Here is a 144,179-nt window from a genome sequence, read left to right on the forward strand (position 1 = left end):
TTATTATTTTATTTTATTTTTGAGAGATTGGTGCATAGTGGCTCAACTGGTAGCACTGCTACTTTGCAGCAAGAGGGCTCCAAGTTCGAATCCCCCGAGTCTTTCTGCTTTTTTATCACTGCAATACATTTCAATCTGAAATGTTCATGCTTGTAACGGCATGGATTCCCTGCAGGTGGCAGCATTTTATGTGGAACAAAAAAGCAGTCGGTAAACATGACTGTGATTATTAAATAGTGCTTGTTTTTGTATGTACTTTATGAAATTATGTTTTCTACATTTTTCAAAAATCATGCGCAATTTTCTGAGCTCTCTACATAGAAATATCTATGTGCAATGTCTATATACAAACATTTTATTGAACAAAAGGCAACTGGATTTTTTTTCACAATTGGATTCTATTGAGAAAATTCTTTGAGTTAGGTGAAATGTACTATATTGTTTCAATCATAGAATATTAGGAATGCACATGGCTAATATTCAGACATGGATTCAATGTCTTCTAGGGTCTGTCATGCAGTGAAATTTAATAAAATGGCAATGAAATTCAATTAGATTCAGAATATTAATTTAGCTCCAATTCACAAAAAAGTACTCTGAAGGTGCTTTACAAAATAAATAAAAACAAATTTGTATACTGTATAGCTCATTCAATCCAACACAGATTCAAAGTAAATTACGTGTATTCCAGTTGGATAAATCTTTTGAAACAATGCAATTAATAAAAAAAAGTTGTTTTTCTTTATTCCAATTGGTAAAAAAAAAGAATATATTCAAGGAAACCCAGCTGATTGAAATTACAACAAGGTTGTAGATTGTAGTGTTTCCAACATCTTAAATAAATAATAAAATAAATACAACGAAGGAAGATGTCTGAAGAGGCTCACTCTGCTCAGTTCTCTCCAGTTGGATCTTTCCTATTTCAGTTTGTTCCTTTCCAGTGCTCACTATTCCTTTATTTTTTTTCACATTCCATTAACCGCTGCCTTCTCTCTAGGCTGTCAGGGAAATGTGCAGCAGGTGATGTGTTCAGGATCAAGAGGATTAGACCTGGGGAGTAACTGAGGAAGATTCTGTAGTGTATACTTGGAGCGATGGATAGGTGGCAGGGGAGAGACAAAGCAAGAATAGAGAGAAAAGGGGTGGGGGATAGTGAGAGTCCATGAGAGGATGGTGTGTGGTTGCCAGGCAACGATTGATAACCAAATCCCCAAGCATCTTGCTTCTGCTGCCCTGCCCTCCCTCCAGGTCTGAATAAGACACATAAACCCCTGAGCACGCAACTGCAACACCCATGGAGTAAACTTGCTCCTTATAAAAATATTTGTATCACTTGAACTGTTAGCAACATAATAAAAGAAAACTTTCTTCTTTTCAGGAGCCTAGACAAAAGGAAGAGCGAGAATATGCAGCAAATAGTTCAAATCTAATTTCCTAAAGCAGCTATGATGGATGACTCTGAGACTAACTAAGCTGTTATTATATTTTTCTCATATTGTTTTCACAAAATCTGTCAAATCGATACATCTTGTTCCTCAATCTGATGTTGTAGACTGAAGACTTTGCAATCAATCTCTGTAAAGTCTCATCTGTCTCTGCCTGTTGCAAATGCTGAAATGTTGCATAGCATTTTAAAAAGCAAAGCCCTGATTCTGTATTCAGAATGCATTTGCCAGTGTGGGTGGTAGTCAGGTGTTTCTTCATAAGGAAGAAAAAAAAAACCATACAAACAAAAGAAAGAAAAAGCAATTTGTTAGTCACAATATGGGATGCTGTAGAACACACCAGGAGGGTAAGGTAAGGTATTACAAGTAAAACATACGTTTCTGAAGTTTCCTTGGAAACATATTATAGAGTTAATTCTATATTTTGCACAATTTTTTTAAATAAAAAATAGAAATAATAATAATGAAAAATGCTAAAATGCATTTAGATAAACATGACAAGATTTGCTTTATTTCTTCCTCCTCTCACCGAACAGAGCGGGCAGAAGGAGGGAGGGTGAGACAGAAACAGCCTGAGATCTCCGGCTCAGGTACCTGTTAGAGCGCAGGATGGTCGAGTCATCAGATTAAAGGTGTCAGGGTTTGTTAATCTGTGAGGGAGGAACAGGCTTCGCCGCTTGAGCAAGTCGCTCCATTCATCGGCGGCGGCGGGGAAGCGAGGCAGATTGGATACTGACGCACATCGGGGAATTTCCCCTTCTTTTTCTCTCCCTTTACAATGGATACCTGCAGGGTACGAACCTGGCTGTTCCTGCTCCTGCTGTGGCAGGAGGGCTGTTTGCCATCCCAGTTCCCCACACAGCTCATGTAAGTATAGCCCCCATGTAATCCTGTTTCGAGCTTTAAGGTTTGCCAGACTGCTTGTTGCAAGCGCTCATTCTTTTAGCATCACAGTAGATTTAAGGGCTGCGATTTATATATATATATATATATATATATATATATATATATATATATATATATATATATTTTTTTTTTTTTTTTTTTTTTTTAATGAGCCACTCTGACTGCGTGGGCGTGAGAGCGGGGACCGATGTCCGGCTGGCGGGTTCATTCATGCGCCGATGGTCATCTTTAGAGAGACACATTGATGGCAGAAAGTATTTCGTCTCAGCCCTGTCTGGTCGCATCCTGACGTTGATAAATGTTAGTCACCAAAATCGGCAGATTGTCGCCGGTGGCCACGCTCAGCCGTGACAGCTCCTCAATGAAGTTGTAGAGGAGTTACAATCGCTGCCCTGTAGCCTAATGCTGTATTTAAAATTGACAGAGGAAAAATCCTTACATGTCTCCAGTGAGCTATGTCTCCTGTAGGTTTGTTTATACGTGTGCACAATTTCAATAAATACTTTGAACTGAAGATATATCCCATTTACTAATTTTCACAATCAGAACTATTGGGCATATTTGCTTCTTGGAATTCATACCAAGTGTTGAAGGAAAAAATGCAAACGGGAGTGAAATTTTTCATTGGATTTTACAGATCCAGCAAGAAGTCACAGCCCATAGGCTTCAATAGTAATTCACAGATAGAAAACCAACACTTCCTCTGCACAAGCAGGGCTACAAACAAAGCTTTATCATCACAAGGAAATATTTAACTTGGATCTCAGGCAGGTCTTGCTATGAACAGCATGCTGATATCCTGAGAATTTTTGGTGAGGCTGCATATTTATTATTCAGCTAAACCAGCGTTGCCAAAAATTAAAGAAGTCCTTTAAAGGGATTTGTTACAATTGAATATTTGGTCAAATTGGAATATTTTCATCTGTTCATAGAAACTATTACTTTTGTTTACCACTCTTACGCATATGTCTATTAATGAGGATAAACCAATTACTACTACGATTTATGATGCCTATAAAGTTGCAAATTCCTGGAGAAATTGGATCATTTCAGCAGAACAAAGTCCATGGCCTCAATATCTATGTCAATGTATATAAAGGATCCAAAAAATTACAGTTTCAAAAATACTAAATCTTTAATGAGGTGCAATAGAAAGTGCTAGAGTGAGTGAAATTATTTAAAATCATATGGAACAGAGAAATTGCACACTCCAAATCTGTCACCTATTGCTGAGCACTGCTAGTAAGCTGGCTGAAAATGTCTCCTACATGCTTACCTGGTTTACAAGAAAGAAAAATTCAGCTGTGGTACTGACGATCACAGATGGTGAATGCAAAGAAAGGAATATCATGAATGACATTTAGGTAACACTGTTTACGCGTAAGAGCTCCAGTTTACAGACTCCACACTGCCTATAAATAGTCAACTACTCCAATGGAGCAGATAGCCTGACTACTTAGCGAATTAGGATCAGCTTATATGGTATTTTGCAAATTGAAGAACTAAAATGTATAATATTGTGCCCCTACATGAAAATTCATTTGAAAAAAACAAAACAAAACCTAGCACAAGATATGTGTGCAAAAATAACATAAACTATATTAGATGAACATAATAAAGTGACACTGTTGTATTTTTACTTAAGGTTTTAAAAATTTTAATGACGCCATAAAATCCATTTTATTTGCATGCCAACACATTGTTATGATTTAAAATTTAAGTAAAATAATCTCCATTTTAATATAATAGAGATTATTTCAAAAACCAAGATGTTACTGCAGCTCCAAATCCTTTAAGTCCTCTTCTGAAGAGGTGACTTCATAGATCTAGTTTGTGCAGCGCATTCCACAGATAGTCCTTGGATAGAAATTTAAGGATTGTGGAAGCCAAGTCAACATCTCAAACCCACTGTTGTGTTTCTCAAACTATTCCTGAAGTATTTTTGCTTTGTGACTGGACCCACTATTACCCACTATTCTGTTCTTAGGCTAAATAAAATCACAAGCCATAAGAGATTACATGAAATGTTGTACATCGTCTGCAATAATGCTTAGGTGTGGGGCAGCTATGATAACACCAAGACTTGTGGCATCATTTTAGATTGTAACCTTAATTACTGCTAATAATAATGATGATCTTACGGTGGCCGACAGGTGCAAATGCGCAGCAAAAGAGAAAACATGCAAACAAACAAAAAACACGCGCACAAATTAAATGCGGCAAGCAAAAAGCGAATAAAATGCAGCAAACAAAAAGAGAGACGCAAACAAAAAAGAAGACACCCCCGAATGAAATGCAGCAAACAAAAAGTGAGACGCAAACAAAAAAGAAGACACCCCCGAATGAAATGCAGCAAACAAAAAGTGTTGAAAACGGAAGTGCTCCAGACCACTAGGGGGAGTCAAAGAGTCGAGACCGAGCCCAGAACGGTATGACTGACACAAAGTCTATCACGCTACCCATAAATTATTCTGTTATTCTATAATATTATAAAAGACGGTGTATCTGAAAAGAAATATAGTAATACGTACCTTTACTTTCTTTCAAATTTCTTTCTCTGAATCTTGCATCTGGTCCCATAGAAATGAATACTATTTTCTTTGACTCCCCCTAGTGGTCTGGAGCACTTCCGTTTTCAACACTTTTTGTTTGCTGCATTTCATTCGGGGGTGTTTTCTTTTTTGTTTGCGTCTCTCTTTTTGTTTGCTGCATTTCATTCGGGGGTGTCTTCTTTTTTGTTTGCGTCTCTCTTTTTGTTTGCTGCATTTCATTCGGGGGTGTCTTCTTTTTTGTTTGCGTCTCTCTTTTTGTTTGCTGCATTTCATTCGGGGGTGTCTTCTTTTTTGTTTGCGTCTCTCTTTTTGTTTGCTGCATTTCATTCGCTTTTTGCTTGCCGCATTTAATTTGTGCGCGTGTTTTTTGTTTGTTTGCATGTTTTCTCTTTTGCTGCGCATTTGCACCTGTCGGCCACCGTATGATCTAATTTATCAAGACTCAATAAAAACAATGCGATACTGCATCAGTCCTTTATGTGTTTGTTTTATAGTTATAAAAAAACTACAAAAAAAGAACTGGGTAAAAATGTTGAAAAAGAAAAGGTAATGAAGTTTGAAATGTTCAATTTTCAAAAGTATGTTCATACACAAACAGAATAACTAAAAAGAAACTCAGCAAACTTCAAAAATGCACCCTACTGAATTATTCTGTTTAAACAGTAAAAGACTGGGAAGAAACTTGGCAGCTGCTTGTCTATCAAGTGTAAGAAACTGATATTTTGCAAATTTCAAATACCATTATGTTCAGTTGCTCAGCTCTAAATATGAAACATATTACAATACCTTACATACCTGGAGCAACATTTTAGAGGATATTTTCAAATGAGAAAGTACGCTTAGGGTTAACAGAAATGACTAGTGGTGGCTATATTTATGAATCACCATAAATCCAAACTGATAACTATTGTGAAAAGAGACATACAGGGAGGTCAGTGTCCAAACATATCTTTTCTAGGCACCGTTTTGTATGTGGGTCACTATTGAAAAAATGAATGTGAAATCTGGGTAGTTAGTTCAGAGCTGGACCAGAGCAGCTCAAATTGTTTTCGGGCATTTGTTGGTGTTTTCATGCCAGATTTTGTTTTGCTGTCTGGACTGGACAGTCTCTGTCTTTGCTTCTTTAATGACGTGTAATTAGACTGTAGTTTGGTACAGCCTCCCACTGAGATCCACACTACAGGCCAGCTCATTGCTCCCCCTGGCTCTAGTGTGACTGTATCACAAACATCTGTCTCTCTGTGTCTTGCATTGTGTTTCTGCCCCTCATTCTGTTTTCACACTCATTTGCTCTTCCTGTGTCTGTAAAAACAATGTAGGGCAATGTCTGACCCAGTTGCCATATGGATGTGTTTATGTGTTGGTGTGCGTGTGCGTGTGAGCGTGTTTAATTATCCAGCATTGTACCACAGGCTGCAGTAATCAAAGCTCAGCAACCGGAGCAGAAAAAATCTCGCTACCTCAGCTCAGCCACACCAACTTCATTACTTTTTATTAGCTTTCAGCATCACTGTGTTATGATAGCCATTGTATGTGCAATCAGTCATAAGTTACTAAACACGAGTCATCCTAAGCAAATAAAGATGTGATTGTACGTATTGCCTCATAATATTTATAATAATAGCAACATTTATGGAATTTTTCTATTAGTGTTGTTGGGAACACTAAATAAGCATAATCCAATACATTTTTAGACATTTGACGTTGATGTGCATAATGTTTTTTATTATTCTGAAAAACATGAAGCAGTGCATCACAATATAATGTGCCCCTTCAAATACCTATATTAAATTGATGCCTTTTAAAAAAAGAAATGTCTTACTTGCTCCCACATCAAATATAAATTTAGGACAATACATTTGGATTGCAATATTTACTTTGGTCCACTATGATTTAAGAAAAAAAACAAAGAGTATAAAAGAAGAAATTTACCCAAATTTACTGATTTAATATGCCTATAAACAATAAATACACATTAAGCAGCAAAACAGAAAAATAAACTACAGCATAATCTGAGGATAAACAGACACAAACAGTCTTTTGCAAAGCTCAGTGTTGTTACGGCGCAGAAGAAACACTGAGCTCTTTACTACAGAGCTCTAATGGAATATACTTGAATATCACTAGCTGCATTCAAGGCACACTTTGGGAGTACCAGGTTGAATCCCATTTTGCCTTCAGAGCTGCCTTCTTTATGGCACCGATTTAAAAAAACAATGTCAGAATCATTCCTAATATTTTAGTTAAATGGACCTCACTCAATTGCTGCAGTTTTAACATCCAAGGTATTGAATGTCCTGTTCCACCGCATCCTAAAGGTACCCCACTGGACCTTTAGAGCTGGTGACTGTGGAGGCCAATGAAAAACAGGGAACCCATTGCCATGTTAAAGAAATTAATTTGAGATGGTCTGGGATATGTTGTTTCCAGACTGATCCACAGTCAGACACATGACAGGGCCCAGGTGACCCGTTAGCTTTCCGGTGGAAACGAATTTGAGCAAAAATTATACGTATTGCCAACAGGAAACCTGATTACATTATTCTTCATCATATAACAAAGGAGAAAATGTCACCAACGCAGCAGGAGGTTCATACACCACACATTGTAAAATGCAGCTTGTTCCAAAAGTTCAAAGTCACTCTGAAACTTTAAAAAAATTAAATTTAAAATTTAAATATTCTGATACTCCACTTGAACTGCAGCAAGTTGTCTTCACTGTGTCTGGATGCATGAATGCATTTAGTTGCCGTTACGTATTTGGCTGATTCACTTTTTGTGCTACAAAGCATTAAACAAATGTGTCTAAAATGTGTCCGGTCAGTTTATAGCACAGCTATGGCTACAAATTGTTTCCTGTACACACTTTAGGTTTAATCAAGTTCATTATGGTCAATCATGGTCAAGGCAATTGCTAACACTTTGCTGACTCGGGTTCTTGAAAATATAACCTACAGATACAAAGCAAAAATATCTACAAAAATCAGCTGCCATATTTATGTCCTTAATGCTTTAAAAGTACATAATATAATTTATTATTTGATAATATCTTTAAGCTTCAGTCAGATGGTGCTTATTTTTCAGTTATATTAATGTTTTTTTTGCCACACAGTCTCCTCACCACTGTCTATTGACTGGGGGGATGGGCTATCCTGCCTGTTCTGTCTTCCCCCTCTTGTTTTTCACATAATGGTATGATCCGATACTCTCAAACGTGATTGGCTACAAAGCTTCCACGCTAATCAAACCAAGTTCTGGTCATACAGGTTTAAACAGTACACTATTTAAAATGGGGAAACATCCATCAGGTAATTGTGATCTTTGTCTTCAAGAAGAGACAGTAGAACATGTTTTATTGTTATGTCCAAAGTACTCCGAGGAGAGAAGGAAATTAGAATATAGGCTTCTAAAGAATAAGTTACAGTTAAAAATATCAGATATTTTGGGATATTCTTCTTCCTCTGAATATTTATGTTATTTCATAAAATTTCTTAAGAAAACTAAACTGATAGAAAGGATTTAGTGTTTTTTTTTTTTTTTAAGTTGCGTCCTGATCCACACTCCATACCAGTAGGTGGCGGTAATGCACACCATTAAGTTGCTTGCCAACCGCCATTAAAAACAAAAAGAAGAAGAAAAAAAAGAAGAACCAAGTTCTGTTGTGCACTGAGAGTGAGAACTGAGCAGCAAAAGGGAAAAAGTAATGAAACGCCTCCCTTCCTCGTTTTTCTCTCGTGTGCCGCTTATTCCGCTACTGTTTTTGTAGCCCTGCCCCTTAAAATGAAGAACGGCTCTCAATGAGGAGTCGGTTCGAAAGGCCGAAACGTTCGCGACTGACCCTTGACTAAGGTTTAGTCTAGCTAGCTCCGTCCAGCCGAAACAGCAACGAGTAACGTCGTTAAGCCTTTTCAGTTTGCACCGGAGACGTTGAAATTGATGAGAATGTAGAAATAAAGAAGAGAGAAAGATGAGAAGGACCAAACGGAGGAAGAAGCTGGTGTTTCTGCTGCTGTTGTCACCTGCAGCTTTAGAAATGAAACAATGAATGACACATACCTCTGGTCTGGACTGTGTGTAAGTAGCTCTACTTAGGGTCTGGTCTTTGGTTCGGTGTTGGGTCCTTGTTTTCACATTTAGTATGTTAGAACAGGTGTAGCTCCGTTATCGTTTAAAAGAGTTTCCAACGTTTGCTCTCTGACGTTTCTTCCAGCGTCCTTCGCTCACTAGACGGCAGCAGGGATTTTGACGCTTTGTGGATAAAAACAGTTGGCTCTGCACTGCATTTGTCTTTAGCTTGGAAAGGTACGACCACTTGTTAGTTTTGGTCCTTCGGAAGTTATGTTCGGCTCTCTCCAACGCTGATTTATCTCGTAGGAAGAGTTCCAGACTATCTTCACCTGTTTTTAAAATCGTTTTTTAAAATTACAGCCAACAGCGACATAGTTTGGCGTTGTCTAAATGTACACCAGTCAAATGCCGCGCCATCAACCCAGCATGCATTGCGCAGGTGAAAAATTGGTGACCTCCATGGGCGAAAAATATAACAAAAGACAAACAAATTTTAAAGTAGTTATGAGTTTTTATGTAAAAATATCACAAAAGACAAACAAATTTTAAAGTAGTTATGAGTTTTTATGTAAAAATATAACAAAAGACAAACAAATTTTAAAGTAGTTATGAGTTTTTATGTATCAAAAACAGCATGTCTTAGGTAATAGGAAAATTACAACATATTTAGGGCAACATGGTCAGCTAATCGTGGATCCTTATTTTAAGGAAATAAATTTATAAAAATTGTTTATATCTATCTATCTTATATATATTCAATCTATATATTCAATATAGATTGAATATATGGATATTCAATCTATATATAGATTGAATATCCATATATTCATCCTAAAAATCTCGTATTGTTCTGAGCATTCTCTTTGCCTCAGAAAAATTCAGTGACTTGCATAAGTGTTCACATGTCTTGAAACTTTTCATATTAAAATGACGCTAACAGCATACAACTGAGGAAGACAGGAAACAGGTCGGATATAGTTGTGGAAATGTTGGGAGCAGTTGGGGTTTAAAACAATATCACAAAGCTTTGAAAATCACATAGATCCATCACTTGAGAACTGGAAAGTATATAGCACAAATGGCACAACTGCAAAACCATACAATAGTAGGCCATCCACCTAAAGCGACACACTTGGAAAGAAGTGCATTCATCAGACAGCCAAATTTTCCACAATACTCTGGATGATCTGCAGAGATCTACAACTCAGGTGGGGAAATGGCATCTATATGACTTTTAGTCTGACATCAACAGTGACATCAGGCCCGTGCAGAGACCACTGAAAGGGCAGGTGCTCAAAAAAAAAAAAAGGGCACATCTAACCGCATTCTAGGAAAGACTATTAACAAAACCACACAGCTTTCAGAGCTTAATAAAAATGATAAATTACAAAATTGTGAGACATACAATATAAGCTAAGGAAAAACTATATGGAGCATAACACTATGCATATGTTAGATATTTTATTAGTAATTTCTTTCTGCAGGTCTATTTTGTTATAGGAAAGTATTGCAATATTCAAACCCGCAATTTAGCAAAATATGTAAATCAGAGCTGATGGTTTAGCTCCGATTTACATATTTTGTCTTTACAGAATTACACTATTAAAAATATAAACAAGGGCACAATACAACCTTTTAGTGTACTGTAATTTATAAAAAAAAAAGAGCTGCCTGTTTGCTGCACTTACATTGGAAATGAAGATTCAGGAAAGCAGAGCTGCATCAAACTTTAACGTGGAACTGCAGAAAAAAAAAAGCACAAATTGAATTGTTAATGCATGTCACCATGAGAAAAGCCTACTGAGAGTTACTGCCTACCAAAATGTATGCCTATATCTCTATTTGTGTCTTAGTGTATTTTGTAAGTACCTTTTTTTTTTTTGTTCGTACCTGCAGTACTCGTTCTGACCCAGTCGGTCAACAATCCACTACCTTTTGCTGCATCTATCAATTCTTTTCTTTTTTGTTTCTGCCGTCTTTCTTTACGTGGCATCTTTGAACTGAAAAAAGCAAAACATAATGAATTATGATAAGAACACTGTATTAACCACACTACCAATTATTTACCTTTGTGTTTAAACCAATATGTTTTTCAGTCCTTAGCACAACATAATATTAATTTCAGAGAAAAGGAGGCCTCTGCTGTGGAGCTCAATATGTTTCACAATTATTCTATTAAAAATATAATAATAACCTCATTTAAATAAAATACAATTGTGATCAATACATTTTGAATTGAAACAATTTTTAAACAAAAGTTTTGCTTAAAAAATTTTTTTTTAAATTAAAATCAGAGATTTATGTCTCAACGTGAGAAAAATTATTTGTGAACAAACTTATTTGCTCATGTCATAAATCTTTTCTTGCTATTGTAAGTTTTTGTTTGTGATTCAAAGTTTTGCTTGCTTCTCATATGACGTCGTGGGCAGGGCCGAAAATTGCAACAAAAGAGTTCTGATGTGTGCAAATAAAAGTTTGTTTTGCAAAGAACTTTTTAAGTTAACAAGACAAAATTTAGTTATTTAATTAAAAAAATTAAAATAAAACTTTTTGTTTAAAAAAAATAAATCATTATAATTCAAGCAGTTTTGTAAATTCTATTCCCCTTCAAGATACATTAACCTAATGCCAGAATAAATGCAATTAATATACATTATGCAGCAAAGGAAATTAGATAATCGGACATATATTCATTATAGAGAGATGATCGGTTTTGGATCGTTGATGTGGCCCCATCAGCAATAATGAAGAATGACCGCTATCATTAGCGATACAGGGAAGAAGCTTTTTAGTTATCTTGCTTTGCTACCAAACTCGTTAGCTAACAGCTAGCTAATAGGACAACAACAACGGCCTAATGTCTGTATGATAAAATACTGAATCGATAAGAACAGTTTTTCCTTACTTTTCCTTCCTTCCTCCTCCACGTTGAGCTCCGCAGTAAGCTACTGCGCAGTCTCACTGACTGAGCGGGAGGCAGCTGCGTCATGCGTCACGGACAAAAGGTCAAAGGTAACAAGGTGACCCGAACGGCTTATTATGTTGTTTTTCTTTAAATAAAAACAACAACAACAAAAAATAATAATTTTAGTACATATCAGAGGAGGGCTTGGAAAATTAACTTAAAAAAAAAAGAAAAAAAAAAAAAAATTGGACCAAAAGGGCACTTTAGGGCAAGGAGCAAAAAGGGCAGGTGCTCAAGCACCCCCAGCCCCCCCCTCTGCACGTGCCTGAGTGACATGTTGCTATTTGAGTAACCTGGGATGTCCTAACATCCTGACAGAGTCACAGCATTGATGCAGTAATTCATGTAAACACAGCTTCAAGGAAGAACAGGAGTACATTCTTTGCGCCTGTACTCTTCAGGCGCAAAGAATTCTAGGTCGCTGAAAACCATGCATGCACACAAACACACACAAAAAATATGGCTTAGAATTGGTGTGTCAGTGCCTCAGGCTAGTCCAAGGCCCAGTAAAACACCTGCAGTTAGTGGATTGAGAGACAAAGATGGAAGAGTTAGAGGATCAAGTGGAGAACTCAGCAGTGAAAGAAGGGATGTGAAGAAAATAAGACACAACAAGAAGTAAAAGAAAGGAAGGCAACTAAGGAATATTATGTTTGTAATATTAATATTATGTTTAATTTAAGACATGCTTTATCTAGGTTAAAATTATGGTATTTATTTAGTTATGTTATAAATTGTAGCTTTTGGAAAGAAATTGCATATGCCCTAAAATTGAACTTTTATTTATGTGAAAAAAACCCCATCTAGGTTCTGAATGTAAATTCATAGTTTCAAGTGACATGTTAGTTTTAGGACTTCTGTATAGATATATATCAGTGGACATAGGAAAAAATGTTAAGGGTAAGAAATAATGAATGGTTGGAAGTTTGGAAATAAGATGAGTTTGTAGTTTTGTGTAAACTTTTATAGACATCCTACAGCAAATAAGAAGGCAGAATATAAAAAAAACATTGAAGCAATACAGTAAAAGATACATTCAGGAGAAAAATGCCAAGGTGGGGGCCTGCTGAATGGGGATTTCACAAAAAAATTTAGTGGACAACCAGGAAAATGCATCTGCAATGGAAACTATTTAATTTAGTGTTTTATTTTTGCCTTTTTTGCAGACTTTACTCCACATTAAATTATTGTATAATATGTCCAGGAAAAAAAGAAGAATAATTTCTTTCTCCAAGGTTATTAAATTGAGCATCACGTATGATTTAGATAGTGCCCATTTCCAGCAGTCACTACTGGGGAGGCATTTTTGTTTTTTGTGAAATGGTGAAAAGGATCTCATTTTTCTACTCGATCTTCTCCTTCCACTATTTCCAACAGAATCCTTCTTTGGCCTTGAACTCAAGGATCTAATAGATTTTATTGATCTTCCACATGGTCTCAGCAGCTTATCAAGGTAGTACTAATATAAATAAAAACTCTAATATTAAAATGTTTCAGGAAGGAAAAAAAAACCTCTGCAATTTTTGAACTTCAACAATGTAGAAAACGAACATTTTAATTAAAATAAGATTGCAGAGCAATAGACGCCCCAACAGAATTAAATCCACATTTGACTGCTTCATATGTATAAATTAATATTAACACATTTTCCACATTTTACTACTTTTAAAGCTTAGGTTTAATATTCCTTCACGATGTTAAATCCCCCATAGGATTTACTAGTATGGAAGTCAAATATCAAAATATCTTGACTTTTATTATTTCTCTACTCAGCTTTTTCACATCGTTATTCCCTCTGGTATCACTGCAAACTGTTTCATCTTTCTCCTTAAGTGTACTTTGTCTGAACTTTCCACATCCACTGCATATTTTTTGTCGTTTCTTCTTGGTTTTAAAACTTTATTCCCTTCTTTTTCTACCACCTTCTTGAACTGAGCAGTGTCACAGTTGGTATATTTGGTCATTTCTGGCATATTTCTTATTGCACCTCAACAGCAGCAGTTTGAGAACATTTCAGAATGAATCTACACCATAATCATGCATTCATGTTGTCAGGATACATTGCAGTTGGAATATCTCTGTCCAACTGCTATAGTATAGATACAAAGAAAGTTGGAACACACTTTCTTTAAATGTATTGGATTTTCTTTCTTACAGAATGAGTTTATTTCAAAAATAAACTTATTCTGTAAATGCACTGTCAAACAATAAATAATTAGACAGATATGGATAGACCAATTTGCCATTGCAGCTGTAGTAGAATGTGCAGAGATGTGTGATATTTTTACTTTTGAAACATCACTGAAAAGCTAATCACATGCTACTAATTCAGTTCAAAAAGTGAAACTAGAGTATTACATGGATTCATGTAATCTGTCACTTTATGTCAAAAGTGATTAAATTAAATTAGTTCATTATTTCCTGTGTTTAGTTCTGGTAATTTTCTAAACCAGGTGTTGATACTTTTAGCATGGACATATAGCAAGTCCAGTTGCAACATGAATCTGTAAACTTGTCAGCACAGGAAAGAACCAAGAACTCAAACTTCCTCCCATATGGCTGAACTGACTAGAGATTTAATAAAAAACAGTGGACCAACACCAGATGACTTAGCTTCTTAAATCATCTAATGCTGTGAAAGCTTCACACTACACGTTGTGCAACCTGGATTCTCTGTAATCTCTTTCTTCAGCTCCTCGGACCTTGATTTCCAAATGAAATGCAAAATTTGCTCTTATCTGAAAAGAGAACTTTACACCACCTACGATGTCCAGTCATTTTATCTCCTTTTGAATTGATGAAAAGTAATTTGTATTTTGATTTAGCTGAGCTGCACCTGTATTGTGATAATTTTGTATTTTGATAACATTATTATAACAGAGCATGGCCTCACACAACTTTCCCCTGATGGCTGACCATTACCTGATTATTTGACTTTATGTTTGAACTCTTTGATAGAAAATACAACAGCTGACAGCAGGTGGCACGTGTTTTATCAAACGACTTTGTATTTGTTCCTAGTCAGTCATGCTAGATTAAATGACACTCTGCTTGACCTGCAGGAGGGGATGTTGTTGCTCCTGTTTATTTTCTTGCAATGTGACTGAACGTTTCTGCCACTTGATGGGAATAAAATGGCATGAATGACAGTTTAATTGTGCCTTGAAAGCTTTTGATGTCTCTTCTACCCTGGTAACATTTCAGTTACAAGATTGATTCTTTGCTTCGCTTTGTCCCATAGGATTAAGGAATGGGTTGATCAAATGCAGAAAGAGCTCGTCACCTTGGCAGACACAGCCACAGCAGGGCAGAGCCTCATTCAGGTAAAATGTGTTAAAACCACATTCTTATAAAGACAATATTCTGCCAATGACTAACATTAAGACAGTGATACTAGTCTAGTCTACATAAAGACAATTAATATTACTGATTATTCTGTTTGCTGTCTTCTCATCTAGATTTTTCTGAAAAATCAGCATCTCTATACTGTAGAGCAAAATGACGCAGAAGAGCTGGTGGCCAGAGCAGCCAGGAACATAGAACAGCTGCTGCGGAAGAGGTCTGCTGCCTTGGAGGTAGGACTCACTGCAAGCAGGGGAACCAATTGTCAGTTTGCAAATTTATGTAGATGTTGATGCTGTGCAGGACAAACTTTTTCTCCACAACGGCTGGAACAGAAAACATTTTTCAATTTGTTCCTTTTGTCTACCAAAACTGTGAATAGATTTGAACATGTAATATGGTCACTCAGAAAGGCCAAATACAGATGCCAAATACAAAGAAAAAAATAAATCACAACTGACACATTATTATAACTTGGATAGAAGCTGAGCACCGACACATTTAACACAAAACGGTGCGAGCAGAACAGCAGTCTAGATGTTAAAGAATCTGACAGGCAACTTAGAGCAACATAAATTTTACAACATATGTTTCAAATTATAGTTTCAAACATCGGGTGAAAAACAGCAGTGCAAAGAGCAGAATAAAAGTAGTTTTACACAGCTGAACAAATTAGTCGCCCTTTAACAAATGCAGTAATAAACGTTCATCATCCTTCTGTCAGTTTATCAGCCCACAACTCATTCTTACCACCTTTTGATCCAGAGTTGTTTTGTTTTTCAAAGATGCTATATTGAGACAGTTAACACAAAATCTGTGACATTGAAAACTGCTTTACTGTTGCTGTGCTGTTTACATTTCTGGTCAAATACATGCATCTGTAATATTTCACCTAATCCTACTTGATTTTAAATGGGTGACTTGTGAACATGTTGAGTTAATTATTTGGAAGGAGCAGGTCAATAAAAAAAGATTAAAACTATGCAACACCTTTTGTATTTAACTTTTAGTTACATTTTAGAAAACATACAACTTTTCTGATTGTTTGCTTTATTTTATGTGAATAATTTTATATAGTAATTGTCAGCTATTTTTGTACAGATCTGATCAATAGCTTATATATAGACGTACAGACTGAAGGGCAGGTGAGACATATTAAATAGCAGAATTCAGAAACTGAGGTTCATCTTATTAGTTTTTCAGCAGTAGGGGATGCAATAATGAAAACCTTGACCCTGGGGAGCTTCTTTTTTCCTCCCCGCCCTTTTTCTTTCCTCAGAAGTAGGTCAGCAATGCAAATCTTTATCATGAATTAAAACAATTTGAATGCACCCAGAGGGAGTTCACAAGACTGCATACCTTGGCTTTATAAAGTCTCTTGGTAATTGTCTGATTAGAGATAGAACAAAAGTGTTTACGAAGGTTCATGTACACATCTCCTGCCAAGACTCTGGCTTTCTGGTAAGTACTCTGGTGTTTTTAATATTTTTTAAGGGATTTATAACTGGCGACATAACATTTTTAAGATAAAGAGAGCATATGTTTGCATAACTGACGGGAAACAACAGTTGTAAGAATTAAGTTGTTGTGGGTTTTAGGTATGAACTGAAAATAGGAATTCATGGTTAGTAGGGCATTCATTTGCCTGATTACCAACGTTAAGTCTATCCCTCATACACTGATCACAGGACGTTGTTAATGTACAAGCTTTTTGTTTCACCCTTCCTTGCAAGTAACCTTGAGTCAAGTATTGTATTCTATCCAGAATCATGTGGATGGGAAGATAAATGATGAACAAGACTAGGGTAATGTGGGCATGTAATCAAGATAGATCTACAGAGAGACTGCTATGGTTCCACAGGATGGTTAAAAAAAAAGAGCAACATAAATTAAAGGAGGTTTTCAGTTTCTTTTATGCAAAAGTTTCCTCATTGTAACAAAAATCATAAATACCAGCAAACTTTAACCTTTAAGATTAAAGTGACTTTTTTCATAGGATTTTGGTTTTATTGAGAAGTAATCTTTGCTGACTGATCTCTATGTAGCGGTTTAGACTCTGAAGTTTATCTTCTAAGCACAAGAAGAGAATTTATATTAGAGTTGAGACTTCCTTTAGTGTTCAGAAGATTTAAAACAAGGTCAGGTAGGACTAGCAATGTCAAAATAATTTCAGGTTGCCTAAGGCACTCAAACAATTTCCTCTTGGCTTTGAAGTGTTTTCAAACTTTCTTTCTCCTTTTTTTGTTATCTCTTCTAAAATCCTTCTGTCTTTTTCTGATCCCAGTATATGCAGAGTGAAGAACTTTTAGAGGCCACAGTTTATGTAGCACAGGTGTGTAACAACAAGTGTTTGGCATGGCATGTCTACTCATGCTTCCATAAATAAGCATGTGGCAGAATGTAACATGCATTATTAATGCCGACTTGGCTGCCCAATGTTGAGGGAGGTTGCTTTATCAAATGTTTCTCAATGAAAACTGTGACTTGAACTACGCAGGCAACATTCAAATTGCAAATTTTGTCTGATTTTGATATTTTCGTTGATATGCTAAAATTGTTACTTCCAAATAAGATAAAGTGTAATGCAGAACACAACAAAGATGATCATTACAATGACTTTATCCTAGCCTGGCCATTGTCGTCTTGTGCAATTCCGTTTGAATTAAATCTCGCTTGCATCACAGTTTGGACTTTCTCCCCTTCACTTGGATTCTCACTGGTAGATTTTCTACCAGGCCATAAATTACTATTAACGGACTGAACCCCGTTTGGCTCAGCACTTCTCTCTATGCAATGGAGGGTAGTTGTTTAAAGCGCAGGCAATTTTGCCTAAGCTTCATACCGTCAAACTGGCACATGACATACCTGTATGTTGCAGTTGGGTACAATTTTAAACATCACAGTCCATGACTCCAGGAAGCAATAGTTTCTCAATAGCTGAGAGCCCAGACCCTCTGGGAAGCAAATGGTGTAGGACATTGAGCTGATTTTTACCAGGCTAACTTTATCCCCACAAAATACATTGAATCTGTTTGCCCCTTTTTTATGTGATGAATTGATTTCTTCGTGACAAATGCAATAAAAAGTTAAATGTCAGTTTTTTCCCCCCAAAAAGTAAATACTTAAATAAATGGTTTTGTTGTTTTTGTTGCAGAACTGCTGCCTACATCTTAGCTGAAGTAAAGGATTTTAGCTAAAACAAATGCAGTGACAGACTTATTTTTAGCAAATGCTATGTTTTTATACTTAATCACTTTTACATGTTAGGATTTTCCCTTTTTCTTCAGCCCACCATGGTTCATGTTGCTATGGATGACTGCATGGGCAAAAGGTGTTGAAATATTCTGTCACAGATCAGCTGCATACACAGATTTTTACCTATTATTATATCCTTCTAAACAGGAATTTTGTGTAGTAAAGGTGATTTCTTATTTTTTGGCCACAAAAATAATCTTGGTGTTTGGGCGTTCCTGTACGAGTGTTCCTCTCCCCGTCACTGCTCCCGGCTCTGCTCACTCACACTCATCCCCTTGCTCAGTGGGGATGAGTGGGTGATTTCTGTAAGGCATGACTACATACAATCAAAACACTGACTGATTAGAGTGAGTCAGGAATATCTGCCCATAAAGGTTATAAGACAAGAAGGAATGCTTCTTCTTTTAATCATTAAGCTGGTGTGGAAATGCAATGAGCAACGAGTATTTAAACGGTAGGTCTTAAATGTTAAACTTTTCTTAAATAGGGCTAGGTTTGTATGGTGCTGTCTACCCAGAGAAGTGTTTGATATTGTATTCCAATGTTGCTAATGGTAGTTTAAAGAATTTAGCCACATTCGAGTAGATTTGTAACATGCTTTTTAAAGGATGTAGTACACTAAGTTTTTCTTTATTATAATTGCATGATGAAAAAAACTGATCTAATTCATATGTAATATACTGAAAGTTCAGAACATCTCCATAAGGTTTAACTGTCATCTGTACAGAGCAGTTTTTTTGTCTGAAATCAGCGTATTGTCCCCGTTATGTATGTATGAGCAGGGTTAGTAGAAGACTGACTCCTTTTTAGTGAAAAGAAAAAGCCCAATCAAAATGTTTTTTGTCGTGCAAGTAAAGTGGTGTTGCATTTCCCTCTTATAATGTCAAGTTAGATCTACTTTGCCATTTGTTTGGTTCCATCTTCTGCATACATTATAGCCAGTATTTGGCTCAATCATCTTCTTTTTAGCAGGTTGCAAAGTTCAAAGGTGAAAATCTGCTTTGAAGGTCAACTTGGGGTGAATCCAGAGGGAAACATCTGTAACAATTCATCTCTAAGGTTTCCAGCCTCTCCTCAGTATCTAGTCAGCCTTATATTTACTTATTTTTCTAGCATTAAAACTCTAAGGCTTATTTACTGCTTATTTACATTCTTCGTAACTAGAGTTATGCAGTAATGAGTTATATCTACTCATTCACATTTACTTCAGTACGTTTTTGAAAAAGAAAAATACTTCTAATGGTAGTTATTTTGTACCATACCTTCTACTTTTACTTGAATAATATTATTTTGAAGTAATGCCTACTTGAGCACAAAATATAGCTACTCTAACTTTTCACTGAGTGAAAACAAGCACATTTCAACCAGACATTTACAGACAGACACCCACACAATTTATGATAAAGTGAGACTTCTTATATATACACAAGCTGGCCTGTTCAAATGTTGTTTACTGTCCTGAGCATGGTGTGACATTTGGAGGACAAGAGAATATATGGAAAATCTAGAATAGGTTTGCACTGTTCAAACATCCATTTTTGAAAATACCAGAATTTGCACTACATTTTATGCTTCTATTTGTTTGATAACATCAGCTGTAAAGAAGCAGTCAACACATCACAAGAAATTACTCAGTACATTAGTACTGAGTAGCTGTTTGTTTTACATACGTATGTCTTGCTCTTAGTTGAGTAGATGGTTCGACATATTTTTTTTCTTGCTTATTAAAGTAGCCCTATTATGTAAAGTTGATTTTTTTTTTCATCTTTACATCATGTGACACTGTTATTCCTTCATCAAAAACATACCATACATGATTATTTCATGCATGATTGAGAAATTCTTTGATCTTCCCAGGTAGCCATTCTGGGTGCTGAAATGCATGGTGTCACTGTGCTTGTTTGTTGACTAGGCTTTATCACACATGAATATAACAAAATCTCATTAAGTGGGATTTTACAGTTAAAGTAAATATTAGCATGGCTGCTTAGACTGGAAAGCAATTTGTAAATTATCATCCAAAGGAAGCTTTATTAGCTTTTATTAGAAATTTTGTGCCAGCATTATGAGGATACCATAATTATAACACAAGTAACAAATGGAAACATATTAGCAGGCACAGGCTGATCATTCAATCACCCTGAGGCAGCTGTATTAAAAATAGCTTACTATTTTAAAGCATCTAATTAAGTCTGGTGATTAAGTATTTTAATTATAGTTTGATGAGATTGTGACAAAACTCTTGCATGAAAAAGGTGCCTACTTCTTACATTGTGCCTAATTTGTTACACATAATAAAAATGTATCAAATATAGTTTGGAATTTTATTTAACTTATAAGGTACGAATAAAAAAATAGGATCATACTAGCATAAGTGTATTTATGTTTTGAATGATGTTTGAAAATGTGGCCACATTAAGAGCATTCCATAATGCATTGATTGTATGAAATGGAGGATTATCAGCTCTATCTACCTTTTTCTTTTTTTAGCTCAGTTACAAGCAAGCTGCTGGTTATTTTACTATCATTAATTAAAGACATTAAAAACACATCATAAAAGAAAAACAAATTGCTGATGACAACTGCTGTGCTGCTTCTAGGTCTCTACTGAAAAACATGGCACAACAAACAATAAAAATATTACATTACTGTGACAAAATGAAGAGAAGTAGTTTTTAAAGTTTCAATTCATACTAGAATTGATCTATGTCCACCTATAATTATTATTCAGTGGTTTTTAGCCGTGATTTAAGGAAACTGGGCGTTTCAGGACACATTTTAACCAGTAATAGTTGGAGTCACATTTCTTTGCTTCTCTTACTTTAGAAGTTAGAAGCCAAACATTTCATTTCCTATCTCTTAGTATGAGGTAATTCCAACAGCCCAGCTGGGCATTATTGCTGACAAGCCCATCCATTTATGACTGCAGTGTACCTATCCTCTGATGGTGATCATGATATAAATGTCTTTTTGTCTATGTCTTTTAGATTCTATATAGCAACACAGATTGTTTTTTCCCAATGCAATTTTGTGTAAAGAATTATTTTATGTAATTTTGGTGTCTGCAGCGATACAGTGTTAATGATTCCCAGTGTAATGCTAAGGCATTCAGATATCTACCTCCATTTATCCAGAGGTATGCTTCAGGTATTATCTATCCATGTGTTTCAATTTGAATTTAAGACTTTAGTTCCATCATATTTTATAATGCTTCCCATTGACATCAGTGTGTGACTGTGTGTGTATAGGCGAATGACTGAATGTAGTGTGAAGGACTTTTGGTTCTTTGGACTTGATAAAACGCCATAGAAGTACAGGTCATCCATGCTTATCTTTAAATTTGTATTTGAGACTTTAATTCCATCATGTTGTATTAAAGTGTTCCCCATTGACAGTCTTACATTACTCTGTACAAGATGTGACATTGGGATAATTTTGAGTGTGTGTGCATGTGTATGTGAATCACAAATGTCTGTAGGGGTGGGGGTGCGGGTGTGTGTGTCTGCAGATGAAACACACTAATGAGCAGAGGCTATGATATGATCAGAGATATGCCAGTCTCAAGAACAGATGTTGCCCAACCTCCCATCTCTGCTCAGTGCTGATCATATTAAGCAGACAAGAGGTTTCTGCATATGTCTCTATCTTTCCGTTTCCATTCTTGCTTATGTGTGATGAGAAAAAGAGAGAGAGAGCAGCGGGAAGCAGTAGAGATGAAGAATCCTTCCTAGACTTGTGGGAGGCCAGGGAAAAGTGTGTACAATGCAAAACAAAAAATGAAATCCAATTGGGATGGGGTATCTTCAAATGAAGCCAAATCATGACTGTTTTTTTTTTCTTCCTACAATAGACTTGTGCTACTCTTAGGGTAATTTAGTCTTAACATGAGGTTTTTTGACTATCGTGCTTTTATAAACACAGTCTTTAAGTGTGCACAATTAAATAAAGTATATACAAGACAACAATTGTCGATTTGCTCAAAGAAGTACATTTTCAGTGAAAACATTAGCGAAGATGTATTAATCTTTTATCTAGATGTGTACTAACTACCTTATGCGTACATCCAAAAAGTTCTTTCATGTATAGCAAGGATATACTGTCACTTTAAAAAATAGTTTAATTTCAATGTGGAATGCAGTCACTTCAAAGAAATCCAAACCCTGTTGGTCCACAGCTATGACTGCAACCTGTAGTGTACTGATCAGAGAATTTGTAGGTAATTTCATAATAATTGCTTCAATTATAGAAGGAATCACTTCAACATCCAACTTAATATTTAAGAAATAAAAAGTTTGAATTTCCTGTTATGTCTTAAATTGTTAAATCATTCATGTAGTGCAGTTATAAAGTCTTATGATGCATTGATGTTGCAAGCAACCACTTAACATTTACATCAAGATCAGAAGTGGCATCATTCTGCATGTAAAAGAGCAGTACTTCCTACAAAGATCTGCAGCTTAACAGAAAATCTCTATAATTAAAAAAATATTATAGTTGACATTGTAACATCTGAGTATCTTAAATTAGTGTTCTGCAAAGTTAACATGATTTGCCTGATAAGTGGAGTCAGCAAATAAATTCCGTGTTTTTATCCCTGCAGAATTCTTAGACCCCTAATTAGCTGATTTTCAAAATGATTGCTTAAATTTCATAATTATGTATGTCCTACTACCGAGCGAGTTGAACTCTTCAAAAGGAACAGAGGAACTTTGTTGTAATACCGTCATCTCCCTTTTATTTGCTAAAGTCTAACTTAAGGTGTGGCCAGTTGGGTTAAATCCAACATTTCTACATGGAAAATAATTTTATATCTAGAAGCTTCTTACACCTTTTATTTTTCCCTCTAATTTCATCTTCAACACCTTTAGGTATGTAATTATTTAACTTCAAGCCTTCTTTCGGGAAAAAGAAAAAATCCCCACTAGACAGTTTTTGTCAGTTCAACCCAGTAGGCATTATTTGTAATCCATTTCCTGATTGGTAAATATCAGATTTTTATAGGTGCAGTGCAGCAAAGAGCAAGAGGGAGGAAGTGAGCAGCATATACAAGCATGATTGACAGTGCTAACTTGTTTCTCCTTACTCCGATTGGTTGTTTTTGACTGGGAAGCAGTGTACTTCTGCAGATGGCAGTAGGACCACATAATCTCTTTTCACAGATTATCTGTCACATATTGTTAAGACATAGCGATAGTTTTAACAAATATTAAAACATATATTTCTTTATAAAAGTTACCTACTGCAACTTTAGAAAAAGTTGCGATATAGCAGTGGCTCATTATGTTTTCCTGTTCCGTCTTTTGACTTTTCATTGTGCTTTTATTTTTGTTACACGTACTGCTTTTCAAATGGTTTGCTGGATTTGTTTGGATATGTTCTGCTCTAACAATTACTGTCGTAAAATGTTGCCTGCTTACCTCCCCACCCCCGAGACAATTCAAAGTGCAGACATCACAGATGTGTAGATGGCAGCAAAACACAATTGCATATTTCAGTAAAATATACAAATATGTAATATAAAGCATATTCTAGACCCGCTTTAGCCAGCTGTTTGGTGGTATAGAATGCACTAAGCAGTGATGGTAAAAGAAAAAAGTACATCATTGTGTCTTTAGGTGGCATAATCCCCAGCATATCACTGAATAAGAATTTCGACTCCCTGGATATAAAACTGTTATCTAGGATTTTCCATCTATATTATCATCTGTAAGAGCTTCCTTGTGTATTTTTTTTCCACATTTAGCGTTTGCTTGAAAGGCTTTATATAACCTCATTCACTTTGTTGTTTGTGTGCCAGTTAAATGCACTAACTAAAAGAAGAAAAAAAAAACAGTTAATGGATTTTGCCTAGGATCCATCAGCTTTTATGTTCCACATGTTTTCAAAATGACCCTTTTTTTCCATTAATCTGTTGTTTTCTGCTAATGCTAGCTCTGGTTATTCACATTTAGCTATGAACTTTATTTTATTTTTTTTTTATTTGATAAGGTGTTATACTTTCCAAAATGACATAGACATGAAAGCAACTCATGCATGCATCCATTGTATACATACACTTGAGAATAAAAAAACAGCGAGTTTGATGTAAAATAGCAGTGGACTATTCCCATCAGATAGTCTGGTGCCCTTAGAGAGAATGTGCAGCAGCAGCAGTGTATTCCCCTGGGTTCCAGCAGCTGCAGAAAGCTCAACTCTTCCTCTGTGGCTTGACCTCTTTCTCTTTAAATCATATCATCCACCTCTTTGAATCGATGCTCTCTTTACATAGTTCCTATCGCTCTGCTCCTTGAATAAAATATAAATAAAATGTGTATGACCGCTATTACGCTTTTAATACATCATTCTCAGCTAAGATTTTAAACCTTTGCTCATCTTACTGTTTGTGAAATGGGTTTTCAGTAGTTGTTTCGATAAGCCCCATAACCAATGCCTTGCATTTTTATCTTTCTTAACATACTCTTTATTGATAACTGTGATTATGACTTTGTGGGGAAGTTTTCACTTTTTTTTATTTCTTTCTTTTTTAAATTTTCCACACACTGAATCCTGAAGGATTCAGGAATAATGACATTCTGGATTGGACAATCTGGAATCAGGAGGGGAAAGATATGAGTGTGGGTGTAATGATCTTTTAGACCTTTGTGAGTATCGCTTTGTTGTCTAGGAGTAGGGTGGGCTACTTCGAATTGGCCATTGATTTTAGGCGTGTGGAGCCTTGGCACACACACAAACACGCACACACACAAACACAGGGAGCTTGAGACGCTCAGTGAGGTTTAGCAGAGCTTGTCTCATCTTCCCTGTCTATCCTTTAAGCTGTGTACTGCTTTCTCACTAAATGCATGGTGGGCTGCTGGGCTGCCCTGGCAGCATGACAGTAAGACTTGCAAGAGTCTTGCAGCAATATCTCTCTGTGGAGTTTTCACCTCTCCAATACTTCTACTCAGGCAAACTTTGGTTTCTGCACTCTATGGTTACAGTCTAATGGTCTCACAATATATGACTGTGGACAGTGCAATGATGCTATCAACTACACACCGTTCTTGGTTGATGCACGGTTTGCGTACCTTTTATGTTCAGCCTGAGTAAAAATTTGTCTCAGCAATGTTTTCTGTGGATGTTATTCAAGATTATTCTTAGATTGATCCCATTATTATTTCAAATTTATTCCTCCCTATGATACTTGTTTTCACACTTCACTTTTAAACATCTCTGTCTCTCAGCTGCCGCAAGCCAAATAACCAGTGTTCATGTACAGTTTCAGCTTTATAAAGCTGAAAAAAACATATTTTGAAAGAGTGGACTCATTATTGCATAGACCTTCACAAAAATTGAAAGAGAATTTAATGAGCAATTAGATCAAACATGCTACAGAAGCTGTTATGCACTCCCATTAAGTAAAACACTGGAGCGCTGAATTTATTTTCAGCTGATGTCTAATCAATTGGTCCAAGCAGCAACTAGCTGTTGCTCTGTAAGGAGGTAAAGGTTTACCCTAGTTTAGAGAGATTGATTTGGGTGTTTTCACCAGTCTGGACACTGAGAGGTTTTGAGATTCTGCGCTCCATTTTTACATGTTTGCATGTTTAGAGATGTTGATACAGGAATAGAGAAAAATGGAGGAAAATGTAGTTCTCCCCCCCCCCCCCCCACACCTAATCTCTCCCTCCCCCATATACCCCGGAGGGGAAAGGAGCCTCGTCAAGGCTCTGTCATGAATTTTTAACAAACCAGTCAGCCTGCCCTCTTGAGGAGTGTATATATTCTTTCTGATTTGCATGTGCATTTTCATACACTATCACTGAGGGAAAAGGGTAATTTTATAAACATTATCTCCCAGTACTATCTGTTATTGTCATACAAAGTCTGCAAAAATTATGTATGAAGTGCTAAATGGCTATAGACAACTTTTTTATTCATGCTCAACTAAACAGCAGAGTGGCAATGTTTCTGACTGCACTGGCATTTTTAATGAATTACCTACACAATATATATATATATATATATATATATATATATATATATATATATATCATCACCACACAGAACTTCCTTTGATTTCTCAACATAATATTTTGCTCAAGTCCTTAAAGCATGTAATGCTACATATCACACACAGATACAGTATATCATCAAAAACACAGTCGTTGAACCTTGAGGTTTATATGAAACTTTTCAAAACTTTTTATGTAGCTCTTCTGTCAGATGTAGCTATATAACCAGATGAAACTACTAAAATGGTCTAAGCAGTATTACATCTGAAGGTATCAACTTCAAGTATTTAAAGGAAACAGAAGATGGTTATTTGAAACTAAAGTACTGAGAACATAAAGTCATGCATAATACTTTCACCATAGCTGCCTTGTGTCGACTCCAAATTGAGTATGTTTGTTTATGACTGGATTAGTCTGTATATTTAGCAGCTGACGGGTCTGGAACAAAGCCCAGGACTACAGGCCATAGAGATGACACTGTTGATCAGAAATGAAATCACTGCCAGAAGCAGATTCATGGTCATAGACACACATTGACAGGACTGTGAAAGCCCTGTAGTTTCAGACCTTTTAAATGAGATTATACGCATTGCTTTGTCTCTGGAATTGTCTCCATCATGCTTTTAAAAGTGCTGTCTTTTGTGTAAGTGTCTAATATTAGGTTGTTGTTGTGAAACATCCTTTGGGCAGTTTCTAATTTGAAGCCCTTTCTCATTTCTGTCCCCTAGAAACTGGCCACAGCTGCAGAGGTATTCCAGAAGGAACATGCATGGAAAGACGAGTTTGAGGTAAAAGGGAGAGAAAAATGCACTGATCAGTACACATATTATGTACACACACACACAGACATGCACATTACACACACACACGCAAGGCAACAAGAAACACAGATAGCCCTGGAAAAAGTCTGGATTTATATTTACGCCTTTGGTGGATGTTATCGCTGCAGTTATCTGTCATAAAAAGAGATCACAGCCTCCATGCTAAATGGAGCCATAATCACATCTTTATTGCATTATTATGGTTTATTGCACATTATACACCTTGTTGTGACACATTGTGGCCGCTACTTCAAATGACTGATAGAGACGGCTTTAACCATGGCTGTAAAGTGTTGCTGTCATCATGGACATTTTTTTAAATGCTAGTATTACAAAAACAATCATGTTGCTCTGTCACCAGAAAAACATACGCAGGTAAACATATGTATAAAGAAAAACATTTAAGATGATGTATGCAGCTTTAATATCCAATGTCATCATTACCATAAAACAGATAAAGTAGTGCATCAGGAAAAACATATGTTTAAAAATGGTTTGAAGGAAAGTATACTCCTTACTTTTCAATTTCAGTAGAAATCAGCCTGTTGGCTAGCTTCTTGAGGCATCTGTTATAGCCAGGCATAAAGTGTGTTGTATCCTCATTTCTCAATTTGAGTTGTTATTCCATTATTCAAATTATTTTATAATCTATAATGTGGATACGGTTATTGTTTACATACACAAAACATATTCACATTTCAGACAAAAAGGGACAGATTTTCAGATATTGTTGTTACAGTCCAGGTCTTTATCCATGAATGACTCCAAAAACGTTTTAGTGTAAGAAAAAGTATGCATTTGCTTTGAAAATCAATGAAATGGCAGAACACATGTTATGTACATTTTGTTCTTTTAAGATCTTAAGGTTTTCTGGTTCAAAAATATTATATTTGGGTTTTAATAATTTCCTATTTAGTAAATTAGCTTGTTGTGCAACTCTTTGAAAAGCATTCAAAATGTCGTTTTTTTGGGGTGGGGGGTTTTACAGGATGATGAAATTGCTTACTACAATTCAAAGGACAACGTAAGTGCTTTTTTTCCCTGCCATTTTTCACACTGCCCTTTTTAAAGCTTATTTTTCCATCTGTCTCTAATATTCCCACCATTCACCACTTTTACAATTTTTTTCTCCATACTTTATGTGGGGGATATATATATATATGCAATAAATATATTTTATTGCAGTATCACCCTCCTCCTCTTTTCCTACTTCTTGGGCTCTTCTTCCATGCAAGCCTCCTTTCAGTCATCTTTCCTCCCACCCTCGCTCAGGTGAAGAGGTCTCTGCCATGCTTCTCCTCTAATTGACAGATGAGATGTATGAGCTGGCTACGCTGTTGCTTTATTAGGAAGCAAGTGTTCGCCCCCCCCCCACTCCTCCCTTCTTGCTGACTCTCTTTTCCTCTCCCTCTCTCAACACCTCACCACCTTTCTACTATGCATTCTTTCATATCTCATCAGTTTTTGCTTTTCACTGCATGTTGTACTTTTTCTAAAGCCCCCTTTTTATGTAAATTGGGAGGTTGAAAATACACACAGATGGTGCCACTACCTGGTGCTCCTCTTTCGGGGGAATGATCTATAAAAGAAGAGACAACACATCTTTTATCAGTCAACAATGCTTCATTTTTCATTCAACCACCTGGGGGATGAAATTAACTGTGGTAATGAAATTACATCTGATAGAATTTGGTAGGGATGTACTTCTGGACAGTTGTCTGCTTCTTTGCTTAGAGATAAAGCTACAAAGACAAATGCTAACAACAAAGAGTGTTAAATTTACTGAAAGCTGTGATCAAAACTACTGCATCCATCTTGATTTTAATTTTTCCCCACAGCTGGATGCAAATGAGACAGAGGGGAGAAAATACAGGATTCGACCAGACTTTAAAGAGGACCCTTCATTCAAACGGTTGACTGATCACAACCATACAGCTGTCCACATTCCCACTGACATCTATGATGGCTGTGAGTCTGCACGCACACACGCACACCCCCATGCACGCACGCACGCAGACATGCACACAAACCCAACTGGTAACCATGGATACAGCTGACACACCAAACCATTATAAAATCTTGTCAACAGATTTTGCTCCCAGCAAACTTGCCCTTGGCTAAATAATGTTTTTAAAAGAAGTGAAACCGTATAATGAGGTCTTCTCGAGGTTTCTGCTCTGTTATATGCTGTTGGTGGAAAGAGGATCCTCTAATTTAGATGTGTTGATATTGCATTAAGTACAACGTATTTATGCCCATTTTCATAAAAAGGAATTATAAAATTATGTTAAAAATGTCTTCAAACTGAAACCATTAATATTGTTCACAAAGAACACTTATTTAAATGTTAATTTTATTTTATTTTGTGATATACGCTGCTTATTAAATTTGGCTAATGCAAAATAGAAATATTTTCAGTTTGTTGTGTAGTTTAAAGAATTAAAAGTACAGTAAGTACATAGAATAATCAAAAACATAGTAAGTGACAGCTCTAATCAACCACTGTAAAAAAAGTAATGGTTTAGGCAATAATTTAAAAGGATTGATGATGATTACGTTCGTTCTTTTTGCAGACTTAGACAGTTTCACTATCAAAAGTACTTTGACCTTATAAAATGCACAAAGTTTCTATTGGAGAGTATAGTCCCTATTATTCAGAAAGGAGAGGACCACTGTGGAGTAGAATCAATGCACGACATTTATTCAGTAACTTTGGGTCAGCCTCCTAAACAGAAACGTATTTCCAAAGCCCAAATGTAATCCTAAAAAAACATTTTTGCTGTTTTCTCTATCAATGCATCTCTGACCTTATCACACAGTGACGATCATGACACCATAGTCCCTAAATACATAATCCTAATAACCAAGTAGGCCAGTGTAACTGACACAAATAAACAAAGAACAACTTCTACACACCTTTCAGCCTTTTGTAGAGGAGCTTGTTTCATGCCAAAATGCCCTCTTACCTCTTAAAAATGGTATGCATTGTTAAGTTGTGCTTGTGTAGTATTCTGTAAGAGTAGTCCTGGCTTGCTGCTGGACAAAAAATAATAATATGTCACTTGGAGGTAGTATAGTCAGATCACCTTGTAAAGGTCAATGTTGCCGGTGTGTTTGTCACAATAATGGCCCTTAACACAAGCTCATTTTTAATATTTTGATGCAAATCAAGAAAAATGCAGTTTTACCAATTTTCAATTATTTTTTTACATTTTTATACCAACTTTTCTCAAATCCTATATGAGAAATAACTCTGGGTCTTGAGAACCTTGAGGTCTGTTTGTGAAATCATGACTGAACGATGGCTTGTAGAGTGATCTACAGTTTATGTTGTGAGCCTCCTGTGTTTGATCAGTGCTGTGGAGCACATTGAAGTGATGAGAGCAGTTCTACTTAATCACACTGTTATATCCATCAATATGTATTACTGGATTGGACAGCATCTATTGACTGCTCTAACTAGTGACGTGCACCTGCAGATACCATTACTGTGCACTGAGTCATGTCCACATAACCATACTGATGCGAGATGACCATGCATCTTTCACTAAAATGGTTGTGGCACCCTTACGTCATACCTAATTTCTATAAAATATGACTTAAATTAAAGCTGAGAAAGTTATTGATGTTGTTATACAGCAAATATATATTCTCCCTTGCCATCAATCTAGAAGCAGTTTGTTTTTTGTCAGTCTTTGTCATGATGTGAGAGAGCACTAAGCAGCTTTCTCTTTTATATTGGATGATTAATTTATGGTATTTATGTCTATTTATTGATTTTTCTGTAAAACATTATGTAACTGAATGACAAAACTACTTTTGCTGTCATAATAAATCAGAATATGCATTCTAGTGAGTCTCGTTTGTCAGATTAAAAGCACCTTTTGAACATAAAACATTTTCTCAGGTAGTAAACATACTTTTTATAATCACCAGAAATAAAAGTCTGAAAACATAAAGGTAATACTATGTCTAACTGTTGTAATATTTCAATAGTTTAACTGTGAGAGACCAAACCTCAGCTCTTACTGTTATCTTTAACACTTCATCCATCTTGGAAACTTGCCCATTTTTCTGCTGTATTGTTCCTCTTAATGGCTCAACAATCAATGAATATGAGCAGCGGTCCAGTTGAAATGGTCAGCTTGGGTAACACAAATTGAAATCATTGCAGTCATCGATTTCATGTGAACTTGAATGCCCACAAAATCTAAAACTGAACATACTCCAGATAACGAGCAACATTTTATCTATCTGAAAATAATCAAAGTAAGTAAGAAAGAAAAAAGGAATTTAAATATTTGTTTTAGTATATGTTCACATTTGTTTGTACAATGTAATGAAATGAACTAAAACTATCAGATTTGGCTCTGACTATGCTGCTGCTGCTGCGCCAATTCTTGAAGCACAAAGGTCTAAGATTTGGAAACATCAAATAGTGACTTAATGATAACATTACTGACTTCAGTAGTTGTGCAGTTTTTGCAATGATATGATTTTTGTACAATGCTTCTGTCTTGCATTCTGCCTTGCCTCAATGCAGATGTTCTTGTAATCTTACGTATAAACGTACATACTTGAATAACCAAAGAATAAAAAAGACTGCAAATGGAAAACTGTACATTTTAGAGTAAACTGTTACAAAGCAGTTGTGTGATGCATGTGATAAAAGTCATTTTCTGATCATTTCATCATCATGTGTTGACATTTACCTTAAATAGTCCAGAATAATTGGATTCTCTAGAGTCTCTATGACATTAGAACTTCTCAAGCTGAATGTCAATGAGTTAAGGATTGCATGCTGAATGTCTTAGTGCAGAGACATTTGTCTCTACACTAGCATGTGTTCTGTCTTAATTTTTTTAATTTTATGCTTTGAAGTGCTTGTCTGATGTGGTGAAAAAGGTTCAGTGCTCGTCTTAGGCATATGATGACCACAGCAGAAACTCTATGTGAGCTTAGGTGACATGAGTCTGGTTACTGGAAGGTTTACCCACTGAATCGTAGTGCTGCTTGTTAACTCAAGCTTGTTCACTTTTTCTGTTTGTTCTGGACAAATACAGAAACTGAATTTCTGTGTTTGTATGTAGATCAGGAGAAAAAAAGAAAACTTGTGCAGCTGAATGAAGTGCGTCAGCACTGACTTAGAGGGACAGCAGGATGGAGTGACTTCCACAGCATGGATTTCAGCCTGCTGGTGAACCGTCTGGCTCCAAGGTTACATGTGTAACACTTCTGTTGACATGATAACCACAGGTATAAATAAGGGACATAGTTGGTGGGTAGATGCAGGTGATTTGGGGATTTTTACTTCATTAAAACTGATCATCCTTTTTTGGCATGTTATCTGGGTTCTGGAAGTAAGTATGCAGAGGTACTCTGCATACTTCAGAGATGTATCCAGCTTGGAATTCTGCCAAACTGTTGATATGTCATTGAAGTGGTGGCAAGTGTTCCCAGGTAGAGGAAAAGTGGTGATTAGAGATGTAGGTTAAAGTTACAGGTGGAATAGGAACATGTTGGGTAGGTATTGTGTGGACACAAATGCGAAATGACATATAGTAGTGAATTATGCCAAAAAAGTGAAATAGTTATGCTGAAGAGAAAGTATTGTGAGGGTGCAAGAGTGGAGAAATATACACACAGGAAGGCCATATGCAGAAGATGCAGTCTGAGACAGGAGGTTGAAAGATGGTGCCAGAAGAAAATTTACAAAGGTGGTTAGTACAGTATGTAGGATGATTTTGGAAATCAAGCAGAGGAAGCAAGTGAAGACAGAACCATGGATTAATTGGAAGAATGTTGCAGAAACTTAAGGAAGAAGCTGAGAAAGACTCTGTGATGGAAAAGTTGCTATTTGACTGGAAAGATAGAGCACCGGTGTTGAGAAAAAGTTCTTGGAAGATTTGCATCGATTGACTAGGCAGCGAGATTGAGCTGAAAATGACATGCAAGGGATATATGTTGTTATGGATGGAGAAAGAAATTTACTCACTAGTTCATTGAGAAAATTGAATAAAAACTTGAAACAGCTACTGAATGCAGAAAGTTACACAGAGAAGAAAAGAAAATAGTAAGAAATTGTAAAAGGAATGTGAGGGCAGCCATGAAGAGGATCAAGATTGGAGAGACAGCTTGTCCAAATGACATAACTGTTAAGATTTGGACATGTTCATGGCAGAGTGCAGTGGATTTTTGAACCAGAATGCTTAACACAATCATAATGCATTATCCCCTAAAGAAGTATTAAAACAGCTAATGCGAAACAATCTGATGTGAACGGTCTGATCAAGTAAGTGTAGTTGCTGAATATTCACACTCACATCTACCGAGCAGCATGAGGTTCAAATTACAGTTCTGTGTGTCCGAACTTCTCAAAGTCCAAGATCTCTTTAACATTTTAATATTAACATAAACAAAATAAACACCCTATTTGCATTTCACCCTTGTATGTGGTATATGATAACTGTATGTATGATTATACAAGTGTGACTCGCCACAACAAAATAAGGCACAAGTTTCCCTGGGGCATTTTGAGTTATTTACAGATTCAGAAAGTCAAGTCGAGTTTATTTGCATTGAACATTTCAGCAATAAAGTGCTTTATGTGATAGAGCACTTTAAAAAGCTGTTTTTATGATGCAAATCACTTTAAACTGCCTTGTTGCTGAAATGTGCTATACAAATAAACTAACTGATTGATTGACTGGTTGATTGATAAAAACATAACACAATAAATAATAATGAAACGAGCAACAAATATTGCATGTCATCAAATGCCATGAACAAAATAATCAAGAACAATCAAATATTAATCAATGTTCTCGTTTAAACATGTGGGCTTTTACCTCTTACAAACAAACCCCAAGTGGTGCATAAATCCTGAATGCTGCTTTTCCATGTTTGGAACTGGGGATACAGAGTAAACCTGAGTAGCCCTAAAGGTTGAAACAAGGGCAATAGGTCATTTACATATTTTAGTACTAAGCCATTTATTGATTTAATAAAAGTATCTTAAAGACTATTCTCTGAGCTACAGGGAGCCAGAGTAAGTTGTAGTTGTCTTTATGTGCCTGTGAAGATTCAGACTTGAGTCCACCTCACTAGTTTTTAATAGGGGTGCACTGACTTGTGAGCCTTTGTCATGGAGTACTTTAGTGGAATTAAGCAATGCCTCAATACACATTGGAAGCACTATGTTTCTCAACTGGCTTGTGTGATGATGCATTATTTATCCACTTGATTTTTTTTGTTGGCTGATCCTAAGGTGAAATAATCAAATATAACATTTAAATTCTCCGTATCTCCCCCTTTTTTTCTTTGAAATGTTATAGTTAATGAAGAAATACATGACTAATTGCACTCCCACTCACTGCCTGCTTTTTGCCTCCTTTTCCCAATGACACATGTACTCCTGGCCTCCAAGTCTTCATTAATGCTGTCCTCATGAGACATGCACGTAGATAAACATTGTTTTCTTAGCACATCAATGAGCCACTTCACACTCAGTATAGGAGCCCAATGTGTCACATATACATATCTAAACAGATAGAAAACATAATCCCTTTACATTACCTTTCAATTACAAATACACATACATATATTAGGACTGAAACAATTAATCAGATTAATCATGATTAATCGGTTATCGACATAATCAACCAATTTAGTAATTGATTAATTATTAACTGGAGTAACTCTAAAACATTCCAATCAATGAAGGATTAACACCCCCAAACCAGTAACTATGCACTGTACAAAACATATATACTTCATTTTTGTTGAAAAATCTTCTTTGTCTATAATTTTGTTCTACTCATAAGAGGCATAGTTTCATAGCTTCAAATTATGTTAAAAAACTTCTTACTAAGAACTTTTTGGTGTACATGTTGTCAATTAATCCACAAAAGAATTACACCTACATTGCATTGATGTCAAGCGGAAAGGCCTGAGGTTTACAAAAGTTAATGTTCTAGCTTGCATTTTAACAAGTGACATTGTTTAGCCGTAGATGCATCCTTTGCTACAAATGACCAAGCGTACACTAAAGGAATGTTATGTTATTGCATTTAGACAATGGATTTTTTTTATTTTCTTACGTATAAAAGGAATTTATTTATTTGTTTACTTGTATCTTTTAATGTATTTCAGATCTAGCATTAAAAAAGGTTTAAGTGGTTAAATGAAAAACCATCAGAATATGAAGATGTTTTGAAAATTGTGTCACTGAACAGCAGTAGTAGCTAGACAAAAAAAAGATTGAGTTGCGATAGCACATGTTGCATCTCCATCAATCATAGTCAGGGTTATGTGGCTCTGAGCTGCCTTGGTCCTGTGCCATTACATCCATAATGGCTGTTGCCTCTCACAACACACACAATCAATCACACGGATGCAGTGATAGAAACACAGACAGACAGCTGGGTGTTTCTGATAATAAGCACTCTTAAAATAAGACATATTAATTTTCTAACAACATAGCACTTCCTTCCTGAATACCACCACTTTTATTGGTGGCTAAACATGGGCATTTGCTGTTGAGCTGGACAAATATTTGCTCATGTGTCCTGCTGAGCAAATGAGCCGACGCCGAGTGAGTCTGTCTGTGAATCTTGATGAATGTGTTAATCTTGGATGCCCACGTGTCTTTGACTATTTTCCACAGCATTCTGACAGGCTCAGCTGTGTCCTCTAAACTGTATTGACCATGCAAACACAGTCAATTGCGGAACTACAGAATTATGAAAAAAAAAAAATCTAATCTGATCTTACAAATAAACTACACTGATAATCTAAATATTTGGGCTGTTAATTTCATTTTTGATGTAACTCATGTTTGTTGTTTCTTTTTTGTAACAATGGTTTTAAGCATAATTCATCATACTGTTCTATAAAAAATTAGCTTAAATTAATGGGGCTGTGCATTTTCAAAAAATTTGCAGCAGTGGCTAATGCCAAGCTGGTATTGTATGAAAAATGAATAAGTACATATTTTTAACCTTTATTTTACCAGAATAAAAACCCATAGAAATTAAAAACTTCTTTGTCAAGGGAGTCTTGGCCAAAGAGTCAGAAACAAATACAACAAAAAAATACAGTTAAAAGAAATGTCGAGCTATAAAAAATAGGTACATGCCATTGAATCGGCCTCAAGACCCTTTAGTTTGGATATAAATGCACTAAACAAGATAAATTCTGTCAATTTTAAAGTTTCTTATAGCAAATTTCAATAGGCCGGAGCAGAATGAACGAAAGCCTTTTTACCCAATTCAGTCTGACCAACAGGGACAGAACAAAGCAGCAATTTGTGTGAGTTAAAAGCATAAGAGTCAACATAGGCTTGTAAGGAGGCTTGTAAGAAAAAGTTAACCAATGGGGGCTTTGGGAAGCCCCTTACCAGGCCATCCCACCTGTGAGCATAAATTACAGTGGTGTGTTGATATTTTGCTGTTTGTAATGAACCTTAGAGAAGAGGGGTAGACTGGCATCTTAAGATATTACATAATTTCTGAAAATATATATCAGTAATAAACCTTATTCATCTGACACATGATTGTCTAGTTTGTACTATGTTGTCTTTTGACACAAAGTATGGATTTGTGCATCTGTATATTACAGCTACCATCGTGCTGAATGAGCTGAACTGGACAGAGGCACTGGAGGATGTCTTTAAAAAGAACAGAGAAGATGACCCAACACTTCTTTGGCAGGTGTTTGGCAGTGCTACAGGCCTGGCTCGCTACTACCCAGGTAAATAAATAAACAAATACTTGGGTTATCCGAAGATGCAGCCTGTGGCTACAGAAAACATCTAGTATTTTTCTTAGTAATCTACAGTGCGATGATTCACTGTAAAATTGATACTACACAGATCAGAAGCAACATAATGACTACTAACGGATGAGATGAATCACTGGTTAGCTTTTCATCATACTTCATGTTATTAGGTGTTATGTATAAGGCAACAGGTTTATAATAATCAACCATTAAATTAGTGTTAGAAGCAAGAAAAAATAGTGACTTTTTGGCAAGTTTGACGGGACTAAAAATTGTGATTGCTAAACAACTGGGTAGGAGCATCTCTAAAACCACAGCCAACAATTTTAACAAAGCAGTCCGTCTAACCTATAATATCTAAATATCAGATGTTACAAAATTAACATCTGATATTTATCTGATATGTTACAAAATTGACATCTAATATTTAGTTGAGTTTTACAACATATTGTGCAGTCCAAATTCACACAAACAGTTCATATCAATGCATAAATATATAACCTTTGTAAAAATGTAAGTATTGTTTTTGTGAATAAAAAAATGTCTTACTAACTCACCAGGTTGAATAAAGTTTAATAAATAAATCCAAGACTAATTTCCATGTGTCTGTCACTTTGATGTTGGTACATACATTCAGGGGTCTAGAAGAGTCTCTACAATGCTTTGTCAAACCTTTATTGGCATTAAAACAGGGATCAAAAAAGTATTTGGCAACTGGTCACAATATTTACCCACAGTAGCAGATTGCCTAATTGGGAGATTAAAATGAATGAAAATGTGTTGTCATAATTGCCTTTTTGAAGCAGTTTTTTTAGCCCCATAACATGCATGACAGGCCTGAACATACTGTATGCTCCTGCAGACTTGCATTTGTTGTGGTGCTCTCTAAAGTAGAAAGTCTGCACATCCAGTTTTTTTCTCCTGGTATTATTTTTGAACAGCATAAAACGTGCCGCATTGTACATGGTGTGATGAATTTAGGAATCCATCCAACTGGCCAGCTGTCATTATAAAATGTGTCCTATCATGTTAGACAGTGACTCACTGCTGAACCATATTTAACGCTGCATATTGCTAGAGTTTAACAGTCTCACAGTTAAATGTGTCAGAAATTGAACCAAAATAGGAATTAGTGTTAATTCCATTTTATAATAAGCAAGATTATAATAAGCCTACATTTGATCTCCTTTTATAGCCTCTCCGTGGATGGATGCTCGCAAAACTCCCAGCAAAATTGATCTGTATGATGTCCGCAGGAGGCCATGGTAATAAAACTGGGAAGAAATTTGCTCATCTGCCATTTTATTAGGTATACCTGTTCAATTGCCCATCACCATAAATACCAGTTTAGACATTTTAGCAACTTAATGCATCTACTCATCTCAAAAAGTTCATTAGAATGAGAAAGACACAGGATTCAAGTGACCTTATTCCAGTAGCTTTTGGTCACCAGGTCCAATTCACCTCCTTGTGAAGGAACAGGAGACTGACACTCTGGGATATAAAACCGACAAATCTGCAAAAAAATTAAGCTATCATATTTATGTCTACGCAAATATCTGAAGCAGCTATGAATGCAAACAGGGGGCCATTCTAGTGCTAGCAAGGTGTACCTGATAAAGTGGCCGGTGTGTGTACATACAGAAAGTTTCACCTTACATTGCTATCCTTATTGACACATGTACAGTTCTTCTTTGGGTTGTGGGTTACTGTTCAGAAAGAGTTGTTGTGTTATGTGCTATAAACAAAATGCATTTAAAATATTTTCAAAAGCAAATTTGTATCCATTTCCATTTTAAGTGATGAGATACACACGTTATTGGAATAATCCGTTTTAAAGATCTGACGGCAATTATAAGCGGAAGTTCACAGTTTCTAGTCAGGGACGTAGTTATTTGCAAACACCTTTCCAACATTAATACTGCAAAGCCTTTTTATTAACTTTGTAATAATTTCTCCTCTAGTCCATAAAAAATGGAACAATTAAAAGTGTTACCTTTGGGTAAATCATTATAATGTCAGTTGGCATATTAACTGTGAATCAAAACTTGTAAGTCTTAATCCAGAAATGTTCTTTTTTATCATTCATTAAGGTACATTCAAGGGGCTGCCTCACCCAAAGATATGCTAATCCTTGTGGATGCGTGAGTACATGAAATATCCTCACAGATCCATTATCTTTTTTTACATTTTCTTCTCTACTCTTAATGTGTTTTTTTAACCTACTTTATAATGTTCTGTATTTCTTAAGGCAAATTCAATTTTTTACTATGCAGACTACAGTCTCACGGAAGAAATGAGCTGATACTGAGTGAGAAGCTGTCAAATGTTTCATTTTTTCTTGTTTTTTTTTTTTCTTATAGGAGTGGTAGTGTCTCAGGTCTGACTCTGAAACTAATCAGAACATCCGTCAGTGAGATGCTAGAGACATTGTCTGATGATGATTACGTCAATGTTGTTTATGTAAGTATGATTTCATTTTTCACATAGTCATCTTTTGTTATGGGTCTTACAGTACATGTCCAGATTAAACAAAGAGTAAAGTGTGCATATTGAGTGTCTAAATGTAAATTATTGTCTATTATTACCACTATCCACTTTATTCAGAGTATGTTCAAATTATTATTGTTTTTTCATCTGCTCATGCCTGCACATGTTCAACTCATGGCTATGCAGACCTAAATATTCACTAGGGACAAATAGATTGAGACAAGTAATGAAGTATAGATTTATGGACATCATAAAACCTATATTTAATGAAATGCCTACTGCTCTATTTGTTGCTAAAGATTAGAACTCTGCCCTTCATGACCCTAGTCATCCCCCCAATCCACAGATGTGGATATAACTATGACTCAACAATCCCACTGCTCCTCAAGAAATTAAAGCTGTGCTGTGACAGCAGTGAACCCAGGAAGCAGCCATTTGTTCCTTTCATCTGTATGGGATACAAGACCTTTCAGGTTTTTATCATATACCTCCATCCAATGTTTTGTTTTAGCACATGATTTGTTTACACGCCACGTTCTCATCTTTACACAACACTGCATCTTCCTTCCTGTTCCCACCTATTTTCCTTCATTTTTATTTTTCTCATTCACCAGTCACCCCTAACATTTTTCCCTCTACATCTTTCCATGTACTCAAGACCCACCACGTTTTGTAATTACATTCAGAAAAAAAAACAATCTGGAAATTAGTTAATTGGTACCTGTGGAGGGCTTTATTAAGATGGGTCTTTACAGAGATTGGAGCTGTCTTGTTTCTCCCTGCACAAAGACAGACATTCAGGCTCTGTCTCTGCTCCATGGGGACTCTTTTGTCTTTGAAACAATACATTCCGTTCCATTGCAGTCCTGAGATTTTGCAAAGATTTACAATCAACAAACTCAGTTGGGGAGCTTAGTGAGTGAGACTAAAAGAGATGAGTTTTATGTGTTTTTCTCCCACTGCATGCTTGTAAAAAGCTCCTAAATGATTTAAGCTGCTAAAAAGCTCAATTAAAAGGAGACGAACGGATGGACGGGCGGGCGGGCGAACAAATGATAATGGGAAGTTTAAGAATACATTACATCAAATGTATTTGATGCAACAAAAGTTTATGCCCATGAATTACATTTCAATCAATTTAAATCCTCTTCAATCACTGTCATAGAACACTACACCTATTGATGGAAACGGAAGTTCATTTGAGTGTACTGAATCTCTAGAATAAGTATGTTAAAGTGATCCATTCACAAGATCTGTTCACTGGCTAAAACACTTCATTTGTGCAGAGTGAAACAGCGCCTCTTCCAGCACAGTCTGGGTACTGCATGACTCAGGATACTCGCTTCATTTTTCCAAGGTAACGGGTATTGTTGTGTCACGCTACATGAAAACAAGCGCATACACAACTCCTTTCCTATTATCTTAATAGACTTGGGTACAGAAAGAAATGAAAATGAGAGTAAGGGGGACCAGTGGGGGCACAACGGCACTAGGGACAAATATCATTTACTTGTATAATTGAAATGTGTCTGAAAATGCATTTGTATAGTGTTCAGTCTTCAGACACAATAAGCATATTGCATCAAATGAAGCATTATATTGTTTTGCATTTGGCCTACATACTTGACTCAGGGATTAGACAGTGTGAATATCCTGACTCGTTCAGTACAGCTCACGCACAATATGTTTCTGTGCTGCTGCGTCACGGCGTAATCACATCACGTCCACAAACTGTGTTGGAGTGTCTTTGAATTACAATATGAACGGATCACCTCCATGAATGGCGTACAGTTACTGTGCTGGAGTGGTACTGTGTGCTTGTTGGTGCAATGGTTGCTCAGGAAGTAAGGCTTTGTACTGTAAATAGTGTATTGAAGTGCAAGCCTGTGATCCGTCCACTTCAGTTTTTGTGTCCTTAGAAAGACACTTCAATAGGTGGTTAATATGTAGATTACAATCGTCAGTGTGTGAATTACTGAATGCAGTGAATGTAGACAAATGACCTTTTGTCCCTCCAGGTAATTTGTAGTATGTTGGGTGCTTATAAGGGCTAACCAGGTCACGTTAGCCCTCTGTCGGCGGCATTCTAGGCACAAAGTCAAGATTGTTCCCAGTGCTGGTTGGACTCTGCCAGATCTGACCTCTGTTACTGATCTATTTTGTGACGTTCATGGACAGGATTTTCTCTTAATGCAGGTGTCCATTATCTGTTTGGTATTATATTATAAGACAAATGTTTAACTTCTCTTCATTAGTCAATTTAAGCTTGGTTCCTTGGGTCACCACCTCTTTTTTTGCCAAAGATGATTTAGACAAAAAAATCACTATTGGCAAAATGGGAGACAGCTGAACAGTGCATGGAGCTGAGACACTAAAGGAAGCTAAGATAGATCAATGATCAAAAAAACTAGCAAGATATTATAGAAGAAGTAAACACCCTCAGAGTATACAAATCTCAAGTGCTATTTTATAGGAGCCTTTTTGTTCCTGTAGGACTTTAGGATCATCTAATCAGAGGTGGTTGGTCATACCTTGGACTCATTTTAAAACTCATGAAGATTGGGCTTTTCTGGTTGAGGCTCTGGAACTCTCTAAAGGCACTGTTATACTGGCAGTAGCAGTCCAATTACTGACCGTAATTAGACTGCTACCATTCATGTCAGTTTTTATATTGTTGTTTTTATGTTTGTGTCTTTGTGAAGCACTTTGTGATTTTGTCTGTAATAGGTGCTATTTAAATAAATGTAATTACTTTTATGAGGAGTACACAGATACACAAATACAGATTGTAAAGAGGTGACAAAAAATAGGAAATCTGTTCCAAAGATCCATAGAGATCAAATGTAACTAAAGCGTGCAATACAGAGCACAATATCAGCTATTAGATACTGAAGAACAGAACAAAGGCACAATGCATCTTAAAAATAATTAACTAAATATGAAAAACAAAAGATAAAAAATCCTAAAATGAAGCTAAACACAAACCAAAAGAGCCCACGATTACAGCACTAGCAGTGTTGCTGTTTTTTAGGAACTTGTTACATTTTAATACAGGTTTACTTACACTTTAAACCTACAGGCAAGCAATCGAAAACTGCAAATATAAACATAACTTGTCAGGAACTATTAGAATCAAACATGTAAAGAAAAGAGAGGAAAAGAGAAAAACTTTTCTTTTTTTTTATACACATGTTCACACAGTGATGTGTCTCTGTTCCTGAGGCTGTTGTTATCCGTCACTAAATCATTGGTCTATGATATTATCCATTAATCATTATCGTTATTAACAGTAGCCCAGGGACTAAACTGGCATTTGATAATGAAAGATCCTCAATACATACCTTAACACCTGGACAGGTCAAAGATAGCTGATGGATGCTTTTCTGTCTTTTCATTTATCTCCTCCACTCTTTCTTTTTCTCATTTTTCGACTTATTCTCACTAGCTCTCAACACCGCGCTTCATGTCACCATCTCCACACCTCTCACCTCATTTAACCTCTAACATCCTGCCTGTTCAGCCATGTTTACCAGTGCCAGTCTGGTGAGCAAGTCACATCGTCCCAAGTCAGAAATGCAGAGAGTCCAACGGGATTAGCGTTTGGAGATTAGCCGTCTTTTCTGAGTCATCACTAATCCATTTCTAAAGCCTGGACAATAGCACACACATACAAGAATGGTTGTAATAGGATCCCAAGAGAATTGTAAAATTTCAAGTTTCATTCACAATCGCATCATTTTTTCCCCTCTTTGGGGAGGGCTTTTCTTGGAAAAGAAAAAATAATATCTTTCTCTCTGAGAAGATGATGAATGTGTGATATGAGCTTACTATATAAAATTTTCGAGTTCCTCCCTTTGAATTCACTTTTGAGTCCTGTGTTCACACTCCTCCTGCTGTTTTTTTTGTCCTTTTTCTCTAATTCTCACCTTCTGCTCTCACCTTCGTCACTTCTTTAAATAGAATATGTGATAGAAAATCTCTGCTCACTTCTTGTTGTCAGTTGTAAGCAAAATTATCGCTCCCTGTATTTATGCCTTGCTTGTGTGTTGTCAACCTCATCCATTTGTGAGAAAATTAATTTAATCCAAAAATATGTATTTATTTTACTATTCCTCCCATAGAATATTCAGAGCTGTGAAATACAGTGCAGGAACTTTTTGCCTGCCTGTCTGTGTGGATCAGAGTTATCAGCTCTCCTACTGGCCATCTCTCAGGGAAATATTGATTAGTTTGGATCAATGAGGAGCATTATTGTTTTAGAACAGTTCTGCAACACAATAGAAGTGCTAGTTATTCTGTTGTCTCATGTGCCTCACATTAATACTCCTTAATTGCTCTTTTCTTTTTTTTCTTTTTTCCAGTTGAGGTTAAGTCTAATGGTTTAAAATGTATTCTCCAAACATGGACAATCACTTTAAGCTATAGCACAGCTCAGTCTAGATGCTATTTGTTAGATGATTGGTAAAGAGTTTCTGCATGTATGGAAGTTGTAGAGTGGAGTACTTCTGCATATATTTTCTGTAGGGTGGCTATGAGAATGTCTCACCTTTAGAAAAAGTATAGTGCTGTGGCTTATCCTCATTTTTATATAGCAGAATCTTGTTTCCATGGGTACCGAATCGTTGAGCTCCAAGGATGTGAAGCAATTAGTGGGGCTTGATGAATGTGTCTGTTTACCACTGCCTGATAGAGCCAAGGCCAGGTGGGAGTGTTCTCCATGCATTCGTGTCTACGATTGTGCGTGCATACATATTTGTTACACACGCTTTAATTGTATGAATAATTTTCAGGTCACAACTTCTTGCTTCTGTTTCCCAGTTTAACACTAGAGTGAAGAACACAGCCTGCTTCGACCATCTGGTTCAGGCCAACGTGAGGAACAAGAAGCTGCTGAAAGATGCTGTTCAGAACATCACAGCCAAAGGAATTACAAATTACACTAAAGGCTTTGAGTTTGCATTTGAACAGCTTTATTCGGTGAGTAAAACATGTTTTCTTGTCTGACTTCAGTCCATATGGAGAACACAAGACCTGATTTAAGTTTTGAATGAATGTTGCCTCTTTTGTCTTCAATGTTCAGCAGCTTTAAATTGTTGTCTTTACTGCCATCTGCTGGTTGAAAGTAGCGCTTCATTTTTAGTGTTTGTGCATGGAGAGGCAAATTGTGTTTCAGAGGAAGGACTGCAGGAGTTATCCAAATGTTAAAATGATTGTCCGGAGTACAGGCTTAAACTTTGTGATTGTCTAACGACAGTCGACCCCTGATGTTTCTGCTAATCTCAAAATAAATCATATTGGTTCAAAACAAATCATATCACACTTTGATACAGAAAGCACTGCTTTTGTTCATTTATTTTAGTGAAAACATTTTGAAGATACCTTGAAATGCCAATTTAAAGTGTCACTTGATAAGTATGCAAGCCAGATGTTAAGACAGTATGAGCAGATGTTTACTTTCAAGGAGAAGAATGAAAGTATATCAACTTAATAGTCCTTGTCTGTTTTTGTTTTGAATAGACTAATGTGAGTAGAGCAAACTGCAACAAGATCATCATGTTGTTTACTGATGGAGGAGAGGAACGAGCTCAGTCCATACTGGAAAAATATAATGCAGACAAAAAGGTACTTGTGGATTCATGTTTTGGGGGCGGGAGGTTTATTTGCATTATGACCCAAATGCTGGTTGAGAGGTAGATGGCAGGTGGAGGAAAAAACAGTTTGATTTATTAAAACAAAGTCAAATATACTGCAAAGGGGGAAGTCACAGCACAAAGGCCCAAGTACCATGAATGACAAAGTGACAGTTCAGAAGCTCAAAGAGAACAATGACAGCACTTTCACATGATAATAAATTGAATCACACTTCTATTTGATTCAATTTGCAAACATTTGGACATTCACAGAAACATTTACACATTTCCAGAGACTTTATCATGTCATGAAAATCTTTTTGGTAACATCCAGATCTTTAGTGGTAAAGCAGCCTCAGTCCATCATGGTATCCCCACCATGTTTTGACTGTGGGTATGATTTTCTTTTACTGAAATTGTTAGCTTTAAACCAGATGCACACTTTCCAGAAAGTGTGCATCTTTTCTTCCATCAGTCACTAAATCATTTCATGAGATGGATCGTTGTGTTCCTTTTAACCGCGGCTTTCGCCTTGGAATGCTCCCACAATGCTATAAATACCTTTCTTTCTTGTTGTTTTATCATGTATACAGACTTCAACTGGGAAAGGTCAACTGCTGGTGCTATTAAATGTTGTTCTAGATCCTTTTATGACCTATTTTGTGATGCTACCAAAATCGGGTAGGCTGACCTACCTGGTTTTGGTAGGTCAGCCACTCCTGGGGTGGTTTGCCACTTTTCCATGTTTTTCCCATTAGTGGATAAGGGCTTTCATTGTAGTTCATTGGGCCTTAGAAATGGCTTTGTAACCCTTTCCAGACTGATAAATGTCAGTGACTTTATCATGTTAATCTGCTTTTGAATTTCTTTAAATCAAGGCATAATGTGTTTCTTTAGAGGTCTTTTAGCCTACTCCATTTTATATGGATCCTTTTTAAATTTCTTTCTAGAGGTAATTAGTCCTGGGAGTGACTCCTAAAACTGAACCACAAATGTAGTGAGTTTTTTTTTAGACTCTGATAAGGAATTGTCTTTTTTTTTCAGAAACAACTTTTTTTTTTTTTTTTTTTTTTGGTATTTCTGTAAAGCACCGTGAAATATAATATTCTTTAAAAAGTTTTACCATCAAAAATAAAGATCATTTTAAACATGTTTATATATATTCTACAGTGGTGATTATCTTTATTTTAGTGGTCTAAAAGTTATTTACATAAATCCTGGTTACTAAAACTCTGATGGGGCATTGTATCCTTTGTTGTCAGAAACAAAATACTTAATGTCTCATTCCCTTTGAGAAGTGATGAAGGAAGCCTGAATTCTCATTACTTTAACAAACTGAACATTTGAGCAGTTCTCTTAGTGGCTCAATGTCATTTCTCTTAGATACAAATAATTATAAGAAAAAAAAGTATTCTTCCACTGAGACTTACTGGCAAAACAAGTAAATATTGAAAAGTATAAAAGAGGGCTACAGAATATGATGTTATGCTACCCATACAAAAGGGCAAAATAAAACTGGTCTTATAAAATAAAAAAAATGGTTGTGGCGATCTGCACTTTGTGACATTATCCTGCTAGAAGTAGCTATCAGAAGATTCAGTTCAATTCAGTAAAATTTTATTCATCCCAAAGGGACAATTAAAAAGGTGCGGAGAGCAGCAGCAGTGTATACGAACACAGACGTATATCCCCCATAAAAAAAACAACTTAAAGTGAAATAAGCAGGTGGGTACAATGTGGTTATAAAGGGATGGACATGGTCAACAATAATGCTCAAGCATGATGCGACATTTAAATAATGTCTGACTGCTTCAAAAAAGCCAAGAAAGTATGCTCCAAAATATCATAGCACCAGCAACAGTCTGAACAGCTGATACAAGTAAGGAGGGATTTATGTTATTTACTTTGACATCATTTACTCCAAATTCTACATCTAACATCATTATGTCCAAATTAAACTGAGAATCATTTGACCAGGTAATATCTTTCCAATTTGTTTTCATCAGTTTTTGGTGAGCCTGTATGAACCTTTGCTTCAGTTTTGTCTTCTTAACTAGCTGGAGAGGTCCCCAGATTTTTATGTGCTGTAGTTTCCCATCTTCTTTTAGGCTCAGTATGGTTTTTGTTCAGAGATGGTATTCTTTATGCCTTTGTTGCAACAAATGAATATTGAGCTTCTATTACTTTTCAGTCATCTTGAACCAGCCTCTTAAATCCCCTTTTTGTTCCCAATTCTGATGCTCAATTTGAACTTCGGTAAATGGTCTTCACTTATTCCCAAATGCATTGAGTTGTTACAGTGTGACTGGCTTACTCACTGTTTAAAAAAATGTGTTTAATAAAGTTGTCGTTGCAGTGTATTTAGTAAAAGTGTCTGTCAAATCTATTGAGGTGTCATTATTCTTTTTAATATTATTTTCTAGGTCAGAATCTTCACCTTTTCAGTTGGACAACACAACTATGATAAAGGACCCATCCAGTGGATGGCCTGCTCCAACAAAGGTATCACACATTGGTTTCAGTTGCTTCTCCTCTACAGTAACGCTGTACTGTGCTTACAGAAAGAGCATAGTAAACATTTACATTGATCAAAAGAAGAAACGTTTATGTTATAAGTTATTAATACATCATTAAAACAACATCATGAAATGCAAGAGTATCAGGATCAAATTAGAAATAACTCATTTGTATGTTCAAGTTTTAAAGTGGAATAAGAAAATAACTGTACCACACATTAGTAAAAAACACATTTAGACAATATTTTGCCGTTCTCCCTTTGTATTTTTTCATTCAATTTGAAAGTATGATCATTTACCCAGGTTACTTTTATGAGATTCCTTCCATTGGAGCCATCAGGATAAACACACAGGTGATGTTGGAACATTTAATGGTCTCTTTAAGAGTTTGAGGAATGCATACCATCTATGAAAGAAGGGTGGAAAGCATTTTTTGTTGTATGTTAAATTCAGGAATATCTAGATGTCTTGGGAAGGCCCATGGTTCTAGCAGACAAACAGGCCAAACAAGTCCAGTGGACTAATGTCTATCTTGATGCTCTGGTAGGACATGATTTTTTCTGTTCTGTGACAATTAACGAAACACATTTTACTATGAAAATATATAACAGTGCTCTCTCCTGATTCTGCATCAGGAACTAGGTCTGGTCATTACTGGAACACTGCCTGTTTTCAACAGAACAAAGACTGTTGATGACAGGAACGGAGAGGTAATGTAAATACATTTATTAATGGTGTTTGAAGTTAACCTGATAAATACAACATTCCTCAATTTTCCAATCCTGTTTTTTTCCACTTAAGCATCAAAATCAGTTGATTTTGGGCGTAATGGCGATTGATGTATCTCTTGACGACATCAAGAAACTCACACCACGCTTCACAGTAAGTGTAATTCATCCACATGAGATCACATGCATTCAGAAAAAAGCATTTACTTCATAAAGTCTTCTGGCTAGCTAGGATGTCAAAAATGGGCTTTCTTCTTTCCCTCCGGAGGAAATGTGTGATAAAACAAAATTTTGCTGGCTGTCTATACAAAACCATTCACAAAACAGGGTATAAAGTGCATAATACATTTTCTTTGTTCCAACTTACACTGGTGCTTTTGGGACCAGTAAATCCTTCCTACAAGTTTTTAGTAATCCATTAGCTGCCATTATCCCATACATCCATCATGTTTAGAATCAGTACTCTGAAGCCTGTCCCAGCAAACATGAGTTGAGAGGCAGAGTATACTCTGAATAGAATGTCAGACCATCACTGAGTCAATACAGAAAAAAATATTATATAGCACTGACTCCTGCTCATGAACATTTGTGATTCACAAAACAATCTCAATGCAGATTGTAGCCAGATTTTTTTTTTCTGAAATGACAGTGCTACACATCATGGCACCATGATGCCATCCCTCTTTTGCCATGAATAACAGTATAAATGTGGGTTTTAAGGACTGATTAAAACTTTATTTATTTATCTAGTTATCAATGAGAATGTCACTCCAATTTTGTTATGTTCTACATATACATGTTATCTTATCTTAAAAAAAAAAAAATAAATACTCAAGAAGAACCGTCTCCCCTCAGACCTGCTGCAGGCCTTCTATCACTGCTCCATAGAGAGTGTGCTCACGTACGGTCTGTGTGTCTGGTACGGCAGCAGCACATCTGCGGACAAGAAGGCACTCCAGAGGGTTGTTATTGCAGCAGAGAGAACCATAGGCTGCCCCCTCCCCACTATGTAACAGATTTACACTTCCAGGTTCCACAAGAAGGTTTTGGACATTTTAAATGACTCTTCACACCCTGGCCATGGTCTCTTCCAGCTGCTGCCATCAGGCAAGAGATACAGAGCAATAAAAACCAGGACAAATCGCCTAAAAAAACAGTTTTTACCCGATGGCAATCATGGCACTAAATTCAAAGGCATAAGAACTTCTGTTCTTGACACCACTTTGTTATAAATGTAAATTCTGTTGCGACACCTCCAGGCGCTGCAACCATCTTCTGATGTCTATTTATTTCTCATTTTGTACTATTCATTTCTTTATCTTTGTATATTACGTATATACACATAACCTGCATCTTAACTCGAGTCGAGCAAATCTCAATCTCGTTGTAATCTGTTGATGACAATGACAAATAAATCTTATCTTAAACATAAAGACAAATAAAATAAAAATCATATGTCTTATGTCTTTGAGGCCAAAAAAAAATTTGTTTCTCTCCTTTTGTTCATCTTTACAACAGATTGGTCCTAATGGATACTACTTTGCTATTGATCCCAACGGATATGTTCTGCTGCATCCCAATCTCCAGCCAAAGGTATGGTATCTGCATGTCCATATCCTACTGAATTCTAAAATATTCTGGCTCTTCCAAACAGCTTCACTGTAACATATTGTTGACGGAAGATATTGTGTAGCCCAGCAGATGGCGAAGGCTCTTTTTTTATTATTTTTAATGTTTTTTCATCTATTGGCAACAGATCAATCTTCATAGACATAGTCTATTCCCCAGCTAGAGTATAACTGGATGTGATCAGGCCTTAGATGATGGCTGGGAGGCCAATTTTGCCATTTGGGATTTCATAGATATGGAGACCTGGCAGTGAACTGGTGTACATGTTTAGAAATAAGGGATAAAACTAAACTAGGCGGTACATCTTTCAAGGTAATTGTTTCTCGATCTCTAATTAAATTTGTTTTGCTGCATTTTTCATATTCTGTTAAAATGTTCTATTTGTTCATATAGTTGTATATATATTTTTTAAATGCTTAGTTTTTAACTAGTAAGTAAACATATAATATGCTGTAAGCTAATGAAATTCTACTCAACATTAAAACGTTGACGCCTCCCTAAGGCCCTGAGTTTTCTCACAGTTTGTCAGATAAATGCAACTGGACTTTCAGCCACTGGCACACATTAAGATATGACCCCGTAAAAATTAGCCTTGACCCCACCAGAGTTTCCAGCTTTCTTTTCAACAAATCCCTTTGCAGCTCACTACCTTCAGCCTCAGGCGTGCTCGTACTGACAGGTTGTATAAGGGCCATGTGTTGCCCAGAGCTTTAAACTGGCCTGCTCTGCTCCATGGATCTGACACTGCAGACCACACACACTTCAAGCCAAGCAGCTATGGTTCTAATTATTTTATTTCTTAGCTTAATGCATCTATGGGTGTGGTAATTTTTAGGCTGTCAGTTTGCATTAGTATATACCTGCAACTTGAGGTAACAGAAAATAATATATATAAACATATAAAAGTCATTTTAGACTTTTACAATCATTGCTCAAGACTGGCCTATGACATGTACACAAGGAAAAAATAAGAACCTGAAGTTCTAAGGGAACTTTCACAATGAGTACAAGTATGCATACCTAGGTCAATGCCCCTATAGCTCTGCTCCTCATGCATTTAAACATAAAAGTTCATCACTGTACATCTTTTTATAATTTTTTTCTAGAAAAGGATTCATAACAGGAAGCTCAGACTCAATAATAAGTATGCTGTAACATTTCATGAGGTGAGAGAAAGTAGTTTCACTATAGACTGCTGAAGTAGTTTTGTGGCAATTTAGTAAGATTGTTTTGCAGTCCCATAGATTGAGCAGCAGTTGCTTTAGTGAACCACCATGTTGAATAAGGTGATATAATTTACATTCTCCCTTGCCCCCTGTGCCACTTTCTCTCTCTCCCCTCACACTTGCAACCTATTTTTAATCACCCTTCTGTTTCTTATTTAGTAATCAACCTTCTCACTATAAATACACTCATTCTTAGTTTCTCCTTTCTGGTTCCTCTCGTCTAATCAGGCTACTTCCCCGTTTGAGTCCGTGTTCTCCTCGTGTCTCCTTGCTGTTTTTTTCCCCAATGAATTTATTGTTTTTGTTCTGCTCCCTGTGTTCCCTGTAGTCATTGTAAAAAAATAATAATAATAATAATTTTTGGGTCGTTGAACATTCTTCACCCGCAAACTGCCGCTGCCTTGTGCATTTAGATCCACCTACACTGCCATTGAATTGGGACACTTGCACCTCAGAAATTGTGGACATGTCCAGCAAATCTGTCAGTGCTTGGCTTAGCTGTAGATAATAAGCTCCATATTATCTATCATAAGACAGAAACACAGGGCTGACAAACAATAGTTTTGGGTTTAGAAATGAAGCAATATCGTTAATGCCTTTGTCATACAGAGACAATTCATCATATTTTTTGTAGCTCTATAGAGGTTTCCCTCTTACTTCTCATGTATTACATTTCTTGTGGCCAACACAGATTTAGAAGTTCAACAAGTCATGGCATTGTTTCAGAAGTGTGATTATTTGTCAGTATTGGCAAATGATCATATTACTCCATCGAGCAATGTGACCTTACTTTGTAATAAGGCTCCATCAGAGTGATCTCATTCTGATGTTGCATTCAGGCAAGCTTATTTCCCATTAGCCCTAAGGCAGATACATTGTCTCACTGAATAAGTCAAACAGCAGATCGAGGCATACTGATTGTGACCTTGAGGCCTGTTTAACATCGTAATATGAAAATGTCATCCAAACCTCCTGCGTTGCTGCTGTGTTTTACACTTTCATCTCACTCTCCGGCTCACATCACCACATTTCTCGCTGACATACAGCAGTTTCTCTAATGTTCTCTCTCTTTTCCTTTTTCTTATCAATTATTATTTAAGCCATTTTTCCCAATTTTTGCTTACCTGTTTATACTATTATTTTATTTTAATTTTCTTTCCCAGTTAGATTAATTTATCATTTGATCATTTTGCAGTTGTTGAATCTCTTGATTTGTTTCATCTATCTTTTCTTACTTTCCTCTTTGAGATTCTTCATCTCCATCATCGTCTTATGGTGCATTATTTTGCTTATCATCACATGTAAGAAACTTACTTTTTTTTGTAGATAAACACTTGATAAATGTTTTTTTTTTTTACCTTTTTGTCTGTCAAAGACCCTTTATAATAATCCGTATAATGTAAGAATCAATTTCTTACCATTGAAACCATAAAAACAAACAAGAAAAACTGTTTAATGTAACAATATTAGCATATTTTGCAATTTTTGGAATGAAAATACTGTGGAATATAGGCTGGTATCAGGTTTCACATACTGCTTTTTTTATAGAGAAGAACTAGATTACTGCTACCATTTTATATCACTATAAAGTCACTCAGACGTATAGGGTTTTTAAGAGAGGACATTAATAGAGTTCAGTGTCACTTTGTATTAAGTCTAATTCATGTCTGTGGTGTTCGAAATAATGACAAAATACTGCCATATAGTGCATACCCTTTGTTTTTTGTGTTCTGGATTTGGTTAGGTGTTGGGGAAATAATTGACATTTGCTCTGCAGAAGAATCTGGTGCAGATAACTAAAATCTGTGTTATAAATACTTAAATAAAAACCAAGGATTCCTAGTTACCTGAAATGTTTGAAATCTGTGATATTCAGCGACTTTAGGTCACAGTTTTTCTTAAGAGTATACTTGTCAATGTGTTGATTTAAGGAAGAAAGCCAGTAAATGGCCAGTTACTAAGTTTTGAAAAATAGTGAAATATAGCTAGAACCTTTGAAATATTTTTTCAGAGCTTTTTAATTTTATTGTGATTCAATCTTTGCTGTGGTAAGTGGCTGACGACCAAGCCTTGCAATGTTACTTTAGAAAAACTTAAAGTTAAGGATTTCTTTGTTTTCTGTTAATCTTCTGTTATTAGATTAATTTGTATGCAGCTGCCTGAAACTTCATCATGTTTCAGTTCAAACTATTATCTCTTCTACAGAATCCTAAATTTCAGGAGCCTGTGACCTTGGACTTTCTTGATGCTGAGTTGGAAAATGACATAAAAGTGGAGGTAGTGTTTCCAGATTAATAAATCACACTTGTTAAGGAAAATCTAGAACGTTAAATACCTGCATAATATAAAAAACTGTCTTCAAATATATTTTCAAATATGCCAGCTATACTGTCTCTTTTTCACTTTTAAGCTGATCACTTCTTATTTTTATTTCACAGATAAGAAGAATGATGATTGATGGAGAAATAGGAGAAAGTACTATTGATACTTTGGTTAAAACTCAAGATGAGGTAAGAGGTAATGGTGAAAATGCTTATTTTTAAAAGTCTTAATGAAATATTTGTTGTTTTTTATATGATCTGTAAATGTACAGATCACATTGTAGTTTTATTTTCTATACAACTGCAAACAGCAGTTTAAAGGTGGCTTATTGCTCCTCATGTGGGAACCCTCATTTTATTGTAAGGCAGCCGCAATGCTATTGAACAATTTTTTTCATCACAGTGCTCCTACCACAGGTAACAAATCTGCACTAAGATGTTTCCCCACAATCTGTGGAATTTCAATAAATAGTTCTCTCCTACTCCAATGCAGTCTTCAGAACTTTGATCGGCTTATCAGAAACGGGTGATTTCTAGCAATGTGTTGCACACTGTCGAGTATTCCATTCATGCACACAAAATCCAAATACTGTGTTAATCCTTGATCACTGCGAGCTGACCACACCTTCTTTCTAATCCTAGTCGTCTCTAAATACAATGCCAGAGCTTTTATTTAATAGTATGGGAAATACATCTTGTAGCTTAATGGCAGATTGAAAAATCCTCCAGCAGAACCTGTCTCAGTTTACTACAGAATATTGTCATTAGTGCAGTGAGTCGTAATCTCTGTCAGCAAGTTTATTTTAAAGCATATACACTCACGGAAAGGTGAACACAAGAAAATAAGCCAAGTGAAAACAAGTCACTTCAGTCAAAGAAGGCCAACGAGGGCAGATTAAAATTCTGCTGAAATCTCAAAGCATGGTCAGAAAAAAAATAGTGCAGAGATATGTTCCTTTTTATTTCTGTCTTCAATTATTTGAGACATCCAGTTATTCATTTGTCTGGAAAGAAGGTTAGCACCTCTGAGTACTGTACCATACCAGCTGTAAAATATCATGATTGATTCCATGTGTAGGGTTACTTAACAGCCAAGAGAGCTGACTTAGAATTCTTCCTAAGAACACTGCGAAAAATATATTATGAAAATGTCCTTCAACTACAACCTTTTCACAATTTGCTGATTATCTATTTTTTCTTCCTCCGTGGAAAAAAACTGTAATCTGTTTTTGAAACAAGGTGAATAAGAAGAGGCTGGGAACTATAATATCAGCAGTTGATATCAATCGGTGTCAATCAATCGACAACACATAAATTTACTAGAATTGTGCTGAGTTATAATACAACACTTCTAGTAGGAATTTAGAGTATTACTATTACTGTATTAATAATACAACATTTATCCATTCAAATCAAGTTTATTTAATCAAGGGCTATACATGAAACAATGTTATGTTGGAAACAAAGCAACATTTGTTTTGTACATAGATTTTCTAGCCACTGTCAAAACATTTAGCCTTCATTGCACTTGAGGATGTTTTTGTTGTTATAACTTTCTAATGAATAAAACATTTATCAACAATTTGAAGGAATTATAGATTATGTTTTGGATGAAAAATGTGTGAAATGATAAATTACCTTTAATGAACTGGTATGTGTATTCTTTTGGCAGAGATATATAGACAGAGGGGTAAGAACCTACACATGGGCTCCAGTCAATGGAACAGATTACAGGTGAGACAAATGATGAAGTTGATGAAGAATCCCATTTAACAAAGCAGGGACTCATCTCCTGTTTGTATTATCCCACCAATGAGTTAGTTTACACTTAATTATTTTTACACATATATAAAAAACGCAACTAGTTTAATCTCCATCATCTTTGATCTGTTCTGCAGCCTGGCCCTTGTTTTACCTAAATACAGTGAAAACTTCATTCAAGCTAAACTTGGGGACGACATAAAACAAGCCATCTGTGAGTACAAGATTCACATAAACAGATCCGTAACATTCAGCATAGTTGGTTTCTCAAAGATTATCTTGTGTTTTTGTTTCACTCTTGAGTATCTGTAGTAGTGTTTGCTGTAACCACAACCAAGCCTTTGTATTTTCAGCTCAAATGCCTGCAGTCCCACTGTGCTGTTCTTTTGTAGTTTAACCCACTGGTCAGTGGATCTTCACTCCCACGCAAACTCCTCAACATGTCTTTCCCCCTCAAGTACCTGACTTTAGCATTAAACCTTTTGATCTTTTCTGCTTTGGACACTTCTATACCTCCTTACTCCCTTCATCTGGCTTAGAGTATAGTGAATGTTTCCTCGTCTTGTCTCTATCTCTATTACTAAATGGTTTTCTTTCTCCACATTTCACAGTTATAAAAGTGTTTCAATAGCCACTTACACTTTTGTTTTTGTCTTTAATTAGGAATTTTCTGTCATTTTTCACCCAGAAATAATCTACTTCAATCCACCATCTCAACTTGTTTTGCCTTAGTTTTCCTTCTCCCTTCATTTGGTATTCCTTTTCTTCATCCTTTTATTTATTTATCTTTGCTGTGCCTAAACTTCCAAGGCTTTCTCAAACTGATGCAGTCAAGCTGTCTTCTCTAAAGGATGATAATATACATAAAATGTTGGATAGCTGCCAATATGTCATGTAAATGTACATACTGTATCATATAGGTGTGTCTAACTCTTGTACATTTTATTATTTTGTATTTTTTGAACTTTTCCTCTTTATCCTTCTTATTTGCTGGAATTTGAAAGCTTCACCTTGGGGCAAGTACTCCCTATTTTTGTTCTTCTATCTCCCTTCAATGCAATGATCACTGCATGAGCCTTTTTTTCTTTTTTATCATTTATGTTTGTATGGTTCCATGTTACTGACTCAATTCTCAAGTAGTTTAAGATGAACTAGTTTCTTAAAATATGTAATGTTGCTGAGAAATTTAATTTTCACACTTACCTTTAAATTATTTTCATAGCCGTAATTCCGATTGTTGATGACAGCAGAGTCTGAATCTTGTTTAAAGTCACTTTTAGAAAAATCACTTTGATATGTATTTGTTTTTCAGTTTGCATCGCAACTAGACCTGTTTGTATCCAATACTTTTCCTTTCTCCTGCTTTTAGTAAAAGGAGATTTTAAGTGCTTAGCAACTGTTTAGAAGAGTACATGGCTACCAGTTTATTAGTTACAAAGTCAAAGTGATATTTTGTTTAAAATTTATGTTAACTCAATCAATTTAGGCAGAATTGTAAATTATGTGGCTGTATTTGATTAAGTAGAGGGGGAATTCTGAAGAAATGTTAATTGTAGTTTGAGAAAAAAATAGGAAGACTGTTACTTTGATGAAGAATATAAGAAAAAAATTTGAATTGAATATGCCATGTTCTGGTTTAAATGAAACTTTCATAACTTTGACATGACGCCACAAAGTATAAACAACTAATGGTGCAGTAATTCCATCAAATGAGATTTCTGAGAGATGGTTAGTTTCAGCCTCCATTTCACTATTCCTCTGCAGAGTCTGTCACTGTGCCATAAACGCTGTCAGCACATTTACAGGCCTGTTAAAGAAAGCAACACACTATGCCTTACAGCTGCAGACTACTCTGATGGCGATTTGGGACTCTAAAGTTCTCTGTTCAGCCGTATAGGGTTTCACTTTGGAGCCAGACCACCTCAAGCTTCGTATATCTTATCAGTTTCATGGAATAGGTGGTTTCTGCAACCACTCACCCAATAGATACAGTGGTAAGACTCTCTTGAAAGGGTGTAATGATTGAGCATATTTTTTCATGACTATGAAAGGAACATTTGTATTTGTAGAATAAATTACCTTATACATGGGGTGAGCAGACGATGAGGATAAGGAAAAAGACAGAGAAAAAAGAATGACAAAATCCTTTAAACATAGACGTTCAGACTAGTCTATAGAGACAGAGTGACAATGAATCTGCTTGTTATGTTTTATATGAATGAGGTTATTTTATCCTACACCAGATTTCCAAGACCCCAAGGAAAGTGAGTGCTCAGTAATTGCTTTCACAGACTGCACCACGAGTCAATATATCTTAAAGGGATTGTCCAAAAGTCTTCAGTTTAAGAGACAAGAGATTGATGACTATTGATGTCCGTCATGTCATTTATGAGATAAGAATAACAAGATGGTATTTTAAATGAAATACAGAGACAGGGAAAGGGAAGCTTTAGTGAAGAATTCTACCTTACATTTGTTGTGTTTTATATGAACAAGATCTTTGATAATTTTGGGGTTTTGCTTTATTATAACCTACATAACACAGTCGTGTTTTACCTTTTAGTAACAATATTCTCTCATTGCAGAGTAGATTGTTCATTACGTGTGAAACATATCCACAAGATTCATCATCTTTCTACATGTATGATATAATTTGCCAGACGATAAATGAATTTTGACCACCCTTTGTCTTTTTTCTTTTGTCGCTGCCTTATTCTTTATCCCTTGGGTCACAACAGGGGAAGAAGGTAAGTATCAGTTACTCACTCATACTTTCCTTTCACTCTTTCTCTGAGTCTCTGTACTTTAATTTATCTTCTCATCTCTGTCCAGAATGTTTCATAACTTTGAGGCTTTTGTGATATGTTAATTTCTGTCTCGATGTAATAACAATATCTTTTGTAGAAAAAAACCCCCAGTTTTTATGTCATGTATTATTTTAACAAACATGAAAATGTATGCCGAACAGTCATCACATTGTGAACACCAACATTTTTGTGGGATTTCAGCAACTGAATCTGTATCCTCAATAAAATCAGTTTTATCAAATGGATAGGATTTTGTACCCATTAATGATGTCAGATCACAACTGATTCACATCTAATGAGTTTGAAAAAGCTGATTTAGATTATTTGAAGGAATACAAAAAAGTTTGATCAATTCACAAAGCCTTCACGAAAAAAGATGTGCCACTCAAACTGCAGTCAGTTAAAGTGCCTGTCTGTATTGTCATAGTTTCACCACATTTGAGAAGATGCATTGAGGAGAAAGTTGCTGATATCTATCCACACTTATATAGGTAGAGCCAAGGCACATAGTGGAAACTAGGTGCAGTCAATTAGCTGCACTTATAGCTGGTCAAAATGTGGTAGAAATGTCATGAAAGGTTTATGTACTCCATGTTCAAAGATCTGGACTTGAAAATGGTCTCTTTATTATACAAATATATAATCGCAACAAGTCTCTAATATCTTGTTTTTGCTATTATATATTGAATATGTAAGTTTTACTTTAATATTCCAACAAGTATTTTTTTTCACATTGATAAATTACCATAACTAAAAAATAATTTCAACTTGTTTAATTTCTCCTTATATCTTTCAAATGGTTAATGCTGGTTTTATAGTTTGTATACTGCAAAATAGTCACAAGCTTATTGCTTGAACACAGAACTGGAGCCATCTGTAAGTTTTAAAGTGGTTTCTCTTATAATGATTATTTGGAATTTTATTGCTAAACAACATTCCTTTTAATTGTGGAGTGGTAGTCTTGCAAACCAAGGATAGGCAGTGTAAATAAAAATCCATGAAAATTTGCTTTGGTAAAAAAACAATCCATTATTTGTTGTTGAAACATGTTACAATTATTTTTCTCTTACAGAGAATCAATTAAAGCGACAAATCATTTCACCTTCTTTTGGAATGTAATGCTTTAGAAATGCTATCCCAAACTTGTTACTTGTAAGTTATTGGTTCAGTCTCTGATTCTTACGATTTTGAAGTGATGTGCTTCATTTGCCGTGACCTTGGTGTTTGCTGTGAGGAAACTTTTTTTATATTTTTCTGTCACCTTTGTGACTGGAAAAATTGATTTTACCTACTCAATTCAATGAGCATGTTTGCACGTACATATCATGTGATTTTTTCATTTTGTGAATAATGAGATGGAGGTAAAAATGGTGCACTTGCCGATTGCTATTGACTACAGATGGGAGATAGACACCTACTTTGAAGGAATGCTGATAAGACATGGGAGAGCTTATTAGCCATTAAACCCCTAATGTGCTAACAGTACTCTTTCAAAGTGAAGAATGCATTGTAGTAAGATGAGCGTTGGTCAATATATATATTATATGTATAAATAATGTTACTGCCTATGAGTCTAAAACAGGAACTTTTTGTTTTCAAAGCCATGGAGACTATTCAGCTGGATAGGTTTGACGAGTTTGGTTATACTTACATTGCTCCAAGGTGAGTAGGCTTTTTATTATTATTACAAATCATTTAAAAGGAGCGACAGCAAAAGACAGGGGAATGTTATTTAAACTGAACAATGTTTCTTCAGGGAATACTGCAAAGAGGTGAAGGTATCTCTCAACAACACCCAGTTTCTTCTCAACTTCAACCAGTACATTGACAGAAGTACTGCAGATGCATGTGAGTCATGCGTCTCTTTCACTGCAAAATCATTTGGCGCATTTGTAGAAGTTTTGTTAGTTTCATGCATTATTTGTTTTCAGTTTTAATTTTAAAGACAATCCCCTGAAGTTTCCGACCCCAAAGTTGCAGTTTGTTGTCATAAATGTTGCTGAACAAATTTTTGTCTAAGCATTTTATATTTATTTTATAAAATGCTTATAAAAACATATTTATGTGCTTTTATAAGCATATAAATAGCAAGTGCATGGTACGCTTTAGTGTTTATCATGGTGGAGATATCATATTTATATAGATATTATGATCTCAGAGCGGTTCTGGTATAAACAGGATGACTTCACAGTCATCAACTAGATTTCCTAGACCCACAATGCAGTCATGTTACGTGACTCACAGTTCTTGATTTGTTGCCCTCTAATGTATCTCAGCATGAATATAGTTTAGCATTATCCAGCTAATGGGTTACAGTATCGTTGATCCATTTTTACTCAAGGTCAAATCAAATACTTTGGGATTAATGTTGTTCCTATGTTTGGTATTTTAAATATTCATTAAAAGATAGTAGCAGTATTTAAAGCAACACTTGAGGAAGCGGTGGTGGAAGCATGTAGATATTTTAAAAGCACTGGCGCAGATGATCATTTCAAAAAGAATTTCCCTTGACATGTAGGCTGAAACTCAATCCCTTGTCATCATCTGCCTTCTAACAGCCTGTGCTTCTCAAAATACTGTCTGATCTCTAACATATAATGGCCAGTCAGGTCACCCAGCTGGATGATTTACTGAAAAATGCTATGAAGTAATTTTTTTTCAGTATATTTAAAAAAAAAAGAAATAAGAGTTGGCTGCTACTTTTTACTGGCTATTACCTTTACATTGTGGATCACTGGTATTCATACAGTTATAAACAGATGTGGGTTTAGTGTACCAGTGGCATATGACAAGGATTCCTTATACATGGGATATCCATTCTCCCTGCCTATATCTCTCAACGCTGCCTTTATTTCTTTTAAAATAAATCATTTCTAATGTAATGTGGTGTTGTAACATTATTAATATGTGAAATTTATCTTGTCTTTAATCCACAGGCAATGAGTCTCTCGTGAAACGACTCATCCTGGATGCAGGCCTGACAGCTGAGCTGGTTAAAGTTTGGAAAGAGCAGTCAGTGTGAGTGCCAAGCATTACAGTTTTAAATGATTTAAGTCACCTAAATATGGAATCTTTGCATTGCTCAACCACGAACAGCCTTGGTTAAATGAAAATAATATCTGCTTATATTTCATTCTATGCTACATTTATACATTCTTTCTCTGAACTTTGAGAGCTGATGCTTGTTTCATGCTCCATTTGTTGGCAAACAAAGCCAAAGTTTTTAGCTTTTTTCTCTATTATGGGTGATTTGGTCTAATCTTTCTAGTGAAACATGATGAAAGCATATAAAAAAAAGCATATTACACCAAGCATACTGAGCTGAGCCATGGCATGCTTTTTTGAGAGGAAAACAAAGTAATTACATCAGTGTGTTGCGTTTTATTGTGTTTCCATATGTTTGAAATCATCTCTCAGGTTTCCATGTGTTTATCATTAGAACATACAAAACAAAGACCAGTGACCAGGCTTAAATGTAAATGTATATCTATAGCTTCAAGAGGTAGCACACTTGTTTTGCTATTGACTGTGTCATTAACTTTCAGATGTAATTTTGTGCTATTTTCTCTTTTCAGAGATGGAACAGTAGCAAGGTTTGTCGCAACAGATGGAGGAATTACTAGAGTTTATCCGAGAAGGTATTTTTCCATCTTTCTTTTTTTATTTCTGTTCAGGGTGTAGTCCTCTATGCACTCATACTGGAATATCATTATACAGAAAAACGTAAGGGATTCAGGCAGTAAGACGTCACAAAAGTCGCAGGCAATCACCACACCAGAATAGCATGCTTTTTTTCCCTCTTGCCCTCTATATTGGTATTGAGTGATGCAACAGAAAATGAGTGGATTTAACTGCTATGTAAAAACAAAAAAAAGTTATCAGTTGACCTGCCTTATGATTTTGTAGATTGTACCTCAAGTGGCAAATAATCAGATTCAAGTAATAATGACATGTGAAAGACTGAACTCGAGAATGAATGTATTACAGAATATTCTCCCAAGACAAAAACATTAAAAAGAAATGCCAAATTAACATTAACATTATTGCCAAATTAACATTAACATTATTAACATTAACAGTAACATTATTTTTTAAATGTTTTGTTTTCTTTTCCAGTCAGGATCAGAAAGTTAGAACTATCATCTGAGTGCAGTAACTTGGAGACTTAACAAACTGGCACCATACAGAGAGACTTAAAGATTCTTTGTGCTTAGCCAAGTCTAATTGTAGCTCACCACAGTTTGACAGTTTGAACAACTGCAGTTTGAAAAATATAGATTCTGGCTGCATTTGGGCTTAACGAAGCAGTGTCTCTTCTGCTTCATTGTTACTCTGACTCATCAAGGGCATCGACCCTTAAATTACTCTGAACAGCTGTTACCAGAAGGCATTTTTATTAGTGAACCATGCAGTGATTATGCAAATTGCACTTCTCTGCACATATTCAGTTCATGTTTTAGTCAAAATTGATGTTTATCTTAAAGGGGCAGTATTATGTATTTCCAGGCATATAGTGCCTGAAAATACCGCAGTCGTGTAACTATGTTACCCTCAGTTGTTTTAAAAAACTTTATATATCAAATATGACTTCAAATAAATTTGACTTTGTAATTTAACTTCCTAAAATTGGGCCTATGTCAATTTTTTTTTTTTAAACTCTTGTTCTTTCTGAAACTCTGCCTCCAGAAAGTCATCACAACAGTTCTCCTCTATTAACCCTTTAACATTGTTTTTGCCAGTGGTTCACTGAAAAATTACTCATAATACTCTCACCTAATGTGCAGTTACAACAAGAATTTGCTAATTGCTGCTGACTAGTCTGATGGAGCTGAGCGGAGGGGTCCTCTGTGATGTGCAGCTCCAGTCCACCCAGGAGTTTTGAACACCTGAATGACTGCCATGGGAGGCTAAAGTATTTCTCAAACATGCGTGAAAGTTTGTGATGAGGTAGTAACATTATAACATGATATAAAGCTCAAAAAGTTCATATTATATAATACTGCCCCTTTTTAACCATTTCTAAAACCAACTGACTTAATTCAAACAAACGGTGATAATCATAACCTAAATGAGAATCCACATAAAATACTCTTGTCTATTTGCTATTTGTCTCTTGTTTATTTGTACTAAATTTGCCAATATTGCTTTAACATAATGATGTTTTTAGTGCTGGAGAAGAATGGACAGAGAATCCTGAGACATATGATTCCAGCTTCTACAAGAGGACTTTGGATAATGCAATATATATATTCACAGCTCCATCTTTTAACAGTAAGTGTGTATGTGTTAAGGTCTTGTGTACTGTGGATGCGCTCCACTGCCTTTGGACGTGATCCCAACATTATTGGCAACCATTAGACTTTTTGGCCTGTTTGATATTGCTCACTTTATTCTTGTTCTTCTCCTCCTGGGCTTTTCAGCACACATCCTCACCATCACCCCCCTTTCCTCTGTATGCATCCTGTCATCCCCCACTGATCTTTCTAACAGACATCAGCACTGGCAAATGTCAGTGCTACAGCTACAACTCTCTTGACTGAATTAACACATGTTCTGTTTTCATAAACTTTATTCATAAATTACGGAGGAAAAAGATGGATGAAATTATCTACCAAGAAAATCCATTATTTGTTTATTTAATCATTATGCTGAGTGAAAAAATAATCCCAAACATTTCCTGTCAAACATTTGTTCATGTAATGAAAAATAAAACTGTTCTTCTTTCCCTGTGTAACATTTGAAACTGCAGCAGAGGTCAGGGAGCCTGTGTCCGAATCGGGAATCCTGGTGAGCAAAGCAATAGACCTCATCATCGATAAAGTCATGCTCAAACCAGCAGGTCAGTTTTACCACGAAATCAAAACGGAGTGATTTTTTTTTTTTTTTTTTTTGTCCTGCTCATCACTACTGTTTCTGTGTTTTATAATTTTCTCCTTAGTGGTGGGAGTAAAACTCAATGTTTCATTCTGGATGAACAGTTTTATCAATGCAACACTGAAACTTAATGTAAGTACTATAAATAAAATTTACTGTAGGAGTACAGTATAATAAAGTCACTTAGGGGATTCTGTATAAAGTAAATGCTAATTGTTGCAAATTTTTCATCTTCTAGTGCAAAGATGAGATTTGTGGCTGTCTTAGGAATGACAAGGTACAACAATTTACACTAAATATTGTTTATAGAACAGTATACATTGACTGGAGAGTCAAGGTATCCTATTTTATTATTTAATAATTTATGTACTTATCTTTTGCAGCATGTGGATTGTGTAATATTGGATGATGGAGGATTTCTGCTCATGTCTAATCAAGAAGAGTATATTTCCTTGGTGAATAACCACTAACACTTATATTATCTTGAATTTTCTTAGCTCCTCTTTTTTTTTTTTTTTTTTTTGCTGGACATGTATAAGCCTTTAATTTGCTTTGAGTAATGCTTATTTTAATTTAACTTATTTTTTTCTTAAGTTGTTTTATATGATCTTTTAGCTTGTCATAGCTTATCTTGAGCTCTTAGCTTATTTTATTTTATCTCTTTCTCTCTCTTTTTTTTAACCATATTTTAGCTTCTAATTTAATCTGTGTTTTATTATTAGAGTGTATTATTCCAGAGTTAGAAAATGTCTAATGGAACTTTAAGATACAATTTACTGTTGCTTTTATTTAGTTCTACTTCTCAACACACTTGGTTATGTTTGCTTTTGTCATAATCAGTTTCATATACTGGATAAATTAATGTCTTATAGCATCAGTAAGTCATAAGAATGGCCTAAAATCTTTGCTCAGAGCTTATAGTCTTACAGGACAGCAGAGCATCCTTGTCTGAAGTAAAGCACAAGTCACCAGACAAGGTTCAAAGAGAAACAGCAGATGAATTTTAGTCAGTAATGGAGGCTGCAGTGAAGTTAGTCTCCTGTGAATTTAAGAGGTCTGCTCCACAACATCAACTCTGGTCCTTTTTGTCTGTCCTGTAGCCCTGCCTGTCAGTGGTAGAATTTATGTTAGAGTGGACTTGAAAACATTTCATGCCATTCAAAATAGGGCATGTACTGTCTTTGATACCTCAGTGTACATTTTTCAGGCTTTTTATCTTGGCGTTTGAGTATTTATCTTTTTAAGGAATGGTTTTATGTTTTGTGTTGCTTCTTATGTTTTGATTTTGCTTATTGTTTTAAAATCACAGACACGATTTTGAATGAAAGAAATGCATAAAACTGACTTGGACAAAATAGGACTGAGCTCCAAACTTATTTGTGAGCTGGGATTAGCAATACAGTGTTTTACTTTTCTGTTCCTAAACTCTTTTAGATAGGTCAGTTCTTTGGCGAGGTTGATCCGGTGCTGATGATAAACTTGGTCAACACATCCCTGTACTCCTTCAACAAGACATATGACTATCAGTCTGTGTGTGACCCAGAGAAGGACAACAAGGCAGCAGCAGGACCTCGCTCCATATTTGTGGTCAGTTGCGTGTTCTATGTATAAACATGCTTTCATTTATTGGTGACCAAGTACTTCAAAGTGTCTATTCCTCTCTTTTTTTTTCCACAGCCTACTATTGCAGACGTCCTCAGTATAGGCTGGTGGGCTTCCAATGCTGCTTGGTGAGGGCTCAGATTCTGTACTTGTGTTGTTTGTTTATTTATGTTGGCATTTGAGAGTGTGAAAATACTTGTTGAGTAGGCTTTAATGTGTTGGAAGACTATTCTGGCTTGGTCAGTGTGAGAATTGCAAAGTTACACAACATTACACTGCGTTGTTTTCTGCATGGTTGTCCAAGTCCAGTATAACCATCTTATAACATGGATTGGATAATATTTCCCATGGCATTTACATCACCAGTGACTCTAACCTCACACAGATGTGTTGCTTCTTCCAAGCAGCTATTGGTTATAAACAAGTGAAAGATATTCGAAACACATGCTAACAAATGATAAGTTGTGTTGTTTCCTTTTCTTTTTTTTCCATGTTTTAGGTCAATGCTTCAACAGCTTTTCTTCAGTCTTTTGTTCCCTAACCTTTTAGAAGCAGGTAAGACCAGTTATTTTTCCAACATCTTTTTTCTGAATGGCATGAGAACTAACGTGTGAAAGTGGATCTAATTAATACCACTTGTATCCATTAAATCCCTCTTCACAGTGAATTTAAGATCACGCTACAGTTTGTATCAGCTCCACAACGGTTTGCTGGTGGATAAACCTCTGTTGGACTTTGAAGTATTTATTTCAGTGTGAAGACAATCATTAAAATAGTACTTTTTCAGCAGCCAATGAAGAGTTTTTCTCTTGTTGCTTTTGTTGGTTATACTACTACAATGCTGCACCACATACTAGGTTGTCATCTTGACTTTGTCACGATCTACATGAATTACTCATAGAGATGGAAATTTCCTGCACATCTACCAGTTTAGCCTCGAGTTAGAGGACCAAACATTGCCAGAATTTTAAGCAGTTATCAGCATCATGGAAAGATGTAGTTGGATGGATTTTCTGGAAAAATGCTGGGCACTATGAAACACACAACATACACTACAATCATTTTAACCCACTGCCGTTTACTTTGACACAACAGTACCTAGACAAATGCAGTCAGAAGGAATCAGAAAACAGAGGTTCCTCAATTGTCTTCAAGTTGGGGTTTTTTTGTTTTGTTTTAATGAGTTATTCTACAACAATTGTAAGATTATATTACCCACTCTATGACCCATTGACAACATGCTATTTCCGCCTATCTTCTGATCCTTACCAACAATAGTGGGGCTTTACATTTGATAAGCTCATAGACATATTTTTTATATTTTTCTAGAAAAACACAAATAGGTGTTGCTGTCTCCCAGCAACCAGCACAACAGTCTTGTCTCTAATGAGAGGTGTGTGTTCTCGTCTCTAATTGAGAGCACTATACCCAAGTATACCCACTATACCACTGTGCCCAAGTCCAGTTCTCCAGAGCTACTACCCTGCAACTCTTCCAACACACCTGGATCAAATGAATGTCTCATTAGAAGGCCTTTGCAGAGCTGAGTTATTCTAGTGAGGAAAGTCAGCCTTTTGACTCGGGTGTGTTGGAGCCGGGATGCATGTAGAAGTTGCAGGGTACTAGATTACAAGGGCTACGACTCTGCATGCGCAAGGGACCTCAGTAAAGTACTGTATTCCTTTTAGTGTGGAGATCATACTTTGTTGACTGCAGCTGTATGGTAAGCTTTTTTTGGTTAATATCACTAAAAAATAAGAACACATTTTATTTGGAGGCACTTTTCTCAGTCCTTAAAGACACTGTACAAAATACACAAAATCCATTAAAAAATGTTGTGTGTTCTAAAAGTTTTGAAGACAAATTTGTGGCACATAGCAGCTCACTGCCAAGAGCATTATATTTATATCAGGTTTGTCAAACTTATTTTATTTCATACCACATCAAGATCACTAATGTCTTCAAAGGGCCAGTTGTGGCATAAGGTGTTGATAAAACTATCTATTAAACGGTTAAATAAAAATTGATAAGGATTAACTGATACAATATTTAAGCTACACAACTGTTTTCTCTAATTTCTATTTCAAAAAATGGCTATGGCAAGCTGGATTTGGCATGTGAGCCTTGAGTTTGACTTGGAGCATTGCAAACTTCAACTTAAGATTTGCTGATGATAAACCCGTGCAGGGGTTGCCACCACAATAATGAACCACCTCCACCTAACCAGCAAAAAAATATTCAACTGTAACTTTTACATTGAAGGTTTCTTCAATGGAAGTTTAAGTGACACTATAATCAGTGATTAAAAAGAAAAAAACTTACGTTATTGAAGGAAGTACATTTTTAAGCATCTTTGTATCTGATTTACTCACCAGGTTACTGGTTGTCTCACAACTTGCTTAGTGGTCCACCTCTGGAACCTTTTTTATCGTTAACATTTTCTTTTTTCCAGTGGAGTCAGCAGATGATGACATACCAGATGCCATGTTCAAAGAAAGCTGCATCACAGAGCAGACTCAGTACTTTTTTGACAATGATGAAAGATCATACTCGGGTGTCCTAGACTGTGGAAACTGCTCCAGGTATATCTAATGTTTATTTATAGGGGTTGGGTGCATCGGTGTAAATCTGGATTTGCTCATGTATCAGTTATTTTTTCTGCACATCCTTAAAATGGAATGCACTATGTCGAATTTTCCACATTTTATGCCTCATCCAACATAAACTAACAGTTTCAGAGTTTAGCAAACTCTGAAGCTGTTAGTTTCTTGTCCATCCTTCATTTTTCAGCCTGATTTTAACCAGCTGTTTTGTGATGAGCTTTGATGAAACACAGACCACCTGATGCTTCAGTGACTTAATGGAAAGAGCAAAGACGTTTTAGTCTGTTCTCCTTTATTCTCACTTTGGCAAGGATTCAGACTCACTAGTTTTTAGAACACTGCACATCTACTTTGCTACAAACTCTATTCTGTTTCTTACAGTGTTGGGTTGGGGAGTTCAACCCAAGACTGTATGTTGGGTTGAGTCAATATGGCTATTATTGACTGTTATATGCCTCATGAGTCTAATGCTTTACTCTGCAAAGTTAACACCTGTAGTTTCAAAGACATTTTTTTCTGATTTTCATAAAATACTACATTTCAAGGGAAAAGAATTGCATGAAAGTTTACAGCTTGTAGTGATGGATCGGTTTCAAAGTGGGGAAACTCTGAGGTTACAGCAGCAGTAGGGACAAAGGTTTTTACACAAAGGTAAAAAATAAAAATAGAAGAGTACAAAGTTTCACGGTAAACATAAATTTACAATATAAGAATAATACTGTGCAGTTAAGAAAATGCAATACTCAGATTAAAGGTATGTGCAGCTGACCAGGTTAATTTAGGGAGGAAAAGCATTCAAGAAGTGCAGAAATATGAGTGGAAATTTGTGCATATATAAATGAATATAAAAAATATGTATGTATGCAATAGAATGTGTTTACAGAGACAGTGATTGGGATATATTTGTGGTTTCTCTGCTTTTTAGGATGTATCGTGCTGAGAAGCTTCCCAACACAAACCTGGTGTTTCTGATCACTGATGCCAAGGCAACATGTTTATCCTGTGATCCCAGGCCACTTCGTCAGGCTGAGCAACCCTGTATCCTTTTCTTTTGGCTTGTAAAAACGCACCAGATTTTCACTTGTGTGCTTTCCAGTTCAACATCCATCACCCACAGGATAGTGAGGCTTTAAACTGACAATATAAGGAAGCACACCTAAGGAGTTTGTAGTAGTTCCCCAGTGGCTTTTCAGATGTGGACCGTTAACCAGATGTGCAGCATGAAATATAGCCTCACTCTTTTCTTGAACCAGAGCCCTTTGTGCGAATTGCTTTGAGGCTACCTTCAGGTTAATTTAGAGATAAAAGTTGGAGGTAATTTGTAAACAAGGTTTGTGTACATATGTTCAGAGTATGTTTTTGACACCTGCTTTATTTGTCATCTTCTGTTTACTTTATGTAAATCTGTTACTATAGATACACGTTGGGTTGACACATGAACCAAACTATAGATAAGATAAGATGGATAGCACTTCAGTTCATCAATGTGGGGGGGAAAGTGGTAAACATACAATGTTCACAGCTAATTGTTTTTTCCTGAGTGTGTGATCAGCTGAAGGACCAAATCCTTGTGAGCTGGCTCAGAGCCCCAGATACCGCAAAGGGCCTGATGTATGCTTTGACAACAATGAAAATGTAAGGGACAAACGCGTACTATACATAGCTTTGTGTGGAGAATTTTTTTTTCCAAAAACACCTATATTAGTGACATTACCCAGTCCTGTCCAGTTAGTCGTATTTACATGCTTTTATATTTTCACCTCAATGCTCATAGTTTTTTGGGGGGGGTTTGTTGCTTTTTGTTTTTGTCTGCCTTGCATCATCTCATCGCCTTTCGTTCTTGTTTTGTGATTTTGCATACCAAGGATGAGCCACTGTGTCCAGTCAGTCGGGGTTCCACTCTCACCTCTGCACCTCTTCTTTTGTTTCTGTGTCTGACTTCAGGGTCAGTTTCATCACAAAGCTTGATTGAGGACAGTTTAGCCAATCAAGTTAAAAAATTCCATAGTGATCCCTGTAGCTGATCTAATCTTGTTGGATTTATGCCTTAAATTTAAAAATGTTGTTTTTGTTTTGTAACCCTTTAATAGTTTGAAGTCCAAACTCCAGTAGCTGTTATGCTTCAAAGTAGTGGCTTTGTCTCTAGTATTTAACTAGTAAGTTAGTTAGCAACTACTTTTGTATATTCTGTTTGAAGCCACAGGGGTTTTGAGTTTTGTCAGCCATAAACTTAGATTCTTACTAATTTTACTCCATTATTGTTGTTGGATTTTTTTATCAGATGTTTTTGAATGACGTTTCTATTGGTACTAAAGTTTAGTAACTGTTATTTCTCATAATTATCTCTAAATAATTTCTAAAGTTTTTTATTAAGAAATACTTAACGTTCATGCAAATCGTGAAGTGCAGTGTTTAAATGTCTTTTTCAAGATTTCTGCTATTTGCCCTGATTTCCTGTTTATCAGGCTTTTAGATCAAATCCAGTTCTCGGAGGATGTTTTTCCTTTAAATGTTGCCCACTAGCTTATTTAGGATTTACTGCCAGTTTGCATTGAGATTACAATCTGGAAGGTGTCCTGGACATGGACCTGAAATTTCAATATTCTTGAAGCTATTTTGCTTTTACTGTCCTTTATGTAACTTTCCCTCCAGTGTGCTATAAAAAGTCCTGACAGTTTTTCCCCTACATGTCCTATGTAGTCTGAAGCAAGCTTCATTAGATAAAATAACTGTACCATACTCCTCTGTAATCCAATCTTCATACCTTCTGTATAATGTCAGTCTGTCCTTTATCTTTCTTTTGGGATAGAAGTGGTTTCTTTGCCGACCTTGACTAAAGAGCAGGGATTTATAGTAAAACTACCCATAATGCTACTAACAGCAAGACAACAGCCCAATGTTTAGATTTTGGTATTTGATGTCAAAACATAAACGAATACCACATGCAAATTATGTATAAGTAGTTTTTAAGGTCTATAGGGGGATTTTGCATTGCACCATTTAAAAAAAAGCAATTAAACAAAGGAACAAGGTGGATCAAATCACATTCAGTATAACTGTACCAAAACACAACTTTGAACAATTCATACGATGTCTAAATATTTGGTAAAAAATGTTTCCCACACCTTTGTGAATCCTGCCTTTCATTGTGTTGCAACAATCATACTCCCAACCGGCCACTATTCATGTGAGTGCATGTTTATATTATGAAGAGGCCTTCTAGGGAAGCAAAGGGGAGGGGAGGAATGGCAGAGGAAGTAGATGAACAGAGTAAAAGTGGGTTTGCCCTTTTCCATTTTCAAGCTGTCTTTTTTATTTTGGCTCAGCACCTCACAGGAAGACGGTTTGTGTCGAGGCCAGTCCATTTTGTCACTGGAGTAAACAGAGGAAGCCTCATATGGCTTTCCTGCTCTTTGAATAAAGAAGACAGCCGTCTCTTTTCCCTAGAATTCTGCCGCGTTTAGAAATACACAATACACCCAAAAAAAAAAAACAAGTGTTGAAACAATGTAGTGCTCAAATGCATTAAAGGGTTAAAAAGAATTCAGCAGAAAAATGAGTGACATTTTTAACATTTTCAGTGTTTGAATTCTCTTAATATAAATCAATTTTCTAATTTGTAGATACAAATTGACTGAAGTGACTGAACTACTATGACTGAAGTAGTTCTGAAATTCATTAGAAACTGTTGAGACACAAATTGTAACTGCTACGTTTTAGTGTTTTGATAAAACAAACATTTTCTTACAAAAAGTATTTATGTCCCTCAAGCTACATTATTTTTGCAATGTTATGACTACAAACAGCAATATATTGTACTAGGATTGTATGTGATCAAGAAGTCTCACAAAATTGTGACATTTTGTGTTTTTGAAGAAGACACAAAATTTCTTCTTCTTTTGACCAAAACTGACAAGTCAGGTAAAGAGAGTTTCAATTAGAGAAGCATCCATAATAGCTATAAAGGAACGACCTAGAGCAAAGACAAAAGACCCTAATCATACAGCCAGATCACACTTTAAAAGTTTAGTTCAAAGCATATTTTTGTGTTGGAATGGCCCACTCCTAATCTCTTATTTGTAATAAACACAAATAAAAAAAATTCCAACATGCCATAAATGTCAAATATGCTGTTTGTTGTATGCTGTGTTTTATTTCTCACACATTGATTTGTTTGACAGGAGGATGATTCTGATTGTGGAGGAGGGAACCACCTAAGTCCAAGTCTCTGGTCAATGCTTGGCCTCCAATTGCTGTTCTGGCTCACCAAATTCTTACTACAGTCATGACCCCTACACACACTCAAACGCTCAACCACGCTCACCCCTGCACAGATGATCATCACATTGCACGGGATGCCAGAAGACATTCCACTTGCGCCATACAGGATGTATGCAGAAACATGTTAAACATTTAAAAAAAAACAGTCTCAGCATTTCCATTTTCCAATGCCAAAGGGTGCTCATCCATTTCCTCGTCATTTTTAAAAGTGGAAACGTACTGAGATCAGCTGCAATCATTTCTATCATCTACAACTTAATCTTCTCTATGGTGCAAATGTAAGAGCTAACCAAACCCTTTAATTCTGCCTCATTTGTTTTTTATTATTATTATTATTTATAAAGTAAAGATGGAAGATGTATTCCACTATGCCAACTGGAAATCAAGCAAAGACTACACGTTCACTGACAGCATTGATTTGTGAAGTTGTCAGCATTGTTTGTTGCATATGGGACAATATGCTGTAAAGATGTTTTTCAACCAGTGCAAATATCATAATTATCATTTTCATTTGAAATTATATATTTTTTTCCTCTTTATTTATTGATTTTGTTTGTAAAATCAACTAGCATTCAGTGACTTGCTAGGTGTTTCATTGTCGTAGCATGTGCTCAGTAGAGAGCTTAAGATTACATCATCACTTTGACACCAAAGCTCCTAAACAGTACCAAGGACCACAACTTTCCCAGAGAATGTGCACGCTATTTTTCTTCTTTGTGAACAACATTCCTTGCTTATAGGAGTACAGTATAATTGTATTTTAGCTACAGCATTAGGTGTGTCTGCCTGCACTCTGTGCAGTCTTTTAGGTAAGTGACAACTTCAAACCTGGTTGTGCTTGGATTAGCAGTTTGGTTGTCTTCGGTTTGATGCATTGAATTCCCAGTGCCTACATAGTAGCTCTAAACATTCTGATATATGAATGAAGCAGTGCACCAGAGTTGTATTCTTACCATGTATGCCTCTAGGCTAATGCTTATTTCACTATAGCAGGGAAGTCAACCCTAGCAGTGATAATTTATGAAACTGGCCAAATCCACTGCTGTTGTTCTAATTCTTGAGATCGACACCACACCTCAATAAAACACTCATTTCGATTTTGGGGGAAGGGAAAACCAAACCTAATGCAGACCTGTCCATGTGTTCCAGCATCACTCTCCCCTTTATGACCCTGTTTCTGTTCCCTTTCTGGATCACCAGACTCAGGAGCCAAGATGACTTGTGAATGAGCACAGCATATCAAAGACTGTTTTATTTGTTTCATTCCTCTTGCCGTCACCTCCCTATGCTTGTTTCCTTTTTAGTGTTGCTCTTAAAGTGCTGTGAAAAAAGGCGCCAAGGGTTTGGCGTCAAAATGCTGCATTGTGATGGGATGAGCTTGTCCGTGTTTGAACGCTGTATTTGCCTGTGATCAGCATTGGGACCTGCTGAAGAGAAACGTTCTGAATACTCTACTACTACCAGTGGTAATTTTGCATTGCCTTACTTTGTCAATGTGGTCTTTGTCAAAGACCACATGTGGGTTCGGATCTGTTTATTTACAAGCTATTTTACTGATAGCTGCTAAATTCTCTCTACCTTGCCTTCATGGTGACATCCTGCTGTTGAGTGATCAGGTTATGCTGTCTATCAAAGTTGTGTGTTGACTTGTGTTTTATCCCAGGGGTCCCGTGTCAATGTGCAGGCATGTGCGTGTCCCTCTGATTTCTGATTGTGCTTTAATACCGTATATGAAAACACTCTTTTGTGGAACTTCACTAGCCTGAATAAGTTTTGTATACATTTGTACACTAAAACTATTTACTGTATAAAAGAAAGAAAATCATGTAAAAGAAAAATGTTTATAATATGGTGTTGATTATTGTGCAAATATATATTCACAATAAAAGTGTTGTATTGTTATGACTAAGATTCCAGCTTTCCCCCCCCCACACACGTTGTTTTGTTCAACATGCTTGTTGCTGCAAAAGGAAAGAACTTCTGGAGATGGGTTTCAATAACACTGCATCTGTAAAAGTACCATTATTTCCTGACTGTCTAATAATATTTGTTTGTCCTTCAATAATATACAGCCACTGAACGTAAAACTACTAACCAAAGAATATTAGTGTTGTTCCACTGCACAGTTAAAACAAATGTCTTTGTTTTTTTTTTGTTCTCTGCTGATGCATACAAAAAATGGACATCTTTTGTATGCATCAGCAGAGACCTCTTTCATTTTTGTAAAATGTCAGCGCCAAACTTATTCAATTTTAACAGACATTTTGTGCAGTATCATGGTTTCAATTTACTTTGACTGACTCACGTCTGGGACTATAGTTCTTGAACAACTGTTGGTAAATTACAAACTTGGCCTCATTCCAACCAATGGGCGGCCCTTTATCCCACTATAATGAAAAATAATAATTTATAATTATGATTTATCTGTGTTGTAATTAAAACATGCACAAAGTTGGTCAACAATTGTAAGAAAGGTTTAATTCTATTACCAAAAGGATCTTTCTACTGATTATTAATAAGAATAGGAATTTTTGAGCTGTCATTTTTTTAAGAAAGTGAAAATAAAGACCTTGTAAACTCCTTTTACAATACTTTACCTTTTGCAAGCCCAAATATTGTAAATAATTTGAAACCCTTAGTTTACTAAGTACTTTGAAATCATTATGACGTAGCTAAGATGTACATATCAGACGCAGGTTCTTATGTTTTGTCAATGGTAGAAATTTTGATCCAAATAAAGAAAAGCCATAAGCAAGAATTTTATAAAAGTGACGTGCACTATGAGATTGTGCTGAAATACATGTAGTGATTGTAAAACTAAATTCCAAAATTATTGATTAAGCTGTGATAGAAATCATGTGTTTTCCTGCTGATCCAAGTAAATACTCTTAGATCAGAAAGAGGGATCTCAGCACAATTTTTTACTTTTTATAACCTGTACGTATTTCCTCTTAACTTCATCAATATCCATCAGGAATTTTCTCTTTGGTACATCTGTTTTGTGTAAATTTATCCAAAAATTCCTACACTTACCTAGAGCAATTTCTTCAAAATCTTTATACTAGTGGATTGAGCAACTATTTTTATTTAATCCGTTTTTCTACCTCTACTTATACGTTTGTTCTAATGTTGTTTCTAAACTTTATTCCAGCCATCTAAAAACTTATAAGCCGTCTGACTCAGCAGTGGTTAAGTTGAAGCCTTGCAGTGGCTTTTTGGATTTCTGCCACCAACTGCAGGAAGTGACACACAAGATCAATGTTGCATTGACAGCATGACCCATAGCTGGCTCTGCAAGAATCAGCTTGCGATTAGTGAACCCCTGTGAGGTTCAGTAACATGACTGTTATTATAATCTAACACTCTTTTACGTTTATTTACCAGAATACGCTATTTTTGGAGCAGTATTGCAACCCTTGGACACATTGTGAACTTCTCAGCCTCTAGATCATGATGTTTTGAGGACACTCACCCCAAGCCTGAATAAACTCTGCTTCAAATGTGGTAAACGTAACACAGTAACACCAGCAGCAAAACCATTAATTGGAACTTTTTTTTTAACTATAAAAAGGGGTTCCTGTAAGGAGTAACAAAGAGGTCACAATTTTTCCGTCATCATAAAATGCAGACAGTGGAGTGGGACTAAAATTAAAACTAACATCCTGTAAAAAGAAAAAAAAGTACAAACACAATCTTAAATAATATCAGTGTGTGCTGCCAGAGTTAGTGCATGAGTACATGTATGGTATGTTTTCCAGTAACGGGCACAAACTTTCTATAAATATTTTGCAAAACATCATTGAGGTCAAGGTGCATTTAGTATGACTTGATAAGAAAAACAAGGAGTGTAATTTAAAGCACTTTTCCAAATGACAAAATAGACCCTAAAGTGGTGTTAGTTATTGGTACATCTTTTAGCACCTGTTCTTCCAAAGCATACTGTCACCAGCTTCAACGTGTAAATATATGTGCAATCATTGAGATAAAGACGGTGTTCTTTTGTACAGAGCAACAAGCACACTTGGCATGTAACATCAGGAAATGCCACAGTGCTTTCCAAACCCATTAACGGTACCACAGACCTCTCTGTTCTCTCTACCTGTTTTTCTTTCTCTGCTTTCAGTTTACATTGTGTTTGTGTGAGTTTGTGTTCACATGTATGCAAGCTACAGGAATGAAAATTTGTCTATATGCAGTATTCAGAAAGTATTCACCCACCTTTGAATTTTTCACTCTTTGTTTCATTGCAGCCATTTGCTAAAATCAAAAGTTTATATTATTTCTCATAAAATGAGAAATAATAATACAATAATAAATAACAATGGATAAGTTACACTGTATCCATTGTAACTTTGTAAAGTTCCAAAGTTTACAAGGTACACTTTGTAACTTTATAAGGTAAAGTTACACATTACACGTAATTTTAATACAGTGCTTTGTTCTCTGGTTAGATGAAAAGGTTAGTTCTTAAGGGGGCTATTCATTTTGACCCTGATAGATTTTGGTCTTTTGAACTAAAAAAAAATCACATTTTTAATACAAAGGTTTTAACATGGTGTAGGCCCACCTTTTGCTCTGACAACATCTGTAGCATTTCTGGATTGGCTGCCTGAAAGGTTAACAGGCTGGATTTATTCCACATATAAACAGCCTTTCACAGCAGAACACACCTCCTGATTGGAGCACGTCAGTTCAATGGCTTTGAGTGGAGCCAATATTTCTGGCAATATAGTGTGTATGATAATGTCCAAAACATAAAGATGATGAATACCCACACAAAGAATAAAGAAGCCCTTATCAGAGTGAATTCCTCTTCCGACAAAATCAGGAGAGTGATTTAACAAACCAATCATGGTAAGCATTCTACAAATGCTTGGAACAGTCCGTCTTCAAAAGCTATGCATGTACATATGTAGCTATGTAACCTTAAGAGTTATTACTTTTTTGAGTGAAGAATGCCGTCACAAGAGCTTAGCTCATTTAGTAGAAATACTAAGGCACATTGGGACAGTGGGAGTGAAAATGTTATCTTGGTGGTTATTGTAGATACTTAAGGAACCTTTCTTGTCCTGATCCTGTCTTCAGAGAGCTGAAGGTACAACTTCACTAGCTGGATCTTACACAGCATGTGCAAACACTTCACTGTGTGTGTTATTGCCTGAGCTTCCCAGCATGAATGTCTGGCAAATCACTCAGGTGGGCTCCAAAAAGCTGCTTTCAATCCCGCCTGCTGCATGCCATGTTCACCATCAACATGTTAATTACATGTATGAGTTCTGACACAGACACATATGGGATGAAGTATACCTACAGCCTCACAGCAGCTTTTCTCCTGCATTGACTCTTTGATTTTTACCCAGCAAATTTGCTACCCCAGAGCATCAGTGTTTCTGAGTGAATCACACAAGAGCAAATTAGAAGTGAGAAAAACAGACAAGACAAGCTGACTATTTGCAGATGTGTAAGAAATGAGGAAACATGAGTTTAGATTCTATTTTAAGATCTACTCACGTTTTTGTTATGTGTATAATGTTTGGTTCCCTTTTATTTATCCAATGGCTGTGCAGTGGTTTTACACTTGTGTTCTTTTAGACATTTCTGAGAATTCTTTTCAGAGAATGTTGAGGCTCAGATTTTGGAATGGGAACATTTTGATGTATTACGTTTTTCAGTCGGCATGCATATTTGTTTTCAATATATCTGTTAGTTGCAAGCTTAACTTCAGAGGCTCCAGTGGAAAATATGCATAGTCACTGTGTTCAAAAGGTTAGTGTCACTGATAAACAATCACATCCAAACACAAACGTTAAAATGATGGATATATTCAACTTTGTCACTGTGCACTTTTACGAGACCCAGGTCTGCTGTCAAATAGCCGGCGCAATAGAGTGTGTGGGACGCTGATGTGTTTTTGGGACACGCTTTATGTATACCATGCTAGAGGATGTGTCATTTAAACAATCATGCTTTGTGTTAATATACAAACTCACCATGGCATTTTTTTCAGGAATTGTTCAAGTGTTCAAACACAAATGTTCACATCGACACCCATAAACACAGGAGGAAGGGTAGACAAAAGGCAAAAAAGACTGTTCTCACAACTAAGGGTGTTTTTCTGTATTACAATATTTAGTGTAATAAAATTTAATATGTTTCACTACAGGAAGTAAATTAATCAAGTCTTTGTATTTGAAAGGTTACTGATAAGTGTATTTCAGGATATGTATTGTTCATTTTAATGTACATAAACTTCTTCAGATGAAAGTAAAACTGCTGTTACCACTAACAAAGAAAAATATTGAATTGAGACAGTCCTGCTGCAGACAAAACAACTTGAACAATGGCTAAAAAGTTGGAAAAATTAGTCATCAAAAAAAGATTTTGTCCTCTGCTTTCTGTAGTTAAAAAAGTTTAGTCGTTTTGTAAAAATGGCACAAGATGTTTGTAGAAAAATAAGTGGCTACATTAAATTACTAGAGTTTGTAGGATAGACCAAGGTTGTCATGCTTTTTATTCTTGCTTTTTTACTCCCGTTCATCATTAAGATGTCCAATAATAAGGATCCACAATCAGTTTTATTTGCAACGTTTGTGCACACAAACAAGGCATTTGATGTCAGTTCTGCTTGACTCTTACTGGAGACATTTAAAAACATCTATATAAAAAGGCTAAAAAATATTTAAGATTTTTCTTTTGCTTAACAAAAGAGGAAGACGAGGTTGAATTAGTACAAATATGCATCAAAGGTATGTAACCAAACATACCTATGATGTTCGACATTAACCCCTTCATTAAGCCATGAAGGGGTTAATGTTGTCTCAGTCAAAAGGTATTCGTCTCAAAAACATTTTAGGTCAGTTTGAGATATCTGAGTTTCAAATTTGATGCCATTACTAAAATTGATGCTATTACCAGTTTAATATTTTAAACTTGTTCAGTTTAATATTTTTGATTGATTAATGTAAGGTAATCATAAGAAATTTGATTATGTTTGTAAATTGAAGAAATTACAGCTCATATTTTATGTTTTTTGGATGATAGTTTATACTTTGTACCTGTACCCAATTGAGCTGTACTGAGGTGTACAAGTGTAGAATGGACAACTGTCAGGTTAAATATGATATCGACTGAAATTTACAGATTCTTTGAGCATGACAGTAAGACATAATGTGCAACCCACCAAGCTTCTCCTTGTACGACTTTGAAATTCTTTTTATTTTTTTTTTTATTTTAGTCAGCTGTTATGCATGGAAAAATTTACAACTTTTTGCCTTAGTGCTCTAAACGTCAAAATTCTGTACTCGAAATTACCCAAAAGCAGACGACAGAGATGAAGTGGGGAGGCCGTGTGTGGAGGGAGGGAGAAGAGGGCGTGGGGGGGATATTATGACAAATTTCACTTGATGAACATGTTTAAAACTGTGCAGGGTTTTCTTTCTTCCGAAGAAAATTGTGTCTCCACAGAGTTTATTTGTATTGCTTGGAAATGTCAGCAAACCTCCATTAGGAGCAGTGGCCACAATCACGTGTGCTGACAACAGGAAATGTGTGTTTATTTAAAGGAGGATCACTTGACACAGTATCTGTGTTTACAGCATCTTCCCCAAACAGTTCACAACTGCCTTGCTCTGGCGCAGCTTCTCTTCTAATTGCACTTACCTACCTGAGCCACCATGCCCACATTTCTGAGTCCTCTAACTCAAACTGTAACAGTTTCTAATATATCCTCGTCACTTATTTCTAAAACAGAAGGGTTCTTTTGGAGAAATCTATTCTGTTTTCTGACATCTAGAAGTTAGTTTAATCCGAGGTCACACACAGGTTTAACTATTTTCAACAGAGAACATAGACGTGTATTTGCATACGCCCACTTGTGTTGAAAAGTAAAACTGTCGAACACCAATGCACACAAAGATTCCAAACAAATCTGCAGGAAGTCCATTAATACTCAACACACTCCACAAGTATGCATGCAAATAGAGCCACCCTGCTGCTCTACTATGTTTCTGCACTTCCCTTTTAGACAAAAAACCCCATTGTTCCAGACTGTTCTTCATCTGCACTCCCTGTGAAGCTGCTTCTTCACCCTTAATATCATCTCAATCTCCCATTGAACTCTCTCTCCCCCATTACCAGATATGAGGTTTTCTGGCAATAACTAGCCACAGATGTGAGGAGTCTCCAATGGTGACGGGTCGGCACTCGCGTGGAGCGAGGCAGAGGGCTTCTGGGTTTCTCTAATTTCCATCTCCTAGCAGAAGTCTCGCAGACGAAATGAAAACACCCACTGGATTCTTGCAAGGAGAGTCAGTAATGAGATTGTGGCAGTGAGGAGTTTTTTGCCGCAAACTCAGACTGGTGAAGGTTACTCACTCATATGCTGCTTGTTATGTGTTTATGTATACTAAAACGTATGAATAGATGCGTTTTGTATACATTTTATACTTTTTTTATTTCTTAGGAATTAAAGTAAAAACATGCTAAAACAGAAAACATGTTTTGCTACAGTGAAAGTGTCTGACTCATCGATGATTCTTTATTGTTGCAAGGAACTCTGCAGTTCCCGTAGGACTTCACAGGACCATTACTCACCAAACCAGACAGAATATAGAGCTGGAGTCTGTTTCCTCCTACATATTCATCCAGCTACTTCTATGTTTTGTTTTGCTCACATGACGTGATTGTTACAAAATAGCCAGATATTTCCACGTTCCTGTAAATCTTTAGACTAACTTGATACCTAATCAATACTCTGCTCTGTGCTAAGGGCTGCAGTAAAGCTGTATGAGTGCTACATCAGAGCTTCTTGAAAGCACTGCCATAAAGTTTCATGCTATCTTATACTGTCATCACTGGAAACAGAGATCGCACTCATCCATCCACCCCCTCTTCCTTACCACTGAGTTCATCTTATCTAAGAGGGAACCAGCAGAGCAGTACAAACAACTAACCAGCCTATTGAGTTTCCCGTTGTTGACAAGTGGCTTCCAATATCTGTTATATTAACAACACTCTGTTGATAAGTGAACACGATAGAGGAAAGATTGGCAAAACAGGATGGGTGAGAAAAAAAAACTGAGTGAATGGTAACGCACTTTAGAAACTAGAGGATTTAAACAATATCTGTGTCTAAATCTTCCCAATGGGATTTTTTTTTACATACTTTTGTAAATTCTTGACATAGTTGTTGTTAAAATCTAGCCGATTTTGGTTTTTTTAATTACACACCCCTCAGTCAAATATGGACACACCCACGCCAGGGTTGGTATAACATAACAGGGTTGGGTGATTGGCTTGATTCACCAAGATTTACTATTCAAAAATAATGGTTAGTGTGGCTGATGGTTTAAGTACCTGCTTAATTGATGGGACTGGATCTTCATAGTCACAGGTAGGGTACACCTTGGACAAATTGCCAGTCCATCACAGAAACACAAAAAAGAACCTACACACTCATATCAGACACACCATTTAAAAAGAAATGAGAATGAAAATCTTATTGCTGGGAAGTCACCGTGTTAACAACTGCTTCAATATGTAGTTCAGAATGAATGATGGAAAATTAAAAAAAAAATCTTATATCTAAGAGTATTTATTGGAAAACCAATAGATATGGATAACAAGACCTGTACTCATACCACTATAAAACATTGACTTTCTAGATAGACTATTTGCAGTGGTTTGGCAGAAGAATAAATGTTAAGCACAACCAGAATTAGCTTTTACTAACTACTAAGCATGTAAAAGGCTAATATCAATTTACATAAACATGTTTTTATAGTGTGAACTTTAGTAACTAACATTGTTAAATGGCATAATTTTTAAAACCTCAATCTATTTAACAATTTGGTTTCAAAACATGCTGCTTTGAATCCTATACTTGTGTTCTACTCTGTGGTGAAGGAGCTAAGTCCAAGAGAACGCCACATGAATTTTCCATGAATATATTTCAAAACTTATAATATTTAAAAACATATTCATAGGCGTAACTTCCTGAAGGACTGGTGTGGAAATGTTCCCACCAACTTTGGCCAGACAGGCACAGGTGTGTGTATGTATGGTTGTTTGTCCTGTCTGTCTCTGCTTTGCCCTGCGACAGACTGGGGATCTGTTCAGGGTGTATGTTAGCTGGAGATGAGCACCAGCATCTCCCGACCTCACTAGGGACAAGGGTGTAAAAAAAATGGATGGATGGAAATCGGCAGCAGCTGCACCCTGTATTCAAAGTGTTAACAGCCAGTTAATGCTTTTTAAATTTTTTTTTTGTAAAACGTAAATGGCAAGTCCGCTTAGTGATCTTGTGGAGTGGACGTCACGTGACTTACTGCACGTGGCAGAGCGCCGCATGTGCTGCTGTTTTGCATTGAGTCAGGAATATCGGTGGTTGGGAAAATGACACAATCAAGCAAATAATCTGACAAAGGGACACAAAGTTTTGATATTAATTGTCAATTGTGAACTCAATAAATGCAACCAAACAAGTTTAAAGAGGATATTATGTAAAATCTACTTTTTAAAGCATTATATGATGCCATAATGTTATTCCCTCAACAGAGTGTTGCTTTAATTCTGTCATTTATGTTGGAGAAATCCTTGCTATCTATATATAGCTCCTCCCTGGAGCTACAATCTCCAGCTGAGCTTCAATCTCACTCAGCACTTCTCCCCAGTGCTTTCCACTTTCAGCTCCACCAGATTAGTGGCAGCAGCAATTAGCAAACACCTCCAGGTGTCTGGTGAGCTTTTCATATCTCAGTCCAACATTCCTAAGGATGGTTGTAAAAGGCTTAATGGAGTAGCACTGTTGTGATGATGTACTGAAGGAGTGTCTGAAAGAGTAGGAGCTTCTTAAAGATACAGAGGCCCAATTTTAAGGTGCCATATTGTCAAGTCAAATTCCATTTACAGTATGGTTAATGTATAAGTATTTTTTTTCAAACAACTGAAAGTAACATAGTTATTTGATTGTACTGTATATAAAATGGCACTGTGTGTCTGAAAAATAGAAAATGCCTTTTAAAAAGAAGCTTAATTATTTTTAACTAAACTTTAATAAACATATTCACACTTAAAATGTCTTATTTTATAAGCAATATTTCTTGTGTCAGGGTTGGAAAGGTCAAAGAAATCTAATAGCTATTACAATTTGCACATGAATTAAATCACACATTTACGTCGATACTCCTAATTCATTTACAAACAACTTTGTGGAAATAGGATTAGTTAAACCGTAAAACTTTTGGAAGGTTTAAGTAATAGCCTATTACTGGCCTTAATAGCCACTTGGACTAATTTTAATTTTTATGTCTGCAGACCTATCCCAATAAAACTCAAGGATTATTCACTTTTCAGTTTCAGGTAGTCGGAAAAAAACTGTTAAAAGGCAAAACTAAAGACAAATGGCAAATTCCCTCCGCGCTGACGGGATGATAATAAAAGGGTTAAAGTGAAGACAAAAAATAACACGTGAAATATATAACCTGCTTAATGTGTTTATTTGAACAAAAGCATGCAACCCCATTCACATCATAAACAAGACACATCCAGCACCACACAGGTTTGAACATTCGCATTCCCCTTTAAATATTCCGTAAAGTACGTATTTGCTGCTTGCGGGAAGATAAACTCGAGAAAAAAAACCGAGATGAAAAATAAATAACACTCAGAGCAAGAAGATAGATGCGTAACTCTCTGGCGCGCACGCCAACAGGCAGAGGAGGAGGATGGAGGGAGCGGGGGGAGGTGAATAAGTACTTAGAGGGGAGACGCATCATTTGTGCAGTGGTGGAAGCAAAGTCTCTTGGTATCTGTCAGAGCTCACAGCAGGCAGCATTTCCATTTGTTTTCTCTGCACGTTGTTGTGTAATGAAGGCGATGTGGATTTACAGGCTCGTTGTTGGACTCGCAGTCGTTTCTTGCTGCGGTAAGTTCTTTTTCTTGTCTTTCCCCCGTAAACTGTTTAGTAACAGTTTAGAAAACGTGTCTGACTGGCTGCAGTCGTGTTTCATTGCACTGGCTGGCGCTACACGAATAGCCAATAGCAGGTTTTTTTTTTTTTCATATAGCCTACCTTTGTATTAATTCAATCTGCTAAAAATAATGATAAAAAAAAAAATAAAGATAGAAGTATTTACATTATTTTGTTGTAAAAGCTGTATCTGAAGGTGTATTTTCTATCCATAGTATTTATTTCACCTTGCAAGAACTTTTAAGCGTGCATAAACCCAAGTGATATATGAAACACTATGCAGCTGTGGCGTTTCATCTCATACTGCTGTGTCATCTGCAAAAGGACCTCCTAACCTGTTACAAAAATCTCTAACAAAGTGGCCAAATAACATACTGTCACACAGCGTAACCAACTAAACCCATTTTAATCTTTCTGTAGGTCACTTTGTTTATTCTAGCAGACTGATTCTCAAAGTTTCATTCAGCAGAGTAAAAACATAACTTTAAGTGACTCACATCAAGCCTCTGATCCTTCATGTCATCCAAATTGAATTCATAGACTGAATCTGAAAGCAGCACTCATCATGCTTGTTATTTCAAGATTGGCAAATTTTTTTCTCTGCATTGATAAAAGAAGAAAAAATCAAGTCAATTGAAGTGCTTGCAGACAGACAAACAACATGTGTAGGAAGGAGGGGAAGGGTGATGTGGTTTTGGGATTTGGGACCAGACTTTTCTTTTCAAGTGGCTCTCTTATTTTTACAGAGATGTAAAAGACCTGAGGCAAATTGGCACACTTAAAGCAGCCTGACTCACTATTGGTTGTTCTAGTGCGAGTGTTTGTATTAACAGGTCATCCGCACCACCTTTCTGAATGATGTTGAATAATAATAGGAGATTCATTTTATTTGAAGTGAACGAACAGTGTAACACAATTCTCCTCAGCAAATAGCTAATTGCAGAACACGTTAGTAAATCAAAAGCAGGTCCTGTCTATTCTTGCTCCTCATCAAAGTTAATTATGCCTTTGTGTCTGTTTTGCCTTAAAAAAGTTTTTTCACACTTTGTATTGCTGCAACTACATGGCCATGTTTTGTGATTGTGCAATAGAGAGCAGGCGAAATGCTCTCCAAGACTATCAGAAATCTGAAGGTACCCGACTGGCAGTTGTGTCTCCGGATTCCTCACATCTGACCAAAAGCAGGAAACTGAGCTTAACCAAATGTGCAAAAACGTGCAGTCGTGGAAAAAGACTCCCATTCAACTGCAGGTTTGTCAACAATGATTCCCCTGTCCCTTTTCTTTTTTAAATATGCAAATTGAACTCATGGAAACGGATGTCATTTGAAAAAAAAAAAAAAAAAAACCCACCAAGGGATTGATGATGTGACTTCTTAACCAGAGTGGCATCATTTGTCAATGCTACTAAAACACTTGTCAATGCTTTTTGCTTCATGAAATTACAGATTGTATTCTATAGTCATTTGTCCTCAGTTTTCTCTGTCTATTTTCCTTCTCCAGAGCGTTCCTCTATGATCATCGGAACAGGAAATGCCAGTGGCTTTCATTTGACAGAAATTCAGCAGGAGCTCAAAGCCATCAGAACATTGACTATGACCTCTATCAAAAGAAAGGTGCCCTTTTCTGTTTTCTTTTCCTTTTTGCCAAATGATATTAGGACCAGACGCTGTCTCCCCCGATCATCCTGTCGATCAGGACAGGAAAGTTATCCCCATTAAGGGTGGTTTGTGTTGCATTAACGTATCAATTATATCAAATTTGATTTGTCTATTGATTTTAGTGGTCAAAGTGGTTTATTTTTAGTAATCATAGCATCCCACAGAGGGGAAAACAAGGGAGTGCCAAGGGTAATTGTCTTATTTTACAGCCCTGCTACATGTCATGCTTTATTCTCTGTTACAAAGTGGTGTTCATATAAACACTGGAGATCCCTGTCTTCAGTTTAGTCAAGATGACCAAAAAAAAGTGAACATCCTAGTTCTGCAGCCAGTGTGAACCCACATGGCCCTGATTGGGAAAACAGATTCCTCTTCTGGCAATGTCGCATTCTTGTTAAACCCATTACAGCATTACAACTCCCTCTCTCTGTTTTCTTCATTAGTTGCTCGGGCTTTGTCTATAAAAATTGTGATCAGGTTGTTAACTCATCACATGTCCCCCTTCTCTCATTTTTGCCTCACTGCAGACTACATAAGGGAATGCATTGTGGGGACAGGTCAGAGCTACAGGGGGCGGAGGTCAGTGACAGTCAGTGGGATCCTGTGCCAAGCCTGGGCCTCCCCAATACCTCATGAGCACAAGTAAGAAATGCAATGTTCTTTTCACCTCAGTGTCAAACAGCATCGTGTTATAAGCTGCTGTTAATGTTAGTGTTGGCCAGTAAGAGCAGCAATTAGCTGGTAGCTAGAGGCTAGTCTGTGTCCATGTGTGGGTTTGATATATTAGTGGCTGATTATGCTCCAGGGAGCAGTCATTCATCAGAGGTGACCTCATTGTAACACTTCACTGAGTCACACATCATTTCCTGCAATGGCCTGTCTGTTTGTCGAGATGTGTGTTTATTTTTTCATGTGTGTCTCGTACGGAAATTAGGATCTTATCTAATTTGCAACTAACTTCTAAGATAGGAGGGATTTTCAGCAAATTAGCTTGCTGCATGCAATTTTTGGGGGGAATGCATCAAAACACAGAAGTGGACTAAATGGACAGCAAGACTAGATCACAATGTCTTAAGAGCAACAAGATTGAAGTGTAAAATCTCCCATATAGACTTTTCCTACTCTGTCTGGATAAGCATGGACAAAGAACATAGTGTGTGGTAAAATATTTCTATATCCAGCCTGTTTTTTGTATCATTAAGTGTCTTATCATCCATCCATCCATCATCCATCCATCCAAGGATGGGTCTTCCTTCCTTCCTTCTTTCTTTCCTTCCTTTCTTCTGGCAAAGGGATAAATGCCTCAAATTCAACTATTGTTTTTAAGATAACAAAAATAAAAGCTCAAATGTCCTGAGGATACTGAAAATTTAAGTTAGCAATGTTATGAACCTTTGACACTAATTTAGACATGCATAGAAAAGAACTAGATGCTTTTGAAAACAAACACAAAATAACACAATAAGCTTCTTAGCTATAGTATATAGTCCACATTCAAGTAACATAATTAAAGCTCTTGAAAGATTTCAATTTAAAGCAACTCATGTAATCTTTTCCCACAGATGAATTTGCTAGAATAACACAGTGACAACAGTCATTACCAATAATAAAGTAAGGCAATGTTTACGGCATTTCTGATGTTATCCAGCAGGTCATCATTGTGAGCTCAATACAGGGCTTTATCTGCTCAAGTTTTCCTGCCTTTTCTCCCTTTTTTATCTTGTTTTTACCTAATTTGAATGTTCCTCTTCAATTAATGTATTGCATTTTTTATGAATAAGGTATAAAAAATACAATTTAGAGAAAAATATCAATATTTTCAAATTACCAAAGAAATGTAAAGTCTCACATCCCTATATATTAGTGTTAAGAATACTGAACGGGCTTTGTTGTGAGCTGCTTAACTCACATATATCAAAGCTGGCAGTGAATGTTTGTACTTTCAGTGAACCTCCTTTGTCAAACTACGTATAATGCCTCTACAAATCAGGTAATTATGCCAAGGAACTTTGTATGTTTTTATCAGTCAGCTTGTAGGCATAGGGAACTCTGACACACAGAAACACACATACTCATTGAGTGTGTGGTTTTTCACTCTGAATGAAAAACCAACAGGACTTTTATCAGCTGCAGGTTTTAACTTTCTGCCTCTGTCCTTATCGGCCGCCTAAAGATGAACGTTTCATACTTTATCATTTCATCATTGTGGAAAAATACAGCTCGACATAAAAACTACACTTGCCGTGTCCATCATCCCCACTAGTGACCACAGCCATGTGCTCGCCTGATGTAAAAGATATGAGTCATTTGTCAGCATGTTTATTCTACATTAAGAACAGGCCTTGACGGGAAAATATAACCGCTGCTACGTATTAACATGTTTTCTCTAATCACCAATAGCATGGAACGGATAAGTCAGTTCTCCAGCCTTGCAACCAGTGACTTTAAAAAGATGTTTATTTTGTCGTCTTGACGCAGGCGATTTACAACCAAGTAGCAGCTGCCTTGTAAAAGACAAATTGCTTGTCATTCTATGATTATTAAAAGTTGACATTTAACTTCTGTTTTTTGTTTCTTCACTTTGCTCTGGTTGTGAGCTGTTGTTTTGCTGCTGCTCTTGTTCCAACAGATTCATGTCTAAGCGGTACAGGAAAAAGGACCTAATAGAGAATTATTGCCGCAACCCAGACAACTCCACTGTTGGTCCATGGTGCTTCACCACTGACCCCAGGCCAGATCTCCGACACCAGGAGTGTGGCATACCACAGTGTTCACAAGGTAGGCTGTGCACACACATATATCTCTGCATGAGGACATTCATGTTGAAGTAATAAGCATACCGCATTGGAAATTACTACACAATTGCAATTGTTATTGAAGCTTGACCATCTGAAATGAAGTGTGGCACATTGGGCAATCAAATATGTGGAGAAGGCTGTGCTTGCTCTGACTGTGGTCTACTTTACCTCTGTTCTTAAATACATGTCAGTCTACAAGGTTTATACCAAGGCAGGCTGCAGCTGTTTCCAGGTGTGGGGTTCACTTTTTAATGTCCTCTCTTGTTTCATCAGGCTCTGATTTTATGAGCAGTTTGAGCCCCAAAGGAACAAGTCATGAAATATTAGAGGAAATTAATGCCTCCATTGTTTCATCTAGATAAATATTCAGCCATTAAGTCTGTCCTTGTGGCAAACATGTGGTTGTGATGAAAGCAAAACACTCTCAGCCTTAATGTTATATCACAAAATGTTACTGCCGGGTCTTCCTGAAGGAGTGGACGATAATGACTTCTGTTATCTAATCCTAAGGGATTCATGCTGTCAGAGGGCTTGTTCCCTGTGCATAATACTGGATCACTTTAATTAGGGGCCCAGTTGTGGAATGATAAAACAAGATCAGAAAACCTCATGTTCTTCAACAGACCGATGTTCAGAACATCGGTCTGAAGAAGAACACAAGAAGTTACACGACACATATAATTAAATTACATTTTGATAGAAAAGGCTTTGCTGTGTTATTGTAAAGATTGGAAGGTTTCCTCCAAAATTTGGAGGAACCCTTCCAATTAAGTGTACTAATAGAGAGCACACATGCAGATACAAACATGTCATGCACAAGCAGAAAAATACCACCAGCCAGAAGTAATAAAAGTGCTGTGTCATGTCAGGAGTCGGCTCATAAACATCTGTTTTTAATAGGCATCCTCTTGGTTGTTTACACTATGCAGTGTATCCCACTCACCATTTAACAAATGGTGGCCTATCTTCATTAAACTTTGATGTTTTCATTAATCTGACACAGTTTGTGCCAAGGTGCATTTAATGTCTATTAACATAACTAAAACAGCATAATTGAGACCTGTTAAAGAGATGGTTCTGTTTTTTTGTAGAGTTTTTTCTGTGTGTGGAATGCATTTGACTTATAAACATCTTACATGACACCAAACAATGCTTACAGTGTGCCTATTTGGCCGTCATTAAGGATTTCTGAGGAGGATAACAAGCTATAAGAGGTATCAGAAAACAAACAAATTTGTGCCATTTAAAACATGTTAAGCTCTAAAAGTGTCATCACAGTTTACATTGTCACTGTTTTCTCAGCTGAACATCTGTCGAGTGTGTATGTTTCACAAAAGGTATCTTGTCACTAATATTCTAATATATCTGCCAAGTATTGCAGCATCACTCCAAACAGAGGTTCTTCCTTTTCATTATGACTCATGCAGATTTCCTCTTATCACCTAAAATCATCCTTACCTTCAGTGAACCTCACTTCCACTGTTTTATGCTTGTTCTTTTGGTTTCAGATGAGCAAAGATGAGTCATAGGTGAGCAAACCAACAAGGGCAATATTTAGTTGAGTACATACTGGAAAATGTAAAAACAGTTTTGGGTTTTTCCCACCAAATTTGTTCCAGTTAGCAACAAATTTGGTGCTCAACCAGTGGGGCTGTTTGAGCCAGTTCTTCATGGATTCTGAACCAGTCTGGTTTTCTAAAACCATAGAGCGAACTCAAAGCCGTGTGATTACAAAAGTGTTTCATCCAGTGGACAGTTTAACCACACACATCACATTGCTTAATGCCATTCCATCATTTTGTTAACAACAGTTTAAAGAACATGCAGTGCTTGTGAACTTAACGTCACAACGTCACATATGACTTACACGGGGAACATTTTGCACACACTTTGACAACTTGCTGTTTCAAGCATTATTTTTACATTCTGCTTGTAAACGGTTGAAAGGACATGGTTATGAGTCTACAGTTAATAATATCTTGCCAGTAGAAACACAGTAAAACTTCTCTGTGGTTTTAACCTGTCATATTTCCTAAGAATGAACTGGCTAAACAGTGATGAAAAATAAATTCAATGGCAATAGAGTGTAATTAAGTTTTTTAGATAATTATGTACAACTGAATTAACATGTTCAGTTGAACATACATTCAAACATTCAAACATTTCTTCCTGTAACTCATAAAAATACCGAGATACAATGAAAGACATTCTTATGGTAATTAGTTGCAAAATGGTTTGATTACAGGTGAGAAATTCATGTAAGAAGATAAAAAATGGTGCAAAACTGGTGGTCACTGTCTTGCCAAAGAGGCAAAATGACCTGAGGCCTTTTATTGTTGTCAGTTTCACAACATATTCAAGATGTATTGTTTCCAGTGGCATTATTTTTCTTTCTAAAGCAGGTGTCAGCTTGACTTCCCCAGTTTCTTGGTCATCACTAAAGTTAAAATATTTCAGCTGCTGTTTAGTGTTGGTAAGATCCTGACTAGAAATATCCCATATTCAGCCTCATTCAAACTGACCATCCAAAATCTCCTTTGGAAGCAATGATTCTTTAAAACAAACAAACAAAAAAACATTGCATGTGTACCAACAGAAATTTCCATAGTTACCTTGAAGTTAGATGGCTCAAGGCAGGCTTCTTCTTTTTACCAATGAATGTGACAAAACCTTAGCAAAACTTTTCTACTTTTCTTTTTTTTTGTAAGTGTCCATTTGCTGTATAACAATTTTAGGTCACTTTATGCTATATTTGTCTTCCTTTACTGTACAGTTGAGTGTATTACCTGTAATGGGGAAGATTACAGAGGACCAATGGACTATACAGAAAGTGGGAAAGAATGTCAACGATGGGACCTGAATGAACCTCACAAGCATACATACCACCCCTCAAGGTAAACCTTTCACACTTAAAATCACATGAAGTATACCTCACAAACCATATGCTTTGTCATTAGTGCACTTATGTGCATGCAATATTTTTTCAACAGACAGTATTTTGCTGTAGCTGATTCATGAGACTCACTCTGGAGATTAGTGATTTTGAGTCAGCCAATGAAAACATTTTCCCTAAGGGAAGTGATGGGAATCTAGTATAGATCTGTGTTTTTTAACTGTGGTATGCTGGGAAATCCCCATTAGGAAAGCTATATATTTCAATTTGTGTAAGTATTCCTTACATCTTTTCAGCTTGTGTTGACATATGTCGCTGTCAGCTTTTGCGAGTTTTTGTCAAGGCTGTTCCAGCTAGTTGGGTGACAGGTGGTCTGGATTAGCTGAGACTCATTAACACGTCCTTAATCATCACACTATTTGTACAAACCGGGCCCCAGGCTGCTCATGCCGTTAATGAAATGAGAGGAACCGTATCCTGGTGCTGCATGCCTGAAGGCAACGGGCCTGAAGGGATGTGGGACTTTGGGATGACTGACTGCTAAACATCTGTAGTGTTGCAACTTATTATCCTCCTCATTTCCCTGAGCTCTAAACACATAAACAGATGTTGTCTGCTCACAACTAGTCATCTATTTGTCAGCTTCTTGTAGTACTATATACTCTCTCAAATTGTTCCACTGTGCACGCAGGAGAAATGTGGAACTTTTATTGTAAACGTTGGGCTTTGCGTACACTCTAAGGTGTCTCATTTTTGTGTTAGATACCCTGACAAAGGCCTACATGATAACTACTGTAGGAACCCCGATGGACGTCACAGACCATGGTGCTTTACCACAGACCCAAATACACACTGGGAGTACTGCAACATCAAAGTTTGTGGTAAGAATGAGTGCATGTTTGTTTGTGTGTGGTAAAATAGACCATAGTTATGCATGTCAAGTGAAAATTTGCCTCTGATGTAAACTAGGTGTGTTTGTGTTGAATGGAGGCCTGTTGCTGTCAGTCATGCCTGACTGAATTTTCCACAATCTTCAACTTCCTGTAGGATTTGTTTCACCCCATATTGACATGAATCTTCCTTGATCTTAGGGAACACACATACACAAAAACTTATCAGCTAGCCCCCCTTCTTTAGTATCCAAAATGTTTATTTTTCACAGCGCCATCGGCCTGCTGTTTATTTTTCTATGCCAGCTCTTGGTAGTCAGGCTGCACAGAGCTCAGTTACTGGTCCACATTAACAGTCAGCAACACAGGTAGACAAAACACAGGGTTTATACCTGTGTTTTTATTACACCTCATACACCTGATATAAAAGGTCCAATTGATGTCTTAACAACTAATGCTGTTAAACATTAGTTGTTAGACGAGCCGGAGGCATCTCTTCAGCACAGAAGCTGACAAGAGTTTATGAGAACAAACTTTAATCTCCTTAGCCTTTTTCCAGGTTTTGCAGAGACCTAGTAATGCACTACTTATTTCATTCAGGTGTATTTAAGCAAGAAAGCTTCTAACTGGAAATAAAAAACAATTGCTTAGTTTAAAATATAGCTGTACTTAGAACGACCAAGTCAAAGTCCAGATCTACTGCAAATCCTATACTCCGAGATACTTTCCAATCTGATTGATCTTAAGCTATTTTGCAAAGACGAATGGGCAGAAATTTAAGTTTACAGATGTGCAAAGCTGATAGAAACATAAACCAAAAATACTTGCAGCTGTAAAAGTAATGAAAGGTGGTTCTATAAAGTGTTGATTAGGACAGAACCAAAGACACTACATGTTTTCAAGTTTCTGTATATATAGGTGCATGCATACTTTCTTAAAAGAATTGTACTCTCTTTGAGACTGGCTGGATGGCATGAGACATCCACAATCCTGACACCATGGTTGCTTGATGGCAATGATCCATATGGACCCAATGATTTAGTGTTTCCCTTGTTTTCTCCCCTCTAAAAACTGTCTTCTACCCCACGCTCTCTATCTCTCCGGCTTGCTCTTTGATATGGGAGTTTTTTGGTAACCACCCAAGTTTACGACCCAGTTAGTCTTAATCAAAACAAGGCTGTGAGGACAAAGCGAGAGACACAGAAATGGAGAAGTGGTCCACTCACAAGGCCCCTTCTTTTGTTTACTGTTAAACTGGCACATATCTATTTTTAGACACAATAAAAAAAACTTTAAGATTCAGTGTTTATAACATGTTTTTGCATGTACTCATGTACAGGCTAATGAACTTCTGACTTGCTTCTGACCTTTCTGTGGACAGATAAAAAAAAAGGATTCCTGCTTTGTTTTTCCAGATCTCTCAAAAGAGGCCCATAGAGGGGGCTATTCTGCTGAAACGGAGTTGCCGCTCAATATCCAATGAAACACTATCGCTAACCAAACATTTCTCCTGTTCTAAATCTAGGAACACTGATTGATCTCAGCTTAAAAACATTATAATTTTTATCTACAAAACAAAAGTGTTTGCAACCTTCATGTTAACAAAAGATCTGCAGTGATGACAATTGTTGACTCAGAGGACCTGGCTGCAGCCAAAGCAAATTGTCTGCTACATGTGAAATTATGTGCAAAGATAGTCTTTGCTTGACAGAAATAACTGTATGAAGATACTTAATGGGGATCAATGTCCTGAAGAGTAATCCTTGTTCAAGTGTAATATTTTTATGTTTTAATAATTTTATAATGCCAGATATTTCAGATATTCAGAGAAAGGATTTAGAAGGGTTAGGGTTTAGTTCACACAAAAAAACAACCTTTATATTTGGTAACTAATTTATTTATTTTTTTGGATGGCCTTCTATTTTCATAATAACATAATGTGGGATTATTTCCTTTGTGAGGTTGTTCTACAAAGACAGAAAAAGCTGAAATGTGTATTTTTATAATATATTGAACTAAAATAAGTAAAGCTTTTTGCACTCTGTACTTCTTTAGTATAATTACATGTCAAATGGTGGCATTCTGTCTTTGTGTACAGTAAGCATGGGCAGATAAGGTAATCAAGTAAACATACCACTCTTTTATTATTTTCTTTAAAGGATATTTTAGCTCTAGTGGCTTTTATTTCACAGCACATTGACAGAAAACAGGGTTGTGAGAGAGGGGGAATACATGCGGCAAAGGACAACGGGTCTGGACTCTAACCCAGAATTGCCTTTCTTGTAAAAGTGTAACTGTTTTCTATAGCTGGCTATGCAGATAGCTGACCAGCAGTGTGCAGCAATAGATTGGAGAGGTATCACAGCCTTACTTTAAGCTCCGTACAGCAGGTATGGACATGCTGACTTTTTGGCCTAAACATTTGAAGCACTTTAAAACATAGGAATGATATGATGGGATTTTTATTTATTTATTTTTTGGTTTTGAAAATGTAACTTTTTAAAACGTTAATGTACTTTGATACCGACCGTAAACACACACATTCTATTTTTATTGAATGTGTTTTAAAAAAACACATTTTTTTATGTGTTTTTTTCCTCTGCCGCTGTTTGTGTATGCCTAGGAATAAGGGAAATGTATTTGTGATGGAGTAGAATTAAATCCTTTGAAAATAATTAAGATTTCCAGTGCGGATGATGGGACATGATTTTAATCTGTGCGTCTTTGTTATTTATGCATTTTGTTCCCTTGGTAGTGAAATCTGTTGTCATCAGTCACTTTCCAGCTCTGGATAAATTTACACCAATCTTTCAGTTATTATGTAGACTCTTTTCAAAGCTAGAAGCAGACGCGCTACTACGAATCGTGCATTTGTCTCCTTATGGATTTCCTTTTAATTTTTTCCATGTGTTTCAAAGATCATTGAAAGAAACTGCTTTAGGACAGGCGAGCATGGCCAGCAGATGTAAATAAAGACTGATTTTTGGGATGTGATGTCAAAACCAAGCCAAACATTGTGCTGTCACAACCTGGTTTGTGGAGTACCAGTTGAAAGCTGTGGTTTGCATGTTAGCTGTCAACATCTTGATCCTTGGAAAATGGAGCAAGTGGGCGTCTTGTTATGAACCAAAGAAAGACGTAGTAAAGCACAACATTGGACCACTCTTACCCCTTTATTAAGCTTTTGTATTCTGGCTCAACTTTGGAATCACAAGTGTTGTCCTGCTTGTGAACATAAAATGCATTTTAAAGATGCAATTTGGTTCATTTATTAGATCCAACGATTATGCAAACATTTAAGATCCAGAATCTTACCTGTATACTTAACCCAGAACCATTCCTTTTTCAAAGTAGATAACTTTGCCTGTATTAAATATAATTTCAAAGGACTCCACAGAAATACGACAGCACAAAAATGCAAGCAACCAATACTAGAAAACAATAGAAAACATGAAAGACAATAAAATAGTCCAACTGCTGGAACTTGTACCACAGATTTAGAAGCATGGATTTAAAGCATAAAAATGGCAAAGAACTGAGGAAGACTGAACATGGTTTTTTGAGCATAGAAGTGTCAGTTACAGAAACAGACTGACACATCAAGTGGATATAGTTTTAAGTGGATTAAGATGAGTTCCCACCAGCCAGTCCAAATAACATCATTCTCTTCTTATTCTTGTTACTCTGTATTTATCAGCGTGCAATCCAACAAATCAGCTAGATGTTCCTTAATGAACAGACTTAATATTTTAAACTCTTTTACAGAAACTCCTCCTAAAAGTCCTGAGGCGGAGACAACCGAGTGCTATGAGGGCAGAGGAGAGGGTTACAGAGGCACAGCAGACACGACGCCCATCGGACTCGCCTGCCAACGCTGGGATTCTCAGTATCCACATAACCACACATTCCTACCTGAAGCGTACTCTTGCAAGTGAGTGAAAAATTGCATGAGAAAGCCTTCAAAGCCTCACCAGTGTGCACTCACATCTGAGAAGATAACACAATGCCGTTTTTTCCTCACTATTTTCCAGGGACCTGAAAGAGAACTATTGTCGAAATCCAGATGGTCAAGAATTCCCCTGGTGTTTTACTACAGACCCAAGAGTACGCACAATGTTCTGCACCCACATCCCTCAGTGCGGCATCCAGAACAGTCCTGTCAGTGGTGAGAAACTTGACAGCTTTATTTGATGCTGAAAGCAGCAAAGGAAAAGCATATTTCTTCAGCCTAAAACAGAAGAATATTTGGTGATTTTTACATTTTGTACACTGCAGAATTCATATGAGACTCTGTACCACACATATTAGTTTGTGACCAAGGCCCTCTGCATCCCTGTGGAAAATTGTAATCTTACAGGACTGTGGGAAGGACTGACCACCACATCTCACATAAATAAAATCTGACAGCAGTTAGGGCTGGTCTGGTCTCACTGGACAGGGAAAGGATGAAGTTTTGGGATTAGTCTTGGTTCAGATTCTTTCTGCAATACCAAGAGATTCTGAAAGGGAAGGATGTAGATCTATGGCTGATTACACACATTTCAATTTCTCAAGGGATTTTCAGGAATATTTTTTAGTTTCTGTGGCTTTGCATAAAAAACTGACTCTGAGGTTGTTTTGTGGTTTACACTCGAGGGTTGAATACATTCCCATATAGAAATGAAATGTAGGATGACAGGCAGCTTAATAACTTATTTATGTCCAACATTTCTCCAAGGAGTCATAGTGGATGACTTATTTTGTGTTCCCATCTCTGTGTGTTCTAGATCCAACCATGATAGCTAAAGCAAAGGAGTTTTTATAGTTTAATGTGAAAGCTACTGTATATATTTTTGGTATGATAGAGTTTGTTAGAAACAATTTTCCATATTTTTCCAGTAGTTTGTATATTCTAGTGATGAAGTGTAAAGTTTCACACCAAATGCATATTATACTGCAAATACATTGCATTACATCAGTAGCAACGTTAAGACAAAGTGCCTTGAGAAAGCATTCATATCCTTGGAAGTTTTCCACGGTTTATCACAGTACAAAGGAGGCAGCACAAAGTGGTACATAAGTTGTAAGAAATCAGTTACAAAGTTTTCAAATTTCCTACTTATTCTTATTTACTTATATGGCTTGCAACGCACCCAACCCACCAAAATCCTACCTAATCCTCAAGTTTTAGATTTGAGAACTGGAAATATTCCACTATCCTGTGCTACCGTACGAGTGGGGATGTGAGGACATTAGTGACATAATTACTATAATAATCATGTACGGGAAATCTTTGGGAAAATACTAATACGGGAGCACGGCGGGAAAGGGGATCAAAATATAGTACTTTCCCAGCCAAAACGGGAGACTTGACAGATATGACCAAAATCAATATTTTTTTAAGATCCACCCTTTCAGGTCCTGCCAAAGATTCATGTTTTGGGTTCATTTCCTGTTGGAATGTGAACCTCTGTCCCATCCGGAGGTCTTCTGCCTCCTCCAACAGATTTTTTCATTCTGTGTATTTAGCTCCATCCAACTTTGTACGAAGTCTATCTTAAAGAAACAAATCTCTACAGGAAGCTGCTTCTTCCACTATATGCCCCAGTGGGGCGGTAGTTGTTTTCAGGATTTCCTCAACAGAGTTTTATATGTAGGCCAGAAAGTTAAATTTTTATATTCGCTCTGCCCACTTTCAACTGAACTTCTTATGGTATCAAATTAAACGACGTTATTTGCATGTCCCACCTTTAAAAACATGCATTTCTACCTCCACTTCACAGTGATTTGCTATATTTTGTTAGTCTAAAGTGCATTCATTTAGTGGTTGGAACTTCAAAAAAAGGTTACAAATGATTCAAGAAGTATGAACACTTAGGAAGGCATACCATTAACTATTTGTTTTTCTTGTTTCTGTTTACAATTTTATATCATTAGTCGTTTTTTGCTGTAAATGTGAGACATTATTAGCTTTAGTTGCAACCCAGAATGGGCAGAATATAATTAGAGATTTTAGTATCGGAATTCCCTTTCTCATTTTTCCCCACTTTTGTGGTCAAACTCAGACTGTTTCTTAGGCTTTGGAGAGAATTACCAAGGAGAGCAGTCAAGGACTAGATCAAACCTACCCTGCGCTCCCTGGAGAGACCACAGCAACAGGTCAGTCCACTGAATCACTGCTCCTTCCCTGCCTAATAACTTTTCCAAACGTTATGATGTAAAACACAGACCTGCTCTGCTAATAAATCACATACGTAACACAACTTTTTAAGGATATTAACCATCAGAAAGCTTTGGAACATTTATAGGATTTTTAACAGCTCAGTGATATCAAAACTTTGAAAATGACATGCCTTTTGTTAAAAACATTTTCCGATATTTCCAAGAACCAGCTGTGCAGACCTTAAGAATGTTGGTCTGAGAGAGGAAACTCATGTTGACTTTTACATAAGTCATTCTGTTGTTAGCCCACCATGGTGAGCTTCTTGATTCCAGGAGGAGAAAACAGCTACTGTGACTAGCTTCTTCAGCATCTATGAACAACCACTTTTGTTTCCCCCCAAAGATGACCTAACTCAACAAGAATGACTCCTAGGGATAACTTGAGGGATATACACCTCAGTCCTCACATTTGACCCCAGAGCCCCTATGTAGCAACTTCAAAGCTACTCAGATCCATTGCCTGGAATCTTGCCTGTGGGTCAAAAGTCATGGTCAGGAACTCACAGTGAGAGAAATAAAACTCATATAAACATAGATTTTTAACTCATTCTTGCTTTATTTCTAAACCATTCTCTTGTGCTGCGTTGTTTTAATGCTGTCGTTAAATTTGGAATAAGAAAGAATTTTGGTTTTGGTTTTAAAATATCTTACAAGAGGACACTCATGAGTTGAATATGTCTGTATAAAATGTAAATGTTGGAGGATTTAGTGAGTACTCATTTATTGATTATCTTATTGTGTATATACAGAGAAGCCAATTCAGCTTTGTAGATTGACTGTCCAGATTCCTTATGGCTGAATTCAATAGTTTCATCATTTTTACAAACCTTTTGTAGCATCCTTGGGTGGATGATGATTCTTTGCACTGATGAGTCTTAACACTTTTTAAATGAATGTTTTTACTCACAAATGTGTGCTTAACACACCATAAGAGCTATAAAGAAAACAAGGCATCAAACTACTATTTGCTTTGGGTTCTAATAATTCAAACATACATTTATCTCAATAACTTACCTATACGATGCTGTCTGTCCTCCTATAGTTTAACATGAATGCAACAGCAACCATTTGCTAACCACTTTTTGGCACTGCAAATGGAGGTGCTGTTTTCACAATAAAACAACATTAACAGGCTTTTAACCTTACATCCATATACCCCACACAACCATAAAACATGCTAAACATTGAAAACAAATGAACATTCCTTGTGTCTGGTGTCATGCAGTTAAAACTTTACAATCAAATAACACTAAACAACTAGTTAAATGCATTGGGCCATATTATTGGTAACGTATTTTCTGAATTAGCAAAACATTTCAAACACTTTTCTTTAGAAAACTGTCCATGTCCAATTTAGACAATGTTTTTCTTTCTCTTTGTTCAGGGGGGAGAGGGGCATGCTGATGGCTGGCCTAGAGGGAAATTTCTGCAGAAATCCTGATAAGGACAAACATGGTCCCTGGTGTTTCACCAACAATTCTGCCATTAGCTGGGATTACTGCAACGTAAAACCTTGTAAGTGCATGAACATGTGCTCACGCAGTATCATCAAAGTTTAACAATGTCTCTTGCACTCACACATAATGAGAAAACTGAGGCAAACTGAGGTTTATCATTCTTCCAGATGAAGAGTTGTAGTAAAAAAAATAGCTTCTCTCTTAGAGGTTTGTCACCTCACATACATGGTTACAATAATAACCTTAGTTTTTGAAGTGGACCCGCTTGTCAATACTCAGAAAATAGTGCATGTTAGAGAATTTTCACAACTCATTACATTTTCTGGAATCAAACTAAAGCCTCCAATTTTCTCCCTGTCACACTAAGCTTCAGAGAGAAACCTTAATATTATTGTGTACAGATTTGAAATTAGATTAAAAAAAGTAATGTAGCAAAAAATATATAATTCTACCCAAATACTGATAATGGCTAGTAAAGACATGTATTAAAAAATATTTAACTGCAGGAAAATGGGAGAACTCAAAAAAGAAACGGCAAGAAAACAGGCTATTCAAGTAAATCAGATTTGTCTTATTCTTCATAATGTAGCTATTTACCTAAATTTACAACTGTAACTCTGGTTTCCCTCAAATAAATACCTTAAACTGTTAAAGTGCTTAAGTTTTCTTTAGTGTGGCAAAGTCTCACGACATCCAATCAACTTTCTTTATTAATGCACAAAGAGGGTTGTAATTTTATGAGCTTCAGAAAGCTCACAAATACTCAGGTCAGACCTGACAGCACTTATTCCTGTCAGTTCTCATCTTGTACCTTGTTAATATTTGTAATTAATGTAAGACAACATGTTTCTCTCCTCTCCTGTCTGCAGGTGATGCTTTGCAAAACAGCATTCCACCAGGTGAGTGTTTGTGTCTCTATGAGCAGCCAAGCCAGTGATGGTTGTGTTTCTTCACCATTTGTCCTTTTTATACCCTTTCATTATGGTACAAGATGCAAAACGTTATGTTGTTGTAGTGACAGCTCCATGTGTGTTTGTGTCTATGAGTTGTTTTTATTATATGTGACTTTTTTTAGATTTATGTCAACTACAAAGTACGAATCCCCAGTTCCTGAGACAGATAAAAGCAATAAGATATAAGAAAAATATATAGCAGTAAAGCATTTAGTTATGTTATTATGAATGAAGTGACTTTTATAGTCACTGTTTAGGCAATGTGTGAGAAGAAAACATTAACTTTTGACATTACATTCATATTTATAATTTAAGGTACATGTATTGTAAGTCTATATTCTCTAAAAAGATTTAAAAACAAACGAGTTTTTTTCAAATGTGTGCATGTTTGTGCTCATGTCATTCAGTCTTTGTACCTGAGCCAACCCCTGTGAGGTGTTTTGTCCATAAAAGAACCAGGATTGTGGGAGGAGCTCCAGTTGGCATATCAGACGGCAGCTGGATGGTTAGCATACAGAAAGGGTAAAGCATTTCAGTTTTATATATTTTCCTCCCACAATCAGGAAAAACTAAACTTATTTTTTAGTTAATGATGGTTTTAAATGGTTTTTTTCCCCTACTTTTCAATCCAACATTTGCACACAAACAATTTAAACTAATTCCAAAAATAAGTTTAAAAACAATAACTGTGTGGTGTGTGAACTATTTGCAGTTTGTTTTATCTCCCTTACCATCCTGTTCATCTTCAGGGGGAGCAAGATAAAACCAGCACCTTGCTAAGCCTTTGTTGTCACTCAACTGAAGTGATTTTTTACATCTAAGCCCAAACGTATTTTCACTGAACCAATAAGTTTGTTTCTGGTAGAAAATTAACTAGGTGTCTATAAAACGATAATAAAACTATCTAAAAATGGTAAAATTTTGAAAAAAAACAAGCAAAAAAACCCCCACATAATTTATCTATTTTTAATTAGTTGAATACCAGTGACACCACATATGTGGAGGGGGTAGAGATTGCTCTTAAGTTTTTTTATTTTATAATGCGGTTAGTGCTAATCACATAATAAATCTAAAAGACTCCAGATAACTTGGTTTCATCCATAATGTCACATTTTTCTTTTGTGTTATTCCCAGATCGGTGCATTGGTGTGGGGGTTCCCTTGTGCGAGAGGAGTGGGTACTTACTGACAGACAATGCTTCTCCTCCTGGTAAGTTATTTGCTTTGTTTTACTTTCCACCCACTGCCAATTAAAGCTTGAAATGTTTTTCAACTCAACATTGTTATTTTTCTTGTGTTCCTTCAGTGTTCCGGACCTCAGCGAGTATCGGGTGTGGCTGGGAGTCTCTGATCTTCGAGAAGGATCTCCTGACAGGCCTAAGAGACAGGAAGTCAGAATAGCTCAAGTGATATGTGGCCCCAATGGATCTAGCTTGGCCCTCCTGAGGCTCTCAAAGTTGGTGCTTCGGAAAAAAAAAAAACTATTCCCAGTTTTATTTAAGCATAAATCTCTGTTTGTTGCATCTGAATAATGTGCATTAATTATGTCCAGGCCCGCCCGTCCTGCAGACAATGTCCACACAATTCAGCTGCCTGTGGCTGGATGCTCCATCCCAGAGGGAACCATGTGCAAAATGTATGGATGGGGAGAGACAAAAGGTATCCATATTTTAAATCCACCACAGCTGTTGTATGCATGCATACCCTCTCTTGGGAATTTTGCAAATGATGTTGCATTTACAGGGCCCAGGACAACCAAAAAAGAGAATAAATTGTGTGTAAAAAGACATAAGATGCTGGGTTAATTTGCATCATCCAGTCAGTCAAAGGATCACTTTAAGTGGTCTTAAGGTCAAATACAAAAAATAAAAAATAAATTTAATTGTATCTTCATATTCATCAAATGTATTAATACTCTCACCATTCCCTGTTTATTAATGCATCACCCAGTGGACATATATGTTCCTTTTAATCAGTTAATGGCAATGTTCTTATGCTTTAATGCATTTTTGGGTGCAATCTTGTAATTTCTTCATTTTCTGTTGCATTCAAAAGTAAAGAATTTTTTTTACCCTACCAGATTTTGAAATTAAAAAAAGTAGATTCATTGGACTAAGGAATGTTACTCCAATCTGTTATTGTATCATTTTGACGAGCTGTACAAATTATTGAATTGAGATAGTTTGTATACTTTGGTTGTGTATTTTTTTTATTTCAGCTCATGTTGCGTTTTTATCCTCTTGAACCAATCTGACCAATTTCCTCTTACCTCAGCAAGTTGTCCACACCATGGCTAATGCCTGAATGCAATGAGTTGCTGCTGTGAAGTTTGCTCATTTGTGACTTAAGTTAATAAGCTATTGAACAGGTATACATAAATGTTTATAAAAATAATTGCAGTTCTGTTATGCTGTTTGCAGTCCTGTTTATACTGTAAAAACAACAGTAATAATTAGGATCCTCTGTCTTTTTTTAGGCACTGGTCATGATGACGTCCTAAAGGCAGTGGACTTGCCCATTGTTGGAAATGATAGGTGCAGAGAAATGCATAGAGGGAACTTCCATATCACCAACACCAAGATCTGTGCAGGGGGGAAACGGAACGAGGGAGTGTGTGAGGTACATGAACAGAAACAGTTTTTGGAAACATTTTTTTATTACATTATTTATCGGCAAGTTATTTAACCATTTTATTTTGAGGTCAGAAAGTGTCATGGCAACCATGTTGGTAAATGAGAACAGGCATTGAGATCTGGATAAAAAATAATTGCTCCCAATGTGAATCTACAAGAACTTTAGTGCCTTGATCCAACACAGTGCTTTCTAAGCCAAGTTTGATCTAAATCTCAAACAAATGTTTTTTGAATCCATTGGCTTAGATTTCAGTCTGCTGTAAACAGAGCAGCTGGAGACTGTTGCTCCAAATTTCATCAGCTATCCAAAGCTGTCTGAGGTTTCTGACTTTGTAACAGATCCGAACATGATGGTGCTGCCTGTCACTGAGACTGTTAAACACATTTTTTCTTTCCATTTACCTTTGTTGGAAAGCTTAACAGTGATAACAGCTCAATTGCAGATGACGAATAATAGTCAATGTATTTTTTCTTTTACAGAGAGATTATGGGGGCCCTCTTGTGTGTCAAGATGGTGATCTCAAAGTTATTGTTGGCATCAGTGTCCATGGCAGAGGCTGCGCTCGAGCCAACCAGCCTGGCATTTTTATTAATGTCCCCTTCTACACACAGTGGATTTACAAGGTCTTTCGATATAACCCAAACTCTGAAACTGCTTAGAAACAAATCACTACTAGGGGACTAAATTAAAACTAGACCCTCTCTTCTTTAACTCCAGTGGACATCTTTAACTCAGAACATCTGGTTTCTGTGACTCAGATACCTGTGGGGCCTGCAGCTGAAGATGAAAGTCTGAGGAAGTACTTGCAGTGATGATGGCTTTAAAATCACTAGCAAATACCATACTGACTTCAGTACAGGAGTCAGTAGCTAGTGGTTGATTACAAAGATGGAAACGTATTACTTCTCATATCGTAGACATGTAACATCATGTAATTTTTGAACCATCTAGAGGGAGAACAGTTTTGATAAAAGACAGTTATTACATAAGAAAAGGACGCTTTTGAGTCAGTCAGAACCAGAGTCAAAAAATACAAACAGGATTGCGAAAAAGTATTTGCCCTTACCTGTTTCGGTTCCTGGAACAACTATTAATATAAGATGATATGACCAAAGTTAATTTTACAAAGCAATCTTTAAATTGTTAACTTATTAAAGGACAAAATGCATCCAGACCAACCTGGCCCTTTGTGAAAAAGTTAACACCTGGATAAGTCAAATTTCCCACTGGGAAACTGGCCAGTTACAACTTGTAAGGCCAACTTTACGTTTCATTATGGACCTCCTCACATCAGCAATAGTGAGATTTTGTGGAATTATGTTTAGGTAACACTTTATTTGAAGGGATTGCATAAGACTGACACAACACCTGTCAAGAACAATAAGGTTTCTTCATAAATGTCAACGACTGTTGTCATGAGTTTAATAATTACACTTTTATTGCAAAGTTGACACTTTTAATGTATTTTTGATGCTAGTTTTAACGCAACGTTGCTTTAAAAAAGTCATTATTTACCTTCACGACAACAGTCATAAGCATTAATGAAGACCCCTTCATGTTCACGACAGTTGTTATGTCATGTTTATGACAGTGTCATGTCAATCATATGCACAGTCCTTCAAATAAAGTGTTACTGATGTTTATTTTAAAAGACAAACATGTGAGAGCGTGTCTATATTCATGTAGCACCTGCAACTATAAACTAATTAAAAGTGATGTTTGCTTATGGAAAAAGTTTAAAGCTGATGTTTGTTAGAGGTACTGTTAACAATGTTTGTGAGTGTCGCCATGTTGAAATTCAAACTAACCTCTAGTGACCTTGGGTCTGACGTAAAACTGAGCTTTGAGTTCCAATTTCCGATAAAACTGGAAAGCAGCGTTAGTGCGACTAACTGTCAGTCCATAATAGCAGTGGCTGCCACCAAACGAAGCTTAACCAATTAGGCTTTTAGGGCAATTATTCTTTCACATAATGCCATGTTAGTTTGTATAGCTTTTTTCCCTTAATATATTTATCATTCTTATTTTATTATTCTTTGAAACTTCTTTTTCTCAGGTTTCCATTCTATATGAGATCTGTCAACCTTGACAGACTTTCCATGTGTCCACTGTAGAAGTGTGTATGTGAATTCTCAAATCCTGGTATTACTTGAATGAATTGAATACCAAATGCAGAGGTTCAAATGTTGGGCCAATTAGAAAATAAACCTGTGGTAGAACATGTTAAGGGCACTCCATCCATTTCTGAGGGGCTTAATAAAACAAGTCCTTTATGTAAATAGTTATTAAATGAGTGTATTTGTGACACTCTTAGTGTAATTTAGGTCTTATAGATCTACAAAATGAGAACATGAATGTTGTATCAAGGAGATATAAGAAAAAAATTAAAGTGATTTTTTTTTACAGTGGAAACTTTCTGTCATCTTTCTGTTTCATAATTGTTAGATTAAAAAAAAAAATCCTACATAGTAATGTTATCACAGCACCATGGACTTTACATACTGTATGTGATCCCTTCCGTGTAAAAAATGAAAGAAGTGCCTAACTTTTAAGTTATCATTCATGTATATTCATAGACTCATTCTGTACAATTTCCAGTAGTTCAAGTTATGAGCAATTGTGATTATTCCTGTTTTGTCCATTTTTGCAGTAGTGATTGAGAAAAATAAACATCTGCACAAGGAGATAATGTAGTCGTATTTAATGAATTAGAATATAATTGAAAAGTTTCAGTAACTCAGTTCATTAAGTGAAACACAGACAGATGTTTTCAAGTCTCTGACTCTTTTGATTATCTGGATTTTCTTCTTACAGTTGATGAAAACTTGAAATTTCAGAAAAAAAAAAAATTTTAATACAGAAATGTGGGCTCAATGAAAAGTATGTTTTATACCTGCTAAATCTTATTTTCAGAAACAACTTAGTCTGACAAACAAGCTTCATTGCAACGTATGTTACGATTAATTGAATATGACTGCATGCATGGATTGATGTTTAGCCAGGACTGATTTATCAGTGCAGGCAAAACTCGACTCATCCTTAGTGTCTCCACTCTGAATGTTAATTTCACAAAGTCAGTCAAATTTTGTGTACAAGGAGTATGTCTGTTTCATCGGAATGACACTTAAATTGACAAAACTTGATATACATCATATCCATATTATGTATGTACAATTGCGATAACATGGTTTTTCTTGTAAACGTGTTTTGGCACTGAAATATGCTGCAAGCTGCTACAGTCTACATGACTATTGTCTTATGTTTTCTGTATAATGTACATTTGCTGTAAGGTTCCACTTACCCATTATACTTAAGAATAAACAGTTTACCTAGTGATGGCTTTTCCCATTAATTTTGTTACCCCAGGAGACTAATTCATATCTTTCTCTAAATGTCATATTCCTTACCAGACCTTTTTCCTTTAGCAATTATGTGTTGTCTTAACCATTTTTCTTCTTCACTGTATAATTAATAAAATGTTGCACCTCTTCCCCAGAAGATGGCACCACAGCAGCACACAGTCTTCTATAATGTGTAGGAACTCTTTCCTAATCTCATCTCCCTTACATAGATACACATAGCGCGAACAGGCAATCACATTCATATTCCTACTTATATATGCCAGACCTTCATCCACTGACGCACATTGTGACAGACACCAATAGCTGTAGCCTTTTAGCGATTGCTGATCAAATAATAAAACAAAGCAGGAATGTTCTCTCTCACCTGCTCAGCTTCACAGACAAGAAGAGGCAGATTTAACATACATCAGAGTGTATGCTCAACTGTGTGTTTCTGAGCAGGTGAGACGCGGCATGCATAAAGGTCAAAGAGTTGGAACCGTGAGCTGGAGATTACATGCTGAATCTATTGAAGCTGCATGAAGAACCGAATGGAACAAGCAGGAGACTTTACTGCTAATGTTGACACAACTTACACACAAGCAGAATAATGTACACGCACATGCACAAAAAAAGCACTCTCAACAACAAATGCTGTTATTGAAGCTGTGAGGCATCAAAGAGAGGCGATGTCTTAGAAGTTTGCTTTCATCTGTGGGTCAACTGGATGGAAATGCAGACAAGAGGACAGACAACTCATAAATTCACAATAAATTTTAGTACTCAGTCAGGTGTTGGTAAAATGTTGCAAATACCTCATACAACCTTAAAAGTTTATTCAACAACTGCTATCATCCATGTAATCTTAAAGTTGCTGCAAAACCAAATCTTGCATTCAAATCTTGTGCTGTTTTGGATAACAAGTAGGGTTTTTGGTCAGTATTATTTTCTAAAAACAAAGTGAAATATTCAGTTCTATCTGAAATCTGAAATAATAATAATACTATAGTGATTATGGTGTCAGTGATGACAGTCCAGCCCATTTATTTCCTGCAATCAAGGGTGTATTCACACCTGACACGTTTGGTCCTCTTTAAATGGACCAGAGTTTCCTCTGTTAGTCTGGACCTCTTCTGTAGTTGTGAAGTAAATCCTGGTGCAGAACAATAAAACAGACTGAGACATAATTTTTGAGGAAGTCTCCACTTCCAAACAAGCTGTGGAGCAGTTAGTTTTTAGTGTGAATACAGCTTGGCATTGAGCCGAACTAACAAGATACATAATTTTGGACTTTGCGAGCCACCGTTGCTGATGTAGAGGGGTGAAAAACAAGTTAGTAAACAAAACCAAGAAGTAGGAAAATAGGCACCCCAACATAATTTTTCATTTTGTATCTTTAATTTCTCATCGTAATAAGTTCTGTAGTGTTATTTCAGTTAGTCCGTGCAATGCTACACATGGCCGCTAGGGGCGCTGACGCGTTGGTGACCAAGAAAAGATTGAGCACACCAGAAGAATAAATCTTCCTGTTGAAGGTAAAAGGAGCTCAACGTGTGTGTCTCGTCTTTTCCATATCGCAGGTCAGTAAAAATGTATGTTGATGCATAAATGTGGTGTCCAAGAATTAAGAGGTTATAGACTCGAGAGTCAACTGGTGGGTCACTTTGTACAGCTTTGGATGGACATTGTGTAGAAAACGGGACGTATTTCGGGAGGCTAACTAATGCTAATGCGAGCGAACATTAGCATTAGTGTTGAGCTGAGAAGCAGTTGAAGGACTAGAGATTGAGTTCATTTTGAACCTATTGCATTTTTCACTTTTGAAACGGTAAAAGATATTTTTTGGTGTCTTTTCTTTATGGGTTATTTCAATAACACAGAAACAATGTCGTCAAACTCAATGAGAATATGTTGTGCAGAATAAAAATTGTAAAAGCTATTAAAATAGTTAAAAGCAAATCCATATATTTTTATTTTGAAAGTTAAAAATATAAAAGGTCTGAGGAAAAGGGACAAGGTATTCGAGTTAAAACAAAGCTAATTGGTTTGGATAATTAAAAGCTATCTAAAATATTTTGCCATTCAATGAAATTCCTGATGGAGCATGTTAAAATAATTCTCGTTCAGTTTAAAGGGATATTGCAGTCATTTGTAATGTAGTGAATCGAAGGGTTATTTGTTGAAGTTATACAGTGATACCTGAAGTATTTGATATGAAGTATTGCATATGTAGTGTTGTATATGGAGTACAGTCATCATAAGAAGAATAAATCTTCCTGTTGAAGGTAAAAGGAGCTCAACGTGTGTGTCTCGTCTTTTCCATATCGCAGCATCACACGTTGAGGGAAGATCATCATCTACATTACCCTCAGCCATCCGAGGTTGCAGGGTAACACTGAGCATTATATTAAAATTGAGATAAGTGCTGCCAGCTGCATGTACTGATTAAGATGATATCATGCCCGACTCGTGAGCCAGGGCACACAGAGCATGTCAGCTCAGTCAGCATGCTTTTGCTGACAAGAGTTCCAAAATTAGGAATAACACATCCCGAAACCTGTTTTGACATTAAAAATGCTATTGCAGTTAACAGCACAAATGTGCACAACCAAAATGCAGTGAGCCAGACTTCCAAAGTTTGCTTTTTCCAGGTCTGTGTTTGACCCCCATTATTTCTGTCCAATTAGTGCAATGATCGGCTCCCATGTGGCTTTGTTTACAAATTATAGTGCGCTTGCTAAAAGCACAAAACCAAATGGCACCAGATAAAAAATAAAAGGTTTGGTCTGCACCCAACAAGCTGACCAAAAGACATTCCTTATGATACACACTTAGCATTCATAGCATGGTCTGAAGGTAGAAAAAGTGTGTCCCAAAACTAAATTGGGAGTTGGTTTCCCAAGAGACAAGTTTGAATCTGAAGGCTTTGCATCCATGTCTACTTCTAAATAGCTACAAACAAAACACAGGTCTCTCAGTCCACCCTTGTCTTTGCGTTAGATGTTGTTGTCAGAGAAGCTAAGGGGAACTGTTTGGAGAAAAAGATGGAAAATTATGGAGATCGATTAATCCTGGGAAAGGCTTTTATGTGCCACAGGACTCCGGTAAGAGGAGTCCTGTGTTTCAGACTCAGCTGAGAGTATCTTTCATAATCTAATTGCATTATCTTTGTAATGTCATTTAAACTCTTTTTAGACATGGTCTTGTCTCTCTGTGGTCTCATCAACTTTAGGCTCTGCTAGGCAGGTGGGTGTGTGCCTATGTGTGAATATTCCTGAGAGTTATGCATAAGGAAGTGGGTCAGAGTAGAATGTGTAAGGTAATACCAAAGCTTTTAAAAAGTATCCTTTTACCATCACCATATCATACTGTCCCCAGACACACCTTTTCATCCTAATGGTTACTGTATTTGCTAGTCTTTTACGGCTTGATCGATTAAAGAACAAAATAACAGCATCATAAAATGTGCAGATGCTGTTATATTTAAAATGAGAACGACATACTTACAGCATTATGTACAATTTTTTTGACGAGAGCCAAAATGGGCAATTGTATATCTTTTCCTCAAGTTTCTCCTATGTGGTGAAATGATTTTTATTTATATATTTTTTTGTATTATTATTTTTTTGTGTGAATCAGAAGATTGGGAAAGGTGCTAGATTTTCTTTAAAAAGTGATGCAATCGTTTGTGTAACAATGACTGGATTGCCAGTTGAAATCCTCAGCTGTTGTGTTCTTGGGCAATACATGAGCCATCTTTCCTGCTGGTGCTGGGCACAGGGGCTGGTAGCTGCAATGTGACTTACTGCAACTAAGCCCCTTTTCCACAGGCATGGCTTTCACTGGTTCTTCCCTAGTGAGACCTGGTCAGAATTGTCTCCATTTGCAGATCCTACATCTTCTCCCATCTTTTGGTACCACCTCAGGAGTCGTACAAGCTGGGCCTAACTGGGTTTTGCGCACAAGCGATTTGATTGGCAGTAGACTGCAATCGTTGATTGGCCTGTGGAAAATGACCATAGTATGTGGCAAGAAGATGAGCTGAAAATCGACGATTCCATGGTTAAACCCAGAGGTCAAAAACCTTTTGATCAATTGTGGCAGAAGAGTGCATACAGCATCTGTAAAAACCTGCATCTTTCTGCAACACATTTTTGAGTTCAAGGGACCTGCTACTGGATGTTTTTAACCAAACACCACAGAGACAAGGAGTTGAGGATCGGTTATGACCTCATATCTTTGCTAACCTTGTTTTGGCCTGTTTTTTTTTTTTTAAATGAATTTATGAAAATCACAGTTGGTAATAACAGATATACACATATCTAACAGATATGTTTTTTTAAAGACTAATGGACTTTCAAAGACCAAAGTACGGCTACAAACAACTGAATGATAAAGCTGTTAATATGTAAATTTTCATGAGCTTTCTAACGTGTTCACCATTAATAAGGTAATGTCATAAAATATTGGGTCAGATAAAACGGGAAGACAGAAAAAAGGAAAATAACAAGGGAGACTCAATTATATCTTTGAAGATGAAAGGACGCAGTAATGGATTTACAATAACATGATTGACAAACATTAAGCTTTCATTGCTTTCATCTGAAGTGTCAAAGGAAATGTTTCAACAATGTGCATCTTGCTTTTTATCAATTTAGCTAGGCTACACTTTGTTACTAAGGTTCTGCTTTTCACTCATATTGAAATCCTTTTTGGTGACTAATTAATGGATACCTGAATAATGATGTTTTACTTCATAATAGCAAAAAAGTAAGTTGTTTATATTTTTTTATAATACATATAGCAACCTGGCATAACTGTGAGACATTTTAAATGTTTCTTCACATCAAATGGAGATAGATTAAGCTTTTGCAAAGTTTTACCTTGTACAATACTTTTCCAAGAGTGCATAGGATTTGGATTACTAACATGGACAACTTTGTTTCACAAAAGCTGTTCATTGTTTAAATAATTTTGACAGCTAAATCAATGTATGTGACATTTCATTCCCTGTTGCCAAAATCCAATAACTGATTTTAGACTTAGACTTAGACTTGTACTTTATTGATCCTTTGGGAAGACTCCCTCAGGAAATTGAAGTTACCAGCAGCTCCCAGGCAAAAAACAAAGATAACACACAGTAAGTAAAGTGCAAAAGAATACAAAATACAAATTAAATACTAAGGTACACACCAAATGTGAGTAACCAAAACCTTAAATTATGCAAGAAACAAGGAATAAGAATATAGAATATAAGAATATAAGTAAATATAAATACAACACAAAAAAATATATATATAAGAATTTGGCGGATAGATTGACCAGTGATATCGTATTGCACTATGTGGTTTGACCTGATAAGTATGGAGAAAAATACAAGGGGTCACTACTCCTTCCACCCTCTGTCCTGTGTCACCTCCCCCCCCCCCAGTGAGGAATTGTACAGTCTGACGGCATGGGGGACAAAAGAGTTCTTAAATCTATTGGTCCGGCACTTGGGAAGCAGCAGTCTGTCACTGAACCGGCTCCTCTGTCTGCATTTTACAGTTATTGAAAGAATAGAAGAGTTCAATCTTTTGAAAAGGGTAAAAGTATTTTATTTAATCTGCTAGGTACAGTATTCCCATACTCTGTTTTATTTTACACATTTCAGCCTTAAAAATACACAGAGGAAAAAAAATGCATCACATTCTTAATGACTAAAATGTCATATTTTAAAGTTATTAAAAAAAGCTTGAAAATTAAGTAAATCATAAAAGGTCTTTAAATTGTTTCTAGAAGCAAATAAGTTACTTTAAAGCACTTCACATTAAAAAAAGCCTTTGTAGCCTTATCTCTGTTAAAAACAGAAATGAATATCATGACAATATTGTGAGATTTTGAAGTGTAGTTTATTATGGAGGAATCTGGCTGATGGGACATGGATTATGTTCTTGATGAAACGAAAACATTCTTTCAAATGTAATTGTAAAACAACTGAAATCCTGGATGTAAGATAATAAACAATACACACTTACATGAAGAGAACACAACACAGATTATGTAACAGCAACAAATGACAGCTTAAGCGAATCCAAAAGCAAGATCCCCAGAGCGACTGTGTATGTGTTAATATATTAGTCTGTTGTGATGACATGTCTGTGCACAGAAGAGGAACAATCCCGATCAGAAGCACAGCAGAAATTGTGGTGTTAATCTGAACGATGTCAGAATTTCAGAGTTTTGTCACAACCACTTTTTTGCCTCTGTGAGGAAATAAGTGCTAAATGTGTTACATTTTTCCATATGGTGACAGTTGTGAGTTTTTTAAGTCACTGTTATATAATTTCACTTTTTGGACCCAAATTTAAACTGAAAACTTTAGTGTCATTACATCTATTCTCAGCAGACATAGTGTTAGGCATTGATGCCCACGTTTGACGTAATGTCATTACTTCTGCTATTTTCAACTGCTCTCTGGTGTGCCATGTTCTCATATCATTCATTTAAATCACTTTTTTCAGACATGTTTTTAATTTTCTGTCATGGATAAGAGCATAACAGTTGTAGGATACAAACTTGATAACAGCTAAAGAAGAAAAGCTGTAAAACAAATGATGTACATGCTTTAAATCTTCCACAAATAGATGCTTCCCTGCTATGTAACAAGACTTTCAGCATCATCTTATCCATTATGTTAAAAGATGTTTCAAAGTGTTGACTATTCTTGCAGTCATTAGTTTGTCTATCTGTCTTGCAGTTCTTCTTTGTGTCTTCCTCTTTCACCTTGCGACTATCTGCCAGGTTTTTCTATCAGACTATAGAAGGCTTTATCTGCGTAAAGTACATCACAGTAAAGTAACATCTCCCAAGACAGTCAGGAAGCTGATAGGCATCACTCTACAAACAGGCTGTTTCTCCTAGGACTTTGCACAGAGATAATGCGCTACTTTTTTTTTCTATTTTTTTTCTTTCTGTCTGTCCTCTCTCTTTGACTCTGTTTTTCTTTGTTTCCTCAACCCCCCTATTTCTGTTGTCTGCCTTTCCCTTTATGCATGTGTCTCTCTGCTCCTCTCTGCCTGCCTTCCTATTTCTATCTGTCCCTGTCAGGATGATCTCACGGGGATAGAGGTGTGTTACCTCTCCCCAGTTGGAGATCCTGCAGATATTAGCCTTCTGTGTTCTCGCTAACCCTGGATGGAATTAGAAACAGTACTCCCTGTGTGAGAAAGACATGAGAGCTGTACCCATGCACAGAGAAATTGTGGTGCAAGTGTACTAAATGTGTTTGTGTTTGCGTTGGGTGCCAGTTGTCCTGCCGTGTAACTAAGTCCAGTGCGTCACCCGGCGTTCTCCAGCCCAGGTTCCCAGTGGTGCTCACCATATGGTAACCATGGCATGCAACCCACAGATAAAGCTATATGCCACCAACAATCCCTTCATGTCAGTCAGTCAGTCTTTGTTTTCATTTTTAGACAAGGAGAAAAATAAGGAACACAATAGTAAACAACCACCCACTGAGGAAGGCATATATCAGTGATTAATATAATTTAGATGGAAACGACTTACAGACCCATACAATAAATTTAGAAATTATTGAAAAGCCCACATATTTTATTATCTTTATTTCAAAATGACACACAAATGGATGTTTGAAAGCCTTTATTTCAGTTGATTATGATGATTTTCCAGTTACATCAGATGAAAACATGGCATTTACAATTAGAATATTACATCAGATGCACTAAGGACATTTTTACTTTAACCACATTCAGTAAAACTGGGACAGTTGTCTCCAGATTATTTTGGTGGTCTAAACAAAGTTCTTTAATAAAGACATTTTCGTACCACTTGCTGACAAATTGTGATTCCCTAGTTGCCTGGATGTTCTCTCACCAGTGGGGTATTTATTGATAGACTGATGTAACACTGTTGTGTGGGTGAGTGGATTTCTATTTGATATATAGGTTGTTGTTTTTTTTAGCATTTTGGCACATATTAAACCCACTGTGGTCACCATGTTAAAAGGTTCTACATAGCATAAAATGTCTATATCTGGTATTTCCAGACACTTGCACACAGCATTAGGTTGGAGAAATAAACTTTTGTAAGCTTGATGTCAGCTGTTTTACTGCAGTGCTTTTTTATTGGCTAAAATCTGTGTGCTGATGCTGAGCTTTAAAAAGCCCCACACTATACGTTCCCCACGCTCTCTTTTTATATTGTTTGTTCAAAACTACATAGATGAGCTCATATAGAGTTGGTAGCTTGAATAAATTTCTAGAAATGAACTCATTTGAATGACCTTCACGGTGATGTCTCATTAACTGTAGAGATTGAAAGTATGTGATGTCACTGTTTTGCAGAAAGAAGGTTCCAGTCTTAGCGTGGGATCTTTGTACATTGAGTTTGCATCTTCTTCTCTTCCATGTTAGGGCTGTCTCCAGGCACTATGCCATCCTCCCACAGTTCAAAAACTCACTTGTAAGGTTAGTTGGTCTCTCAAAAGCAAGGTTAGGCATTAGCCATGAAACATCAACACATGCAGTAGTAGTGTTGGCAGCACTGATGGGCTAATTTTTATCACAACGCCCAACCACTGTTTTGAAGTACAAAAAGACACACATTTCATGTAGTTGGTTTGGATAGAAACTGGTGTTCCGTCATAGCAGCATGCATGTCAGAGTAGCATACCTGCACTTGATGTACATGTGCGTTCAAGTACATTCTTCAACGAGTCCGCCATGTTTAGAGTAGCCATCTGTTCGATGTTGAGACTTGTATGATGATTTGACAGGTAAACTGTTGTCAGTGTGTCATAAAGCTAAGCATATGGTGTATACCTGTCAGTTTGTGCTAACAGTATAACGATCTGTAGAGTGACTGGACAGAACACTTTTGGTGAGGTCTTTACTGACACCAAATTCAATTGAACCAGAGTTTGTCCAGAAGTAGATCAACACCACCTGAAAAGTGGGTCTTGGTCTGGTTATTTGGTCCATGAGTGTATCCACACCTGGACGACAGGGGAAACTAACTCTGGTCTGTTTAAAGCCGACCAAATATTTCAGAATACAGCCTCAGTAAGTTATGTTCTGCTTACATGCTAAATAGTTGCCCAGAAACCATGTTTCTTTTAACAGTAAGATTCTTTCCAAAAACTTAACTGTGCTGAAAGACTAACGTCCCCCAAAAGGTTTCTGTCAGTTGGGCTTAATAAACAAACAATTAATGTAAAAAAAAAATGCAACTTATGGATGAGACTGCCCAAAACTAATATGCATGGTGTCTATACGTGTGATATAAATGAGTTTAATGATTTTTGACTGCAATTCAATCATCAATTGTTCTTTTGTCAGAGCTAATGGCCAAAACTAATGCAGGAGGACCACTGTGTGAAACTGAAAGACCAAAGAAATTATTAAAGGAAGCATTATTTTGTTAGACAGGATTTAGCCCCAGGATTTGTGGGAGAGTTCTGTTGTTTTCTTCTCTTCAGGGTCATCTCAGGTAGCAACTATTCTAGTTTTATTAAGGAGCTAAAATTGGCCCATGCGGTTATAGCAACCTCAATTTCAGTGCCAAGAGGCATTTGCCTGTGTGTGTCTATATGTGCAAGTGGATGGCTGGCATGTGTGGGTAAATGACATAATTGTGTCTTTGCTTGCTAATGTGAGAATGCCCTTGGAGATGTGTGCGTGTGCGTGCATGTGGGGGTGTATGTTGTGTGCATGCGTGTTTGAGCGAGGATGTATAGTGGAGGGAAAAAAACAGCGTGAGAAGATCTTAAATGTGCAGAGCTCTGCAGAAAACAACTTTGGCATTTGTGTCAGAGTGTTGCAAATAAGCACTTGATAAGTAGGTCTTTTTTGTCATTGCAAACCCTGCAAATATTCCTCTATGTTAAGCAGTATTTTTCTGCGATATTTTGTCTTTTATGCATTCAGAAAGTACAATCTGCAAATTTAGTCTGTATTGTCGTATCATATATTATTAAACTATGTCTTTTATCATTTTATCTTTGTGCCGATGTACTATACTGACTTCAAATAACCTGAGTTTTGTACAACATCTTTGTAGTTTAAGTGTATGAATCAGGAGAAACATCCTGTATTGCACTTCTTTTGAAGGTTGGCTTGAAATACTAATTAAAGGGAGAAAGAGCTAAAGTTTGTAGGTTAATGTTGAAGGAAAGGTCAAGAGAAGAGTGGCGCTAAAACAATTCCTTGAGTCAATCAACAACAAGATCCTTGAGGTAAAATCTGTGACTTATCAAAAACACACACAAACGCCTGCACGCGCACGCACCCAGACACACCCCGTTTAACACCTAAACACTCTAAATCTTAAGCAAAACATGATGTCTGTGAATTTTTTGAAGTAACTTTCTAATATTTTAATACCTCTGACAGCTTTGTGACCATTCTTTGTTGTATCTCTAGATAAAGATTTGACGTTTCTAAAATGCCACCAAGAAGTATTGTGCTTTGACTCATGTAATATATGATCAAATTTAATGTTATTTTACAATGAATTATCCTTGTACTGGCACTCAATATCCCATGTTCTCTGTCTTGATCAATTTACAAACTGTATAGGACACATGCTGTCTATGTTAATCAATTTTATGTATTGGACGTTTGTGGATTTTACTGTGGAATAGGAAACTATTCAAATTCATACATACAGTGTGCCTTCATTTACATGTATATTAGCTCAGATGCAACAATAAACATATAACAAATCTACAATGTTGTTGCCAGAGATAAAAAAAAATACTCAAAATGATCCTGCATGTGAGATAGAAACGATGCAGCTACTTCTGTATCTTTTAAATCTCAATTCTCCAGCCTACAGTTGCTGACTGACCCAGAAGCAATGCACTGACTTTGTGTGTCACGAGGCAAAGGCATGACCTAACGGTACATGCACAGCTCAAACTGAGAAAAGTTAACTAAATGGCTTAGATTTTTTTTTTTTATGAACTGTACCATTAAGTACCACAGTTGCATTGAATTGAAATTATAGTCCACAGCTGTCAGCCCACACGCTCTTCACGTGAGCTGACATCTCTTCTTTTGCGTCCTCTGCATTAATCTTTCTCTCATTCAGACTTCATTTTAATGTCACATAGAATCCATCTTTCTCTATTCTCACTGACCATGCTCTTTCTAAATGTGAAAGAAAAAAAAATGTTTTATGTGTGCTCATGGCTGGATGTCCTTTAAAGCTAAAGTGCTTTAAAGCGTGGGGAGAACCAGGTCGATCACCACTACTGCTCATTATCTTGTCCTGTAAACAGCAGACATCCAGCGACAGAAGATATTTATTGTAACTCTGATGGCAAAGTACATCAAGCTGTTTCACTATGCTCTGCTGGTGCTTGTATGATTTATTAAGTGTTTCTTCAATAGTCACATCCTTCTGGGTATTATTAAAGAAGGAAATTTATTAGGTTAGCTTAAATTTTGGAAATAGCATGGCTCTCTTTTCCTCCTGTTAGCCGGGTCCCGAGCGGATGCCGTCACGGCTGGAAAAACAGACGGCGAGGCTCAATGACGTCACAGAGATACAGAGTTTAATTCAATAGAAAACACCGTATGAATTTAACAAGAAAACTTCAGAGTACAAAGAAGTACATTCTTTACCTGAGACAAAAGAATTAAAAGAACAAAGGATCCTTTGGAGACAGCTGTTGCTTAAAAGCATAACAGGGCAGCTATCTGAATTCTTATTGTTGCGCATTCCCTTTTTCTAGTGAAGGCGTTTCTCTTTGTTAATATATGCAAATAGGGCGTACCTCTATTTTGACCAACCAAGAGCTACCTTGGAAAAAAAACTTAGACCTTCCCCTGAGTTTTAATGACAAATATCAAGAGTCATTTTAGTTATTAAAGTTATAAGTTATTTTCACAAAACCTATCTTGCTCCTCTGCAGTCAGCTTCTCCAAAGATTTGACCCTTTGCTTTATCACAAACAATAATGAGATAGAAGTCTTTTTCAACCTGTAAAACATAACATTTAAATCATTCTCTTTTGATTCCGATATTGTCATAGTTAGTACATTTTCAAATACATTCGATTTACTAGATTAGTACTTGTAGCTTGGGTAATATACTTTAATCTAACACACTATTGCTACCAATATTAAAAAGGTATATCAGAAATTAAACCTTAAGTGTTCCCAAAATTCCTAAGTTGTGATCAACTCCAGATGCAACTCTGAGCTCCTGGGAAACCCCCAACCTCTGACCTGTGAGCCGGGGAAGATATTCTTTATGGCCTACTAATTTAAAGCCTTTCAAGAGCATAGTGTTTTATGGCTGCTCTAAGTTACAGCCTTGCCAGGAGAATGTTTATCTCTGATCGTTTACCTTGCATCAGCTTGTCCAAATAGGAATGTTGATCTACTTAAACGCACATGGCATTAGCTTAACTATATTAAACAATCAAAAATAGCCATATTTCCTTAACAGTATACATTAAATGCACTTATACAGCAAACAAATAGGCCTTCCATCTGTCTTTTGTGTATGCAAGCGTGGGCAATTTCTGTCTGCAGTATATGACTGAATGAATTGACTGAGGCTTAAGAATTCTGTATTCTGTAAGAAAACAAGATCAAAATAATTACTCAAGTCCTGAAATTAGAAAAAAGTTAAATAAAATTCCATCCAACACCACAAAAATGATGGAAATAGATTGTATTACTGAAATATTTTAGTATTACTAACAATGACTGACAATCGCATAACCTCAAAGCAAATAGTAAATAAAGGTTCCTTCACATATTTTTGGTTGGAATCTCATAAGATACTCAACATGGAGTATGTTTCCTCAGTTAAATAACTTCTGTGTTTGGGAGTTGTTGCTATTTTTAGTGATGTTTTTCCTTATTCGACATTTAGCCACTTTGGTGAAAGGAAAACCACATGACTCACCAAAGTGAAACTCAACCCAAGATCTGCTTGTTACAGCTTTATCTAAATTTCTTGTTTTCATATGAATAAGATACACACGAGCTGCTACATTTTACTGAAACATTTTATGCTTTAGACTATTTTTTCTCCCCTTTCCTGTGTTAAGTGAAGGCAGACGTCTTGACAGTGAGTGTTTAGGCTGCACATTGCCGTTAGAAGGTTAACAGGTTTGATTTATTTTTTTTTTCTATACACCAACTGCCTGAGTTTGCCTTCATTTCTTCGCTGGCCCATTACAGCTTGGTTCATATGAAGTTCACTGCCTCTTTAAAAATGTCATGCCGCAGGAAGATAGAGGCCCTTGAGTGCTTGATTTCTTAACTCTACATCATTTTCTACACTCCTATCTTAACATCTCATCTGTGTTTCATTGCAATTTACAAGCAACTGTCTGCCTTTTTTATCCTTTGTGAAATAATTGTAATACAATCTCTTTACCTGAAGCATCACAAGAATTCATATCGATACTACTTGAGAACTGAAATCAATGTGCAAACATTAGCGTTCAAGGGGCATATAGAAAAGCTTGTTTTCTTCTCTTGCATCTGTAACGTTTGTAACATTTTACATCTTTATCAGGGCAAAAAAAATCAGACACCTGCTTTATTTTTTCCTCTCACTTCTGTGGTGTCAGTAATTCTGCTCACATATTTTTACTCTCACTCATTATGTGTGGGAGTATAAGAATATTGGAAGTGTTTCAGACCCAGGTGAAAAATTGGATCCAGCTCCTCAGTAAATTTTTAAACATACTTGAAACATAAAAGACCTTCCAATGCACAGTTTGTGAAAGGCTTTTGTTTTGCTGGACCTATCTAGTGTTTTTTTTTCATTCTTGCTAGCTTAGGGAAAGGGAAAGAAGACATTTAGAATACTCAATGTAATGGAGTATTACTCCAAACTATTTGTTTGGAGTTCAGTAAACAGAACTGAACTCCAAAACCAATTTATAAAGCGCATTGGGAAACGACAAATGGTTTATTTCAGTGATGTACATTAAAATATTAAGTAAAAAATAGTTACTTAATATAAAGTACGTAAATTAAACAGGCATAAAACAATATTAGATTACACAACAACACACACAAAACAATATATTACTCACGCTCTTTTGAATACCAGGTAAAAAAAAGATGAGCCTTGAATTTAATTCTTGAACTTATGAATTTGTTTTCAGACATTCCACCAAGAGACAAAAAAAACTAAACAAAACAAAAAAACATGCATATTCCTCAGTCTAAATACAACACCCTATCACATACCACACATACACAGTTGCACACAAATTCATTACTTGTTTTGTGACTATGTCTGAAAAGAAGTTGAACTTATTCAGTCATACCCCTTTTCCATCCAGTAGACCATGACATAAAAATTCTTCCCAATATGCAATCTATATAAAACTGCACTTTCTGGGTCTCAAATGACTGTCACCTGAGGCAACATGCCCTCCAAAAAACTCAGTTCCTTGATTTACAGAGGGACTATGTTTAGAACGAACCCCTGGGGCAGGTAGCTAACAATATCTAACAGCAAGGCATTGCACCAACTGTTGTAAAAATAATACATTACCCTTTTCCAGCTATTCATAAGTTTTTCAAACAAATAACATTCAGACTATGTAATAAATTTAGTATACCTGTAGTGGAATTATGTGTGGAAAAACACACACAAACAAAAAGGTCAGCTTTTGATGGCATGTCTGGGATGAAAAGAGAGTTGAATTAAGCAGTTGCCTGGTAACAGTGTCAATCTGTGTACATGTGGGGGTTTTTTAGGTTGTGACTGGGACAAACTGGGGTTATGTAGTGTTGTACACCTGGCTGGGTCTGTACTTAGACCTGGCCGGAGGATAATGTCGCCTGATAGTGTGGGGAGCTGGTTTCCTGTTTTGGGTTAGGTGGTCTTGACTACGATACCTCAGTTATGGTCAAAGAATGACGACTGTGCGCAATATTCTTTACCCCAAGGCGTAATAACTCAGGTCATGCAAGCCTAATTTTTGTAATACTAAACAATGATGTACCACCTCTGTTACTGAAATTTGAAAAAGGTTTTGAGGAAGTAAAATGTATTTTATTGTTGTTTCTTAATTGTTCAAGATCATCAAATAAAAAGTCTGCACCTATTTTTTTATTTTTAGATTTCCTATATCAGCCCTTCTCTCTTTGTCGAGAAAATGTTCAGGAATGCAAAAGAAATGTCAAATAACTCCAGTAATGAGCAGCATTAGCAAACTGATTTAAATGGTGCTTTTACTGAAAACCACAATTCTCAATTGTTTTATACAAGTCATAAAACAGGCACTACCCTCAGTGTGTAGCTGTATTTTATTACCTTCATAAACCTAAAGGTCACTGTCACTCAAGCTGCTCGACTGAAAATAAAGAGGAAAAATTCAACTTGGTGGCAGTGTCATTTCAGAGCTTCCAACTGGTTTTCTTGTTCAGTTATGTACATTATTTAATTTTCTTGTTTGTTATTTCAGTTCTTTAAGCTGGATTTAGATGCTAGCACTCTTGAAATGAGAAGACATTTCAAAATGGGGCTAGACACCGTCACATTTTTTGTATCTTATATCCTATTACCTATTGATTTAAATGTGAAAAAAGAAAAAAAATATGTTCTTACGATGATGAATGGATATAAACCAGAACCAAGATGCAGACACCCCTGAACGCCTGCCAAGAGAGATTCAAGGATTCTGCCAACATGCATGAAAGAGTAAAAGCAACACTCCAGATATGTTTTTGATGAGAGAATAACATAATAACACGATATAAAGCTCAAAAAAGTCAGTTTTACTAAGTCTGAGGTTCAGGGTGAGGAGACACCATGTCTGGAGAAAGAAGTAGCAGCTGCAGGATCTTCAGAAAAACAGCAGGATATGCTCAGTTTAAATGCAACAATTATTAGCTATAATCCTAATATGGAGAAATAGGATGCACTCCACTCCACGATTCTAATAGTCTAGGTCTTAAGGCATCCCATGATGATTTTACAGAGAAAGATGGCCCCATTTGGTGATAATTCAAGAGCTATCCAGCTTTTATCAATGCACAAAAAAATGAATAAGCACAGAGATTCCCAAGCACACAATGAAGTAATTAAGATTCTTCCAACAGCAATGAAAGACATTCTTATAATAATGAACACAAACAGTCAGGATTCTGCATTTGAGTCTACTGCCAAGATAATCACAACAGGATATTATGTGGCCAAAAAAATAAACTATTTTCCTTCTGATTTTCAACTGATTCACTGATTTTTATTTTTATTTTTTACATTTGTGATGTTTGGAAACACAATTTCAAGAAGAAACATAATCTTAGCTCTCATCCAGACATACAAAGAAACAGGTTGGTATGCTACGAAGCTGCATTTGTGTTCATATAAATCTTCCCTGCCATCTACCAAGTCTTCTGAAGGAGTCATTCTCATACAATGCAAACATTGACCACAATCACAAACACCCATTGTGTTTGCAGTCCGGGGTCAGTGTGTTTGTGTTTGTGAGTATGTGTGTTTATGTTGTGACATTGACAGAGGTCATGCCGGAGAGGTAATCCCTATCAACTTGTGCATCTGCCTGATGGTGTCCAGTAGTCTCTGTATCTGAGTCGCACAATTGAAGATAGTGTCTGTCAGATCCTAGAAGGGCAGACTGAAACCACATTCATAGATCAAGGAGCAGAGGACACTCAAGATTTGTCAAGATTTAGAAATGTATATGAGCTAATACTTAACCTTGTGAAGTTAGGCAACAAATAACCATAGCCTGGAGCATGAAAAAAAAAAGTTACCCGCCTAGACAATGCATTGCAACAATAAAACATTACAGACAAATTCAACATTTCCCAACTGGCACACACACAAAATAAAACCCGTCTCTCTTTTGTTGGGTGCATACAGCTCTCTTGTGTTCGCAAATCCTTATTAGCAGTAATGAAGAGTTATGAGTGTGTGAATAACAATAATGTCTTACCTAAAGAAGCTGATGTGCTATTAGACCACTAAACGAAAATGCTTTATATTAACACAAATAGCTATCAGACCCTAATCAATATTACGGCTGACTCCTGTCCCTATTGTATTATATTGATATAACCAACGACAAAGGTTAAAAACACATTAATATCATTGATAAATGAAGAGAGCAGCTGAGAAAATAAAACATTGAAGGAAAATAGCCATGATGAAAGCTGTGGTGGGCAAAAAGTAGAGAAGCTTTTTTGATAAATCCTGTAAGCCAGATAGATGCAAGCAGAAGAGAATTATTATGGATGTAGAACAAGAAGATATCAGTGACAGTGTGGTATTAATCTGCAAGGAAAATGTGATATGTGCACTGTTTGGAAATATAGACAGACTTTTAGCATTGTAAAACATAACTATGCTCTGTGGGTAAAAATCTATTAGAATTTCATTAAATGACTTCCATCCAAACAGTCTATTTTGCATGGCATGTAATAAAAATGGTAAAACATTACTTTCATGTATTATTGCACATATCTGCACTTATTCAGAGAGCAGAACATAATTTATTTGATCTCTGCAGTGAATGAGCATGGAAACTGGGAATGACTTGTTCTACTCTTTCATAAATAATTGTTGGCAGCTTCGTATTTGCTATTGAATGTTTTTATTATTTTTTGTATCAGATTGCATTAATACACTCGCTCAGCTGTGGCATAAACAAAAGGATCAAACAAACAGCTTGATTAAAATTGTCATTGCTTTATATTTCTTTCTGACCCATGAGCTTGAAGTGTCATGGGTGAGATACACAAAGCTTTTGGAAAACCATGAAACCTTTTTGACAAAACAATAAAAGGACATTGGGTTTTATAGATGACCAAGTAAGAACTGGATTACTTCTGTTAATAAATGAATACAAATATATACTTTTAAAAGCGTATTTGAAAGTTATTACATCAAGGAATCATGTATGTTTTTTTTTTCTCTTAAGCTTCAAAAAAGGAACTGCATCACAATATGAGACTAGCAGCAAAAACAACCAAAGAAAGCAAAGAAAATAAACAAGAACAAATTGCTGAATGTTTTATTGCAGCCAGCAGCACAACTTGGCAAAATAGTCTGTTTGTGTGAGATCAGGTGAAGACTGCAGTCTGCAAGTGAAGTAGGGAAACCAACCAGAACTCAGTGACAGTCAGGTAAACATGCTTACATGTTTTAAAGCAAATCTGGATGCAGCCGGTTGGTCCATCCTGTTTATCAAATGAAAAATAGAGATTGAGACATGGCAACAGCTCTGAGCTGACTTTTTAAAAATGTTATTTGTAACTATACAACCTTATCAGCAGAACCACAGAACAGCATGGTGACAATCAGCCTGTGATAAATAAAACAAACACACAAATGAAAGGGGATATTACATTTTTAAGACTAAAATACAATACAGTGGACCTCCACCTGTGCTGGTTCAGTATTCACAGCTTTATCTTCACCTAAGTGTCTAAGTGCATCCTGTGAAGCTAAAATTGTTAAAATAATTTTTAGAAGTCTGAAGTATTTGAAGATTTTAGCTATTCACTCTGTGAATAACTGGTAGGGAACTATGAGTAATGGAGGACATTTATAAAAAAAAATCTAACATTCCACATATTGCACATACAATTAATGGGATTTTAATGAATTTACATGCATGAATTAAATATTTTCTGCATCAAATAAACCAATTTATTATAAATTCTTAATATTTGATGCTTCCTAAACATCACATTATTGTCTGTTTTTAGACTGCATGCAACACTGACGATCCTTACAAAACCCCAAAACAACCTCAGTTAAATGTTCCCTACTCTCTAAAGGAGCATAAAAAGATAATATGGTCAACACCATCAATGTGTTAAACCTAACATTTAAAATGTTAGGTTTAACAAGTTAAACCTAAAATGTTAGGTTTAAAACATTTTAAACCTAACATTTAGGTTTAAAATGTTTTAAACATCCTTTTTTTTCAATTTATGGAGAATTATGATGAAAACCTGAGAATGTATTTGTATATTTCCACTTGCAGGTATATTTGTTCTTTCTGTTCCACTTGCCAAAGAGTTCCCTAAGAGTTTGATGTGCTCAATTGGCTATAGTTTGCCTGAAAAATGCTGTAGTCTGTGATTAAGTGTGTGATTATAGTCTTTCATTTATAAAACAAGAAAACAGTTTGTTGGTGTGAACATTGTGTGGTAATATAGCTTGCAATAAACTGGAAATGGATTCAATTGTGAAATCTTCATGAAGCCTAGGTTTGACTCTAGTCTGTATAGATGCAGTATCAATTTAAAAAAAAGTTAGAGGCTGATGAATGTTTATCAGGTTGACTGAAATGGCAATTTGTCAGTAACAAACTGGTATGAGTTAACTTATAGTCAACTATCTATCCCTCTCTCCCTCTTTTTCTCTCTCTCTCTATCCTAGTGATCGTGACTGTACTAACAAAAGCGCTCATCTGGGAAAAATGGTTGCTTTCCATGTGCAGACACCCTGGTTGCCGGGGAAACCAGTCTAAAGTTGTGAGCAAGAGGCAACGTACGCCTCTGCAGTGCAGTAGAAAAACAGCAGCACAAGCCTGAACTCAGAGTGATGGTGCACACCGTAACAGTCATCACGATACAATAACACAGTTCTAGACTGCCTCAGTTTGCTTTTTTTTTTCTTTTCTGACAATTGCACATGAAGAAATGACGCACACACTCAACAGCTTTGCTTTTCATGTGGGAGGGTTTCATAGCTGCTATGGCTTTTTGCCGCCATCAACAAGTAAAGTCATATCAAAACTGGGGGGGAAATAAAGTCCTGGAGTAAACACATAATTCTCTGTGTACAGTCAGTAGCATAGAGATGGTGCTGTTACACAAGAGCAAACCGAACAAAATTGGAAAACATACAGAACATTGCATAAAAACAATATTGTCCGAAAAGTACTGAGGAGAAGTGATCTAAGAGCCGAGCTAAGAGCATACTTGAGTCACACACACTTTGCAATAGGGTGCAATGATAACAGCTGCTCCTGACCTATTTTTCAATATCTAGAACACCTACGAGCCTTCCCCTCTGATTTCTTGCACCTGATGTCAAGTATTACTCTGTCAGTACATGAACCAGTTTGTCACAAATTATCTTCACCTGATGTCTTTCAAGAAGAAAGTTTGTAAGTCAACAGTCGAAAAACACTCATATTACATATTTATGTTTTGGTTAAAAAGTAGGGTAACACTTTAATGTATTGTGCATAAGACTAACATGGCACTGACACAAACATGACATAACACCTGTCATGAACATGAAGGAGTCTTCATGACTATTCATGACTGCTGTCATGAAGTGTCATTCTGTAAATAATGACATTTTTAATGCAAAGTTCCATTAAAAGTTGCATTAAGTGTCAACTTGGCATTACTCGGTAAACAATTACACTTTTGAGGAAAGTTGCATTAAAACTTGCATTCAATATGGACCTTGAACATGGACCCAGCACTTTTCATTAAAAGTGTCATTATTTACACAATGGATAGCACTTATAAATAGTTCTAAAGTGCAGACAAAATAGATCAATTGTCATCCTTCATCTAGGGAAAACATGTCAATCAAATAAATTGATACAGATAACATATTAATCAATAAAGTTTATTTGTATAGCACATTTCATCAACAAGGCATTTCAAAGTGCTTTACATCATAAAAACACAAAAATACATAGTCATAGAACACACAGTCAACAAATGAAACATAACATAATTTAGTCAAGTGCCAGAACCAAATGCTGTTTCTCCACATTTGGTTCTGGTTCTGGGGACGCAGAGCAGACCAGAACCAGAAGACCTGAGAGGTCTGAAAGGTTGATACATTTCCCTGTAAACTGCGATGAGCACAAAGGCTTAAAATTCAATCACATTACACAAGCATAATTCATAATAATACAAGATAATTTATTCTAAATGTGACTTACAAGCAAATCAGTTTTCGAACGTTTACAAACATTTAGAAGTTAGCGTTAGGTAGATAATTATAGGGAACATATTCTAATTCAAAGAATCATAGCCTAGTCATATCAGCCAAGTACACACAGTCAGTGATCACTAAATCCAAAACAATTGTCACAATAGTTTGAATCCGTTATGCACGACAAAAGACCTTCTTTCCTTTGCTCTTTTCTTTTTTACATCCAATTTAGCTCATCCTGATGGTCCATGTCTCTTGTTGTTTGTGCATCAGATACTTCAGCTAAATGAGGGCATAGGCTGGATCCAAAAATTGGGAACAACAAAAAAGCAAAAGGGGTGATTTGGAATTAAAATGTTTGGAAACCATGTTTTCAGTTAGTGGATGCCCAAACATTTGTCATTTACAAAAAACAGGCTTGGGGCATAACCATGTGGAAACTAACATTGGTGCATGTGTGAAAGCATAGAAAGGTTGGGGGAAATTGATATCACAAAAACAACATTTTGCATCATAATTTGGTCTATTTGTCAGCAAATTAAAATCACTGGGGTCCCACTGTTAACATGAGAAGTATTCTAATTGTATATTTTATTGGAAGGTAATATTGTTCATGATTATTGAAATACATGAGACTTGTTGGTATTGTTTGCCATGTCACCTCTCTCTCTCTCTTCCTTCCTGTCACTTACCACAATCTAATAACCAAAACAAAATCAGACTAAAGAAGAAAAAATTGTGAACATGATGAGTGAAAACTACTTTGAGCTGGTTCTAAAAACATAGGTGTGTGCTTTGATTAATGGATTGGGAAATGCTGACACATTTTAGAGCAAAACTGTGCACAGCCAAATTGCAACGTTGTTTACGCTGGCTAAAAAACAAGCTCCAGTTTTATTCAAGGTGACTAGCTGTTCATGTATCTGCCACAATTTCTTTGTAAAAGTGTCTTACAAAATCTTGCAGGTACCTTGCTCCTGTTAGCAGCTGTCTTGTGGCCTGAACAGGACATTGGTGACTGTCCTTGACCTTTTCTTTCCTATTAACATCCTCTCCTCCTTCACATTATGGGCAGAGAAACATGATGGGAGAAAGAGCAGCTCCAGAGAAGAGAGGCTAAGGCGTGGGTGGGTAAGACGTTGAAGAAAATCTGTGTGTGTGCGTGAGCGTGTGTGTCCCGCTGATCAGCAGTGTTCACTCTGTAGGAGTCCAGATTGAGCGGTGTTGCCTTCAGGAGCTGGGTAATATATTCAGCTGATGAGCTCTGCTGTGCACTGTAAAGAGTTTTTTCAAACTCACTCACTTTTTGCCTTCCCAAGGCGTCACATGAATAAACAGTCTCAAAGTTTCCATGGCCCCTACTTTCAGAAACTGAATATTTTACTCCAAGAATGTTTTTTGGTGTGTTTTTATTTATTCATTCTGTCTTTCTTTCTTTTTTGAGGGATACAGTGTAAACTGGCTCGGTTTCAAATGTGTAACAATAAATGGTGAACACAATATGCCATTTAGAATATTTGGGGGAATTGGGTATTAGCTGTATAGATTAGTGTGTTTAAGAGCGACAGACAGAGTGGGTACAAAGGGCTGGCTGTGTTTCATGGGCTGGTCCTTATTTCCTGAAAGTGGCAAGCAGCAACTTGGAATATCAATGATGCTTGAGTCCCCACAGCAAAAAGTGCCAGGAGAGTGACTTTGTGTGCGCATATATATATATATATATATATATATATATATATATATATATACACACACACACACACACAGATACATGTGTGTGTGTTTGCATGTGTGCATGTATGGCACCATGTATATTACTTAGCTTTTGCCTGTAGACTCTTTCTAGATGCCTGCTACTGGTCACAACACTGCTACACTGTATTTTAACAAAATTACACACATACACACTCTTGCTTTGGGGCAAGCTCCTAAATTGTACTGAGACTACAAACTGATCAAAGCAGTTTCTAGCAGGATTGATGCTACTTGGAGTTTTAACCTGCTTATATCAAAGCTTCCCAACACACCTACTCTCTCTTTCTCCCTAAACACACACAAAACACACACTGCATTGTTTGCTTCAATCTCCTTTTGAGGCCTGTGCCACTGTGAGTGAATTACACACTCACTTTGACAAACACAAACTCATGGCTAAGCAAAACACTAACAAGAGTGACTGCAGCCTACATGAGGGCTTGATCATAAAAATGATTGATAATCACAGCTGAGAAAACAAATTAGGTAAGATAATGTCTCACACTTTGGTTTTGTGTAGGCTTCTGTCTTCCTACAATATTTTTTAGTGTTCCGGTGTATCAAATTTGGCAAGTTAATAAATGCTAGTAATTTTGTTTATTCTCTAACAAAATCAGTGCCACCTTCACTACGACTGTGGAGGAAATACTTCTGTTTTCATTTTAGCTGTGAGTTTGTTCTCTGACTATTATCATATGATTTACACAACAATTTATTTGTAAGATTATGTTTTCATTTAGTTTAGTTTAAAAAAAATAATTTACAAAAAAAAGTAACCCTCATACAAAGAAAATTCTAGAAAAAACCCCCCAAAACAATAAGCAGTTTATGGCAAGGCAAGTTCATTTACATAGCAGATTTCAGCAACAGGACAATTCAAAATGTTTTTGGTGATGAAAACATTAATCTAAACAAACATTATATTTCAGTGGCATAGAAAAGGAAAGTAAGGAAAAATTAGAACACACACAAAAAGGAACTATGACCTTGATTTAAAGAAAACTTTGTTAGGATTTTGGGTTGTTTGGATTTTGTTGTGTTCATTAGTTTTTATTTCTATTAATTCTGCTTCCTTTCTATTTTCACTTCAGCTCTTTCCTAATGATTCTAGTTTGGTTTATTTCTTGTGTCTGATCCTTTCTTAGTTACTTGAGTTTATTTATGCTTCTTTGTTTAGTTATTTTTCTTAGTCCCTCAGCCCCTGTGCCACTTTTTTTCTCTCTCTCTCCTCAGGCTGCCTTCTACTTTCTCCCATTACACCTGCAGTCAGTTAGCCAATCAGCCCAGGTCTATTGTTCCAATATTCACTCTACCAGTATTTAATCACACCTCTTTTATTCACTCTTTGATGGTTCCTTCCATCACTCCTAGAGTTTCCTTGCTGGTATTTCCCTGGATTTCTGTTTTTATTCTGCTCTGGCTCCCTGCCTTTCTTGTCATTTTTGGAAGTTTTCAGTTTTGTCATTAAACACATTTAGCATGATGCATGCTCCCAGCTCCTATCTGCATTTTGGGTCCACCAACAAACACAACATGACAACATTGTGTTTCAGCATTTTTGCAGTTTTCTGGAAGTTTATTCCAGATTAAACTGAATGCTGTTTCTTCATGATTAGCTTGGATTCTGGAGATCAGAACAGGGACTACCTTGGTTAATCCAACATCAGATCTTTTATGTATTTTGGTACTCATGTTTAAAAATTGTGGATGCAATACTGCTGTAATGATTTTCCTTGTTCCTTCATTTGTCCACATAGAAGTATTTTACTTTCTTACGTTTTATTTTAATACACTGATAATCTAGTGCACATCAGATACTCACAGTGCAATATTGTTTGGGTGCTGCAAGGTCCCTACTGTGAGCTGTATCCATTTTTAGTTTGAGGATACAGATCTAGCTTTCATTAACATGATTTCATAAGATTTTTTGCGGACTACATGCTGTTAACTTGCAGTTTACACCACTGCAACATTTTTATATCAAAGCTTCCATCCCCCTTTTCAGCAGAACATGCTGGATATTTATTGCTCAATCGAAAGGATTTTTTATACTTGATAAGTGTATTTGTTGGCTCAATTATATCAAAGAGGATGGTTATGTCTAGTGTTTTTTTGTTGTTGTTTTGGTTCTAAGGCTGGAAAAAACGCAGTGAAAACACAATGAACTGGTGCCTATGAAGCTCTAACACCAGTTCAGCACTGGAACTGATTTTTGTGGAAAAGGCCCCCCAAGTGAGAAGTTGTTTAACAGTGAAACAGTGGACTGCTCTCTCCATCTCTGGAAAAGGCCTTTTTATTAGTCAAATATATTTTGGAGTCACTGTTGCTCTACTTTGCTGCTCAGAGCTGCATTGAATGAAGTTATTTGCTTTCTGGAATTATCCTCTAGATGGTTGTCTAGGCACATGGCAGTGGGGTGGAGACCTCATGGCATAACGAGAAAGCTTTCTAGGCACTATACAAGTTCATCTAAAAAATTAGAACATTCTGAAAACAATATTTCTTGCAATACACTTCAGAAGATGGGGCACATGTATCATAACAATTCATTACTCATAGTGGGAAAGATTTTAAGCATTTTTTTATGTGATCGTATGGCTTTCAGGTAAGAAAAACCCAAAATTCAATGTCTCAGAAAATTATAATGTTACATAACTCAATAAATAAAACATTAAGAATGTCAGGTTTCTTAAAGATATGCCAATTTCTAAACACTTTATGCCTGGTTGGGCTTCCTTTTGCATGAATTACTGAATTAATGTGACATAGATTGAAAGCGATCAGCCTGTGGCACTGCTGAGGTGTAATGGAAACCCAGGTTGCTTTGATAGCAGCTTCCATGTCATCTACTTTTTGCAATCCCCTGTCGTTCCTTTATGGGGTTCAGGTCGGTCAACTTTGCTGGCCAATTAAGGACAGCAAAACGATAGTTGTAAAAACCTTTGGTATCTTTGGCAATGTGGTCCTGTTGAAAATGAAATCACCTTCTCCAGAAAGCTTGTCAGCAGAAAAAAAATCATGATATGCTCTAAAATATTCTACTGGATGGCTGTGATGACTAGGGGCTATTTGATACAAAAACAAACTTAAGAGCCACTATGAAGGAACTAGAGCCACATGTGGCCCACACTGTGCAGACCTCTGAAGACCCCCTCAAGCCGACGTGAGTCTTCTCTGATCTACATCACACACACTGCTATTATGGATTGCTTGCATCTTCATTTTAATTGCAAATTACATTCAGTGCGCTTAGCAACTCTATTACAGTGTGCTTCTCACAGTTTTCAGAGAGATGGCTTGGCACCAGACAGCCTGATCTATAAATGTGCACACCATACCATCAGTAAAGCTAAGTGTGTTATATATGAAGCCGGTAGTAATATGTGTAGTTAATTTGATTTACTCAGCACATACCACTCAGAGACTTTTTATCTCCTTCAGCAGTTGGATCACTCCGCACCAGCTATACCCAGGACTATTTAAATCTGACAAAATTTAATACTCGTGAATTATGCTATGAAAATGTCTAAAATAAATATTTCAAAGTTTGCTGTGAGCAAAAAAAATAAAAAAAATCAAGACCTGCAAGACTGTTCTGTCAATTAAAGCTTATGCCCATCCAATCTCACCCACATATACCCGTATACAGTCATACATCATTTCACCCAATGATTCTCCTTCTTTCCCTGCTCCATGTTGGATGGATGCGACAGTGGGACAATAATGGAGAGCAGAGGCATGAGTGAGTCCTGAGATGACAGAGAGCCCCGTGTCCCAAAATCCTCCTTTACTGCACCATGTCGTCTTGTCACAGAATAATCCTTCCTCACTTCCAGAGAGGCATGGGAAGATATTCAAAGCGAGAGAGGAAGTAGTGAGATTAAACCAAGTCATACAAAACGTCCTTTATTTATCTAACGACAGAGCAAACCAACAAAATAGAAGATAGGCTAGAAGTCACATAAGTTAGGGTCCACATATGCAGTTTGGAGTACATGCCATTCTTAGACAAAATTAAAAGTATAGAGAAATATTTTGAAAAAGAGCAATGGAAAGGAAGGGGACAACATGAACAGAGAGAGCTGGTGGCCGTTGTGTGTGGGTAGACGAGTGAAAGAAGCAGACAGAGAGAGCCAAAATGAAAATAAGTGAGAGTGGAAGACTAAAGAAATTAGCTCATTTGAGTTGACAGAGCCGAGCCAGAGTGTTTGGAAGTGATAAGGTGGAGAATGTGCAGCACAGGCAGAAGTTGAAACAGCTGCATCTTCTCATCCTTATTAATGCCACTGACACATCATTAAACACTCCTGTTTCCAACTTGGCTATTTCTAAGCTAATACATGCATGTAAACATTAGCCTAGAGAACATTTGCCATTGCTAATGGCCTGCATAATTTAAACACAACAGAATTAGCTGAAATAAACAGCAGGTTGTTTCCAAACTGATAGCTGAAATTTTCAAGTTGGATATTAAGAATCCTCTTTGGATGGAGATAAATGCTTCTATTTTATAAGTTTGACCCCAATTTAAATTATTACAACCATTAATAAGCTTTTTTCACATGTTCTCAACAACCTGAGTCTTTGAGGGGTTTTTTGTACATAATTTCTATCTATCTTTGTCTTACCTGCTCCTGCCGCTGTCTTCCAATTTTTCCTGTTCCAGTTCCTCTGCTGCTTCTCTGGAGGAACTGGTTGTTTTGTTCACAAGTCCTGACCTAATCTCTGTCAGCCGCAGCTATGGCAAATCATCCGTCGACTTATTTTTGGCCAGGTACTGTATTTCAAACCCTGTTGAGAATTATGATTTATAGGTAATGTCTCGAGGTACGAAACATTTGAAGTCAATATGTCGGATTCATCCATGCATAGTGACTCTTGATGCATTGACTCAATTTCTTGAATGTATTTTAATTGACAATTGTCTGATGACTGTGGATATCTCTGCTATCAGTTTCCAGACACTTTTTTTCCCCACTGAGTTTTCTATAAATATTCCATACCAATTTCTCAATATTCTAATTATCAGAGACACTCAATTTGGGGTTTTCATTGCCTGATAATTGCCACTGTATATAGACAGGATTGGTTTGTTTATGTGAATTAGTTAATAACTTTGAGAAAAAAAAAACATTACATTGCGAAAGACTTTCAAGTCTGAGTAGAAAAAATAGGCAAGTCATCCTATGTAGATACACAATCTTTATCTCCAGCCAACAATAGCAGGAACTGCACATTTAAAGTTGCTGCAGATATGTGCCATTTTCTCTGTATTTAAAAGACAAATTTGCAGCCTGAGAGGAAAAGAAAATACCATTGGTTTTTGGTACTAAAATACACCCACTGGAAAAAATCCAAGTACACTCACACCTATTTTAAGAATACCAGTTAACCTTAGACATCATGTTTTGAACTGTAGGAAAAACCTGGACGACCTGAAGAAAAAAATGCAGGCTAAGGGAGAATAGAAAAACTACACTAACATAAGGCATTTGCCAAGATACAAACAGGGAATCTTCTTGCTGTGAGGCATCAATAACAACTAGCACACCACCAGCTAACAATAGCTTATTCTATTTCGTTTGCCAACACCTAATGTTACTAAAGGTATTTTTTCTTTTGTTTGTATTATTTTGCATCTGCTTTTAAGCTCCCTGTTTCCACAGTTTAGGATGGAGTCATATTTTCTCTATTATCTCTACTAGATAATTTGAAATCATTTCTTCAGCCTAGAAGACATTATATATTATGAGGTACAATTTGCCATGCTAGATAACCTTTAGCCTCAGAACTGTCTCAGTGCTTTGTGGCACAGATTCAGCAAGGTACCGGAAACATTTGTTAGGAAAGGTAAAATAGGTGGATATGATACCAAATTGATGCAGAGGTGACAAAAACATTCAGGTACATACATTATACTGATTTAGTGACTTCTGATTTGTTTATAGATATTGAAGAAAATAAACACCAGCTATGCATTATTATTATTACTTGTGTTGCACAATAAGGCACCAAAGTACAGTGACAGTGAATTTATTATGTATGTGTATAAGTTTTTACCTAAATTTATGGTCTTAATAATCATTTTGTTTCCTATTGCGACAAATTATTGAAAGAAATCACTTTTATGTTACTTATAAACAAGATAAACTTTGTACTTTTTCCATTTTCCAATTACCATCTTCTCGCTACCGCAGAATGGATTCAAGCACATACCAGTCAGTAAATAGTACCACTGAGGCTTACTTAGAGGTCCTCAAAGTAAATATGAATACAGTGCATTCTGTCAGGGTCACAGTAAGCTTTCTATTCACTCTTCATGGCAACCATAATAACAGCCAATCACCATCGTACTGGAATTCAGGGAAACCATAGCAACTTTGAGGCCTTGAATGTAATTGGCAAAACCAATGGAATAAAAGAGAAAGGAGACGGAAGTGAATTAGGAAGAAAAAAAAATCCACACCATTGCCATAACTGTTGCATAGCTGAGGAATGAGTCAGTTGATAAACTAATAAGCTAAAATAGATGTGTTTAAGTGGCTTTTTTCTTAACTCAATTTACACAGTGATGTTACATTTTTATATCTCTTTTGTTCATACAAACGGACATTATTACATGTACTTCCTCAAGATGCAACAGCTGAACAATGGGATTATTTATTTTACTCATTCTTAGCCGATAGATTTTTGTGTGAATTTGAGATTTTGTTGATATGAAGATGTCAGTGTCATTGCAATATCAATGTGAATACATTTAAACTATATAATCCAACAGAATATTATGCATAGCATAGACAGAAATACAAACTCACTTCAATCAAAAATAAATAAATAAAAAGATTAAATGATGTAAGTAAATGCAGGTTGTAAGCATATTGGTTCAAATTATTAATTAAAAATAATACATTTTATATTTGATAATAGTATCTTTGAACTTTACAGAACAAAAGACTTGTGAAGGAAGAACAGTGATGTGAAAAATTAAACTGTGCAGATTGTTTAAATTTTTACTTTTTTGTCACACTTCGCTGTTTTAAATAGTTAGACAGAGTTCAAGGGTTAAACCATTACTTACCAAAAAAGGACAAGAGACATGCCTTATCCATCCATCCATCCATCCATCCATCTGTCCATCCATCCATCCATAACCACTTATCTAGCAGGATGGTGCCTATCTCCAGCAGTCATCGGGCGACAGGCAGGGCACACCCTGGACAGGCCACCAGTCCATCACAGGGCAACACTGAACATTCAGGACAAGCAACCACACACACATACTCATACTCAGGAGGGCAATTTAGAGAGACCAATTAAATATTTTGGAAGGCATGCAATGTATTACAGCTAGTGGAAAACTATCACAGCATCAAAAAATCAAAACACTGTTACAATGTTTCAAAGCACACCATCATGTCCGGCATAAGGGCTTGCTAAATTACAAATTCTTGGTTTGAAGTGTGCCGTGCTTAAAGTCAGGACTCGAGATGCTATTATATGTCCTGAAACTGGCTGCTCATTCTCAAAATGCCATCCAGATTTGCAAAATTAAAATAATTCTGCAAAGAAGAGTGGCCCACAATTGTAGCGATAAAAACAACTCATCACTAGTTATTGCAAAATCTCAGCTGCAGTCATTGATGCTAATTAGGGAAAAAACTGTGTATAAGGGTAGGGGGAAACTGCTTTGTTTCATTGAATCAGATCAGTTGATGGAGTTTTTTTCCTCTGATTTATAAATTTATCCTTGGAAAACTCATGGTATCTTTGTCTGGTCTTAAAATCAGAAACATAAAAAAACATGTCTATGGTGCAAATATTTATTCACAACACTGCATACATTTTGCCTTAAAATTAGAAGGATAACTATTACAGACATTAATATACATTTTTTAAAAATCAATAAAAAATTAACTAAAACTACATTTAAGTAATTCTATGTTTTCGGTGTCTGGAGTTTAAGGTGAACAATTTTAACTTTTCGTCTGCTTTAGTGTTTCTCGCTGTATCAATTATGATATAAAATGTGATGGAGAAAATCACATTTTTTTCATAAATGTGATTTCCTTTTGCTTCTATAGTCCTGAGTTGGTGAGGTGAAAACAATAAAAGCAGTAGGTACAGTGCTGGAGAGCAAATACATACACAGACAAGCTCCAGAAAAGACAGGCACAGACTGACATAGAAGTAAACCTGCAGCAACATCCTATGGTGGCTGTCTGCTCTTAGAGCTGCAGTGTTTGAAAGCAAGCAGTGTGGCCTAAATTACAATGACACTGACATATATAGTACAGTACAACATAGTGGTGTCTATGCTCTGCAAGGTAGATGAGTGGCATGTTTTATATTGGCAGTAAAGTAGAGTGGACAATGATTTGCGTCATTATTGACGCAAATATTGTGGATTTGCATAGAAAACAACAAACATAAATCTAGATATTTTACTCTATAAAAAGTATATATCAATGTCCGTTCAAGACAGAATAATTGTTTTTTAATATTTTCTGTTGTATTTAACCGGAATGAGAAAAATAATTTAACAAAAATCAAAACACAAACATATCGTTATAAAGTTGTGACTCAAATTTATTTTTTATGCTAAAACTGCTTTGTTACTTTCTGTTGCTTGTTCTGTTGTTGCAGCCTGCATTAAAGGGATAATTTGATCTTTTCAAAGTGAAGCTTTGTGATTGTTTTATTAGCGTTAGGTAATCAGACTTGACTCCTGTCTTAGTTGATTTTAAAGTGAACTGAATTTTAAACAACTCTGACTGAAAGTGTTGATAACAATGGGAAACACCTACACTTTATTGTGGAGGTGTTTAATATCAACTAATCCAGTATTGTGTCTGAAGGAAACATTCACACCTTAAGTTATTCTGAATGAACCCATATGACTACCTGGTGGCTTTGCACCATTTTTAGAGTTTCTTCACTTTCCTGTAAACTTCAGTTTGACATCATTTTTCCAGCAGGCAATTTTTTTTTTCACTGAACCTCCATTTAAAAAAATACAAACTGCCATTTAAGATATTAAACTATGCAGAGATCTCAGACTCAGAATAGTTGCAGCACAGTGATGCCCAGTGTAAGATGATCAATCAAGCTTTATTGGGGTAATGAGAATGCAGTCTTGGCCACTGTTCACTATCAGGAACATCATGGGTCATTTCTTTCAGTAACCTTGTAGGCATAGAAATGTACCACTTCCTGCAGAAACTTCATTAGCAGATACAGATCCACAAGCTCTGGGCATAGCTCTATCTCATAGTAAGCCAGCAATAGAAATTTATCTCAACACTTTTTTGTTTTTATTTCTCCGACTGCCACTCACAAAGTAATTCTTTTTTTTTTTATAGAAATAGCATGCACTATTGGTTCTTGGAAGATACATATTTCAGGACAAGTTGCTCAAGTCTTATCAGTAACCCCCACTAGCTGAGTATCAAAAGAAAGGAGGAGTAAACCATGAAAACAAATTAGTGGGAATTTGTGTGCATACTGCAAAACTTAATACAAATCTTTTTGCAGAGCAGATAACAAACTGGGTGTTATTTCTTTGAGGTGTCGAGGTAATAATATTAATATAAGGGAGTGAAGGAGAGAGGAAGGGGAAACAGAAAATGGCAGTATGGATAGTTCCTTTGTAACAATCCAAGATCCAGTAAAATTCAAACAACTCAGCTGTTGGACTTCAGTCAGCAGCCACTTGAGATAAAAAAAAAAAACATATTAACCCTACTGTTGTCAAGGGAGGGCTTTCTAGGTACTTGTTTTTAATAGTAAACATTTAGTAGACTTACAATAGTAAGTCTTTTCAGCATATTATGCCTGACAGTGGTGGAGCACAGTCAGATCAGCCAATGGACGGTGTTATGTTAATTCCAGACTTTACTCTCTTTTAGCTGTTACACAGAAGAAGAGGAGAAAAAAAATATTTGAAGAAAAGAAATAGTTATCAATGTTTTCATGTATCTGATAATAAAACACATACAAGGCCTCACAAACAGCTAGAAGCCTCTTGTGGGATTCCTAACAGAGCCAGAATCACGTTGTGCTGGAAAAAAAAATTAGTCTGCTGTTTTTGTCAACCCACACACATTGAGACATCCAAGAACATTCAATCTGGCCAAAGCAAAGAGCTGCATGGCTAGTGACTGAGTACAAAGAGATGTTAATGAAAATGAGGAAACACTTGAGTCTTGACTGCTTATAGTGGTTTACCTGCTCCAGATGAAAACACGAGCTCATTTTTTCCTTCTATTTAGACCAAAGCAAAGCTTGAAAATCGCTTGCCAATAGTTTATTTGTTTTGAACATATGTGCAAAACACATCTCCTTTTGGTTGTTCTGCTGTACCAGCAGTATAAAATATTTTTTAAAATCAAAACACAAGTTGTATACAGAGGGGCACATTTACATTTGTTGCCAGTCCATGTAACTAAATAAAAAGTCTTAAAAAATTGTATGTTATCGTAGTAGTAATAACACAGGAAAATTTATAACATTTCAATCTTTAACTTAAGTACATTCATGAAGTGGTGGCATTGGCATTGTGGGGTTAGATGCCTCACCTACATCTGTCTAGCTAAAACATGTAATAATATTTAAATTTTATATTTTAGTCAGAAGTGAATTTTTTTTGTTATATAGATTCATCACAGATAGTGGAATATTTCACAACTTTATTTCTTGTAACTTTAATGAATATAACGTAGAGATAATAAAAACCCAAAATTCAGTGTTATTTATAATTTCAATAGGTATTGTTACCTCTAGCAATGCCTTGGAAATAGATGAAATGTAAACATCTTACTTTATGCTTCAGTATTTTTTAGGTTAATGATATAGGAACTCTTAAGTAGCAGCTTACACTTCTGTTTCCATGGGGTATAAATACAACATGACACAAAGGTCAATTTTCTCTTGCCACCCAAAACTGTGAAAATAAAATCACTTTTTGAGAGAACTGTGGAACAGAGTGACATCTTGAGGTAACTAAATCTGTATCGCAACCATCAGATTGAATTTGCATGCCAACACAATTTTTCCAGAGATTTTATCATATCATTTTTTTAAACGCTCCACCATAGAAACGTAATTTTGTTGTATAGTGTACAATGACAAAAAAGGAATTGACTCAATTTTAACAATATTTTGGGGAAGACCTAAGAATCCTCTTTTTATATTCATGAAGATAGAAAAGGCTCACAAACCAAATCACAGATTGTCCAGATTTGTCCACAAGTCAAGATTTGGCAAATGCATTTGTCAGTTTTTATGCCTGTATCATTTTAAAGTGAGTCTAATAGCAAAAGTCTTTACAATTTCTTTTCCTTTTTGTGTTCTCACAAATAAAATGAGGGTTTTCTAATTACCAATTTGTTTGAAGGAGTCAGTTATAAATAGAATTGTCAAGTTCACATTTGATTAGTCTAGGAGTCTGATTATTTAAATGGTTTGCGGGTGTAAAAAAAAAACGTACAAACTTGGTATTATGTCCAAACCTGATCTACAAACAACATACAAACAGAATTGCAAAATGAGGAGAATCTCAGGTACAATTAATCGAGTGTGTCCACCTTCATGAATATGCAAAGCATGCATTGCGCTTTCTGATTACCAGAAAGCGCAATGTATGTTTTGCATTCTGGAAAGAGGATATGCAAATGTAATGACTCAGAATCCATGATGCCATTAACTAAGCCTAAACAAGTTTGCTAGATGCTGTATTTGCATCTTTATTTGACACGTTTAAAAAGTAAGTGTAAGCTGACCCACAAAGATATGTGCATTGTTACTGGGATAATAGTAAAGCAGTTGCAGTGTCCCTGTGGTACATACAAATCATACACATCTTGCCTGTTAGTCTAATTTTTTATTCTCTGGTTACCCAAAATGCTTCTGGAAAAATAATTTAATTACATTTAGGAATTCACCAACACTCTAAGCGTGATTGGCAGTTTATGAGCAGACTCTGTCAACGCTATTTTATTATTTCAAAATAAAAATCTCAAACTTAGCTGTAACAAGTGGTCAGGCGAGAGACACCAACCTTCATATTCAGAGCTAACACTCCAGTCTGACATCACATACCCGGGCAGCGCTTCACAAGAACGACTTCACTTTCAGGAAAAATATTATGGTTTTTTTTATTTCACAAGATCTCCTGTTGTGGTATCTTGGTACACTCCAAATATGAAACAAAATACGAATGTGTAAAAAAAGCACATTATGACCAGGGTTAAGCAGATGATCTGTGATCCTGTGGACTCGTTTCTCTTTAAAACAATTTTCAGATTTAAATGTTAAATATAAATGAAGCAGATTCTACCAGAAAACTGAAAATTGGCCACAATATGATCTTTTGGCAGGAAAAATCCATATCCATAACATTTGGTCAAATCAAGCCAGAAATACTTCAGACACAAATCATCTTTCTTCCATGAACATTAGGCGCAATGAGTGAGTTTGTCTAAAACAATTATTTTTTAAGATGTTTTTGTCACTACATGAATGTATTCAAATTAAATGTTACTTTTGTTTAAATTAAATTTCAGATCATTACAGAAAAAAAGACGTTTAAAAAATGCTTTTCCCAAATATTTGTTAGGGGTGACAACAATTCTGCATGATGTACGATAATAGTCATGTGCAGTGCTGAGAATTTAAATGAAATATTGGTGGTGCTTTCGATTCACAATGCTTTATTATTTTCACATGTCATATTTTAATTTCCTCTTTATATCAAGTTTCTGCAGCATTAGAAAAATTGCACTGAAATGACCATTAACCTACACTTTTGAACAGCATGTGTCAAATCATTACAATATATGGAAAACTGCTGAGTGACTGTAGAAATGGCAACGATTTAACATCATAAAAGAGGCATTTAAGTGATCACAGAAAGAAGCCACAGTTATGGTAGCTGGCTTTGTAGCTGCATGACATCAAGATCATTGCTCAGAAATTCACTGACACAAACAGCATCTGATGAAAAAAAAAAGCTAGAATTTAAAACAAATTGCTTTCTTATTAGGTGTCACTGCAAATTGCTTAAGTTGCCTTGCACTGCAATTTATATTATTTCCATTTTTTTCATGTTAACAGCACAACATAATTTTTTTTTTTTCTTTTCTCAATTAATATCAGATTCAGAACATAATTAGGTCTGAGTATGAGAATGTAAGAAAAGGAATGCACAATCTGTGTATGACTGTGTCAGACATGTATTTTTCCCCTTCACAGTCACTGAGAAATCAATGTTAAGAACTAAGCTGAGGCATCAAAGACCAACAGCTTATCTGACCTGCATAGAGCCCCACTGTGGGGTATAATGCAGCATTGTACACCAATTACTTAAAGACCCATTCATGCAGACACGAAGTAAATGCATAGGACCGTACGATAAGGGTGTGGGGTAAGTTACCATTTACATTACTGCCTTCAGCCTTTAAGACTAAACAACCTACACAAATATAAAGATACTGACAGAAGGAAAAAAAAACATCAGATGAAAGTCTTTCAGATTGGAGAAATACAAACCAAATGATGTTTTTTATTACCTCCATTGCCTCCTTTGTTGCTCCATAAAAATAGTGTTGCTAAAAATAAAAGGTAAAACTAAAGTAAAATAATTTATTAGTTTAGTCCAAGGGAAAGCTCCAGTGTCAGACATTCATTTGTTTGACTTCAATACTCTGTTTTGTAATTCCAAAAGTAGAATCATCAGCAAAGCCCCATTTTAATGCACATGTCTTTTCTTTTGAAAAATTAGCATTGGAATGAGCCCTTGCAAAGACGAGTCAGGCAACTGCTGTAATGCATTACTAAATTAGCCCTAAACACTACACAAGCCATTAAGAAGCATGTCAAAAACCTAAAGGGAGAATTCAAAATGCAACCAATGACAGAAAATAACATTTTAGCAACAGTTGTTATTAGACTGCATATCACCTTTGCCAGTTGAACCAGTGGAGAATCATGTACACATTAAATAAACATGTTCAGATGCGCTACAAAAAAAGCACTGGCACTGTCTAAAGAAATACAACATTGCGCCAGCAAACACAGAGTTAATTCTTAGCTGCAGAAATTCACTGCAGTCCAAAAGCA

General features: G+C 36.3%; 3 protein-coding genes and 1 long non-coding RNA gene across 8 annotated transcripts in view; 2 read left to right on the forward strand and 2 right to left on the reverse strand.

The window, feature by feature from the left end:
• The first annotated feature begins 1,994 nt into the window (after nucleotides 1–1,994).
• Nucleotides 1,995–74,498, forward strand: LOC114133417 (voltage-dependent calcium channel subunit alpha-2/delta-1). 5 transcript variants are annotated; one of them, XM_027999309.1, is made up of 40 exons: nucleotides 1,998–2,312; nucleotides 15,178–15,259; nucleotides 15,395–15,511; nucleotides 27,256–27,315; nucleotides 28,337–28,372; nucleotides 29,187–29,316; nucleotides 36,967–37,098; nucleotides 38,321–38,390; nucleotides 39,219–39,269; nucleotides 39,489–39,588; nucleotides 44,434–44,592; nucleotides 45,133–45,237; nucleotides 47,669–47,747; nucleotides 48,065–48,114; nucleotides 48,215–48,304; nucleotides 48,397–48,471; nucleotides 48,563–48,643; nucleotides 50,008–50,082; nucleotides 53,550–53,621; nucleotides 53,783–53,854; nucleotides 55,338–55,399; nucleotides 55,564–55,640; nucleotides 56,431–56,442; nucleotides 58,165–58,173; nucleotides 59,835–59,895; nucleotides 59,990–60,081; nucleotides 61,170–61,251; nucleotides 61,809–61,871; nucleotides 63,401–63,504; nucleotides 63,983–64,072; nucleotides 64,172–64,239; nucleotides 64,346–64,384; nucleotides 64,491–64,562; nucleotides 65,542–65,694; nucleotides 65,785–65,837; nucleotides 66,209–66,264; nucleotides 68,162–68,291; nucleotides 69,238–69,350; nucleotides 69,865–69,947; nucleotides 72,494–74,498. In XM_027999309.1, the coding sequence occupies exons 1-40, from the start codon at nucleotides 2,224–2,226 to the stop codon at nucleotides 72,599–72,601; spliced, it is 3,252 nt and encodes a 1,083-aa protein (XP_027855110.1). In that variant the 5' UTR covers nucleotides 1,998–2,223; the 3' UTR covers nucleotides 72,602–74,498. The 5 variants fall into 5 exon arrangements, with proteins under 5 accessions (XP_027855142.1, XP_027855110.1, XP_027855116.1 ...); XM_027999323.1 differs by lacking the exon at nucleotides 1,998–2,312 and adding an exon at nucleotides 8,586–8,977; XM_027999331.1 differs by lacking the exon at nucleotides 1,998–2,312 and adding an exon at nucleotides 9,010–9,205.
• On the reverse strand, nucleotides 10,420–12,200 carry LOC114133441 (uncharacterized). The gene is made up of 3 exons (XR_003593182.1): nucleotides 11,877–12,200; nucleotides 10,862–10,971; nucleotides 10,420–10,711 (listed from the first exon to the last, which is right to left on the reverse strand). It is a non-coding gene; the product is annotated as an uncharacterized LOC114133441 (long non-coding RNA).
• A 9,861-nt stretch (nucleotides 74,499–84,359) lies between the features above and the next one.
• On the forward strand, nucleotides 84,360–107,382 carry hgfb (hepatocyte growth factor b). The gene is made up of 18 exons (XM_028004772.1): nucleotides 84,360–84,516; nucleotides 85,653–85,812; nucleotides 86,064–86,176; nucleotides 86,749–86,863; nucleotides 88,851–88,999; nucleotides 91,793–91,913; nucleotides 92,675–92,793; nucleotides 96,568–96,733; nucleotides 96,834–96,967; nucleotides 98,847–98,940; nucleotides 100,388–100,518; nucleotides 101,330–101,359; nucleotides 101,821–101,935; nucleotides 102,548–102,622; nucleotides 102,719–102,868; nucleotides 102,965–103,071; nucleotides 103,889–104,031; nucleotides 104,526–107,382. Exons 1-18 carry the CDS (start codon nucleotides 84,459–84,461, stop codon nucleotides 104,703–104,705), a joined length of 2,160 nt encoding a protein of 719 aa, XP_027860573.1. The 5' UTR covers nucleotides 84,360–84,458; the 3' UTR covers nucleotides 104,706–107,382.
• A 32,970-nt stretch (nucleotides 107,383–140,352) lies between these two features.
• Nucleotides 140,353–144,179, reverse strand: part of lrrc4.2 (leucine rich repeat containing 4.2) — a 6,831-nt gene continuing 3,004 nt past the window's right edge. Inside the window, exon 2 of the mRNA XM_028000266.1 lies at nucleotides 140,353–144,179. This exon is cut by the window's right edge and continues 2,710 nt beyond it. The gene's annotated coding sequence lies outside the window, so the exon portion shown is untranslated.

Source organism: Xiphophorus couchianus, chromosome 2 (assembly GCF_001444195.1).
Source record: "Xiphophorus couchianus chromosome 2, X_couchianus-1.0, whole genome shotgun sequence".
Lineage (NCBI taxonomy): Eukaryota > Metazoa > Chordata > Actinopteri > Cyprinodontiformes > Poeciliidae > Xiphophorus > Xiphophorus couchianus.

What these genes read in the sequence shown, in the direction of transcription:
- hgfb (XM_028004772.1), top strand. Translation starts at nt 84,459, where the DNA reads ATGAAGGCGATGTGGATTTACAGGCTCGTTGTTGGACTCGCAGTCGTT. An exon ending in CCAGAACAGTCCTGTCAGTG is followed by an intron (nt 96,968 to 98,846) that starts GTGAGAAACTTG and finishes GGTCAAACTCAG; the next exon opens with ACTGTTTCTTAGGCTTTGGA. An exon ending in TGGAGAGACCACAGCAACAG is followed by an intron (nt 98,941 to 100,387) that starts GTCAGTCCACTG and finishes CTCTTTGTTCAG; the next exon opens with GGGGGAGAGGGGCATGCTGA.
- LOC114133417 (XM_027999309.1), top strand. Translation starts at nt 2,224, where the DNA reads ATGGATACCTGCAGGGTACGAACCTGGCTGTTCCTGCTCCTGCTGTGG. An exon ending in CATTTGAACAGCTTTATTCG is followed by an intron (nt 44,593 to 45,132) that starts GTGAGTAAAACA and finishes TGTTTTGAATAG; the next exon opens with ACTAATGTGAGTAGAGCAAA. An exon ending in GCTTTGACAACAATGAAAAT is followed by an intron (nt 69,948 to 72,493) that starts GTAAGGGACAAA and finishes TTTGTTTGACAG; the next exon opens with GAGGATGATTCTGATTGTGG.